The sequence below is a fragment of the Scyliorhinus canicula genome, chromosome 2 (assembly GCF_902713615.1).
Source record: "Scyliorhinus canicula chromosome 2, sScyCan1.1, whole genome shotgun sequence".
In the NCBI taxonomy this organism is placed as follows: Eukaryota; Metazoa; Chordata; class Chondrichthyes; order Carcharhiniformes; family Scyliorhinidae; genus Scyliorhinus; species Scyliorhinus canicula.
Genome location: NC_052147.1, coordinates 18,770,451 through 18,914,629, shown reverse-complemented (window position 1 = coordinate 18,914,629; position 144,179 = coordinate 18,770,451). Strand labels below are relative to the sequence as shown.

The 144,179-nt window shown below is 48.4% G+C and overlaps 1 protein-coding gene across 4 annotated transcripts; it reads left to right on the top strand.

Moving 5' to 3' along the window:
* The first annotated feature begins 69,173 nt into the window (after nucleotides 1–69,173).
* On the top strand, nucleotides 69,174–138,859 carry rps6kl1 (ribosomal protein S6 kinase-like 1). Of its 4 annotated transcripts, none has more exons than XM_038774438.1 (11): nucleotides 69,174–69,263; nucleotides 108,441–108,803; nucleotides 118,229–118,353; nucleotides 119,395–119,487; nucleotides 121,700–121,747; nucleotides 124,298–124,430; nucleotides 124,966–126,453; nucleotides 126,580–126,669; nucleotides 130,206–130,288; nucleotides 133,164–133,259; nucleotides 136,678–138,859. In XM_038774438.1, the coding sequence occupies exons 2-11, from the start codon at nucleotides 108,521–108,523 to the stop codon at nucleotides 136,792–136,794; spliced, it is 2,556 nt and encodes an 851-aa protein (XP_038630366.1). In that variant the 5' UTR covers nucleotides 69,174–69,263; nucleotides 108,441–108,520; the 3' UTR covers nucleotides 136,795–138,859. The 4 variants fall into 4 exon arrangements, with proteins under 4 accessions (XP_038630366.1, XP_038630382.1, XP_038630373.1 ...); XM_038774430.1 differs by lacking the exon at nucleotides 69,174–69,263 and adding an exon at nucleotides 97,239–97,643; XM_038774445.1 differs by lacking the exons at nucleotides 69,174–69,263; nucleotides 133,164–133,259 and adding an exon at nucleotides 97,238–97,642 and having other exon boundaries at nucleotides 108,439–108,803.
* Nucleotides 138,860–144,179: the final 5,320 nt, after the last annotated feature.

Here is a 144,179-nt window from a genome sequence, read left to right as displayed (position 1 = left end):
GGGGGGGGAGGGGGGATAGCAACGAAGGAAACACGGTATCGGTGGTGTCACGGGCAAGGCCTGCCCGAGGACACTGCCAGAAACGACAAGATGGTCTGGCGGCCGGTTCGTCGGCGGGGGGGGAGGCGGGGGGGGCGCGCGGGTAGGGGGTGGGGGGGATTTTTGTTAAGTAGGGGGGTTTGACTTTGTTTTGATATAACTCACATGTGGGGGGGGTTAAAATGTTGTACTCTGAAAAATTTCTTCAATAAAAAGTATTTAAAAAAAAAAACAAACAAACACATCAAACTCAGCCTGGAGGCTACGCCGCTTCCTCAGCAATCCCTCCTCCGGGGCCTCCGCGTACCTCCTGTCCACCCTCACCATCTCCCCCCACCAACCTCTCCCTCTCTCTCCTCTCCCCCCTCTCCTTGTGTGCTCTAATGGAGATTAGCTCTCCTCTGACCACCGCCTTCAGCGCCTCCCAGATCACCCCCACTTGCACCTCCCCATTATGATTACTCTCCAGGTACCTCTCTATACACCCCCGGACCTGCCCGCTCACCTCCTCGTCCGCTAACAACCCCACCTCCAGACGCCACAGCGGACGTTGGTCCCTGTCCTCCCCCAACACGAGGTCCACCCAGCGTGGAGCGTGATCAGAAATGGCTATCGCCAAATATTCCGTGTCCTCCACCCTTGGAATCAGCGCTCTGCTCATGACATAAAAGTCAATCCGGGAGTAGAAGAAAAATGATCTGGTCCCCGGCCTTGTAAACCTCCATGGGTCCACCCCTCCCATCTGGTCCATAAACCCCTCAGCACCTTGGCCGCCGCCGGCCTCCTGCCCGTCCTAGACCTGGAGCGATCAAGTGCTGGGTCCAGCACAGTGTTGAAATCCCCCCCATTATTATGCCTCCTATCTCCAGATCCGGAATCCGGCCCAACATACACCGCATGACCCCGCACCGTTCCAATTCGGGGCATATACATTGACCAGCACCACCCGCTCCCCCGGAGCTTGCCACTTACCATCACATACCTACCGCCATTATCCGCCACAATGCTCGACACCTCGAACGACAATCTCTTCCCAACCAAAATCGCCAGCCCCTGGTTTTTTGCATCTAAACTCAAATGAAACACCTGCACTACCCACTCCTTTCTTAACATTACCTGATCCGCCACTCTCAGGTGCGTCTCCTGGAGCATGGCCACAACCGCCTTCAACCCCTTCAGGTGCGCGAACACCCGGGCCCGCTTGACCGGCCCATTCAGCCCCCTTACGTTCCAGGTTATCAGCCGGATCAGTGGGCTACTCTCCCCCCTCCCCCGCCGATTAGCCATAGCCCTTCCTAAGCCAGCCATGTGCCCGCGTCGCCCGCATGGCCTGTTCCCCAAAGCGGCAGACCCCCGCCCCGACCTCCTCTACCACCTCCAGCTCCCCCTTGGACATTCCAGCTGCAACCTGGTCCCCCACCCTTCCCCCCCACCCTCCCCCCCCCCCCAGCTAGGTTCCCCCCTAGCTGCGTTGCTCCCCCCATTGTACACCCGTGAGTCAGCTGACTCCAGCTGACCCTGGCCACTCCCGCAGCACCATCGACCCCCCCCCAGTGTAAAGCTTCCCCTCCCCTCCCTTGCCCACAAGCAGGCTCTCGTCCTTCGCATTCCACTCCCAGCGCGGGAAAAAGCCCGCACTTCCCAGCTCCGGCTGCGTCCCCTTCAACCCTTAGCGCGGGAAAAAGCCCGTGCTTTCCACTCGGCCGGCCCCGCCTCCTCTGGCGCAGCTCCCTTTTCAGGCCCCGTCCCCCTAGCTCCATCTCAGGCCACCCTCCCCCTCCCCATGAGGCCCCATCAACCCCTACCGACCATCAACCCCCCAAGCTGTTTGCCTACCCCCCTCACAAGCCCATCCGGCGGGCCTAATCAAAACAATGCCCTATCAACCCACAGAAAACAAAGAAAGAACCCCGCTTTGGAACACAACACAACAATGCCCAACCATCCCCCGACCCTCAGTCTGAGTCCAGTTTTTTGGCCTGAACAAAGGCCCAGGCCTCCTCCGGGGACTCAAAATAATGGTGTCGATCCTTGTAGGTGACCCAGAGACGCGCCGGATGTAGCATACCTAACTTCACCCCTCTCCTGTGCAGCACTGCCTTCGCTCGATTGTAACCGGCCCTCTTCTTCGCCACCTCCGCACTCCAATCCTGGTAGATCCGGACCTCCGCGTTCTCCCACCTGCTGTTCTGCTCCTTCTTGGCCCACCTTAGTACACACTCTCGATTAGCAAACCGGTGGAACCACACCAGCATCGCCCGCGGCGGTTCGCTGGGCTTGGGCTTCCTCGCCAGCACTCGGTGGGCCCCCTCCAACTCCAAGGGCCCCTGGAAGGCCCCCGCTCCCATCAACGAGTTCAACATGGTGACCACATAGGCCCTCATGTCCGATCCTTCCAGACCCTCCGGGAGGCCCAAGATCCGCAGGTTCCTCCACCTCGACCGGTTCTCCATCTCCTCGAACCTCACTTGCCATTTCTTGTGGAGTGCCTCGTGCCCCTCCACCTTCACTGCTAGGCCTAGGATCTCGTCCTCGTTCTCCGAGACCTTTTGCCGGACCTCCCGGATCGCCGCCCCTTGGGCCATTTGGGTCTCCAGCAGCTTATCGAGTGAGGCCTTCATCGGCTCCAGCAGCTCTGCCTTTAGCTCCTTAAAACAGCGCTGGAGCAGCTCCTGTTGCTCCTGCGCCCACTGCGTCCACGCTGCCTGGTCTCTGCCCGCCGCCATCTTGGTCCTCCTCCCTCGCACCTTTCTTTGCTCCAATGCCACTTTTTTAATCGCCCCGCTCCTGGTCCAATCCATACACTATCAGGGGAATGTCGCCGGTGACTCCGGGAGTGTATAGACCTCATCTTCATCCGCAGGTGGGACCAAGAGGTGGATGGATCATCCTGGAGCGGGGTCTGTGGTGAGGTGCACTTTGTTCAGGCCAAAAAACTGGACTCAGACTGAGGGTCGGGGGATGGTTGGGCATTGTTGTGTTGTGTTCCAAAGCGGGGTTCTTTCTTTGTTTTCTGTGGGTTGATAGGGCATTGTTTTGATTAGGCCCGCCGGATGGGCTTGTGTTGGGTCAGAAGGGGGGGGATTGGGGACCCAGCTGGTGCCAGGTCCATGAGGGAGACTGTGTCTAGGCGGCCGTCGGGGCACGCCACGTAGCCGTACTGCGAGTTTGAATGGAGTAGCTGTACCCTCTCGATCAACAAGTCCGCCTTGTGGAGCCGCACGTGCTTGGTCCTGGAGCTGCTAGCCACGTTGTGGGCGAAACCCCGGAGGTAGACTTCCTGGGGAAGGCAAGGAGATGTTTATGGGGGGGTTGCATTAGTCGCAGCGCAAAGTCGCGATCGAATGGAGTGATGGGCGTCAGGGAGGACCTCCTGCCAGCGGGAGACCGGGAGATTCTTGGACCGTAGGGCCAGCTGGACGACCTTGCAGACCGTCCCCTTCTCCCGCTCCACCAGCCCGTTTCCCCGTGGGTTATAGCTGGTCGTCTTGCTCGAGGCAATGCCCTTGCTGAGCATGTACTTGCGCAGCTCATCGGTTATAAATGAGGATCCCCGGTCGCTGTGGATATAGGCAGGGAAACCGAACAGGGTGAAGATGGTGTTGAATGCTTTGATGACGGTGGCAGACGTCATATTGGGGCATGGAACGGCGAAGGGGAATCTGGAGTATTCGTCGACCGCGTTAAGGAAGTACGTGTTTCAGTTGGTGGAGGGGAGGGGCCCTTTGAAATCCACGCTGAGGCGTTCAAAGGGGCGGGAGGCCTTCATTAGATGCGCGCAGTCTGAGCGGTAGAAGTGCTGTTTGCACTCCGCGCAGACCTGGCAGTCTCTGGTGATAGCCCTGACCTCCTCAATAGAGTAGGGCAGATTGCGGGCCTTTATGAAATGAAAGGACCGGGTGACCCCTGGGTGACAGAGAGCGTCGTGTAGGGTCCGGAGTCGGTCCACTTGTGCGCTGGCACATGTACCTCGGGATAGGGCATTGGGGGGGCTTGTTGAGCTTACCGGTGCGATACAAAATCTCGTAGTTGTAGGTGGAGTGCTCGATCCTCCACCTTAAGATTTTATCATTTTTGATCTTGCCCCGTTGTGTGTTATTGAACATGAAGGCAACCGACCGTTGGTCAGTGAGGAGAGTGAATCTCCTGCCGGTCAGGTAATGCCTCCAATGCCGCACAGCTTCTACGATGGCTTGGGCCTCCTTCTCGACGGAGGAGTGCCGAATTTCGGAGCCATGGAGGGTGTGTGAAAAGAATGCCACGGGCCTGCCTGCCTGGTTGAGGGTGGCGGCCAGAGTGACGTCTGATGCATCGCTCTCGACTTGGAAGGGGAGCATCTTGTCGACCGCGTGCATCGCAGCCTTGGCGATGTCGGCCTTGATACGGTTGAAGGCCTGGTGAGCCTCGGCCGTCAGTGGGAAAATGGTGGAGTGAATGAGTGGGCGGGTCTTTTCTGCATAGTTCGGGACCCACTGGACGTAGTATGAGAAGAACCCCAGGCATCATTTGAGGGCCTTGGGGCAGTGAAGGAGGGGGAGTTCCATGAGGGGGCGCATGCAATCGGGGTCGGGCCCTAGAACTCCGTTTTGCACCACATAGCCGAGGGTGGCGAAGCGGTTGGTGCTGAACACGCACTTCTCCTTGTTGTACATTAGGTTGAGGAGTTTGGCGGTGTGGAGGAATTTGGAAAGGTTAGCATCGTGGTCCTGCCGGTCGTGGCCACAGATGGTGATGTTATCCAGGTACAGGAAGATGGCCCGCAGTCCGTACCGGTCAACCATTCGGTCCATCTCCCGTTGGAAGACCGAGACTCCATTAGTGACGCCGAAGGGAACCCTAAGGGAGTGGTAAAGGCCGCCGTCCGCTTCAAACGCGGTGTACGGGCGGTCCGCCTTGCGAATGGGGAGCTGGTGGTAGGCAGATTTCAAGTCCACTGTTGAAAAGACCCGATGTGCAATCCGATTGACCATATCAGATATGCGTGGGAGGGGGTACGCGTTGAGCTGCGTGTACCGATTGATGGTCTGACTGTAGTCAACGACCATCCTGTTTTTCTCCCCAGTTTTCACAACTACCATTTGGGCTCTCCAGGGACTGTTGCTGGCCTCGATGATGCCTTCCCGCAGCAGCCGCTGGACCTCAGACCTGATGAAGGTCCTGTACTGGGCACTGTACCGCCTGCTCCTGGTGGTGACGGGTTTGCAATCTGGGGTAAGGTTTGCAAACAGAGAAGGCGGGTCAACCTTAAGCGTCGTGAGACCGCATTCAGTAAGAGGTGGTAGGGGCCCACCGAATTTCAGGGTTAGACTTTGGAGGTTGCACTGGAAGTCCAGGCCGAGTAGTAAGGCAGCGCAGAGGGTGGGGAGAACGTAGAGCCGGAAGTCGCTGAACTCTAGCCCTGGATGGTGAGGGTGGTGGTGCAGTACCCCCGGATCTCCACGGAGGCCAGGGAGATTCTCTGGTTAATAGGGTGGACCGCGAGGGAGCAGCGCCTTACCATATCGGGGTGGATGAAGCTCTCTGTGCTCCCGGAGTCAAGAAGGCATGATGTCTAGTGCCCATCGACCTTTACCGTCGTCGATGCGGTTGCGAGGTTGTGTGGCCGGGACTGGTCGATCGTGATGGAGGCGAGCTGTAGCTGGTGTTGGAAGGCCCCTGGCTGGTCGGCGGCAGTTGTAGGCGAAGAGCGGCCCGATGAGATGCCTGACGAGCAGGGGTCCTGAGGTGGGGAAGATGGCGGCGCCCATGGGGCGCACGTGGCGGGCAGCGTTAAAGATGGCGGCGCCCACGGGCCACATGTGGTCTGAGGGTATTACCAGCAGTAATAAAGTACCTTAACATCACAGAAATATTGCTTAGAATTACTAGTTACACAATACTTAACAATAACAATAACGGGTCGCCGCGCAATTCACGCCACGCAACCCCGACCCCGCACACAATTCTCCCACCTGCCCGAAACCAGCGCCGGGCCGCTCGGAGAATCGCCGAGAATTGTCGGGGCCAGCATGCGTAAGAAGTTCCCTGTGCATGCACAGGATGTGCACGGCCCAACTGCACATGCGCAGGATTGAGCTGCCCCAACTGCGCGTGCGCATGTCGGTGCGGCTCAAAATGGGACGCTGGAGTGGCGTGAACTGCTCCAGTGCCGTTCTGTGGGGGCCAGAATTCTGGTCCCTTGTGGGGGCCAGAAAAGGTTGTGCCCGGGCCCTGTTCGCGCTGTTGTGAAACGCGTGCACTTGGTCTGCGGCGCGGAGAATCGCCCCCCATGTATATGACATCTACAGCCCTTCCCTCATCAATCAACTTTGTCATTTCCTCAAATAATTTTATTAAGTTGGTAAGACATGACCTTCCCTGCACAAAACCATGTTCTCTATCACTGATAAGCCCATTTTCTTCCAAATGGGAATAGATCCTATCCCTCAGTATCTTCTCCAGCAACTTCCCTACCACTGACGTCAGGCTCACCGGTCTATAATTACCTGGATTATCCCTGCTACCCTTCTTAAACAAGGGGACAACATTAGCAATTCTCCAGTCCTCCGGTACCTCACCCGTGTTCAAGGATGCTGCAAAGATATCTGTTACGGCCCCAGCTATTTCCTCTCTCACTTCCCTCAGAAACCTGGGATAGATCCCATCCGTACCTGGGGACTTGTCCACCTTAATGCCTTTTAGAATACCCAACACATCCTCCCTCCTTATGCCGACTTGACCTAGAGTAATCAAACATCTATCCCTAACCTCAACATCCATCATGTCCCTCTACTCGGTGAATACCTATGCAAAGTACTCGTTAAGAATCTCTCCATTTTCTCTGACTCCACGCATAACTTCCCTCCTTTGTCCTTGAGTGGGTCAACCCTTTCTCGAGTTACCCTCTTGCTCCTTATATATAAATAAAATCTTTGGGATTTTCCTTAACCCTGTTTGCTAAAGATATTTCATGACCCCTTTTAGCCCTCTTGATTTCTCGTTTCAGATTGGTCCTACATTCCTGATATTCTTCCAAAGCTTTGTCTGTCTTCAGTCGCCTAGACTTATGTCTGCTTCCTTTTTCCTCTCAGCCATTCTCACAATTTCACCTGTCATCTATGGTTCCTTAATCTTGCCATTTCTATCCCTCATTTTCACAGGTCCATGTCTGTCCTGCATTCTAATCAATCTCTCTTTAAAAGCCTCCCACATATCAAATGTGGATTTACCTTCAAACAGCTGCTCCCAATCCACATTCCCCAGCTCCTGCCGAATTTTGGTATAGTTGGCCTCCCCCAATTTAGCACCCTTACTTTAGGACCACTCTCGTCTTTGTCCATGAATATTCTAAAACTTAAGGAATTGTGATCACTATTCCCAAAATAATCCCCAACTGAAACGTCAACCACCTGGCCTGGCTCATTCCCCAACACCAGGTCCAGTATGTCCCCTTCCCGAGTTGGACTATTTACATACTGCTCTAGAAAACCTTTCTGGATGTTCCTTACAAATTCTGCTCCATTTAGACCTCTGACACAAAGTGTATCCCAGTCAATGTTGGGAAAATTAAAATCTCCTATCACCACCCTGTTGCTCCTACATATTTCTTACAATCTGTTTAGATATTTGTACCTCTATCTCACGCTCGCTGTTGGGAGGTCTGTAGTACAGCCCCAACATTGCTCCCACACCCTTCCTATTTCTGAACTCTGCCCATATTGTCTCACTGCTCGAGTCCTCCACAGTGCCCTCCTTCAGCACAGCTGAGATATCCTCTCTGACCAATAATACAACTCCTCCACCCCTTTTACCTCCCTCTCTATCCCGCCTGAAGCATTGATATCCTGGGATATTTAGTTGTCAATCATGCCCTTCCCTCAACCAAGTCTCAGTAATAGCAATAACATCATACTCCCAGGTACTACTCCAAGCCCTACCTACTACACTTACTGCATTAAAACAAGTGCACCTCAGACCACCAGTCCCTTTGCGTTCATCATCTGCTCCGTGCCTACCGTTCCCCTTAGTCACGCTGACTTCATGATCTAGTTCCTTACAGGCTTTAGTTATTACCTCCTTACTGTCCACTAACCTCCTCATTTGGTTCCCATTCCCCTGCCACATTAGTTTAAACCCTCCCCAACAGCGTTAGCAAAAGCACCCCCAATGACATTGGTTCCAGTCCGGCCCAGGTGTAGACCGTCCAATTTGTAGTAGTCCTACCTTCCCCAAAACCGGTCCCAATGTCCCAAAAATCTGAACCCCTCTCTCCTGCACCATCTCTCAAGCCACACATTCATCCTGCCTATTCTTTCATTTCTACTCTGACTACCACGTGGCACTGGTAGCAATCCTGAGATTACTACCTCTGAGGTCCGACTTTTTAACTTGGCACCCAACTCCCTAAATTCTACTTGTAGGACCTAATCTCGTTTTTTTATCTATATCATTGGTGCCTATATGCAGCACGACAACTGGCTGTTCACCCTTCGCCTTCAGAATGTTCTGCAGCCGATCTGAGACATCGCTGACCCGTGCACCTGGGAGGCAACATACCATTTGGGAGTCTCGTTTTCGACCACAGAGCCGCCTATCTACTCCCCTTACAATTGAATCCCCTATGACAATAGCCCTTCCACTCTTTTTCCCGCCCTTCTGCACAGCAGAGCCAGCCACGGTGCCATGAACCTGGCTACTGCTGCCTTCCCCTGGTGAGCCATCTACCCCAACAGTGTCCAAAACGGTATAACTGTTTTGGAGTGAGATGACCGCAGGGGACACCTGCACTGCCTTCCTGCTTTTTCCCTGCCTTTTGGTCACCCATTCCCTTTCTCCCTCAGCAATCCTAATCTGTGATGTGACCAATTTGCTAAATGTGCTATCCACGACCTCCTCAACATCGCGGATGCTCCAAAGTGAGTCCATCCGCAGCTCCAGAGCCGTCATGCGATCTAACAAGAGCTGCAATTAGACACACTACCCGCATGTGAAGGAGCCAGGCACATCAGCCACGTCCCTGAGCTCCCACATTGAGCAAGAATTGCTCCAAGAACAAACTTTGCTTTGCAAACTTTCCCTCAGCACAAGTAAACCTACACCTCATCTGCAATTTAGAGTACCCGTTTAAATAATGCTTGTGGATTCTCTCATGAATGACAAATACTGCCTGTTGGTGTTGACCAAATCTGATATCCCAGCTTTGGATCAAACCATTTGGGTTGTTGATGTCATGTTATCACAATTTCAAAGTCTTCAAGTTCACACAGGGGACGAGGTACTTTATTTCATTGATGTCAAGTGTAAGAAATGGCCAGCAGTGCCTCATGTGCATGAAAAACCTTTGTAGCTTTGTAGTGCTGCCACTTCCATGCCTCAAGTGTTTCTGTTTTAACCTGCACAGATCCTATTGGTTGGGACAATTGGTTACCCCATGGATCTTGGGAAATATGAGCTCCCCTGGTCAGGGGGATGGCCAATCGTTAACCTTTTCTATTGTATAAATAGAGCCGGTCAGTTAGGTACCAGCTAGAGAGAAGACGAGTAGCAAACAACTGATGCGTGTAAATATTAGTGTAAATAAAGTTAACATAGAACATACAGTGCAGAAGGAGGCCATTTGGCCCATCGAGTCTGCACCGAACCAGTTGAGCCCTCACTTCCACCCTATCCCCCTAACCCAATAACCCCACCTAACCTTTTTTCATGGTCACTAAGGGCAACTTATCAATCCAAGTTTCATTTGGCTCACAAACTCGTATTGGACTCTTCGTGGTCCTCACAAAGGTTTCTACTAGTTCAATGTTTAAATTAATGGTCACTAATCAATAAAGATTAGAAATATCAGCACAGGGATTGCAATGAGTATGAGGTTTTAAACAGTGAGAATATTCCAGATGGCCACATCAGTAGGAAATGTGTCTGCCTTGAGACACCTCTGAAGAGTCCAGTGCAAGGGGCCATGACATTAAAATTAAGGCTAGTCATTCAGATGGGTGGTGTCAGAAAACGCTTCTTCATACAAAGTATAATGAAAATTTGGAGTCAATTCCCTAAAAGGTGTTGAGGCAACATCAATTAAAATCTTCAAAACTGATTATTATCAGGCAATGGTATTGAGGTTTACCGAATCAAGACATATGGACTGGGTTAAGATATGGATCAACTATGATTGAACTGAATTGTACACAGAGTGATGGACCACATGGACCATTCCAGGTCCTATGCCTGAAGCATTCAGTGGTGATATGTAGGGTATTGCAAAGAGTGCACTATTCCAGGCTCCCAGTCACATGAGTGGGAACTAATAGCTTACAAAGCCAGTTGGGAGACAATGTCTCCCTGAAAATATAGTCAGGTTTGAGGGGGATTATTTGTAAAGAGTAATGGGAGACTTTATTTATGTTTAGTCCTGAGCATCAACCATCAACCCCCAAAATCACCTGTAGCCATTATAATCTTTTCTCTCGGAATTTCCAGATGCCATGCAGCCATATCCTTCACCTAGGTGAAATGAGAAATAAAATAAATACAAATTAGTATAACGATTTTTGTAACAAATGTTGGTTAAATAGATTTAAATTCTTATTGCTAAAGATTCTTTATGCCTTAGGCATGTACACGCATCCACACACATACATACAATAATATACCAAGAGAAAATGCTGGAAAATCTCAACAGATTTGGCAGCATCTGTAAGGAGAGAAAAGAGTTCACATTTCGAGTCCAGGTGACCCTTTGTCAAATACAGTAATATATATTATTTTCACTATAATCTTTACTTTGGAACACAGGTTATTGTCCAGATGTTGTGATGGAGTGGCAGTGCTCATTGTTCACCTCAAGATAAACTGTCCATAAAGATTCAGTGGGTTCAAGAACCAATAATTGAAGAACGTCCACATACAGTAAACCAGGAAGTATAGATTATTCATTACATTTTAATTACAACATTAGAACATTACACCTAAGTACAGGCCCTTCGGCCCTCGATGTTGCGCCGACCTGTGAAACCAATCTAAAGCCCATCTACACTATTCCATTATCATCCATATGTTTATCCAATGACCATTTAAATGCCCTTAATGTTGGTGAGTCCACTACTGTTGCAGGCAGGGCATTCCACGCCCCTACTACTCTCTGAGTAAAGAACCTACCTCTGACATCTGTCCTATATCTATCTCCCCTCAAGTTAAAGTTAAAATTTTAAGGAGGATATATATGGGGCAGCACAGTAGTGCAGTGGTTAGCACTGCTGCCTCATTGCGCCGAGTCCCAGGCTCGACCCGACCCTGGTTCACCGCCCATGTGCAGCTTCCACACTCTCGTGTCCGCGCAGGCCCCACCCCCCCACAACCCAAAGTCACACAGGGTAGGCGGACTGGCCATGCCAATATTTTACAAGAAAGAGAAATAAAGACGTGGGATTAATGAAGAAGCTCAAATCTCAAACAAATTTTAGAAAAATAAAATACAAATCATGGAATTATAGAAGAGCACAATGAGGCCAGCAAAAGGATATAAACTACAGCAGCACTGAGACCAAGTGAACAGTGAGGTCAGTAGGAGCATTAAAGAGAGATGGTAGCAGTACCAAGACTGGGTGCACAGTGAGTTCAATGGGAGGATAGAAGAGTGGCATTTATAGCACCGAGAGCAGAATGAAACTAGTGGCAGGATCAAGAATGGCAGCAGCGCCAAAACAACGAGACCAATGGAAGGATAAAATTGTAACAGCAGCAGCATTTAAGAGGGAGTGCACAGCGGAACCAGCAGGAGGATAAAGAGCAGCGGCAGCAGGAATATTGAGAACAAGTTCATAATAAGACAAGTGGGTGGTTAAAAGAGACGTTGAAACAGCACTAAGACCAAATGCATAACAATACCAGCAGGAGGAAAAAAAAAAACAGCAGCAGTACCACCGAGAACAAGTGCATAGCAAGAAAAGATAAAAGAGATGCAACCAGCAGCACCTAGGGTGAGTGTACAGTGAGACCAGTGGAGGGATAAATGAGCTTGGGTGTCACTTAGATCCAACCAAACATTTTCAAAACAAAATCAAAGAGCGATGTTACAGGAAAGCAATTATTGGGTGGCAAGTATTTTTCTCCTCTGTCTCAAGAATAGGGGGCGGGATTCCCCAACTGCCGACGCTGGAAACGCAAAACACGATTGGGCGGAAAATCGGTCATGACGCCATAATAGGCCATGGAGCCAGACGCGGCGCCAGCCCCAATACCATGCTCCGGAGTCAATGCGTTCCACTCCACATGTACAGTAAACGCCATTCGCACATCAATAGCGTGCCTGACCCAGTATTCTCCCTGGCCGCCGTGATTCTCCAAATCCATTCAGGCGAAATCACGACAGCGAGGTTCACTTGTGCTTTTAAAAGTCAGGAAACAGGCAGAGGGAGAGGGAGGAAGAAGGACATGCAGAGGCCCCACCGTGGGCTGGCGGACCTGCCACTGGCAGGGCTGGCTGGGGCGTGGGGAGGGCCTCCACAAGCCCCGAGGGGGACAATGGGAGATGACGGGGTCTGACCAGGGGATGGGCCATGGGGTCGGGGTGACTGTGAGTGTGTGTGGGGATTGGGGAAGGGAAAGCATGGGCAGGATATGCAGTGCAGAGAGGGGCCACCATGTAGCCCAGTGGACATGGTCGGACATGGGGTACACAATCATGCTGAAGTGTTGGCTAGTGTAGACTGAGAGATGAACAGACACTTCCAACACTGATGAAGGTTCAACTCAATTTTATTAACTACTTCTAAGTAACTAACACACAATGACTGTGGGTCCAAATGATGCTAACTTAAACTAGAGACCTAAGCCTTGTCCGAACCAATTGATTCTCTCAGTACGTGTTGTAAGTCTGTGCTGGGCTGGATGAGTTCTTGTTACACTCAGAGGCAGCACCCAGAATGAGCGGGGACCGTGGTGCCCGCTGCCTTTATAGTGTGTGTATTCTAACTGGTGATTGGCTGCGGTGTTTGTACATGTTGATTGGTCCCTGTGTGTGTCCATCAGTGTGTTTCTGCACCATGATATACTGGTGTATATGATGACACATGCTAACAGGAGCCAGCCGGTGTGGAGGGGGAACCGGCCACCCAACTGGCCCAGGAGGAGGACTGTGAAGTAGATGCTGCACAAAGCCTCAGGTGTACCTCAGCAGTGCCTGTCATTCGAGGACCTGCCGGATCGGGCATGCCATTGAAGACTCCGGCTGAGCAGGGGGACAGTGTGACATATATGCCAGATCATGGCACACCTGGCACCGTGGGGGTATGGGGGAGGATACCGGCTCCCCGTGGCCATCGAGGTGATGGTTGCCCTGAATCTTTACACCATCGGGTCCTTCCAGGTGTCACTTGGGGAGTTGTCCGGAATCTGACAGACCTCGGTGCACAGGTGCTTCCGCATTGAATTTGATGTATTGCCCCAACCGGGCATACAGGGCTTCCGTGACAGTGCGGAAGCACCTGTGCACCGAGGTCTGTGAGCCCACCAGGATACCCTGGCAGCGGGGTTCCTCGAGAACACCGAGGTATCTCAGGCCCGGGGGTGATCGACTGGATGCCCTCAGAGCACCAGCCCATGACTGGCCGGTCTTCAGAAACCGAAAGGGGTTCGACCTGATGAACGAGCAGCTGACGTGTGACCATGAGCTGCGCATCATGCCCATCTGCGCCTGATAAACGGGCAGTATGCACAACGCCTTCATCCTGGCACGATCAACGGTTCCTAACCTCTTTGAGACGCACCTCCAGCTAAGGGGTCGGCTCCTGGGTGACAGTGGTTATCCACTGCGGCTGTGACTGATGACGCCCATCTGGAGGCCCAGATCAATGTGGAGACCCGCTACAACAATAGCCATGCCATGGCCAGGGGCGTGATCGAGTGGTGCTTCGGCATCCTGCAAATGCGGTTCAGAGGTCTGGACCGCTTTGGAGGGGCCCTCCAGTATTGCGCTAGGAGAGCCTCCCACATCGTGATGGCCTGCTGTGACATCCACAAAATCATGCTACAGAGGGGAGACATGCTGGAAAAGGAGAATGAACGCTAGTCCTTGTCCGACTAGGAGGATGCGAGGGAGGGCGCGAATGAGCAAGACATGGGGCCCGGACAGGAACGTGAGGCCGCACAAAGAGTGCGCTGGGCCGGTGCGCACAGAACGTTTTAATTGCCTCCAGGTTCACCAAACTAGGGGGCCTGGCCAGCTGCACGGACATCGCATCCCAAATTTCCCCCACCGGCTGACCACCCATCCCATAAACACCTCCCTGCACAACCACAACCCCCCTCATTCCTGCCTGCCTCATTATGAGAGGCCCCATGGTTGGCACTAACAGTGGATCTGGTACATAGGATGGAGGATGGCATCCAACCCTGTGATGAGCTCTGGTGCTCCGCATTGTTTGACAACGTCTGACTCCTTCCCACGGTAGCACTTTCCACCGTCCATGTGGGTGATCCCTGCACATGAGCTGGCCATTCCATCACACAGTCCCATCACATCCTTGGGGGTGGCAGAGGTGGGGACAGTTGGGGTGGAGGGGAATGGGAGGTGGGAGACTGGAGCAGTGAGCACTGGCTGAACTGGGGACCCTGCGTCAAGCCCACCCCCAATGTCTTCCCATCCCTCCCCCCCCACCCCGCCCCCTCTACCAGACCAGCCCATCCCATCTCTCACACCCTTCCATTCTTCTGACAGAGCATTGAGGCAGGTTGTAACATTGTGATCAGGTGTTGAATGTGAACATATATATATACAGGTTTATGCCCTAGCCCCTATTGTGATCCTATGTGCTGCACCCATGCCAACTTAACCACCCTGTGACCTGGGTCACGTTTGGCATCCGTAGTATGATCTGTGTATGTGCTTATGGGGTTAATGTGTAATCAGAAGATCACAAGAGGGCAGCACTAACGGGTATAAAAGCCAGACTTAGGCTGTTCCTCTTTTGTTCCTCTTCTGTGGTATGTTTGATTATACTACTGAACGTAACATACGTTACTCAATCCAGTTGCTGATGAGGTTTTCTGTACCTTGATGAAAAAGATTCGAAGTCGTCCATAAGCAATGAAAGTAACTAAATCAACAATTTTGAGAGTTCTTTACTTGAAGATTGATACTAGTACAGTAGTCCCCCGTTATAACGCGGGTGTTGGGGTCCAAGACAGCCACCCGCGTTGCATCCGAGCCGTGGATATCCACGATGGGGGTTTTAAATTTATTTTAAAATCTATGCATGCGCTTCCCATTGTGAGTCTATGGGGGGCGGGGGGAGAGGTCAGACCCCCGTAGACTCACAATGGGAAGCGCATGCATAGATTTTTAAATAAATTTAAAACCCCCATCGTGGATCTAATTAAAACAAACTCGGGTCCCCACGTCAATATCCTGGGTCTCCGGATTACAAATCCAGCGGCAATAACATAGCCATCCCCGATAATTGAAATCATTTTAAAATTGCCACGGATGCCAGCAACTTGAGAATGGGGTAATGCCACGACAAGATGACGATTATGGATGAGAGAGGACATGAGTGTATCTTTCAATCAAACTAAGTATGTGCTTAAGTTCGTCCTGCACCATTGAGAGTGACGCCTTCGCATTGCTATGAGCCTTTCAACGTTGCGCGTCATGTTTGACTTGATTAGAAGGAAACCCCACTCTATGCTGACCATAATTCGCTTCCGTTCGTGGAAGGCAATTAGCTCTCAAAGTTGAAGATTATTTCGTTGAATTTTCTTGTTGCATCCTTTCAACGAAAACAATGTGTATTGCCCTCGAACAGATAACATTATTGCAGCCACGATGCCACACGTTTATTTGCCGATCCTTGGTAGATGAATGATTGGGGAAATGCGTGCAGTGAGGAGCTGTGTGAGCTGCTCCTCTCTCACTGAATCTCCCTCCAATCAGCCGGCAGTGTCAACTTCAGCGGCCGGCTCACTTTGATCCGGAGAGGGAAGCTGACAGTTGGGGTCCATAAGCCCCCCCGCCGTATATCGCGAACCGTGGTATTGCGGAGCACGGTATAACGGGGGACTACTGTAGTAAGGTTACAAGATCTAAATAGAGTAGCTATGTTTGACTACACTAATCACTCTCACCTAAATCTATGCTCCTGCTCTCGTTACAGTACAACCTAAAAGAGAGAAACAGCCTGAGTCTGGCTTTTATACCCGTTTGTGCTGCCCTCTAGTGATCTTCTGTTTACACATTAACCCCATATGTACATGCACAGACAGAGGTCACTACAGCTGTCTTCTGGGACGACAAGCCTTGGATTCTGCTCGGGTGTCCTAGGTGACATGGTGCCACCTTGTTCTGCCCGTTGCCCACCAGATGTGCCAGAGACATGAGGGGGAACCCAAGGCACCGTAGGGTTCCAGCACCTCCCCTGCGGGAGTCACTGACAAGGGCCCCATCACCACCTCCTCCCTCAGGCTTCTCCATGGCCCCCAGGGTACTTCATGGGATGGGTGTGCAACCCCTGAGGCTCCCCTGCCACCTGGCGCTGCCAGTCCTAGAGGCCCACGCCCGCCCCGACCAGGGTCTCGATACTCGCTGCCATGGAGAACAGGAAGTGGACCGACGTCCTCAGCCATGACCCACAGGGACTGGGCCATGCTCTGGAGCGCCAGTGTAATGTCTAGGTGGCCCAGGAACATGGCAGCTTGTGATGGGGCAGCCCTGTTCTGGGCCTTGGACACCACCTGCACAGAGTTCCCCAGGCCTTGGACATCCTGACCCATGGCTGAAACATTCACTCCCAAGGCTTCCACTGCGGATGCGACCAATGCAATGCCAGCCTGGGTGGCACACATTCTTGGCGCCATTCCCAGCGCCTCCTGCTCCTGCCGGCGGTTGGACTCCTCCGATTGCACCTGGTTGCCGACAACCCCTCATGCAGTCCCTGGCTCCGCGGTGGGAACTCCACTATAGATGGTGCCACCCTTTACAGAAGCCCAAAAACCTTCCGGACGGCAGCTACTCCCTGGGGATGGGCCGCCTTCTGAGAGTCCGACCTTTGGGGATTCCTTCCTCCACCTGCTGTACCGCAACATGTGTGTGGTGCACACCGATAGTGTCCCAGAAGCCTCTTCACTCAGGGACCCAGCTGAGGTAAGTATTTCTGGGATGGTGGAGGGTGTTTGAGATAGCAGTGACGGAAAGTCAGTGTCGTCACCAGACTGGTGCTCCAGGGTGTCTTGGCCTGCAGGTCAAGGGCTCCCATCGGTGTCCATTTCCTTCTCCTTGCTGCTCTCTTCCTGGGGTTTAGATTTCATACAGTTTACAGTGCAGAAAGAGGCCATTCGGATCTTAGAGTCTGCACCGGCCCTTGGAAAGAGCACCCTACTTAAGCTCTCGCGACTCCGGTGAATCGAACAACATTTTCATTGGAATCAGTCGTGTTCCAAATGGTGCCGCTGCTCGCCCATTAATGGTTGATGAATTGCTCTGGGAATGACGCCAATTTTCCCATCATAGAACACCACCGATTCATTCCCAGTGTCAATACTTAAGTCTCTGAACAGGCAATCCTGCCGAGGTTATTTATTTGAGTTTGGAGTTCGGAATTTAAAATTTTCAATTGAGTCAAGAATAATAGTATTGTGAGGACCATGAAGAGTCCAGCACATGTTTGTTGAGTCAAACAGAAAGTAACTTTTATTTACAACAATATTTACACAGCACCAGTAATTCACTACTAGTTCTCTCTCTCTAACCGGTACCATACAGGGCAGCACGGTAACATATTGTTTAGCACAATTGCTTCACAGCTCCAGGGTCCCAGGTTCGATTCCCGGCTTGGGTCACTGTCTGTGCGGAGTCTGCACGTTCTCCCCATGTGTGCGTGGGTTTCCTCCGGGTACTCCGGTTTCCTCCCACAGTCCAAAAATGTGCAGGTTAGGTGGATTGGCCATGATAAATTTCCCTTAATGTCCAAAATTGCCCTTAGTGTTCGATGGGGTTACTGGGTTATGGGGATAGGGTGGAGGTGTGGGCTTGGGTGGAGTGATCTTTCCAAGGGCCAGTGCAGACTCGATGGGCCGAATGCCTTCTTCTGCACTGTAAATTCTATGAAATACTGGCCAGCTCTATTTAAACAGCGGAAAAGTTAACGATTGCTATATAAAGCTTTCTATAGATATGTCAGGAATAAAAGAATGACTAAGGTAAGAGTAGGGCCAGTCAAGGACAGTAGTGGGAAGTTGTGCGTGGAGTCCGAGGAGATAGGAGAGGTGCTTAATGAGTATTTTTCGTCAGTATTCACACAGGAAAAAGACAAAGTTGTCGTGGAGAATACTGAGATACAGGCTACTAGACTAGAAGGGCTTGAGGTTCATAAGTAGGAGGTGTTAGCGATTATGGAAAGTGTGAAAATAGATAAGTCCCCTGGGCCGGATGGGATTTATCCTAGGATTCTCTGGGAAGCTAGGAGATTGCTGAGCCTTTGGCTTTGATCTTTAAGTCATCTTTGTCTACAGGAATAGTGCCAGAAGACTGGAGGATAGCAAATGTTGTCCCCTTGTTCAAGAAGGGGAGTAGAGATAACCCTGGTAACTATAGACCAGTGAGCCTTACTTCTGTTGTGGGAAAAGTCTTGGAAAGGTTTATAAGAGATAGGATGTATAATCATCTGGAATGGAATAATTTGATTAGAGATAGTCAACATGGTTTTGTGAAGGGTAGGTCGTGCCTCACAAACCTCATTGAGTTCTTCGAGAAGGTGACCAAACAGGTGGATGAGGGTAAAGCAGTTGATGTGGTGTATATGGATTTCAGTAAAGTGTTTGATAAGGTTCCCCATGGTAGGCTATTGCAGAAAATACAGAGACATGGGAATCAGGGTGATTTAGCAGTTCGGATCAAAAATTGGCTAGCTGGAAGAAGACAAATGGTGGTGGTTGATGCAAAATGTTCTGACTGGTGTCCAGTTACTATTGGTGTACCACAAGGTTCTGTATTGGGGCGCTGCTGTTTGTCATTTATATAAATGACCTGGAGGAGGGCGTAGAAGGATGGGTGAGTAAATTTGCAGATGACACTAAAGTCGGTGGAGTTGTGGATAGTGCAGAAGGATGTTACAAGTTACAGAGGGACATAGATAAGCTGCAGAGCTGGGCTGACAGATGGCAAATGGAGTTAAATGCAGAAAAGTGTGAGGTGATTCATTTTGGAAGAAATAACAGGAAGACAGAGTACTGGGTTAATGGTAAGATTCTTGGTAGTGTGGACGAGCAGAGAGATCTCGATGTCCATGTCCATAGATCCCGGAAAGGTGCCACCCAGGTTGAGAGGGTTGTTAAGAAGGCGTACGGTGTGTTAGCTTTTATTGGTAGAGGAATTGAGTTTCGGAGCCATGAAGTCATGTTGCAGTTGTACAAAACTCTGGTGCGGCCGCATTTGGAATATTGCGTGCAGTTCTGGTCGCCACATTGTAGGAAGGATGTGGAAGCATTGGAAAGGGTACAGAGGAGATTTACAAGGATGTTGCCTGGCATGGAGGGAAGATCTTATGAGGAAAGGCTGAAGGACTTGAGGCTGTTTTCGTTAGAGAGAAGAAGGTTAAGAGGTGACTTAATTGAGGCATACAAGATGATCAGAGGGTTAGATAGGGTGGACATTGAGAGCCTTTTTCCTCGGATGGTGATGACCAGCACGAAGGGACATAGCTTTAAAATGAGGGGAGATAGATATAGGACAGATGTCAGAGGTAGGTTCTTTACTCAGAGAGTAGTAAGGGCGTGGAATGCCCTGCCTGCAAGTTGTGGACTCGCCAACACTAAACGCATTCAAATGATCATTGGATAGGCATATGGACGATAAGGGAATAGTGCAGAGGGACTTTAGAGGGGTTTCACAGGACGGCACAACATCGGGGGCCGAAGGGCCTGTACTGTGCTGTAATGTTCTATGTTCTATTGCCTGCCCCTTTTACCGGGGAGCTCATATTCCCCAAGAGCTCCAAGTGGCTTCAGGTTGTGTGTACTCTGTGCTCCTGTGTTCAGCAACAAAACTGCTTGAAGACCTAATGTTTTGTTTGCTAGCTTCCTTTTCTACTTCTGAAACCTAGGATGAGGCAAAGGAAAGCAGTGAACAAACCTACTGCCAATCTTTCTTCCGAGGATGAGGGCATACGAGTGTGAGGGAAAAGCGAGTGTGAGGGACCGTTTTAACATAGAACTGGAGAGTGTCCCGAGCGCGAGGGCATACCATGTGTGAGGCCATACTGAGCGCGAGGAACAACATCACATCAAGTGGACGGCGTCCCGTGAGCGAGGGCATACCGACAGAAAGAGCATACCGAATCCCAGGAACAACATCATGCTAAATGCAAGAGCATACTGAGTGCGAGGGACAACATCATGCCGAGTATCAGACCATTCCAAGTGCGAGGAACAATATCATGGCGAGTGCGAGGAACAACATCATACCGAGTGTGAGGGCATACCGAATGCGAGGGCACATCGAGTGTGAGGAACAACATCATGCCGAGTGCGAGGGCATACCGAGTGCGAGGAACAACATCATACCGAGTGCGAGGGCACACCGAGTGTGAGGAACAACATCATACCGAGTACGAGGGCATACCATGTGTGAGGAACAACATCATGCTGAGTATGAGGGCATACTGAGTGTGAGGAACAACATCATGCCGAGTGTGAGGAACAACATCATACCGAGTACGAGGGCATACCGAGTGTGAGGAACAACATCATGCCGAGTGCGAGGGCACACCGAGTGTGAGGAACAAGATCATACCGAGTACGAGGGCACACCGAGTGTGAGGAACAACATCATGCCGAGTGTGTGGGCATACCGAGTGTGAGGGCATACCGAGTGTGAGGGTATACTGAGTGTGAGGAACAACATCATGCCGAGTGTGAGGAACAACTTCATGCCGAGTGTGAGGGCACACCGAGTGTGAGGAACAACATCATGCCGAGTGTGTGGGCATACCGAGTGTGAGGAACAACATCATGCCGAGTGTGAGGGCATACTGAGTGTGTGAGGAACAACATCATGCTGAGTGTGAGGGTATACTGAGTGTGAGGAACAACATCATGCCGAGTGTGAGGGCACACCGAGTGTGAGGAACAACATCATGCCGAGTGTGTGGGCATACCGAGTGTGAGGAACAACATCATACCGAGTGTGAGGAACAACTTCATACAGAGTGTGAGGGCACACCGAGTGCAAGGAACAACATCATGCCGAGTGTGAGGGCACACCGAGTGCGAGGGCACATCGAGTGCGAGGAACAACATCATGCCGAGTGTGAGGGCATACTGAGTGTGAGGAACAACATCATGCCCAGTGTGAGGGCACACCGAGTGTGAGGGACAACATCATGCCGAGTGAGTGGGCATACCGAGTGTGAGGAACAACATCATAACGAGTGCGAGGGCACACCGAGTGTGAGGAACAACATCATACCGAGTGTGAGGGCACACCGAGTGCGAGGGCATACTGAGTGTGAGGAACAACATCATGCCGAGTGTGAGGAACAACATCATGCCGAGTGCGAGGGCACACCGAGTGTGAGGAACAACATCATACCGAGTACGAGGGCATACCGAGTGCGAGGGCATACCGAGTGTGAGGAACAACATCATACCGAGTGTGAGGGTATACTGAGTGTGAGGAACAACATCATGCCGAGTGTGAGGAACAACATCATACCGAGTGTGTGGGCATACCGAGTGTGAGGGCATACCGAGTGTGCGGAACAACATAATGCCGAGTGTGAGGAACAACATCATGCCGAGTGTGAGGGCACACCGAGTGTGAGGAACAACATCATGCCGAGTGTGAAGGCGTACCGATTGTGAGGTACAATATCACACCGAGTGTGAGGAACAACATCATGCCGAGTGTGAGGAACAACATCATACCGAGTGGGAGGGCATACCCAGTGTGAGGTACAACATCATGCCGAGTGTGAAGGCGTACCGATTGTGAGGTACAATATCACACCGAGTGTGAGGGCTTACCGAGTGCGAGTAACAACACGATACCGAGTGTGAGGGTATACCGAGGGCTAGGAACAACACCATACCGAGTGTGAGGGCATGCCGAGTGTGAGGGCATACCGAGTGTGAGGAACAACATCATACCCAGTGTGAGGAACAACATCAAACCAAGTGTGAGGGCACACCGAGTTCTAGGAACAACACCATACCGAGTGCGAGGGCATACCAAGTGTGAAGAACAACATCATACCCAGTGTGAGGAACAACATCAAACCGAGTGTGAGGGCATACCGAGTGCGAGGGCATACCGAGTGTGAGGAACAACATCATACCGAGTGCGAGGAACAACATCAAACCGAGTGCGAGGGCATACCGAGTGTGAGGGCATACCGAGTGTGAGGAACAACACCATACCGAGTGTGAGGGCATACTGAGTGTGAGGAACAACACCATACCGAGTGTGAGGAACAACACCATTCCGAGTGTGAGGGCATACCGAGTGTGAGGGCATACCGAGTGTGAGGAACAACATCATACCGAGTGTAAGGGCATACTGAGTGCGAGGAACAACATCATCCTGAGTGTGAGGGCATACCGAGTGTGAGGGCATATCGAGTGTGAGGGCAAACCGAGTGTGAGGGCATAACGAGTGTGAGGGCATACCGAGTGCGAGGAACAACACAATACCGAGTCTTAGGGCATACTGAGTGTGAGATACAACATCATACCGAGTGTGAGGGCATACCGAGTGTGAGGAACAACATCATACCGAGTGTGAGGGCATATCGAGTGTGAGGGCAAACCGAGTGTGAGGGCATACCGAGTGTGAGGAACAACATCATCCCGAGTGTGAGGGCATATCGAGTGTGAGGGCAAACCGAGTGTGAGGGCATACCGAGTGTGAGGAACAACATCATACCGAGTGTGAGGGCATACTGAGTGCGAGATACAACATCATACCGAGTGTGAGGAACAACATCATACCGAGTGTGAGGGCATATCGAGTGTGAGGGCAAACCGAGTGTGAGGGCATACCGAGTGTGAGGAACAACATCATACCGAGTGTGAGGGCATACTGAGTGCGAGATACAACACCATACCGAGTGTGAGGAACAACACCATACTGAGTGTGAGGGCATACCGAGTGTGAGGGCATACCGAGTGTGAGGAACAACATCATACCGAGCGTGAGGGCATACTGAGTGTGAGGAAGAACACCATACCGAGTGTGATGAACAACATCATACCGAGTGTGAGAGCATACCGAGTGTGAGGGCATATCGAGTGTGAGGGCAAACCGAGTGTGAGGGCATACCGAGTGTGAAGAACAACATCATACCGAGTGTGAGGGCATACCGAGTGCGCGGAACAACACCATACCGAGTGTGAGGGCATACCGAGTGTGAGGGCATACTGAGTGTGAGGAACAACACCATACCGAGTGTGAGGAACAACATCATACCGAGTGTGAGGAACAACATCATACCGAGTGTGAGAGCATATCGAGTGTGAGGGCAAACCGAGTGTGAGGGCATACCGAGTGCGTGGAACAACACCATACCGAGTGTGAGGGCATACCGAGTGCGTGGAACAACATCATACCGAGTGTGAGGGCATACTGAGTGTGAGGAACAACACCATACCGAGTGTGAGGGCATACCGAGTGTGAGGAACAACATCATACCCAGTGTGAGGAACAACATCAAACCGAGTGTGAGGGCATACTGAGTGTGAGGAACAACACCATACTGAGTGTGAGGAACAACACCATACCGAGTGTGAGGGCATACCGAGTGCGAGCGCATACCGAGTGTGAGGGCATACCGAGTGCGAGGAACAACATCATACCGAGTGTGAGGAACAACATCAAACCGAGTGCGAGGGCATACCGAGTGTGAGGGCATACCGAGTGTGAGGAACAACACCATACCGAGTGTGAGGGCATACCGAGTGTGAGGGCATACTGAGTGTGAGGAACAACACCATACCGAGTGTGAGGAACAACACCATACCGAGTGAGGGCATACTGAGTGTGAGGAACAACACCATACCGAGTGTGAGGAACAACACCATTCCGAGTGTGAGGGCATACCGAGTGCGAGGAACAACATCATACCGAGTGTAAGGGCATACTGAGTGTGAGGAACAACACCATGCCGAGTGTGAGGAACAACATCATCCCGAGTGTGAGGGCATACTGAGTGTGAGGAACAACACCATGCCGAGTGTGAGGAACAACATCATCCCGAGTGTGAGGGCATACTGAGTGTGAGGAACAACACCATACCGAGTGTGAGGAACAACATCATACCGAGTGTGAGAGCATACCGAGTGTGAGGGCATATCGAGTGTGAGGAACAACATCATACCGAGTGTGAGAGCATACCGAGTGTGAGGGCATATCGAGTGTGAGGGCAAACCGAGTGTGAGGGCAAACCGAGTGTGAGGGCATACCGAGTGCGAGGAACAACACAATACCGAGTGTTAGGGCATACTGAGTGTGAGATACAACATCATACCGAGTGTGAGGGCATACCGAGTGTGAGGGCATAACGAGTGTGAGGAACAACATCATACAGAGTGTGAGGAACAACATCAAACCGAGTGTGAGGAACAACACCATACTGAGTGTGAGGGCATACCGAGTGTGAGGGCATACTGAGTGCGAGATACAACATCATACCGAGTGTGAGGAACAACATCAAACCGAGTGTGAGGAACAACACCATACTGAGTGTGAGGGCATACCGAGTGCGAGGAACAACATCATACCGAGCGTGAGGGCATACTGAGTGTGAGGAAGAACACCATACCGAGTGTGAGGAACAACATCATACCGAGTGTGAGAGCATACCGAGTGTGAGGGCATATCGAGTGTGAGGGCAAACCGAGTGTGAGGGCATACCGAGTGCGAGGAACAACACCATACCGAGTGTGAGGGCATACCGAGTGTGAGGGCATAACGAGTGTGAGGGCATACCGAGTGCGCGGAACAACACCATACCGAGTGTGAGGGCATACCGAGTGTGAGGGCATAACGAGTGTGAGGGCATACCGAGTGCGCGGAACAACATCATACCGAGTGTGAGAGCATACTGAGTGTGAGAGCATACCGAGTGTGAGAGCATACCGAGTGTGAGGGCATATCGAGTGTGAGGGCAAACCGAGTGTGAGGGCATACCGAGTGCGCGGAACAACACCATACCGAGTGTGAGGGCATACTGAGTGTGAGGAACAACACCATACTGAGTGTCAGGGCACACCGAGTGTGAGGAACAACACCATACCGAGTGAGAGGGCATACCGAGTGTGAGGAACAACATCATACCCAGTGTGAGGAACAACATCAAACCGAGTGTGAGGGCATACCGAGTGCGAGGGCATACCGAGTGTGATGAAGAACACCATACTGAGTGTGAGGGTATACCGAGTGCTAGGAACAACACCATACCGAGTGCGAGGGCATACCGAGTGTGAAGAACAACATCATACCCAGTGTGAGGAACAACATCAAACCGAGTGCGAGGGCATACCGAGTGTGAGAGCATACCGAGTGTGAGGAACAACACCATACCGAGTGTGAGGATCAACTCCATACCGAGTGTGAGGGCATACTGAGTGCGAGGAACAACATCATACCAAGTGTGAGGGCATACCGAGTGCGAGGAACAACATCATACCGAGTGTGAGGGCATACCGAGTGTGAGGGCATACCGAGTGTGAGGGCATACCGAGTGTGAGGGCATACTGAGTGTGAGGAACAACACCATACCGAGTGTGAGGAACAACACCATACCGAGTGTGAGGGCACACCGAGTGTGAGGGCATACCGAGTGTGAGGGCAAACCGAGTGTGAGGGCATACCGAGTGCGAGGAACAACATCATACCGAGTGTGAGGGCATACCGAGTGTGAGGGCATACCGAGTGTGAGGGCATACCGAGTGTGAGGGCATACTGAGTGTGAGGAACAACACCATACCGAGTGTGAGGAACAACACCATACCGAGTGTGAGGGCACACCGAGTGTGAGGGCATACCGAGTGTGAGGAACAACATCATACCGAGTGTGAGAGCATACCGAGTGTGAGGACATATCGAGTGTGAGGGCAAACCGAGTGTGAGGGCATACCGAGTGCGCGGAACAACACCATACCGAGTGTTAGGGCATACCGAGTGTGAGATACAACATCCTACCGAGTGTGAGGGCATAACGAGTGTGAGGAACAACACCATACCGAGTGTGAGGGCATACCGAGTGTGAGGGCATACTGAGTGTGAGGAACAACATCATACTGCGTGTGAGGGCAAACCGAGTGTGAGGGCATACTGAGTGCGAGGGCAAACCGAGTGCGAGATACAACATCATACCGAGTGTGAGGGCATAACGAGTGTGAGGAACAACACCATACCGAGTGTGAGGGCATACCGAGTGTGAGGGCATACTGAGTGTGAGGAACAACATCATACCGAGTGTAAGGGCAAACCGAGTGTGAGGGCAAACCGAGTGTGAGGGCAAACCGAGTGCGAGGGCAAACCGAGTGTGAGGGCATACTGAGTGTGAGGAACAACACCATACCGAGTGTGAGGAACAACACCATTCCGAGTGTGAGGGCATACCTAGTGTGAGGGAATACCGAGTGCGAGGAACAACACCATACCGAGTGTAAGGGCATACTGAGTGTGAGGAACAACATCATCCCGAGTGTGAGGGCATACTGAGTGTGAGGAACAACACCATACCGCGTGTGAGGAACAACATCATACCGAGTGTGAGAGCACACCGAGTGTGAGGGCATACTGAGTGTGAGGAACAACACCATACCGAGTGTGAGGAACAACATCATACCGAGTGTGAGAGCACACCGAGTGTGAGGGCATACTGAGTGTGAGGGCACACCGAGTGTGAGGGCATACCGAGTGCGAGGAGCAACACAATACCGAGTGTTAGGGCATACCGAGTGTGAGGAACAACATCATACCGAGTGTGAGGGCATACCGAGTGTGAGGGCATACCGAGTGTGAGGGCATACTGAGTGTGAGGGCATACTGAGTGTGAGATACAACATCATACCGAGTGTGAGGGCATACCGAGTGTGAGGGCATAACGAGTGTGAGGAACAACATCATACCGAGTGTGAGGGCATACTGAGTGTGAGGAACAACATCATGCCGAGTGTGAGGGCATACTGAGTGTGAGGAACAACATCATACCGCGTGTGAGGGCAAACCGAGTGTGAGGAACAACATCAAACCGAGTGTGAGGAACAACACCATACTGAGTGAGAGGGCATACCGAGTGTGAGGGCATACCGAGTGCGCGGAACAACACCATACCGAGTGTGATGAACAACATCATATCGAGTGTGAGGGCAAACCGAGTGTGAGGGCATACCGAGTGCGCGGAACAACACCATACCGAGTGTGAGGGCATACCGAGTGTGAGGGCATAACGAGTGTGAGGGCATACCGAGTGTGAGGGCATACCGAGTGTGAGGGCATAACGAGTGTGAGGGCATACCGAGTGCGCGGAACAACATCATACCGAGTGTGAGAGCATACCGAGTGTGAGGGCATATCGAGTGTGAGGGCAAACCGAGTGTAAGGGCATACCGAGTGTGAAGAACAACATCATACCGAGTGCGAGGGCATACCGAGTGCGAGGGCATACCGAGTGTGAGGAACAACACCATACCGAGTGTCAGGGCATACCGAGTGTGAGGAACAACACCATACCGAGTGTGAGGATCAACTCCATACCGAGTGTGAGGGCATACTGAGTGCGAGGAACAACATCATACCAAGTGTGAGGGCATACTGAGTGCGAGTAACAACACCATACCGAGTGCGAGGGCATACCGAGTGCGAGTAACAACACCATACCGAGTGCGAGGAACAACATCATACCGAGTGTGAGGGCATACCGAGTGTGAGGGCATACCGAGTGTGAGGGCATACCGAGTGTGAGGGCATACTGAGTGTGAGGAACAACACCATACCGAGTGTGAGGAACAACACCATACCGAGTGTGAGGGCACACCGAGTGTGAGGGCATACCGAGTGTGAGGAACAACATCATACCGAGTGTGAGAGCATACCGAGTGTGAGGACATATCGAGTGTGAGGGCAAACCGAGTGCGCGGAACAACACCATACCGAGTGTGATGAACAACATCATATCGAGTGTGAGGGCAAACCGAGTGTGAGGGCATACCGAGTGCGCGGAACAACACCATACCGAGTGTGAGGGCATACCGAGTGTGAGGGCATAACGAGTGTGAGGGCATACCGAGTGTGAGGGCATACCGAGTGTGAGGGCATAACGAGTGTGAGGGCATACCGAGTGCGCGGAACAACATCATACCGAGTGTGAGAGCATACCGAGTGTGAGGGCATATCGAGTGTGAGGGCAAACCGAGTGTGAGGGCATACCGAGTGTGAAGAACAACATCATACCGAGTGTGAGGGCATACCGAGTGCGAGAGCATACCGAGTGTGAAGAACAACATCATACCGAGTGCGAGGGCATACCGAGTGCGAGGGCATACCGAGTGTGAGGAACAACACCATACCGAGTGTGAGGAACAACACCATACCGAGTGTCAGGGCATACCGAGTGCGAGAGCATACCGAGTGTGAAGAACAACATCATACCGAGTGTGAGGGCATACCGAGTGCGAGGAACAACATCATACCAAGTGTGAGGGCATACCGAGTGCGAGTAACAACACCATACCGAGTGCGAGGGCATACCGAGTGCGAGTAACAACACCATACCGAGTGCGAGGAACAACATCATACCGAGTGTGAGGGCATACCGAGTGTGAGGGCATACCGAGTGTGAGGGCATACCGAGTGTGAGGGCATACTGAGTGTGAGGAACAACACCATACCGAGTGTGAGGAACAACACCATACCGAGTGTGAGGGCACACCGAGTGTGAGGGCATACCGAGTGTGAGGAACAACATCATACCGAGTGTGAGAGCATACCGAGTGTGAGGACATATCGAGTGTGAGGGCAAACCGAGTGTGAGGGCATACCGAGTGCGAGGAACAACACCATACCGAGTGTGAGGGCATACTGAGTGTGAGATACAACATCATACCGAGTGTGAGGGCATACCGAGTGTGAGGGCATAACGGGTGTGAGGAACAACACCATACCGAGTGTGAGGGTATACTGAGTGTGAGGAACAACATCATGCCGAGTGTGAGGAACAACTTCATGCCGAGTGTGTGGGCATACCGAGTGTGAGGAACAACATCATGCCGAGTGTGAGGGCATACCGAGTGTGAGGAACAACATCATGCCGAGTGTGAGGGCATACCGAGTGTGAGGAACAACATCATGCCGAGTGTGAGGGCATACTGAGTGTGAGGAACAACATCATGCCGAGTGTGAGGAACAACATCATGCTGAGTGTGAGGAACAACTTCATGCCGAGTGTGAGGGCACACCGAGTGTGAGGAACAACTTCATGCCGAGTGTGTGGGCATACCGAGTGTGAGGGCATACTGAGTGTGAGGAACAACATCATGCCGAGTGTGTGGGCATACCGAGTGTGAGGAACAACATCATGCCGAGTGTGAGGGCATACTGAGTGTGAGGAACAACATCATGCCGAGTGTGAGGAACAACATCATGCCGAGTGTGAGGAACAACTTCATGCCGAGTGTGAGGAACAACATCATGCCGAGTGTGAGGGCACACCGAGTGTGAGGAACAACATCATGCCGAGTGTGTGGGCATACCGAGTGTGAGGAACAACATCATGCCGAGTGTGAGGAACAACATCATACCGATTTCGAGGGCACATTGAGTGCAAGGAACAACATCATGCCGAGGGTGAGGACACACCGAGTGCGAGGGCATATCGAGTGCGAGGAACAACATCATGCCGAGTGCGAGGGCACACCGAGTGTGAGGAACAACATCATACCGAGTGCGAGGGCATACCGAGTGCGAGGAACAACATCATACCGAGTGCGAGGGCACATCGAGTGCGAGGAACAACATCATAACGAGTGTGAGGGCACACCGAGTGTGAGGAACAACATCATACCGAGTGTGAGGGTATACTGAGTGTGAGGAACAACATCATGCCGAGTGTGAGGAACAACATCATGACGAGTGTGAGGGCATACCGAGTGTGAGGGTATACTGAGTGTGAGGAACAACATCATGCCGAGTGTGAGGAACAACATCATACCGAGTACGAGGGCACACCGAGTGTGAGGAACAACACCATGCCGAGTGTGTGGGCATACCGAGTGTGAGGAACAACATCATACCGAGTGTGAGGAACAACATCCTGCCGAGTGTGTGGGCACACCGAGTGTGAGGAACAACATCATACCGAGTACGAGGACACACCGAGTGTGAGGAACAACATCATACCGAGTGTGAGGGTATACTGAGTGTGAGGTACAATATCACACCGAGTGTGAGGAACAACATCATGCCGAGTGTGTGGGCATACCGAGTGTGAGGAACAACATCATGCTGAGTGTGAGGGCATACTGAGTGTGAGGAACAACATCATGCCGAGTGTGAGGAACAACATCATGCCGAGTGTGAGGGCACACCGAGTGTGAGGAACAACATCATGCTGAGTGTGAGGGCATACTGAGTGTGAGGAACAACATCATGCCGAGTGTGAGGAACAACATCATGCCGAGTGTGAGGGCATACTGAGTGTGAGGAACAACATCATACCGAGTGTGAAGGCGTACCGATTGTGAGGTACAATATCACACCGAGTGTGAGGAACAACATCATGCCGAGTGTGAGGAACAACATCATACCGAGTGGGAGGGCATACCCAGTGTGAGGTACAACATCATGCCGAGTGTGAAGGCGTACCGATTGTGAGGTACAATATCACACCGAGTGTGAGGGCATACCGAGTGTGAGGGCATACCGAGTGCGAGTAACAATACGATACCGAGTGTGAGGGCATACCGAGTGCTAGGAACAAGACCATACCGAGTGTCAGGGCATACCGAGTGTGAGGGCATACCGAGTGTGAGGGCATACCGAGTGTGAGGAACAACATCATACCCAGTGTGAGGAACAACATCAAACCGAGTGCGAGGGCATACCGAGTGTGAGGGCATACCGAGTGTGAGGAACAACACCATACCGAGTGCGAGGGCATACTGAGTATGAGATACAACATCATACCGAGTGTGAGGGCATACCGAGTGTGAGGGCATACCGAGTGTGAGGAACAACATTATACCGAGTGCGAGGGCATACCGAGTGTGAGGGCATACCGAGTGTGAGGAACAACACCATACCGAGTGCGAGGGCATACTGAGTATGAGATACAACATCATACCGAGTGTGAGGGCATACTGAGTGTGAGGAACAACACCATACCGAGTGTGAGGGCATACCGAGTGCGAGGGCATACCGAGTGTGAAGAACAACATCATACCCAGTGTGAGGAACAACATCAAACCGAGTGCGAGGGCATACCGAGTGTGAGGGCATACCGAGTGTGAGGGCATACTGAGTGTGAGGAACAACACCATACCGAGTGTGAGGGCATACTGAGTGTGAAGAACAACACCATACCGAGTGTGAGGAACAACATCAAACCGAGTGCGAGGGCATACCGAGTGCGAGGAACAACATCAAACCGAGTGTGAGGGCAAACCGAGTGCGAGGAACAACACCATACCGAGTGTTAGGGCATACTGAGTGTGAGATACAACATCATGCCGAGTGTGAGGGCATACCGAGTGTGAGGAACAACACCATACCAAGTGTGAGGGCATACCGAGTGTGAGGGCATACCGAGTGTGAGATACAACATCATACCGAGTGTGAGGGCATACCGAGTGTGAGGAACAACACCATACCAAGTGTGAGGAACAACATCATACCGAGTGCGAGGGCATACCGAGTGTGAGGAACAACACCATACCGAGTGTGAGGGCATACTGAGTGTGAGGAAGAACATCATGCCGAGTGTGAGGAACAACATCATACCGAGTGCGAGGGCAAACCGAGTGCGAGGAACAACATCCATACCGAGTGTGAGGGCATACTGAGTGTGAGGAACAACACCATACTGAGTGTGAGGAACAACACCATACTGAGTGTGAGGGCATAACGAGTGTGAGGAACAACACCATACCGAGTGCGAGGGCAAACCGAGTGTGAGGAACAACATCATACCGCGTGTGAGGCCATACCGAGTGTGAGGAACAACATCATACCCAGTGTGAGGGCATACTGAGTGTGAGGAACAACACCATACCGAGTGTGAGGGCATACCGAGTGTGAAGGCACACCGAGTGGGAGGGAACAACATCATACCGAGTGTGAGGGCACACCGAGTGGGAGGAACAACACCATACCGAGTGCGAGGGCAAACCGAGTGGGAGGAACAACATCATACCGAGTGTGAGGGCATACTGAGTGTGAGGAACAACACCATACCGAGTGTGAGGAACAACACCTTACCGAGTGTGAGGACATACCGAGTGTGAGGGCATACCGAGTGTGAGGAACAACATCATACCGAGTGTGAGAGCATACCGAGTGTGAGGACATATCGAGTGTGAGGGCAAACCGAGTGTGAGGGCATACCGAGTGCGAGGAACAACACCATACCGAGTGTGAGGGCATACCGAGTGTGAGGGCATATCGAGTGTGAGGGCATACCGAGTGCGAGGAACAACACCATACCGAGTGTGAGGGCATACTGAGTGTGAGGAACAACACCATACCGAGTGTGAGGGCATACTGAGTGTGAGGAAGAACATCATACCGAGTGTGAGGAACAACATCATACCGCGTGTGAGGCCATACCGAGTGCGAGGAAGAACACCATACAGAGTGTGAGGAACAACATCATACCGAGTGCGAGGGCAAACCGAGTGCGAGGAACAACATCATACCGAGTGTGAGGGCATACCGAGTGCGAGGAACAACATCATACCGAGTGTGAGGGCATACTGAGTGTGAGGAACAACACCATACCGAGTGTGAGGAACAACACCATACTGAATGTGAGGGCATAACGAGTGTGAGGACCAACACCATACCGAGTGCGAGGGCAAACCGAGTGTGAGGAACAACATCATACCGAGTGTGAGGGCATACCGAGTGTGAGGAACAACATCATACCCAGTGTGAGGGCATACTGAGTGTGAGGAACAACACCATACCGAGTGTGAGGGCATACTGTGTGTGAGGAACAACACCATACCGAGTGTGAGGGCATACCGAGTGTGAGGGCACACCGAGTGGGAGGAACAACATCATACCGAGTGTGAGGGCACACCGAGTGGGAGGAACAACACCATACCGAGTGCGAGGGCAAACCGAGTGGGAGGAACAACATCATACCGAGTGTGAGGGCATACTGAGTGTGAGGAACAACACCATACCGAGTGTGAGGAACAACACCTTACCGAGTGTGAGGACATACCGAGTGTGAGGGCATACCGAGTGTGAGGAACAACATCATACCGAGTGTGAGAGCATACCGAGTGTGAGGACATATCGAGTGTGAGGGCAAACCGAGTGTGAGGGCATACCGAGTGCGAGGAACAACACCATACCGAGTGTGAGGGCAAACCGAGTGTGAGGGCATACCGAGTGTGAGGGCATATCGAGTGTGAGGGCATACCGAGTGCGAGGAACAACACCATACCGAGTGTGAGGGCATACTGAGTGTGAGGAACAACATCATACCGAGTGTGAGGGCATACTGAGTGCGAGATACAACATCATACCGAGTGTGAGGAACAACATCAAACCGAGTGTGAGGGAATACCGAGTGCGAGGGCATACCGAGTGTGAGGAACAACACCATACCGAGTGTGAGGGCATACCGAGTGTGAGGAACAACATCATACCGAGTGTGAGGAACAACACCATACCGAGTGTGAGTGCATACTGAGTGTGAGGAACAACACCATACCGAGTGTGAGGAACAACATCATACCGAGTGTGAGGGCATACCGAGTGTGAGGGCATACCGAGTGTGAGGGCAAACCGAGTGTGAGGGCATACCGAGTGCGAGGAACAACACCATACCGAGTGTGAGGGCATACTGAGTGTGAGATACAACATCATACCGAGTGTGAGGAACAACATCATACCGAGTGTGAGGGCATACCGCGTGCAATGTACAACATCATACCGAATGCGAGGGCAAACCGAGTGTGAGGGCAAACCGAGTGTGAGGGCAAACCGAGTGCGAGGTACAACATCAGACAGAATGCGAGGGCATACCGAGTGTGAGGTACAGCATCATGCCGTGTGCGAGCGCACACCGAGTGTGAGGAACAAAATCATGCTTAGTCTGAGGGCACACCGAGTGCGAGGAACAACATCATGCCGAGTGCTATGATATACATAGTACGAGGAACAATGGATAGGTGGGGGGGCATTCAGAGGTATTGCAGTGATCCGTGTAGCCACCAAAGTTGGCCATTTCCCTAAATACAAAATGGAGGAACGCAAAGCATACAGGATAAAATGGACAATGTTTGCAGCCCCAGCAGGCTGCACCTAGCAGGTGTGGATTCTGTCTGCTAAGAGCAGACAGCACCGAAACGAACGTACCGCATACTAATGAGGCAATCACCGGGATAATTAGCATGTTAATGGAACAATTCCGGAGACAACGGACACAAATGGGGAAGCAACTGCAACATTGTAAAGTATACCAGACACTCAGGCACCAACAGGGTTCGAAAACAAAGAGCCTGAGAGCCCGCCCAGCAGCTAAGGAACAGCCTCAGTATTGGGGGGATTCAAACATATCGATTGGGAAGAGACCCAATCGAATCCAAGCAGATAAGGGAGTCCGCCCAAAGGGGTGCGGATCCCTGGGACCTATAAAAGACAGGTCCCACACATTGTTCAGTCTTCTCGTCCAGCCCTCCTCTCTCTTTGACCAGCACTCCTCTGTGGACCAGCACCTCGACCAGCTTTTGCCAAGAAGACCCTGAAGGAGAGAGAGAGAGGTTCGGACAGCAGCAGCCAACAAGTAAGTGTCTCACAACGATCGCTACCAGAGATAGACACTCCTGACCCCTTTTAACTTATACCAACCTGAAGTCTGCAGACCAGAGCAGAGCAAGAGGCCTTGTTCCCTGACCCGGCAGTTCCTTCGAGATAAGTATTAGTTTATTTAGCGGTAGGAATAAATTTAATCCTTTTAGCGTGTGCAAGGGTAGTTATTATAATTGTATTATAATAAACTCAGTTGTTTGAACTTACTAATTGGTGTATGGTTTTATTGCTTTGAACTTCACCTTAAACTTGTGGCGGTATCTTAACGATACCTGGCGACTCCAGAGCTAAGTAAAGAAACAGAGCCAAATTGAGTGTTAAGCACACTCACCCAGAACAACCAACATCCGGCACCTCCCGTGCAGGAGTCACCGGCATGAGCCCCATCACCTCCCTCGGAGTGCCCAACAGCCCCGTGATACTCCTTGGGATGGGAGCACGGCTGGAAAAGGTCTGGGGTCACCATCACCTGGCGGGACTCCAGGACTGGCAGCGTAGAGCACAGGGACAGAGCTACCCTCCCTCTGGCACCGTGCCACGTCCCTCTGGGACTGTGTCAACTCACTCAGGGAACGAGCCAGGTTCCTCTGTGATTGGCTTGGGTCAGCCAGCACCAGGTCAATGCCCTCGGCGCCCGCAGCCATGACCCGTTGTGACTGGGCCAATCTCTGGAGCACTGCTGCAATGTCCATGTTGCTCTGGTATGTGGCTGCCTGTGACAAGATCGCCTGTCCTCTGCCTCACCAACTGCCGGCACAGAGTGCTCTAAGCCTTGGCCCATAGCCAATACCTTCACACCCAAGGTTTCTGCCGTGGACACCACCCATGCGGTATTGGCAAAGGTAGCACACATGGTCGGCACTGCCTCCTGCCCCTCCAACTGCACCTGCAGGCCCTGGATGGTTGCTGTCACCTCCCCCTGTAGTTCCCGGTTTCGCACCTGCATCTCCAACGCTGATGGGACCTCCCTTTCCAGAAGCCTGAGACCTGTCTGGATGGCAGCTTGTCCCTGGGGTTGAGCCACCATCCGACCATTCACCTCCTCAGGTGTTCCTACCTCCAACTGATGTACTGCAGCATGTGCGCACTGCACACCATAGTACCCCGTGAGTCTCTTCTCTAAAGTGCCAAGCCGAGGTGAGTGCCTTTTGGGATGGTGGAGGTTGTTGGTGATAGCAATGACGAAAAGTCGGTGTCATCCCCAGACTTGTGTCTCGGGGTGCAGCGGCGGGGGGGGGGGGGGGGGGGGGGGGGGGGGTCACCAGCAGGTCCCACCTTATCACCAGGTGAGCCGCAAGGTCACAGCAGGGGTGAGAGACCCTAGACGGCCCCACCTCATTGTCAGGTGATCCTGCAAAACAAAAGACGAGACACATGATTAGATTGTGGTATGGGGGGAGGGGTGACATACGTGTCATAGGGACCTCGCAATTTGTTGGGTGCTCATTTGTATCTCTGATACCGACTACCCGCTCTCCAACCCCATCGACCAGGTCCAACACCATCTGCTAGCAATGGAGAGGGGCTGCAGGTCTGGCGGGCCCCCTCCGGTCTTCTCTCCCTCCATGGGATTGTGTGCCGCCTTCCCCTGGTGTGACAGGTAATGAACAGTGTGAGACACGCGGACATGGTACCGTGAACAGTAGCCTGTGTGCGGGGGCATCCGCCATGGTAGGCGGTATGGCTGATGGCATATGGTGCAGTGGGGTGCAAGCGAATTGCCGACGAGTGGGGTTCGATCACCCTTTAGGTGGGGTGGGGGGGGCTAGTAGTGTGTGGTATGGGAGTTGGTGCCATGGTCGTGGTGGTGACCTACCCTGGCTGGCCTGGGGGATTGCCCATCCTCACCCAGCCCTGCCTACCGATCCACCAGATGGGGGCCACATGGGGCGGGTGGGGGGCGGGAAATAGGTGTGGAGTGTGTGGGATGGGGGTTGGTGCCAGGGGCATGGTGATGGTTCGTCCTGGACTCCTGAGGAGGTATTCAGCTTCTTTTTACACTGTTGCCTGATCCTGGTAGTGAGGCCCACGACGTTCACGGTCTCTGCCACTTGTGCCCAGGCCCAGTTGACATCAGTGCATGGTAGCCACCTCCCACCCCAGGGAACGGGGTGTCCCACCTCTCCTTCACAGCACCCAGCAGTATCTCCAGCTCTACATCTGCAAATCTCAGGGCCGCTCTCCAGGGTGGCATCTCCTTGGCTGGAATGAGAGTGTGTGGGGAGTGGAGTGTTTATATGCAGCTCCAGCTTGTCAGGCTCTCTAGTGCCAATCCCAACCTCAGCGAATCTAGAACTGATCAAATTTCTTTCTTTACTTTTGCTCTTTTATTTTAAAAAGTAAACGGACTCTATTTCTGCTTCACTTACCTACAATTTGTTATAACCTGTATATGTCCACCTTTGAACTAAAACAACCCACTTCAAAACTAATTTTTTTAAAATGTATTTACGGGTTGTGTACGTCGCTGGTGAGGCCAGCATTTGAACCGCTTCTTTTATTGCATTAGGTAAATTCTCATTGAAGTTCCTCTTAGTTTATTAACATGTCAAAACCACATCTTATTGCTCTTTTGGATCCTTGCAGACTCTCTGTCTCGTAATTCAATTACACCAATCACACCCCTTCTAGCCTGTTTCTCTGTCCATGAGAAACACAAGTGGTATTACCAAAATAAACATATTACAATTCCTTATTTTCCTGACAACTGTAGCAAATCACAACTTTTTTTTAAATGCAATAACTCAAATTAAATAGCATTTACTGGGTTTGACAATGGCACTTCAGCACTAACCACTCCCGCCGCATGCCACACACGTGCAAGCACTTCTTTGTCTTGTGTCACAGAAACCCTGAAATGTACCAGCAGAGATTATGTGCTCCCTCTTCAGGAAGGACTGGGTATGGACATAGCAACGCTAGAGAGGTAGGCCGGGATTCTCCAAAAACGCAGCTAAGTGTTGACGCCGGCGTAAACACCGGAGTGTTTTATGCCGGCGTCAATGGGCCTCTTGGCCCAGCAATTCCATGGTCCACAGTGGGCCAGCACGGCGTCAGAGTGCTCCACGCAGCTCTGGCTGCCGATACGTGACCCTGCACTCCTGGCCTCAGGTCTGCATATGCGCGCAGCGGCCCGCTGCGGCGCCGGGTCCACGCAACATGGCGGAGCCACATAGTGGGCCGGCATGGAAGAGGATAAGCCCCCCAGATTGCGCACGCCCACCGATTGGTGGCCGCTGATTGCGGGCCTGGCCATCGTGGATCCCCCCCCCCGGAGACTGATTCCCCCCCGACCTCCCCTCCCCAACCTGGAGCCGTGCACCGAGCTCCCACCGGGCTAAAACATGCGTGAACCACACCGGTGGGAACTCGGCCGGTCGACCGTGGAGAAAAGCCGCAGGGGCCTCTTTCCACTGCCCCCGACCGGCGCCGCGTCGACCGCGCATGCGGAACTGCCGCCGATTCTCCGGTCACCGGAGTTTTGCTTCGCGGCGTCAGGCCGGCCCCAATATCCGCCCCCGTGCCGAGCGCGATTTTGGTGTGGAGAATCCTGGCCCTGGTATTGGATTTATAAATTCTTTAGGGGTCCTTTAAGAAATTAACTAAACATTTATTGGAGAATAAAATGATTCTTTAAAATACTGAGTCTGCAAAATTATAATCAGCTTATAAAAAATGAGTGAACTATTGAACCTCGACCATGACTTTCTACAGATTCTAACAATGTTTCAAAAGATGGGCTGTATAAGCCTACCTAAAGGAGCAATATGAATATGAAGGCACATTCAGCAGAATTGCAACATTCTGATAACATAGTGAAGCTAGACTGGTCATGACGCAAAAACATTAACCAGGAGAAAGAGTACATGGGAAACTGTGCTTTGTCGGGGAAATAATAATTAATTTTGAGTAAGTGATTATTGTCTATTTAACCAATCATTTGTTAATTGATTGACACCTTTCTGAATGAATTGGGGGGGGGGGGGGGGGGGAGTCTTAGCTGAGAATTAGAACCAATGAGAGTGCATAAAGGACTAAACGATAGATGGAGCTGGTTTAGCTCACTCAGCTAAATCGCTGGCTTTTCAAGCAGGCCAGCAGCACGGTTTGATTCCCGTACCAGCCTCCGCGGACAGGTGCCGGAATGTGGCGACTAGAGGCTTTTCACAGTAACTTCATTGAAGCCTACTCGTGACAATAAGCAAATTTCATTTCATAAAGATTTCCTTAAGAATAGGATTATATGATTGATTATTGGAAGAATTCTAGCCTTCCGGAATTCTTGAAGCAGCTGTTGGAAGTTATTTTCTTTTGAAGTATTTTCTTTACATTTCTTTTGTGTTAACGTTTAATGCTTTTGCGCTGTATTCTGAGGGTTTGTGTATTGTTTTGATCTCAGTTTTGATTCAATTCTTATGCAAGTGTATTAAGTAAATTCTTAGTAATAAAGCATGTTTTGGACACCTCTATCAACTGGACTGAGTTTTGAAAGAAAAAATAAGAGTTCCTACAGGTAGGCAGTCAGGCGAAAGCTCCTTAACCATGCTATTTGGACCTGCTAATAACAGCTTTGGCCAGGTCTCTGAATGCACTTGCTCTATGCAGTACTGATTTTATGTGGGTTTGGGGAAAATAACAACATTGTAGAAAAAGAATGCAATAAAATACAAAATAACCCTGAAACTGGGAAAGTTTGGATTTGTTTGAATTATTAGTATGTCTTAATTATATCAGTATGCCTATTTCTTGACGACTAAATTCTCTTAATGCTATTTGATCTTATTGAGGTCATAAATATAAATTTGTATATAAAGTCGGATCTTACCAAGTTTTTTTCAAACTTGAATGACATTAGAGATGTTCTGTTAAATATCTCAATACTTGGAATCAACCCCATACTGGTATAGAGAGGAGAAAGTATGCTCAAATCGCCTGTATCAAGATGATTTATAATGTACAAATTACAGCTGACTTTCTGAAAGAGAGAAGATTGTTTTTAAAAATTATCATTTAAACCATTCAAGTATTGTGAACAACAGAATTAGTAAGAATTTTGATAATGAGAAATAGACAAGGGGGCAGACTAGGTTCTAAAGTCCTCATTCTTTGGGTGCTCACTTTCAACAAGTGTGCCAGATGCCATATTTGGGTTTTTTTTGATGAACAATTTAATTGAGACATTTTGGCACAATAAACAACAAAAACGTAAAACAGTGTGCAAATAACAATCAGTATAGTGCAAGAAAACCAGCTCCCCTCCCACAAGGACCAGCCTAACTACCCCCCTAACCTACCCTACCCCCCCCCCACCCCAAACCGCCCCGCTGACAATTAATTTTCCACGAAGAAGTGATAGTTGCCACCGCCGGGCGATCTCATACAGTGACCCTCTCAAAGAGAACTTCATTTTCTCCGGACCGAGAAAGCTCGCCATATCTGATAGCCAGGCCTCCGACTTCGGAGGTTTTGTGTCCCTCCACGCCAGCAGAATTCGTCGCCAGGCTACCAGGGAAGCAAAGGCCAAAACATCGGCCTCTCTCTCCCCCTGGACTTCCGGGTCCTCTGAAACCCCCAAAATAGCCACCTCTGGACTCATCACCACCCCTGTTTTCAGTACCAAGGACATAACATCCGCGAACCCCTGCCAGTAACCCCTGAGTTTTGGACATGCCCAAAACATGTGGACATGGTTCGCCGGCCCTCCTGAACATCTGGCGCACCTGTCCTCCAATCCGAAAAATTTACACATCCGGGTCACTGTCATGTGGGCCCGGTGGACGACCTTGAATTGAATCAGTCTGAGCGTGGCGCATGTTGCGGTCGCGTTTACCCTGCTCAACGCCTCCGCCCATAAGCCCCCTTCTATCTCACTTCCAAGCTCCTCTTCCCACTTAAGCTTCAGCTCCTCGGTCTGTGATGCCTCCGTTCCCATAAGTTCTTTATATATATCCGAGACCCTCCCCTCCCCCACCCATCCGCTGGACTCTACCCTGTCCTGGATCCCCCTGAGTGGCAGGCGTGGGAAGGACGGAATCTGTCTGCGTAGAAAGTCCCGCACCTGCAAGTGCCTGAACTCATTCCCTCTCACCAGCCCAAATTTCTCCTCTAACGCCCTCATGCTTGGGAAGCTCCCTTCCAAGAACAAATCCCCCATCCTCTCAATCCCCGCCCTCTGCCATGCTTGGCACCCACCGTCCATATTTCGCGGGGCAAACTGGTGGTTGTTGCAAATTGGGGACCAAACCGATGCTCCCACTCCCCCTACGTGCCGTCTCCATTGGCTCCAGATCTGGAAAGTCGCCACCGCTATGGGGCTGGTGGAGTACCCTGCCGGCGGGAGTGGCAGGGGTGCTGTAACCAGGGCTGCCAAACTGGTCCCCCTGCACGAAGGGGCCTCCATTCGCCCCCAAACCGACCCCGCACCCACCATCCACTTCCTTATCATAGCTATGTTGGCTGCCCAGTAGTAATTACTGAAGTTCGGCAGCGCCAGACCCTCTTCCCCGTCAGTTCCTCTCGAGCATCACCCTCTTCACCATTTTATTAACCTTCTTGAAAAAAAGACCGCAGAATGAAAATGGGGAGACACTGGAACACGAACAGGATTCTCGGGAGGATCGTAATTTTAACTGTCTGCACTCTCCCCGCTAGTGGCAGTGGGAGCACATCCCATCTCCGGAACTCAGCCCTCATTTGCTCCAACAACCAAGACAAGTTCAACTTGTACAGACGGCCCCAGTCCCGCGCCACCTGTATCCCTCAGTATCTAAAACTGTTCCCTACTAACCTGAACGGCAGCCCCTTCAACCTATCCTCCTGGCCCCTTGCCTGGACTACAAACAACTCACTCTTTGCCATGTTCAGTTTGTACCTCGAGAACCGGCCGAATTCCTTCAGGATTCCCATGGTTTCATCCATCCCAGCCACTGGATCCGTGATGTATAAGAGCAGGTCATCGGTGTACAATGAAACTCTGTGTTCCAACCCCCCTCCCCCCGTACCAGCCCCTAGTAACTCTTGGGGAAATTGCCAGTGGCTCTATTGTTAACACAACCAGCAGTGGGGAGAGGATACCCCTGCCTTGGCCCACGGTACAGTCTGAAATAGTCAGATGTCGTCCTGTTTGTCCTCACACCCGCCTCCGGAGCCTGATACAATAGTCTGACCAAGTCAATAAAGCCCTCCCCGAACCCAAAAAGTCCCAGCACCTCCCATAGATAGTCCCATTCAACCCAGTCAAAAGCCTTCTCGGCATCCATTGCCACAACTACCTCTACCTCCTTACTCTCCGGGGGCATCATAATCACATTCAGCAGCCTTCTTAGGTTGGCCACCAGCTGCCTGCCCTTGACGAACCCAGTTTGATCTTCCATAATGACGTCCGTAACACAGTCCTCAATCCTAGCCACCAAGAGCTTGGCCAGAATCTTAGCATCTACGTTGAGCAGGGAGATCAGCCTATAGGACCCACTTGCCTCCGGGTCTTTATCCCCAACCCGTCTACCAATCCCCTGCCCACTATTGGGAAGGTCAGTTCATCCAGAAAACGCCTCATCCCCTCCCGCCCCGGGGAGGTGGGGGGGGGGGGGGGTTCCGAGGTGTAAAGCTTACTATAGAAGTCCCTGAACACCTTGTTCAGCCCCGCCGGATCCCCTACCAAGTTTCCCCCACCCCCCGTCAACTACCTTCCCTATTTCCCTGGCCGCTTTCCTCTTCCTCGGTTGCTGTGCCAGCCTTCCACTGGCTTTCTCCCAGTGCTCATAAATCGCACCCCTCGCCTTCCTAATCTGCTCCACAGCCTTACCTGTGGACAACACCCCAAACTCAGTCTGTAGCCTCCGTCGTTCCCTTAATAGCTCTGCCCTCGGGGTCTCCGCGTATTTCCTGTCTGTCTGTAAGATCTCCCTTACCAGTCGGTTCATTTCTGCCCTGTCCATCCTGTCCCTATGCTCTGATCGAAATCAGCTCCTGTGATGATCGGTATTTACCTTTAATACCTTGCCCCTTTAAGAGGCTTGGAACCCTGGGGGACTCCGCTTCTGGCTACGCCCCCTGGAAACAGTATTTAAGATGAGACTCCATTTTGCGAGCACACTTCTCTTGGATGCTGTCCTGTTCTCTGTTTATTAAAGCCTTTGATTACTGACCTCGCTTTCGCGTCGTAATTGAGAGTGCCTCAATTTAATAAACAGAACACATCAAGATGGACAGTGATCTAAAACCAGAGAAACTCAACCTGGACGGCAGGTCGCCGGAAGCCTCGTAAATTTTTAAACATTGGCTCCGGTGCTTCGAGGACTATCTGGATTCCTCACCAACTGATGTCGACAGCACTCGCAAGCTGCGCTTACTACATGGCCGGGTGAGCCACCGACTCTCCGCCATGATCGAAACCGCTACGACCTATGAGGCGGCGATCGAAATATTGAACAAACGCTTCATAAAAACTACTAACGAGGTACAAGCCAGACATTTGCTCTCAGCCTGCAGCCAGCGTTCCGGGGAAACGCTGGACGAGTTCGTGGAAAGACTCACCCCGCTCGCGAGGAACTTGAGAGTGCCTCAGCTCCCCTCTCACCACCGCTGATGTGTTGGATACTCTGGATCTATGGAGACTGCATTTACCTCAGCAGTAACACATACAGGCTACCAACACTTGAAATAGTACAACACTATTTTATTAAGCTAGAAACTAGTTGAACATACTTTCACTGTGGGTCGACACTATGTTAGATTAAACTGAAGACCTATGCCTATCCTAACCAGTCTATACTCTCAGCACATGGTAAAGATCTGTGCGACAAGCTGTGAGCTCTGTCCTTCCGAATGAGCGTGAAAACTGGTGCCCTCTGGCTTTATAGTGAGTGTGCTCTAACTGGTGATTGGCTGTGGTGTTCTGTGTGTTGATTGGTCTTGCTGTGTGTCAATCAGTGTGTGTCTGCACCATGATATACTGGTGTGTATATTATCCCCCCTTTTATTAAAAAAATGTGTGGTTATGGTAATAAATAATGTGTGGCGAAAATGTTCCGAACTACGTGTGGAGTGTGAAGGCATATTTGCAAGACTATGTACATAAAAACTAAGCTATTTACATGGGAAGGTGTCTGGTGCAGATAAACACAATGCAGCAAAATAGTAACCAGAGCAACATTATATATAAACCAGTGAATCTATCAAACAAAGCAACGAAACAATTCAGAGAGTCCATAAATTTGAAAATTTCATAAATTTAGTCTCTGAGGTGGGCGACGAATTCTGGTTGACCGCCTCATGGATAGGTCTAGAGCCGCCGGTTCAGGAGCAAGCTGGACTTTGTCAGAGTCAGAGGGTGGCAGAGCGACAGGGAGCTCTGCAAAGTCAGGGTCGCATGATGGCGAGGCAGAACCTGAAGATCACGTGGTGAGCGTAGAATGAGACGAAGTGCACGTCGATTGCGGCGCAGAGGACAGCCATCCGGGAGACGAACCAGGAACGAACGGGGGCCACTTGTCGGACAACAACAGCGGTGGCAGACCAGCCACCATCTGGAAGATGGACGCGGACGTTGTCATCGGGAGCCAGAGCAGGGAGATCAGTTGCACGGGAGTTATAGGCCGCTTTGTGCTGGGCACGCAACAGCTGCGTCCGGCAAAGGACCGGAATGTGGTCGAGGTCTGGGGCATGGATGGACGGCACCGTCGTCCGCAGCGTGCGATACATGAGTAGTTGAGCTGACGACATTCCAGTGGACAAGGGGGCGGATCGGTAGGCTAGCAAGGCAAGGTAAAAATCAGAACCAGCGTCGGCTGCCTTGCAGGGGGGCCGTTTGACAAAATGTACTCCCTTCTCTGCTTTGCCGTTGGATTGGGGGTACAGTGACATGTGCAAAATTGTACCGTCTGGCAAAGTTGAAGCGGGGGTCATTGTCGGACATGACCGTGAGCGGGATGCCGTGTCGAGCAAAGGTTTCTTTACATGCACGAATGACTGCAGCTGAGGTGAGGTTGTGCAACCATATCACCTCCGGGTAATTCGAGAAGTAGTCCACGATTAGGACTTTGTGTCGACCAAGCGCATGGAACAGGTCTATGCCCACCTTGGTCCAGGGTGACGTGACCAGCTCAAGGGGCTTCAGGGTTTCACGTGGTTGCGCCGGCTGGAATCGCTGACAAGTTGGGCAGTTGAGCACGGTGTTAGCTATGTCCTCGTTAATGCCAGGCCAGTACACTGCCTCTTGGGCCCGTCGGCGGTACTTCTCCACTACTAGGTGGCCCTCATGTAGCTGTTCCAGGAAGAGCTGGTGCATGCCGTGCGGGATGACAATGCGGTCCAGTTTTAGAAGAACCCCATCTACTACCGCCAGATCATCTCTGACATTATAGAATTGAGGGCATTGGCCCTTGAGCCACCCGTCCCTTAGGTGGTGCATGACACGCTGGAGCAAGGGGTCGGCAGCCGTCTCACGACGAATTTGAACGAGGCATTCATCCGAGGCAGGTAGATTGGAGGCAGCGAATGCCACATGGGCATCAACCTAGCAGACAAATCCCGCTGGGTCACATGGAGTGGTGACAGACCGGGAGAGAGCGTCAGCAACGATGAGCTCCTTGCCCGGGGTGTATACCAGCTGGAAGTCGTATCGCCTGTGCTTGAGAGCAATACGCTGGAGGCGAGGTGTCATGTCGTTCAGGTCTTTTTGTATGATATTGATCAGCGGTCTATGGTCTGTCTCGACGGTGAACTGAGGGAGTCCGTAGACATAATCATGGAATTTAATGACTCCGGTCAGAAGGCCCAGGCACCTTTTCAATCTGCGCATAACGCTGTTCGGTGGGGGCATCGCACGCGACGCGTATGCAAAGGGGGCCCATGATTAGGCCTCATCACGTTGAAGGAGCACTGCTCCAATGCCGGATTGACTGGCATCTGTAGAAATTTTGGTCTCCTTGGCTGGGTCAAAAAAAGCTAAGGCCGGGGTTGTGGTCAGCTTTGCCTTGAGTTCCCTCCATTCGTGCTCGTGGGCAGGGAGCCATTGGAAGTCTGTCATCTTCCTGACCAGGTTCCTGAGAGCACTAGTGTGAGAGGCGAGGTTAGGGATGAATTTCCCTAAGAAGTTGACCATGCCCAAAAAGCAGAGGACCGCCTTCTTGTCCTCCGGTGTCTTCATGGCCTTGATGGTTGCCACCATGTCCGCATCCAGCTGCACACCCAACTGGGAGATGTGGTCTCCGAGGAATTTAATTTCTGTTTGACCAAAGGAGCAATTGGCCATGTTGAGGCGGAGGCCATGCTCATGTATCCGTCTGAAGACGCGCTGGAGGCAATTAACGTGCTCCTGCGGGGTGGTGGACCAGATGATTATGTCATCGACATAGACGCAAACGCCTTCAATACCTTCCATCATCTGTTCCATAATCCGATGGAACACTTCTGATGCAGAGATGATCCCAAACGGCATCCTGTTGTAACAATATCTTCCAAAGGGGGCATTAAATGTGCAGAGTTTCCTGCTGGATTCATCGAGCTGGATCTGCCGGAATCCCTTTGAGGCGTCCAGCTTGGTAAAGAACTTGGCGCGAGCCATCTCACAGGTGAGTTCTTCACGCTTGGGAATGGGACAGTGCTCTCTCATAATATTGCAGTTCAGGTCCTTAGGATCAATGCATATTCTCAGTTCGCCGGAAGATTTTTTTACGCATAGCATGGAGCTGACCCAGTCGGTCGGTTCCGTGACTCTGGAAATCACTCCTTGGTCCTGGAGGTCCTGCAGCTGCTGCTTGAGGATGTCCTTGAGGGGTGCTGGGACCCTGCGAGGTGCGTGCGCCATAGGCGTGGCATTCGGTTTCAATAAGATCTTGTAGGTGTACGGGAGCGTGCCATGCCCTCGAAAACATTGTGGTATTGGTTAATAATGGCGTCGAGCTGCACCCTAAAATCAGTGTTCTGAGAGGCAGACGCGTCAGCAAGAGAGAGAGTGAACCCTCTGGACCAGGTTCAACAGCTTGCATGTCTGCGCACCAAGCAGGGAGGATTTAGAGGATCCCACTATTTCAAAGGGAAGGATGGCTTTAAGTGACCTGTTCCACTTCGAGTTGGCATGAGCCACTGGCAGCATTAGCATTGACATTATAATCTAACAGCTGGCAGGCTGATGGCAGGATGGCTGGCTTGACACGGAGGTTTTGGATGTCTCGATGGCAATGAGATTGGCGCAGGTGCCGGTGTCCAGGCGGAATCGGATTCGGGATCGGTTGACCGTGAGGGTGGCACACCACTCATCGTCCAGATCAATGCTGTATACCGGTAGAGGCTGGACGTTTTGCTTCAGGGGCACCCTGTGTTTGGTAATGATACCGACTCAAAAAGATGCCTTTGGGTCCTCAGTGTCAATGTCAGGCAGCAGGTCAGAATCGGGTTCGGTGACCGTGGGTTGGATGGCACGGACATCCCGGCGTAGCTGCCTTGAGCGACGAGAGTTGGCAGGCTGAGCAGACCTGCATAAAGCAGCATAGTGGCCAAGTTTGCCACATTGTAGGCAGCGTCGGGATTTTGCGGGACATTGCCGCTTTAAGTGGGCGGAGCCACAGTTGCCGCATGTTGTAGCGTCAGTACGCTCGTTGCGCCACCGCGCATGCGCGGTGCGGTCGTACATGGTGCATGCCTGTGCAGTGCGATCGTAAGCGTCACCGTCCCCTCGTTCAGTGCACGCATGCACGGGAGGCCGCGAAAAGCGTGCGAAATGGCCACCCTCATCCAGGCTGAGGCCCTGGAGTTGCTCGATTGCTTGTACCCGTTCTCCCTCATGGGGACCTTGCCGCGCCGTTTCAGCTGCTTGGATGTGTGAATACCGATTAGTGGCGTGTTCATGCAGCATGCAGGTCTCAATGGCAATTGCTAGGGTGAGCTGCTTAATCTTGAGGAGCTGCTGGCGTAGGGGGTCCGACTGAACACCGAAAACGATCTGGTCGCATATCATGGAATCGGAGGTGGACCCGTAATTACAGGACTGCGCAAGGATGTGGAGGTGGGTGAGAAAGGATTGGAAAGGTTGATCCTTACCCTGCAAACGCTGTTGGAAGAAATGAAAAATGAAATGAAAATTGCTTATTGTCACGAGTAGGCTTCAATTGAGTTACTGTGAAAAGTCCCTAGTCGCCACATTCCGGCGCCTGTCTGGGGAGACTGGTACGGGAATCGAACCGTGCTGCTGGCCTGCTTGGTCTGCTGTAAAAGCCAGCGATTTAGCCGAGTGAGCTAAACCAGTCCCTGGCGCTCAAAACTTTCATTCACCTCGATGTCGCAGTAACTGTCAAATTTGAGGAGGACTGTCTTGAATTTTGATTTGTCGTCACCATCAGCAAAGGTGAGAGAGTTGAAGATGTGGATGGCGTGGTCCCCGGCCGTGGAGAGGAAGAGAGTGATCTTCCTAGCGTCTGAAGCAGCTTCCAGGTCTGTGGCTTCAAGGTAAAGCTGGAAGCGTTGTTTGAAGATCTTCCAGTTGGCCCCGAGGTTACCGGTGATGCGGAGCGGCTGTGGAGGGCGGACGCTGTCCATTTTGCAGGATGGCTGTATGCTGGTGGAAGGCAGATCACTTACAGGTAGATCTAATAAGTTCTAACATCACATACTGGTACCATGATGTGTTGGGTAATCTGGATCTATGGAGACTGCATTTACCTCAGCAGTAACACATACAGGCTACCAACACTTGAAATAGTACAACACTATTTTATTAAACTAGAAATTGTTGAACATACATTCACTGTGGGTCGACACTATGTTAGATTAAACTGAAGACCTATGCCTGTCCTAACCAGTCTATACTCTCAGCACATGGTAAAGATCTGTGCTACAAGCTGTGAGCTCTGCCCTTCTTCAAGGCTGCATCCTGAATGAGCCGGAAAACTGGTGCCCTCTGTCTTTACAGTGAGTGTGCTCTAACTGTTGTCCAGCTAATGATGAAGAACCTTTTTGGTGATTTTAAGGTTGTACACAGACCAGTTGCATGGGTAACCAAGTATCACTTTGCTTTGGCATCGAACATAACTGAGACACTACACAGAAACCATGTAGAACTGGACAAGCTGCCAGAAAAGGGAGGAGGAGAAAGTAAATAAGGGCAGAGGATGTTTATGGGGCAATTCTCATACCTGAACTTCAGTGACAACCGATGCTTAAGGCACCTGTGCTTCATTAAAGATGTTGGTAGAGCTCCAACCTGAGATCAAAGCAAGCACTCTGAACTTTGATTCATCGGGCTCCTTCCAGGCTGCTGTTGAGATGTATACATCTCAGTCTGCATTGCATTCCTGCATGAGAGGTCACTGAGGTTCTTCAATGACAACTTCACTGCATTCCCTTTTGCCAGAGACAAGCAGCTGGAGTGATCATCCCCATAATGCAGTATGCCTTAGAAATAATTACTTTGCAAGTATCTCATGTCAAATCGGGCCAATTACCTGAACTAAAAGGGATTGCACTGGAGTGTAACCACGGACATTGCATCAAGCAGCTCAATGGTGATCCGCTGATAACGTAGCTCATGACTCTGGTCTAGAACACATATACACATGCACAGCAGCCATCCACCGGCAGTTACGCTGCCACAATTAACCTTATATGGCTGACCATCTGCATCCTCGGTGTTTCTGCTGCTTGGACAGCTCTGTACATGATGAGGAAATCCGTGAATAATACCAGTAACTTCAACCTCAATTCCCCATTCACCCAACAGTCCCACAATCCTTACCTTTTCTCTGACTATATCATTATCCTCTTTCTCACAATGCAAATATAAGAATAAACAATATTCAAATACATATTCAAATCCAAATTTAGAACCTAAAATATGCCAGTGAATACAAGGGGTGTTACAATTAGCTCAGTTGGCTAGACAGCTAGCATGTAGTTCAGAATAACACAAATACCAAAGGGTTCAATCCTTGAAATAGCTGTGGTAGACTTGGAGATCTGCTTCTCTTTCCTAGAATCAGCAACATTTAGATAATTGAGGATACTATCTGGAGAAGAACTGAATGATATTACCCTTGCGCTCTCACTTAGAATGCCTTGCTCATGCATCTTTGCCTCTCCTAGTGCTCCCGTAAGATGTTTTCTGACAGGTAAAGCATGGTTCCCGACTTTCAGTGGAGAAGGCTACAGGTGACATTGGTCAGTGACCATAAAAAGCTCAAGGTCTAAAAGGCCTGGCTGCAGACTGTTCCATCTAAGCATCAGCTGCAGCAATTTGACTTGTCTAACTGACATACAACAGCAAAGGCAGTCACAAAGTGACAGTGGTGGAAGCACAAACGCCAATCTCCCATAAGAGCATAGCAAGTTCCTAGTCCATAGCGCCACTCCTACTCTCTTGGGCTGGGCCATGATTGTGGGCTGTTATGTCCATAAAGATCCTTTGAACGCCGACACAGTGGCGTAGTGCTTAGCACTGCTGCCTCACGGCGCCCAAGGACTCGGGTTCGATCCCGGCCCCGGGTCACTGTCCGCGTCGAGTTTGCACATTCTCCCCGTGTCTGCGTTGGTCTCACCCACAAAACCCAAAAGATGTGCAGGGTAAGTGGATTGGCCAAACTAAATTGCCACTTAATTGGATTTTCTTTCTTAAAAGACCCTTTGAACACTGGTATAAAGTATCATGTTGGCCACAGTCAAGAGATTCCACGTCAGAAAGTTGAGATTCCATGTCAGCAAATTGAGCAACTCTCATTTAACAACTAAGTGAAAGGGCATATTCCAAATACACCCAATCTTCAATGATGTGGATCCTAGCACGTCAGCGCATAAAAAAAGGCTGATTAATTTTCCACCACCTTCAACTAGAATAACAAGTGGGTGATCCATATTTGATTCATTCCATGTGATATCAAGAAACAGGTGAATGCACTAGATACAGCAAAGACTATAGGCCCTGACAACATCAGTACTAGCCGTACCCTGAGCTAAATTGCTCTATTACACAAGATTGGCATCTACCAACAAGTGGAAAATTACTCAGTTATGCACTATGAATGAAAAGCAGGACAAACCAATCGAACCAATTACTGTCCCATAAATCTACCCTCAATCATTAGGAAAGTGGCGGAATATGTTCTATCTGTTGTCAGTGCTATCAAGTGGCATTTCATCACTGAATATCTGTACACCAAAGCTCAATTAGGGTGCTGCAGGGGCACTTAGCTTCAGATTTCATTAAAGTTTGGTCCAAACATGTCAAAAGATAATGAAATCATAAGAGGTAAGAGCAGCGATAGGCCACAGTTATGGGGCGAAATTCTCCGACCCCCAGCAGGGTCGGAGACTTGCCTGGGGCCTCCCAAAATCCCGCCCCCACCGTGGCAGAGATTCTCCGCCACCCGGGAAGTGGCAGGGGCGGGAATCACGGCACTCCGATCGGCGAGGCCCTGGCGATGATTCTCTGGCCCGGATGGGCCGAAGTCCCGCCGCTGGGAGGCCTCTCCCGCCGCCGAGGTTTGAACCACCTCTTGTGGCGGCGGGATCGGTGGCGCGAGCGGGCCCACGAGGTCCTGGGGGGGTGGGGGGCGATCGGACCCCGGGGGGTGCCCCCACAGTGGCCAGGCCCGTGATCGGGGCCCCTCGCTCAGACTCCGGGCCAGTGCCGTGGGTGCACTCTTTCTCTTCCGCAGCCGCCACGGCCTCCGCCATGGCGGAAGCGGAAGAGAAACCCACATCGCGCATGCGCTGGTGGTGACGGCAGCGGCAGCTGGCTACTGATGTCACCGCCGGCGCATGCGCCGACCGCCGAAAGCCTTTTGGCCAGCCCCGCTGCCGGGGGCGCCGGTTTTGTGCGCCAGTTTTCTGGTGCCAACCACTCCGGCGTGGGGCTAGCCCCCAAAGGTGCGGAGAATTCCCCACCTTTGGGGAGGCCCGACCCCAGAGTGGTTGGCGCCACTCACCTACGCCGGGACGCCCCGTCACGTCGGGTAGGGGAGAATCCCGCCCATGGTGAGTGACTTCCCTAGACATCAAAGCAATATTTAGAATAGAATCATAGAATACCTACAGTACAGAAGGAGGCCACTCAGCCCATTGAGTCTGCACCGACCCTTCGAATGACCACCCTATCTAGGCCAAATCCCCTGCCCAACTCATGCAACTCCGCCCTAAGGGGCAATTTAACTGAGTGTGGCATCAATGAGCCCTAATAAAATTAAAGTTAATGGGAATCAGGAAGAAAACTCTCCATTGGTTGTAACCATATTAGAAAAAAGGTTATTGGAGGCTAATCATCTCAGTCTCAGAACCTTGATGTAGTGTCCAAGGTCCAACCATCTTCAGCTACTTCATCAATGCTCTTCCCTCCAACGTAATGTCAGAAGAGGGGATTTTCACTGATGATCGCACATTTGTGTACTCTCAGATACTGCAAGAGCTGGGCAACAATCAGCCTTTGACTGCTAAATGGTAAGTAATACTGGCATCACACAAGTGTGGGCAATGACCATATCCAACAAGTAAGAATCTAAGAATTTCTCCTTGCCATTAATGACCCACTGAATTCCTCACAATCATCTTCCTGGGCATTAGCACTGAAAACACACAATTCGACTAGCCATATAATGATTGTGGCTTTATGCGCAGATCAAAGAATTCTGTGATGAGTAACTCCCTCCTGATGGCACGGTGGCACAGTGGTTAGCACTGCTGCCTCACAGCCCCAGGGATTCGGGTTCAATTCTGCCCTTGAGTGACTGTCTTTGTGGAGTTTGCACATTCTCCCCCGTGTCTGTATGAGTTTCCTTCGGGTACTCCAGTTTCCATTTAGAGTCCAAAGATGTGCAGGTTAGGTGTATTGGCCATGCTAAACTTTACCTTAGTGCAGGTTAGGTTACGGGGTGGGGTGAATGGGGAGTAGACCTGGTGCGAATGCTCTTTCAGAGGGTCGTGCAGGCTCGATGGGTCGAATGGCTTCCTTCTGCACTGTAGAGATGCTATGATCCTATGACTGTCCAATGTCTGTCCACCATCTACAAGGCACAAATCAGGAATATGTTGCATTATTCACTTGACTTACATGGTTACGTGCAGCTCCAAAAACACTCAAGAAGCTCAACACCATCCAAGCAAAGCAGCCCATTTGATTGGCAGGGCAAATACCACCTTTATCTCTCCCCCCAGTGTGCAATGGCAGCAGTGTGTACCATCTACAAGATGTACCAATGCTACTTCCACAGCACCCTCTAAACCCACAACTTCTACCAGTTAGAAGAACAAGGGTTAGGGTTTTTTCCAAGTTACATACCATCTTGACTTGCAACCGTGTCACCGTCACTGTATTAAAATCCTACAAATCTCTCCCTAATTGTAATGTGTGTGCAGCTACACCAATTGGACTTCAGCAGTTCAAGAACACAACCCACCACCATCTCGGGGGCAATAAATGTTGACCTTGCTAATGATGCTCACATCCCAAGAACAAATAAGAAAAGACGTTGGGGAATGTTGCTTGTGCTGCAGTGGAACCTACAGCAACGGCCATAAAATGCTACTTCAGCTTCACAGTTAATGATCAAGTTGGTCATCCATTCGATGTTGAAAAGTAAAGGCTCCAAATTCTATCGATGCTGGACTCCTCCACGTTGCTTGACGTGAAACATGAGTTTTTAGCAGGCTCCTGAGTGCAGAAAGCCTTTTATTGTGCATATCATCAGCTTTCCTCTCTGGCCTGGCAGATCAAAGTCCTCGTGTGAGTCCTCTGCAGCTCACAATCCAGCAATCTGGCATCTAAACCATGCTTTCCCCATCCCTGACTTCGGCTCACAAGTGCCTAGTGTCACACCACCTGCAGATCCCACCTGTATCCTCTAAATCCGATGCAGTGCCAGTATATGAGTTTGTGGCTGTGACTGTGAAACGAGATGATGGTATTCATTTCCTTCCTCCTCCTTCTTCACTGCCTGGCCAATTTTCAGTTCTTGAGTATCTGAAATGATAAAAGGAAAATAGATTGAGATGAGGGGAGAGGGGCAAGTAAGAAGTGTCTGCTTACACCAAATGCAGCTTGCAAGTCAGAAGATTGTGGGGGGATGAGGTAGAAGTTGGATGAGAGGAAGAGGATTAAATTTGCATATACCCTTATCTTAAATCATTCCCACCATTAGTCACAGCCTAAGAAATTGCCTTTTCCACAATGGCCAAAATTGTCTCAACATGGTGATTCAAATATTCAGGCTTGCCTCTCTCCCTCTCCAGTTAATTTCTGGTACCTTCCACGGAGTATACCTTCTCCTGGAAGCAAAAGTGAATTGTGTCAGTGAGTGTTCAGAAATCTGTTTAATTTAACTATCACAGTTGAATGGCTAGCTGCCAACATGTATAAACTTTGAGGTGTAGGTGCAAAACTTGCAACACTGAAATGTACAAGAGTGAGGTGAAGCATATGAATGTTAGATTTGAGTCCTAATTGATAGAGATTGTTGCTAGGTAGATAGGTGATGGGCATATAATGAATTGAATAGTACTTGGGGATAGAAGTGCAGTTGGTAGCATATAACATCTGAAAATGTACTCACTGACAACTTATGTGAGATTGTTAAATATCTTCCTGCTCCACGTCCAGGTCTTTGAGGCTACATTCCCAACACTACTCTCTGAGCATGTGTCAAGAGGCAGCTCTGGCCCACCTGAAGATGCAGGACATTTCTTCTTTTTTTTACCTCTTCTATCAGGAATTCCAATGGTGGACAGCATCAAAGCATCTTGCTGGATAATCTCTGCCATGGTTACCCATTGTTAATGACAGGATCACAACATAGTTCAAAGTGATTTTGCTTACTATAATATGAGCTATTTCTTTCATAAAAGTAATGTTTTCTTATATCAATTTAACTTCTTTCACCATTATATTTTTGTTTATTATATTTAAGAAAATTTACAATCAACTTTCATTATTAAATATGAAATTCTGAACTTAAAACTATTTTCTCAAAAATCATTGTTCACGGTATTGTTCAGGTGGTAAAATGTGCCTCGATCTTCTGGATCAGGTATTCATTGCTCAGTGTTGAGTTCAACACATATTGACATTTCTGAAGGGTCATATTCAAATTTAAACATTGGGTTGGATTTTTCGGCTGCGCCCGCCCTGAGTCCGTACATTCCTGCCCAAGCTCAACAAACCTTTATATGGTCCCTGTCCCATCCGTGAAGATTCTTGTGGCGGTGCGGCCATAAATCCCACCCATTAACTCTGTTTCTCTCGCCACAGATGCTGCCAGATCTGCCAAGTAATTTGCAAGACTTTGGTTTTATTTCAGGTTTTCCAGCAGCCGATGTATTTGATCGTTATATTACTATACTGGCGGTTTTTGTGCCTATTGCTTGTGGGGTTGAAGGGGTGTGCTTCATGTCGCTGATGTTGTCTCATTTGTTAATGATGTTGATGATGTTACACCACTTGTTGAAGATGCTATTGATGTTGGCTCATTTGCTTTTTTAATTTATTTTATTACAAACACATTCAAATACAGACAACAAATAACATGTCACACAGCTTTTGTCAATTTTCTCCTAAAGCCCCCCCCCCCCCCCCCCCCCCCCCTGCCAGCCAGCGATGCCCACATCCCATGAATGAATTTTTTAAAACCACAACCATCTTCCTTTGTGCCAGGTATGACTCCAACCAGTGGAGGGTTTACCCTGATTCCTATTGACTCCAGTTTTGCTGGAATTCCTTGATGCAATACTCAAATGATGCCTTGATGTCAAGGGCAGTCACTCTCACCTTGCCTCTGGACTTAAGCTCTTTTGCCCATGTTTGAAACAAGGCTCTAATAAGGTCAGGAGCTGAGTGACCCTGGCGGAATCCAAATTGAGCATCAGTGAAGAGGTTATTACTGAGTATGTGCCGCTTGATAGCGCAGTTGATGACCTCTCCCGTCACTTTATTTATGATCATAATAAGACCATAAGACATAGGAGCAGAAGTAAGCCATTTGGCCCATCAAGTCTGCTCTGCCAATCAGTGAGATCATGACTGATCTGATATGATAATCCTCAACTTCACTTTACCAACTTATCCCTTCATACCCTCACCTATTAAAAATCTGTCTATCTCAGCCTCCGTCTGAACAGACTTAATGATCCAGCTTCTACAGCTCTCTGAGGTAAAGAATTCCACAGATGCCCTCTGAGAGAAGAAATGTCTCTTCTGTTTGCCTTCTCCATTACCTGCTGAACTTGCATGCTTTCTTTTTGTGATTTATGCACGAGGAGCCCCAAATCCCTCTGTGCTCCTACTTTCTGCAATGTTTCCTCATTTAAATAATATCCAGCTCCTTTATTCTTCTGACCAAAGTGCATATCTGTACATTTTCCTACAATATATTCCATCTGCCAAGTTTTTGTCCATTCACCTAAGCTATCTATATCCCTCTGTGTCATTCTCACTACTTGCATTCCCACCTATTTTTCTGTCATCTGCAAACCTAGCCATAGTACAGTAAGAAGCCTTGCAGCACCAGGTTAAAGTCCAACAGGTTTGTTTTGAATCACTAGCTTTTGAAGCACTGCTCCTTCCTCAGGTGAATGAAGAAGAATGAAGAGAATTCACCTGAGGAAGGAGCAGTGCTCCGAAAGCTAGTGATTCAAAAGAAACCTGTTGCAATTTAACCTGGTGTTGTAAGGCTTCTTACTGTGCTCACCCCCGTCCGGCTTCTCACGTCCTAGCCATAGTACATTCACTTGCTTTGTCTAAATCATATTGTAGATAATTGTGGCACCAGCAGTCATCCCTGTGGCACTCCACTAGTTACAAGTTGTCATCCTGAAAATTCCCTTCTGTCTTCTATTAGTTAGTCAATCCTCTATCCATGCTAATATACTACTCCCAACACCATGAGTTCTTATTACGTATCGGTACCTTAGCGAATGCTTTTTGTGATATGGCCGGGGGGGGGGGGGGTGTAGAAAGAAGAACCAAGGATCCCCAAAAGGGTCCTACAAAGAAAAAGAAGTCCAGGAAGTCTAGCACCCCCCCCCCAAAACCTACAATGCTACCACTGGGCGGCCACAGCAGAGAGAGTGATGGGTGGGTGAAGGTTCCAGAGCAGAATGAGTGAGGATGGAGGAGAGTTCCTGAACAGGGACTTCCCTCCGAGCCCTCACCAGAACAGCACTCCCATGTCCTCCAACCAAGCATTCAACAAGCCCAGTGGTAGCCACACTCCGGACCTGGAACCAACTGAGACAGGACTTTGGTCTGACCGAAATGTCCACCATGGCCTCCATCTGCAGCAACCACAGGTGCGTGCCATGTTTAAGAGGTGGAGACAGGACGGTGGGACACTGACAGTTCGGGACTTCTACACAGACGACAGAGTAGCGATGTTAGAGGAACTGATGGAAAGGTTGCAACTGTCCAACAAGGACACAACATCATACCCACGGATGGCGAGATACTCAATGATAGAGGAACTATTGGACATGGGCAACTTAGTGGGAGGAACTGCGGGGACCTGTACAGCTGACTGTTAGAGGAGGCATGCTCCCCGCTGGACGAGACACGGGAAAAATGGGAAAAAGAACTAGGGACAGAAATAGGGTGGGGACTCTGGTGTGAAGCACTGAAGAGGGCCAACTCCACATGCGCAAAGCTAAGCCTAATACAACTGAAAGTAGTGCACAGAGCACACCTATCTAGAAACCGAATGGACAGGTTCTTCTCAAAGTTGGAGGACAAATCTGAAGGGGTGACGGGGAGGCCTGGTCAACCACACCCACATGTTCTGGGCATGCCCCAGACTTGTCGGGTTCTGGACTGCCTTCTTTGAAGCAATGTCTAAGGTTGTGGGTGTGAGGGTGGAGCCAAGCCTGAAAGTGGCAGTCATCGGGGTATCAAACAAGCCAGAACTATTCATGGAGAGCAGTCCAACGTCCTTGCCTTTGCCTACCTAATCGTCTGCCGAAGAATCCTGCTCGGCTGACGATCAACAGCACCACCCAAAGCTGCAGATTGGCTGGCCGACCTGTGAGAATTTCTCCATCTGGAGAAAATCAAATTCGCCATCCGAGGGTTGGAAGAGGGCTTCCGCAAGACATGGAAGCCATTCACCAACTTGTTCCAGGACCTGTTTGAATCCAACAGCCATTAGAGAGGTGTGTGGGGGAGCGCACGAGCCGAGCCACTACACATACACAAGGGGGGTAGAATTGGGGCTATGTTATCTGGTACTTTGCATGTACCACTTCCATCTTCCTTTTCCTGATTGTCCACGTCAAATTGTCACATGTTAAAAACTAAAACCCAATAAAAACATTTAGAAAAAACAATGATTGCTGTACCTGGGGTTACTGATTAATCCTGTTTCGATTCTCATTACAAGGTTTACAAAAGCCTGCTCCTTTATTGGCTCTAGAATGTACTGCTCTAAGAAATTGTTCCGATCACACGTGAACTCATTTTCTAGGCTACCCTTGTCCATCTGATTCAGCTAATCTACATGTGGTTTAAATAGATTATTGTAGTACCTCTCTTAAATGCCCCATTTATCTCCTCCTGTATACTGTCTTACAGTGTGACTACTGTTAGAGGGCCAAAAACAACTCTTACAAATGTCTCCTTACCTTTTCTATTTATCTCTACACAAACTGAGGACCTTGACTTCCGGCACTCCACCTCCAGTCTGGGACCTCTCGCTACGATGATGCACGAGTTTGTCCTGCATAAAGACAGACAGTGTGTGTGAGCAAGATGCATATCAGGGCAGATGACAAGGAAGCCTGACATGTGTGGGTGGTGAGCGAAGCCATGAAAGGAATGAGGACATAAGCTCAAGAGGAGATGAGGCCAGATGAAGATGTGAAGTTATGAATGAGAGTGATTGTTGATATCCCTTGAGCTGGCAGTGTGCAAAATCAATGTGTATGTGAAGGTTTGTGAGTGTGTGAATTGAGTGATATGAATGAGATCATTCATCCTCTTCATGCACTGGGTGGCTGACCTCTTCTGTACTGCATTGACACTGGCCACCACTGGTCACCACAGTCAGAATGTTCACCTTGCTGGATTTCCGACAACCAGACGGGTAGAGGACTTGATGGAAGCCATAACTGCAGCCAGCAGGTGCTCCAGTGAGGCCTCACTGAATTTAGGTGCTGCCGTCCTCTTGGGATTTAGGGCTATGTCTTCAATTAAGTACTCCTGGGCTGCCGATAGTGAGAAGTCTGTGCATAGCTGCGTTCTAAATATGGCACTTGAAGTGAGGAAACAGTGAGCTAATGACAAGGTGAGCGAATCAAAGGCTACCTGCCAACAATCTGGTTTGTTTCCCTTATGTGCCAAATTAATGCTGGAGGGAGTAATCGATACAGCGTGAAAACCTACCATTGGGGCCAGTGGGTAGAACTCCGTTTTTCAAGACCATGCCAGAACTTAGTGCAATGTGGGGGGGGGGAATTCCCATCCTCTGTCTTTTACCATTTTTGCACTCTCTCTCTGGCCTTAACTGTTGGTGCAGTCTTAAGTTGGTACCCTCTATCCCTTCCTACCACTCTCTGACAATCATCACCTAAATCACTACCCTGCTCTATTACCTTACTGATTATCTTTGATTTATCACGTATCCTCCCACATGATCCATTCCCTCCATCAGTTAGTTTAAATTCCTCTCTACCACCCTAATTATCCAACTCGGCAGAACATTGGTCCCAGCATGATTCGTGAAGACTCTCCCAAAGGTACAGCTTCCACTTTACCCAGTAATTGGGACAGCTAAAACACAAGACTAATCAACATAGTCATTTCTTAGTGCTAAGCTTTGCATGAAGGTGCTTACACCTGGAAAAATCATAAGGCAGAGTGCTATGTCTTCTATGTCTTCAATGCACAATTCAAACAGTCTACATCACGTGGCACTCTACGTCACATTGGCCATTGATTTAACATTGCAGTCATTCTGCTGATATCATGTTTGCACCAGGAAATACGAATTTAATCACAATATCCGTGAAACATTCAACTTGAGCTGTTCAAACCCTTATTCATAGCATTCTTATTTTGCAGGAGAACTACAATGCGCCTTGTAGGACTTTGTTATCTATGTGAAAAAAGGGCAATTTAAATTTCAGGATCCACAAAATCACATTCATATATCATTCATTTTTAAACACAGAATTTGAAAAATTGGCCGTATATATTTAAATCAGCCCTCCTCATTGGAGCAACAAAGTCATATTTAGAACATCACAAATCCTGGTTACATTCTCCAGTTGCAATGAAACGGGAGAGTCTCTCAAAATGGATGTATGCTGAGTACGTAGGTCAGGAGTGCTGATCAAATTGCACAATAATGAATAAAGGCCAAGATAATTGAAGTGCACAATGAATCAGTTGTCCAACTAGGTGATTTACAGAGTGAAGGCTACCTGCAAAAGTTTGACAAATAGATTACTACACTGAGCTGGACTACACTGAGAAAAAACCATACAATATCATATTTATTTCATATTCAGGTACCGTTGAATCAGCTGTGGTCACCTGGGTATGGGAGTTAGGAATCAGTCCAAACTCATAATATACAAAAATTAATATCTTGTTCAAATAGAATGATTCACTAAGACTTTCAAGTTTCACATTTGCTCAAAAAATCATAATGATTAAAATAATGTAAACAAAGATTTATGAAATGAAACAATCTGAAGGGGGAAATTTGATTCATGTAACTTCAAAGACATTTCCCAACTAATATCACTGAGGAAATCCACACAGACCATGCAGGTAGTACCCATAGTACTCTGTCCCCGGGGAATCAACATAGTCTGCATGGTGATAAATTAATTCAGCTCGATGCAAATCATTTTTTTCTCAAAGACTTTAATCTTTTTCAGAAGATCTGGCATTGTACAGTCCAGACAGGGAGAGAAGTACGATAACTACTTAAATTTATAGAGAACTGTAACAAAAGTAAAATTACTCAAGGCACTTCACAAAAGGAGTAAGGGCAGGAAAGAAAAAAAATTAACCAAATTTGTATATTTTAAGGAGTGATTTAAAGGAGAGAAAGGAGATATGTGAGGAGCTAACAAAAGCATAAATGATGGTTTCAGCAGCAACACTTTTGAAACATATTCAAAAGTAGTTATCAATATAATAGAAAAAGCAATTCCTATATGCTTATATTCATTACCATTTTATCTATATGAAGAAACATTCTGAGCCTGTCAGAAATATGGCTTCCTTCTTCTGCTGTACATTTAAATTTTGCAGAGTCTTCAACTAAATGGAAAAGAAATATGGTTATAATTTTACACAAATTAACTCAGAGCATAAAATAAGAATATAAGTAATATCAAGGACAATTAGGGATCCCATAAAAATTAATTTTAGAAAAGGAGAAAGCCAGATAATATCATGGCTGATCCGATTGTGACCTTAACTCCACTTCCATGTCTGTTCACTATAACCCTTGACTATATTTAAAGAATATATCAAACTTAGCCTTGAATATATTTAATGATTCAGGTTACCCATAACTCTCCTGGGTAAAGAACTCCAAATATTCACGGCACTCTGAGAGAAGAAATTACTCCTCATCTCTGTCTTAAATGAGAGGCCCTTTATTTTTAAACTATGTTCCCCAGACCTAGATTCCTCAACAATGGAAAACATCCTCTTAGCATCTACCCTATAAGCCCGAATCTTGAATCAATAAGATAATTTCTCACTTCCAATTTCTACTGAGTATGAGCTCAACTTTTCTTTATAGGTCAAACCCTTCATCCCAGGAATCAATTGAGTGAACATTCTCAGAACTACCTCCAAAGCAAGACGAGCATATCCACCCTTAAATAAGTCAATCAAAACAGTGCATAATACTCTAGGTGCAGTCTCACCAACACCCTTTGCAGTTGTGGTAAGACTTCATTATTCTTCATTATCCAACGCGCCTCAGCAAAAAAACGCATCAACCTCCTCAGAAGACAAACAAGGGACACAACCGACAGAGTACCCTTCGTCGTCCAGTACTTCCTTGGAGAGGAGAACTACGACATCTTTTTCGCAGTCTTCAACACGTCATCGATGAAGACGAACATCTTGCCAAGGTCAACCCCACACCCCCACGACTTGCCTTCAAACAACCATGCAACTTCAAACAAACCATTGTTTGCAGTAAACTACCCAGCCTTCAGAACAGCAGGCAGGCAGGAATGTTCCCTTCCAGTCGGGGAAAACTTCAGCAGGCGAGGGCATTCAGCCTCTGATCTTCGGGTAAGCGTTCTCCAAGGCAGCCTTCAGGACGCGCGACAACGCAGAATTGCAGAGCAGAAACATATAGCCAAGTTCAGCACACGAATACGGTTTCAACCGGAACCTTGGATTCATGCCGCATTACATTCACCCCCCACCATCTGGCCTGGGTTTGCAAAATCCTACCAACTGACCTGGCTTGAGACAATTCACACCTCTTTAACCTGGGGTTACCCCTCTCTCTGGCTCTGTAAACACCTAATTACCTGCAAATGCTCACATTCAAAGTATCGTCATGCATCTTTGACTTTGTCTATATAAATGTTTCTGGAACCTACCTCTCCATTCACCTGAGGAAGGAGCAGTGCTCCAAAAGCTAGTGATTTGAAAGAAACCTGTTGGGCTTTAACCTGGTGTTGTAAGACTTCTTACCATGTTCACCCCAGTCCAACGTCAACATCTCCACTTCATTATTCTTGTACTACAATCCCCTTGCAAAAGAGCCAGTATTCCATTTGCCTTTCTAATGGCCCATTGTACCTGTACATTAATTTTCGACGTTTCATGTACAAGGACACCCTTGTTAGTGGGTGGTATAGCGGTGAGAAGGCCACCCAGAGAAATTTGTATACCCCACCACCTGCAAATCCATCAGTGGGAAACTGTACAATTCTGCCCTTAATATGTGGCACTGGGCATTTTGGATAGTGAGATCCACTCAGTGACTGATAACACAAGAGTCCTGATAAGCTGAAGCATGATTATGGGTTGTATTATTGACTCTAGATGTCAACATTTTTCAAATATCAATGTTTACCATAAGTTCACCTCTGCTTTTGAAATTTTAAGCACAATGCAAAATGGACAGATAAATAATGGGATTTTAAAAAAGGTTAATAATTATACAGCACCTTTGGAATTGGTTTCGGGCTGCGATTTAGATAGCAAAAGTTTCACCATAATGATGATGACCACATGTACCCATTCCATACTGCCAAAAGACATTCCTGAAATTAAGAAATAACACAACCGTTACTGAATGTGCAATTATCAGTACAACACTACTACAAGCCTTCAAACAATAATTCTATGTGAATTGATGACAATGTAAATTATTTTTAATTCTTGAGTTGGAGAAGTGTTCTTTTATTTCAAGGGGCAAAAATTCAACTGAATGTCAATACTTTAGACAAAAATCCTCCTATTTCTTTATTCCGGCTATGTATTATGTCAATTACTAAAATAAAATGCAGTTTTTCTAGATCAACTATTCTAACAAAATGTACCCAGTACCAAAAGATTCAAAATTTCATAATATTGAGTAACTTCTACTTAGGAAAGAAAAGAAAATTCTCTCGGCTCAGTACAACAAATCTAAAATATTGTCGCCTTAAAAAGTCATCGGTTCGTCTGTGTGGAGTTTGCAAATTCTCCCGTGTCTGCGTAGGTCTCACCCCACAACCCAAAGATGTGCAAGGTAGGTGGATTGGCCACGCTAAATTGCCCCTCACTTGAGAAAAAAAATGAATTGGGTAATGTAAATTAATTTTTTTTTAAGTCATGGGAACATCAGGTCAGTTAGAATGTGAAAAATAAAATCAGAAGAGCATCCACTATTAACGTCATCTCTATAATACATTTGTAGAGAACAAGGATTCAGACAGAGGCCATGAGATAACATGAAAGAAATTTATCTCTGTGATGTCCATTTTTCAGTGCGACAAGACCCACTGAAGTCTAAAAACAGCATGCATGATGTGAGTGCACACTTCCAACATGAAGTGCATTTGACATTTCGGCCGGAATTTTCTGCCCCCCCCCCAGCATGTTTTCCGATGGTGGAGGCAGCTCGCCACTGGCTGCTGAAGGGATCTTCCAGTCCCACCGAGGTCTATGTAATTTTGTATGGCTTGCCCGCATCGCCGATGGGGAAAGCAGAATGCAGACACACACCCAGTGCCCACCAGATTCATGCAGAACAGACCAATCATGATGTCAATCATTTTGCAAAGCTGAGTTGATACCATTCTGGAGCTCCACGCTCCAGCCTTCCCCTGTCCTAACAGCTTAAAATGGTATGAAGGACTCCTCGCCAGTATTGTTTAAAGGAGTCATAAACTATTCACAGCTTAACTGTAGACTATTTCTTCTGGCTGTTGGTATAATTCTATCGGCTCTAACATCTGATGGAATAGCAACTGAGTCAGATTGCCACTCTGCTCGAACGTACTTACCTGAAAATCCAGCCGACTCCATCCCGCCTGACCTTCTGGAGTACGGGGAGGGGTGTAAGGAACTAGGCTATGTGGTAGGATAATTGGGAGTCAGACCTTCGGATCAGGGGAGATAGGGACCACAGTTCCCATTGTGGGGTAGGGGAAGAGCGTCGATGGAGTGGGGAGTTCCTGTGGGGGATGTAGGAGAGTCCCGTGAGGGTGGGGAATCCTGTGGGGGAGGTAGTTGGATGTGGGAGGTGGGGGTCCCATGGTGGTGGCTGTTTAGGGAAGTCCCTTGGGGGGTTCAGAGGTTTGGGAATGCCCAGTGGTGGTTGGGGGAATCCGGTGGAGAGAGGGTGTTTAGCGCCCTGTAGAAAGTGGGGATTGGAGTTGGGCAAGTCCAATGGGAGGGATTTGGATTTGGATTTGTTTATTGTCACGTGTACCGAGGTACAGTGAAAAGTATTTTTCTGCGAGCAGCTCAACAGATCATTAAGTACATGGGAAGAAAAGGGAATAAAAGAAAATATATAATAGGGCAACACAAGGTATACAATGTAACTACATAAGCACCGGCATCGGATGAAGCATACAGGGTGTAGTGTTAATGAGGTCAGTCCATAAGAGGGTCATTTAGGAGTCTGGTAACAGCGATGAAAAAGCTGTTTTTGAGTCTATTTGTGCGTGTTTTCAGACTTCTGTATCTCCTGCCCGATGGAAGAAGTTGGAAGAGTGAGTAAGCCGGGTGGGAGGGATATTTGATTATGCTGCCCGCTTTTCCCAGGCAGCGGGAGGTGTAGATGGAGTCAATGGATGGGAGGCAGGTTTGTGTGATGGACTGGGCGGTGATCACGACTCTCTGAAGTTTCTTGCAGTCCTGGGCCGAGCAGTTGCCATACCAGGCTGTGATGCAGCCAGATAGGATGCTTTCTATGGTGCATCTGTAAAAGTTGGTAAGGGTTAATGTGGACATGCCGAATTTCCTTAGTTTCCTGAGGAAGTATAGGCGCTGTTGTACTTTCTTGGTGGTAGTGCCGACGTGGGTGGACCAGGACAGATTTTTGGAGATGTGCACCCCTAGGAATTTGAAACTGCTAACCATCTCCACCTCTGCCCCGTTGATGCTGACAGGGGTGTGTACAGTACTTTGCTTCCTGAAGTCAATGACCAGCTCTTTATTTTTGCTGGCATTGAGGGAGAGATTGTTGTCGCTATACCATTCCATTAGGTTCTCTATCTCTCTCATGTATTCTGACTCGTCGTTATTCAAGATCCGGCCTACTATGGTCGTATCGTCAGCAAACTTGTAGATGGAGCTGGAACCAAATTTTGCCACGCAGTCGTGTGTGTGCAGAGTAGAGTAGGGGGCTAGCTAGTACGCAGCCTTACGGGGCCCCGGTATTGAGGACTATTATGAAGGAGGTGTTATTGTTCATTCCTACTGATTGTGGTCTGTTGGTCAGAAAATCGAGGATCCAGTTGCCGAGTGGGGAGCCAAGTCCTAGGTTTTGGAGCTCTGATATGAGCTTGGCTGGGATTATGGTGTTGAAGATGGAGCTGTAGTCAATAAATAGGACTCTGATGTAGCAATCCTTGTTGTGGGGCAGGATGGGAGGGAGGTTGGTGTGTGCTGTACAATAGTTACTCAGAAGGTAGAAGTGGTTTTAATTATTCTATCTTTTTCATGGTAACTACTGATGTAACACATTGGAACCATCTAATGTTTACGATTTAAATTGCATTTTCAGATGGTTCCCCAGTGCAGGACAATTGCCTATCGGATCTTTGCACTTCCAGGGCAATTTTCATGCAACCTTACCTGGGAACTTATGGGTGAAAGGGGGGGGGGGGGGGGGGGGGGGTTGCAGTACCCCCAAGTTACAATGACCTGGAGATTGGAGGTGGCAGCCAAACGCACCTGCACATATGGTCATATCACTCAACCAACAGCTTTGTTGCATCCAGCCTGTTGCTTGCACATGCCCTCCCACTTCTACCCTACCCACCCCTCCCGTCACTCACTGGCCCGCTCCCTCTGCCATCCTGAGCCTCACCCACCTTCTCCTGTGCACTTGAAGTGCTCTTGTCTTCGACCATTACAAGTGCCAAGTTTATCTCAATTCACTGTTCAAATATATTGCATTTCCAGATGTTTAGAGAAGTACTTAATTTTTGCGTCATTAATATTACAAGCTGATAATGTGTCAGGCTGTCCATCTTGAAATGGCAATGCAACTTTTTGTTATTTAAGCCATGAGCTTTAACGGTGTTAAATGTAGAGAAGCAGCTCCATGCTCATTTTTGAAATCTCCACGTTGATGGACACAACATTTGTTTCTTTCCACTCAAACGAATAACACTAACTGACAATTGTTTTAAAAAATCATTTGTAGGATGTGGGCATTGTTAGATAAGCCAGCATTTATTGCCCACTCCTCAAGGTGGGCAATGAGCTGCCTTTTGAATCGCTGTAGTGGCATAGGTACACTGGCAGCACTGCGAGTTCGAGGATTTTGACCCAGCAACAGTGAAGGAATGCCAATATATTTCCAAGTCAGGATGGTGAGAATTTGGAGGGGAATTTTCACGTGGTGGTGTTACCATGCGCATGCTGACCTTTGGAGAAATGAATAAGAAAATCAACTAATTCTTTAGATGGGGCCCTGTGAAGAAAACTACATGGAATTTGTGTTGGTGAAGTTCACGTATATGTTTAACATAGAACATAGTACTTAGTCGATAAATAAGGTTTTGGAAGCTGAAGACTGTAGTCTCAGTCACTGGATTTGACATCACAAAGTGCAAATACATCTTTGGGAAGTGTAACTTCTAAAGTTGCCATGTAGTACAGCTCTGCCAACTTTAAAGGCCAATACGTCTTTAAAATGCATTATCTTCTTTGCAAAATCAACAGCAACTTCACAATCAACGCCAATTCAAATGGTTCATGGTTATCGCATTTTTTGGACACTGCAAGCACGAGCCCATTTTAAAGGTGGCCCATTTCGAAGTGGTGGGGAGGGGCCGATGCAACATCTCAGGAGCACTAAAAGTTCATTTTAGTGCCGAGAATGAGTGAACCACAGAAATTAGGAGGATGGCAAAAAACGAAAGCAGGCTGAACGGGGGGAGAAGAGATGGGAATGAAAGGGTCGGGGACTGGGAGCCGCATGACAGCATCTCTGGAAAGAGATGGTCAGATAAAGAGCTACGAGGGGCAGCAAGTGGGACGGTCGCGTCGTCGAGACTCCTTCTGGCAACTGAAGTGAAAGACTTAAGTGCCTATTTTTAATTTTTCCTCACTCCCGATCTCCCTGCACAGGGAATCGGACCGTTTTTCTCCTCCCCACCTTTCCCCTACCTCCTTGTCTCGGGGCCCAGCCTGCCGGTTGGTAACCCGTGGCAACCGTTTAAAGGGGGCGCGCGCGCGAGCTGGGCGCGAGGATCGGGCGCCCACACCGCCAATCAAAATGGCCGCCCTTCTACCGGCGGCCCCCTCGGAGCCATCATCAGTCACCGTGGCAAGATCGGCCACCGGGGCGGAGATCAGCTGGTAACCGGTCATCTCGGCACAGAACACAGCCCACCCCCTTAGGTTCATTTTAGTTCCGGGAATGAGATCAGGAACATTGCATAAACTCAGAATCACTGAAGCAAGCAAGGAATGTCAAAACCCTTCACGCATGTTCAGGCTGAACTGGAGTGTTAGGCCAATTCTGCGTGCCGCACTCTCCAAAGAATGCAAAGGCGTCAAACTGAGAGTGCAGAAAAGACTGAAGACAATGAATCGTCAGGAATGAGAAACCTCAGTTACTTGCGGGGTGGAGAAGCTGGGACTGTTTTCTTTGGAGATGAGGAGCGGAATTTTCCATTTCTGAGACTTAAGTGCTGACATAGTGGAGAATTTGTGGACCAATACCACAGAATAATCAGCGCCACACCTGGAACAATTCCGCAATTTGAGCGGCTAGCACCGGCACCGCATCGATTCCCATGAAAAACGGTCAGGATTGGCCGGGTCCATCATTGACACTTGGGAAGTTGACAAGCTGCAGCCGCACATTCCCCACACACACTCCCTTCACACACACTTATCAAAGCCAAAAAGATGCCACTGATCGAGCTGGACCGCACCCATACATCTGATGGGTCGGCTGGGGCCAGAGGTCACCCAGGGGAGTGCCCCGAGGGACACCTATACAAACCCTGGCACAAGGTTTAAAGTGGTTGTTGCCACTGTTGCCAGTGCGCAGCTGCATGGCTGCTTTGCCAGCCAAGGCAATTGTGCTCCGTGTCCGTCCATCCCGACCCCACAACCCACCTCTTGGTCACCCCCCACTACTCCCTCCGGCCCTGACAGAAGCCCCTGGCCAGCAGCACAACTGTTGGCAAACTATGGTGATGTTGGACATTGTTCCTACACCATCTCCGAGTAGCCACCATGCCAGGTTCACAATTTTTGAAAGCACAAGTGAACCACGCCGTTGGGATCTTGGGCCATTCGAGGTGGAGAATCGCAGGTGGGCCCACGACTGATTATGCAAACGGTGTTTAAAGTACGTGCAGTGTGAAACACAATGATGCCGTTTTTGAGGTGAAGGAGAATCATGATTTGCCGTCAAACCTGCGCCTGCCGCGATTTTGGCGTCAGAAGCTATTCTCCGCCCAATCGTACTCCCCAATTTCGGCGTCAGCTAACAGAGAATCCCACCCAAGAAGATTGAGAGGAGATTTTAGCCTAGAGAGAATGGGCAAAAACTGTTTGGAGGATTGTACAAAAGGGCACAGATTTCAGGTAATCAGCAAATGAAGCAATTACTACATGTTGGCGGGGAGGGGGGAGGGGGGGGGTGTTGATGGAGGCAGGTTCAACCATCTGCATTTACGAGGGAATTGGATTATTATCTGAAAAGGAAGAACGCACAGGGCTACAGGACCGAGAAGGCACGGAAGTGGTGAATTGCTCCTTTTGAGATCCAACACAGGCGTGAGAGGCCAAATGGCCTCTTGTGTTGTAACCATTCAGATATTCTGGGATTTATTTTTACTGTTATCGTGGAGCCAAACAGCCAGGCGCCAGGAATAGTGCAGGTGCAAGCTACTTGCACTATGTCCACTGACACATGCGCAGTTTTTCCCATCATTGAGGGATATAGAGCTGCGGTCCTCTTGTCGGCAGCATCTACACCCTGTTTGCTGCTGCTATGTGCAAGCCTGAAAACATCCATTGGGAAACCACTTTTGTGAAAATAACTGAGTTGGTCCCACAGCCAATTGCAGGCTTGGCACCCACATTTTATCTGGATGTTGGACTCCCAAAACCTCTGGTAAAGTCTTGCCCTATATTTGTACATCCCAAAGAGCACGATCTACCTACCGCGTCCGACGCAGAATGCAACGCGGCCGGTAAATCTCCAGAGAGCTCGTCATGCCTCGCGAGATCTAATGGGCAGGTGGCACTTCCAGGCTGGCAGGAGCAGTGCCAGGGTGCAAGGCAGGCAGTGGCCAAGTGGCATCTTGCCTATGCCGAGGATTGGGCCTGGGGTGCCTTGCCCTTATGAGGTGGGGTGAAGGGGGGCTTGAGGACCTCCTAATCAAAGCTCCTCAGTGCAGGAAATGAAGGTAAGTGAGACCCGGTGGGGCCTTCCTCGCTGAGGCCCAAAAAAAGAAGAGTCCCATTTATTAACGGGGTCATTTTTGGCATTGCAGAGGGCAGCACAGTGGCATAGTGGATAGCACTGCTACCTCACGGAGCCGAGGTCCCAGGTTCGATCCCGGCTCTGGGTCACTGTGTGGAGTTTGCACATTCTCCCCATGCTCCAGTTTCCTCCCACAGTCCAAAGATGTGCAGGTTAGGTGGATTGGCCATGCTAAATTGCCCTTAGTGTCTAAAAAAGGTTAGGTGGGGTGACAGGGATGGGGTGGAGGTGTGGGCTTAAATAGGGCGCTCTTTCCAAAGGCAGGTGCAGACTCGATGGACCAAATGGCCTTCTTCTGAACTGTAAATTCTATGATTCTACATTTAGTGCTTCAACTATGTCCTCTGGCGGAGTATCTCCTTTTTCATCCCCAGGTAGCCAACCATTCTTTTGACTATTTTTTACTATTTATGTCTTTATGACTTTTATGGTAGCCTTTAATCTATTCTCATATTCCCCTTTTTATGCCTCTTATTCATTTCATTAGATCACCTTCAGTTTGGTTCTGTACTGTTTAAAGAAGCTTATGGAATCAGCTTGTCAGATCCCACTTATAGGGACTGAAACTCAGTTATTTATTTTTGAAATAATCTTTATTGAAAAATTTTGAATTTATACAACAATAACGCACCATAGTAAAATACCAAAAATAACAATAATATTAACAACCATAAACATTCGCCCCACCTCCATGAACAACACAGCATTTTAACAACAACGCAAATTAACACAATATAAAGTTACAGAATAGACACTACAATAATAAGGAAACCCCCCCCCCCCCCCCCCCCCCCCCCCCCGGTTGCTGCTGCTATTGACCAAGTTAGCTATCTTTGAGCCAGGAAGTCCAGAAAAGGCTGCCATCGTTTATAGAACCCTTGTATTGATCCTCTCAGGGCAAATTTGACTCTTTCCAATTTTATAAATCCCACCATGTCACTGATCCAGGTCTCCACACTTGGGGGCCTTGCATCCTTCCACTGTAGCAGAATCCTTCGTCGGGCTACTAGGGACGCAAAGGCCAGGAAACCGGCCTCTTTCGCCTCCTGCACTCCCGGCTCTACCGCAACTCCAAAAATCGCGAGTCCCCACCCTGGTTTGACCCTGGATCCAAACACCCTCGACACCGTCCGCGCCACCCCCTTCCAGAATTCTTCCAGTGCTGGGCATGCCCAGAACATATGGGCGTGGTTCGCTGGACTCCCCGAACATCTGGTGCACCTGTCCTCACCCCCAAAGAACCTACTCATCCTAGTCCCGGACATGTGGGCCTGGTGCAGCACCTTAAATTGGATGAGAGAAACTCAGTTATTTTGACTTTAAAATTTGAACTATCTCTTCCTTTGTATCTTCATACTGGTTTTGTTTTTTAATTATTATTTTTAGTTCCCTTATGCCTTTGTCTCATGAATGTTAGGCTTTTCATTCTGGTGACGGGGATGTACTGAGCAGTCACTTTAAAGGTGGCTCTGTCCTTGGAGACTTCAGCTTAGGTGCTGTTTAACAAAAAATTGACCGCTAAGTTGACCAACATCCTCCCTCCACCGTCATCTAAAACCATCCAACACCCAAAGAAATGCCCCTGAACCACCAAAGGGGCAGAAAGGAGAATAAGGGCAACAAAAATCGGGATAGGAAAGCCGAGGCGGCAGACATGAGGAGTGAGTCGGAGTGGGACATGGTGGAGCGGGAGGAGTAACCGACGCTAACGCAAGCCCACCCGCCAATAGGGCAATGGATGGAACTCCTAACCAAAGAGCTCCTGAAACAGGGACGCATTCAAGGAGGACCTGATGGCGATGGTGAAGTCGGTGGTGGCAGACTCCCTGGCCCCCTTCAAGGAAGCGCTGGAGAAGACAGGCAGCTGGAAGCACGGAGGTGACGGTGCGAGAAAGCTGCCACCGAACAGAGTGACTGGATCACGTCACTGGAGGCGGAAGTGGCAAGGTTGGTGGCGGCCCAAGGAATGCTAAAGGGGAAGGTGAAGGACCAGGAAAACAGGTTCTGCCGCCAGAACCTGAGGATCGAGGGACTGCCAGACGGTAGGGACCCAATGGAATATGTGGCGCAGAAGCTGGATAAGCTGGTTGGAGGCGAAAGCTTCCCCAAGGCCCTTGAAGTTGACAGGGCCCCCAGGTTGCACTGGTAGAGGTCCAAAGCAGGAGAACCACCACAGGCCATCAACGCCAAACTCCACTAGTTCCAGGGCAAGGAGCGAATCTTGGGACTTGGCACGAAACACACAATCCTGCAAGTGGGAAGTGCAAACGATCTGCGTGTACCAAGACATTGGGGCTTACTTGGCCAAGCACCGGGCCGAGTTTAATGGATTCAAGAACAAGATGTGGATCGGGATTCTGTAACCGGCCAAACTGTGGGTGACCTATCAGAGCAAAGAACGCTACTTCACTGGGAGAAGCAGAGGAATTTATCCACAGGAATGGGCTGGAAAGGCAGCATGATTAATGGGCACAGAGAGACCACTGCTAATGACAATGTTGCTTTCTTGTTAATGGAATCCTAGGCTAGGGAGGGAAGAGTGTAGAGGGGCACCAAACCTGGAATGGAGGGGGAGAGGAGTAAAATGGGTAGGGGAATGGAGGAGTCTCTCCCGGGGGGGGCGGGGGGGGGGGGGGGAGCCACCATGCTGGCGAACGTGCTGGTACAGAGCTGTAAGTGGATGGAAGGGGGAATCGCAACGCAGCTCCGGAAAGGAAGGGAGCACCTGGCAGAAGGGGAGGGGCACAGTGCTTGGCAGGCGGCAAGGTGGGTCAGGAGAACAGGGAGTGGTGGAGATGGGTGGGGGGGCCCACAGCGGCACGGGGAAGGGAGGACAGGAGCATGTTGGATAGGACAGACAAGCATGCTACGGGACGAGGGTGGGGTGGATGGCAATACTTTTCAGTAAGAGGATGACATTTACCGCGATGAAGACAGTGACAGACTCGGGGAGGGGGGGTGCACACGGTATGTCATGGCGAACGGTGGCCTGGAAGGGGTATCGGTTGTGCTTGTAAATGTCATCTGGGATGACGCCCACTTTAGAAAAAAGACCATGGAAGAAATTTCCGACCTAGACTCCCACCAACTCAGTATAGGGGATCTTCAACTGCATACAGGACCCACGGACGGACAAATCCAGCCCCAAATCAGGGAAACAATCGGCCATGGCAAGAGAACTGAGCGCCTTTATGGAGCAGATGTGGGGAGGGGGGGGGAGAGGGGGGGCCATGACCCATGGAGGTTCACACACCCGAGGGAGAAGGAGTTCTTCTCCCAGATCCACAAGGTCTACACCAGAATTAACTTTGTAGTGGGGAAATTGGTGCTTCCAGGGGTGGTAGCAGCGGGATACTCCGCAATAGTAATCTCTCATCATACTCCATACTACAGGAGTGTGACAATGGAGATGGGCCAGGCCCATTCTCCACATCGCCCCCCCCCCCCCCCCGCCCCATGGAGGGTGGCACAGCCCTCCTCACCAATACGGCATTCTGTGAGAAAATGTCACAAGCCATCGTCGGGTACGTATCCTGCAACCAGAATGGCGAGACACCTTCCACGTACTGGGAGACAATGAAGGCGGTGATGAGGGGGAAATAATAGCACATAGAGCACTCGGGGACAGGAAGGAGAGAGCAGCTAGACAGCGGCTGGTAGAATCCATAATGGATGTGGAATGGCGGTACTCCACAGCCCCAACCGTGGAACTTCTGGTGGAGAGGAAAAAAATTACAAATGGAATTTGACCTGCTCTCCACAGAGAAAGCAGTGAACCAGCTCCGCCAGACTTGGCGGGGGGTGGGGGTGGGGTGGGGGCTTCAATGAGCATGGAGACAAGGCCAGCCGCCTGCTTGCTCACCAACTGAAAAACAGACAGTCACGAGGGAAATAACACAGAGAAAAGACAGAAACAGCAAGCTAATCACAGCACCGGATAGGATTAATAAGGCCTTCGCGACTTACTACCGAGAGCTGTACACCCCCAGTGGGAGACTTGCAGATGAAATGGATCCGCGTCGGGCTAGACACGCCACTTGTGGAGGAAAGGAGGAGGGGCCTGGGAGCACCATTAGAACTGGGGGAAGCTATGAAGAGCATTAACCCCATGCAGTCAGGAAAGGCGCCAGCCAGATGGATATGTTCAATGTCTCGCTGTCAAGAGATACCCTGCCGCCCATGCTGGCACAGGCCTCGATATCACTGATTCCTAAAAAGGACAAAGACATGATGGAGTGCAGGCCAAACAGACCCATTTCACTCCTAAGCACGAGTGCCAAAGTTCTAGCAAAGGCCCTTGCAAGGTGGCTGGAGAGTTGCATGTGGATGACCAGACGGGCTTTGTCAAGGGTAGAAAGCTAACAGCAAACATCAGACGACTGTGGAACATGGTCAAGACACCAGAAGTGATTATCTCCCTGGACTCCAGAGAAGGCCTTCAACAGGGTCAAATGGAGGTACCTCATAGAGTTACTGGAATGGTTTGGGTTTGGACCAGGGTTCACCTCAGAGGTGAAACTACTCCCATGGTGAGCATATGGACAAACACGACCAGCTCTGAATACTTCTAGCTTCACAGAGACATGAGGCAGGGATGCCCACTGTCCCTGCTGCTATTTGCCCTGGCGGTTGAGCCACTGGTTATCGCTCTACGAATAGCGAAGGGTCAAAGAGGCATTCAAAGGGGGGCAAAGAGCATAATCTCTCTCTATGTGGATGATCTGCTCCACTACATCCTATCCCTCTGGCCAGCATGGGAGGATGGAAAGAATAATAGAACTCCTTACAAACTGAACCTGAGCAGGAATGAAATCTTCCCTCTGAATCTGCAGCGGGGTTGGTGGGGGGAGGGGAAGAGAACCTGAAGATTAGGAAAAATGTGCGACAAAGAGGCTTGGCCCTCCCAAGCCTCCTATTCTACCACTGGGCAGCTACTCCAGAAAGGGTATAGGGGTGGGTAAAGGGTCGGGATCAGAGTGGGTCAAAATTGTGGACAGTTGCTGCACGGGGACATCCCTGCGAGCACTGACCGCAGCCTGCTCCCATTCCGCCCCCCCCCCCCCCCCCCCCCCCATCCCCACCCCAGCCAGATACTCAAGTAGCCCAGTGGTTAGAGCAGCATGGTAGCATGGTGGATAGCACTGCTGCCACACGGCGCCGAGGATCCAGGTTCAATCCTAGCCCCAGGTCACTGTGTGGAGTTTGCACATTCTTCCCGTGTCTGCGTGGGTCTCACCCCACAACCCAAAAAGATGTGCAGGGTAGGTTAATTGGCAATGCTAAAATTGCCCCTTAATTGGAAAAAAGAATTGGGTACTCTAAATTTATTTTTTAAAAAGAAGTCCAGTGGTCGTGGCCACGTTGATTATGTGGAACCAACTGTGACATCACTTCGATCTGACCATGATGTCCATCAAGTCCCCATGTGCAAAAACCGAAAATTCACCACCGTGATCATGAATGCCTCGTTTTAAAAGGTGCAGACAGGATGAAGGGGTACAAATAGTAGGGGACCTATTCGTGGATGGCAGAGTAGTGCCCTGAGGGAACTCACAGATAAGCTCCAAGTCCTGAGAGGGAATGCACGACGGCAAATGCACATCAGAAACCTCCTCTGAAAGGAGACTGAAAGGAGACGGCAAAGTTCCCCAGCTTCCAGGACACAACCTACTGTTCAGACTCCTGTCTGCGGGTGAACTATGGGATGGTAATTGCGCTGACATGTACGAACGGATACTAGAGAAGGTACATTCACCTCTTGGTGAGACACGGGAGAAGTGGAAGGAAGAGTTAGCCATAGCGATAGGGGGATGACTCTGGATCGAAGCACAGCATAGTGCATACAACACCTCATGGGCAGGTAAAGGTGGTGCACACGGATGAGCAGGGTCTTCCTGAACGTGGAGGGAAAATGCCAATGGTGCCAGGGCGGCCCGGCCAATCACTCCCACATGTTCTGGCCCTGTCCCAGACCTGTCAGATTTTGGACAGCATTCTTCGAGACTATGTCCAAGGTTGTGGGGGTTAGGGTGGACCTGTGCCCATTAGTGGCAGTCTTCAACTCCTGCTTGGCTGGCGATTGGCAGTGCCACCCAAGGCCGCAGACTGGCTGTCCGATCCAGCAGTTTCTTCAATTGAGAAAACAAAATACAGCATTCGGGGATCAGGCTATTCACGTGGATACACGTGGAGGCTATTCACCAGCTTGTTCCAAGACTTGTTTGTGACCAGCAACCAATAAGCAAAAGCTGAAGGGTGAGGGGGAGGAACAAAATGCACAACGGAAGAAAGAGAGGAAGGAGGGAGGGGAAAGAGAGTGGGGTTTAGAACGGGTTGGGCGGGGAGAAGGACGGCAGAAGAAATACAGGGCCAGAGACAAAGGGCAAAGACACACAGGGAAGAAACCACAATGGCAAGAACAAAACGTCCGGCTGACTCGCGGTGCGTTTTAGTACTAGGAGGCAGCGAAGACGGGAGTGAAGCTACATGGCAGTGGTGGCCGACCACCAGGGAATCGCAAACCTGGGGTTCCATACCTGTACACAGGTCTGTAACAAGGAGACATAAATAACCGTCTGCCCCACATGATTTTGTTTCCTGGTTACTTTTCTTTTGTTGTACAAATGAAGTTTGTAGATCCTGTTTTGTCTTTTTTTTCTTTTCATTTTTCTATTTGGCTGTATATCAGAATTAACGCTATTGTGTATTATACACAACATATGTTATCGTAGATAATGACAAAACCAATAAAAATACATTTTTTAAAAAAGAATGTTATGCTTTTCAAGTACAAAAAATGAAAATACAGTACATATATTTCCAATATTAAAAATCCTAATTTAACACACATTGATCAACTTCTTTCCATGACAAATTGATGTTAAAATTTTGATGAGAAATTTTCTGTATAAATTAGTCACACTATAATTACGCCATTCTGCCATTGTTGTCTCTCAGTTTTTCATCTCACTCCTCAGCCTGGTTCTTACTGAAATTCCTATTCTCCAGTTTAAAATTAGTGTCAAGGGTATTACACAATAATGAAACAGATTTACATTCATGCCGTGATCCAATTAATTCATTACCCATTAACTCAGCTTTCTATGAAGACTTTATTTGGTGTTTATACCTGATGTGCAACATAGGAGATTGACGAACAAAGGGTCGATGTGAGCATGGTAGCAGCTGCATTTTCACGAGCTCTGGCTATACTTGTCGTTTAATCCTTTAATTCTGGATGATGGAACGTAGATGGTAATTGCAGAGATCAGGATAGGGCAAGACCGACCATGAAGTTGTGTTTAAACAGAAAGACAGGAATTTCAGATCTGAGGCATGGGAGTACATGGATCTAGTGTAGGTCAGTGAAAAAGAGGTGATGAATGAGTGCAATTTTATCTTGATAGTTAATATCATGGGGAAATCATACAGAAAGAAGGAGGTTAAACAGTTAATAGACATTCATTATTCAGTGTGTCAACATTTATGTTAATATAATTATGCTTTTAATTATTTTTGGCACCTGGACTTTTATAATTCAACACATGATGTGAAGTGTTAATTGTGGTGATGTGCATATGCATAGCAATGTATATAGTTGGATGTACTATCTGCGAATAGCAGGTGGGGACGGTGATCCACCATGTGACTCCACAGATCAGGCAGTTGGTAATAAGTAGTACTAGAGGACAGTCGGATTAGAGGTAGCTCCAGGAGAATTCACTTATTCATTACCATTTGTATTATAGTTGGTTAGTTAGCTTTCTACGTGTTCATTTTGTTAATAAACTATCTTACTAGTCAAATGTTCTGTGTGCATCTCTACCACGGCCACACCACAGAACATAACATTAATAAGAACAGACAAGTGTCTGGATACAATCTTCCTATCAGATACAATATTCCCAGCCAATAATGTTGAACATATACCAAAAACTTTCTCAGCAATTGGAACCTGAAGTGTTTAAGTTGAATAAAATGGTTTGGGTTCACAATCTAACTTTGCTTTGCTGTTTGACAGCAAGGCACCAAAGTCCAGAAAGGTGAAATGTTGAATACTCTGCCCTGTGGCAACAGTAGGAACACTAAAATAACTATTAAAGGTTCCATGCCAATTAAGTCTACACAAATGTAACCAAAGGTTATTGGGCATTTGATCCTCACTGCACAACAACCTGTAGTTGTCAAATGCCAGAAGATGCGTCAAAAGTGCTTTAACATAATGGAAGAGGGAAGAATAATAATGAACACCAAACAAGAGGGAGGAAAAAAACAGAGATTTAAGGTATGGTAAGAAAACACCGTTTGAGAGAGAAGTTGGAGAAGAAAGGAGGGAGGTGTTAACTCTGAACATTCCAGGAATATGTTTTGCAGCTGAATTGCCAAACAACCAGTATTGGAAGTGAACAAGTAAGGAACCAGAAGTAGCTCAGTGTTAGAGAATTATACGTGGTTATAAATCAGGTGGGATTGGGCAGCGCCGTGGCGCAGTGGTTAGCACTGCTGCCTATGGCACTGAGGACCCGGGTTCGAACCCAGCCCTGGGTCACTGTCTGTGTGGATCTTGCACATTCTCCCCGTGTCTGCATGGGTTTCACCCCCACAACCCAAAGATGTGCAGGGTATGTGGATTGGCCACGCTAAGTTGCCTCTTAATTGGAAAAAAAAATAATTGGGTACTCTAAATTTTTTTTTAAAATATGTCAGGTGGGATCACTAAGAAAGCGTAAGCAAAAAAATGGTTGGATTTAAAAGCAAGGAGGAGAATTTTGTAATCTACTTATTGGAACATGAGAACGTTAGCAGTGGAGGCTTGTGTTGGTGAGGATGTGGATACGGCATCAGCCACTATTCCAATATAAGCATTGCTACCAAATTGAATAATGTTAAATATTAACTATGATTTTACACAAGTGTCTCTGTTCTCCAAGAAAGATTTTTCATTGAAACACAGAACAATGCAAGAATACCACACAAAAACATGAAAAAGTATAGCCCAACCAGCCTGCTCCGCAATTCAATACGATCATGGCTGACCTTGGACTTCAATTCCACTTTTCTACCCGCTCAGATATCAGTTTTATTTCCTGAGAGACCAAAAATATGTCTATTCCAGGCTTAACTATATTCAATGATGGAGTATTCAGAACCCTCTGGGATAGAAATTTCCAAAGATTTGCTATCCTTGGAATGAAGAAAATTTTCATCTCAATGTTCAATGATCATCCGCTTAACCAGAGACTGTAGTTTAAAACTCCCCAGCCAACAGGAAAATAAAAATCTGTCCTTCCTGTCAAGCCACCCTTGCATTTTGTCTGTTTCAATTCTTTTAACTTCTGGAGAATATAGGCCCATTTTACTCAGCCACTCATCTTGGGGCAATCATCTAACCCCAGCTAACCTTTGTTGTACTGCATCAATTCAATTATTTCCTTGTTTAAATATGATGACCAAAAACTATGGGTGTGGTCTCACCAAAGCTCAGTAAAATTGTAGTAATTCTTTATTGTACTTCAATCCCTTGCAATGCTGGACCAGCATGCTAACTTTTAATCTTCCTTGTACAAGCACATCGAGTCTCTGAACATCAACATTTACAATTTTCACACATTTTAAATGATAATCTGCTTTTCTACTGTTCGGAAGAAAGTGAATAACCGCCCACTTCCCCATATTATGTTGTGACTGAACAGCCACGTTGCGCCCGAAAAGTAGCGCGCTGGTAGAAATCGGGAGCCCCGCTCCCTGGATCTACCTGGCTTGCAACGCCATGATCTAATGTGACCTCGCGAGATATTGCAATGTAAACCTCAGCCATTGTGGGTGGGATAATTTTCTGGCAAATCTGCATATTAGACGAGACAGCTAGTCTCACTGTAAATGCAGTTTCCTGAGGCTTTGGGATCTATCCCTTTCACATCTATTCTATGCTCTATGCATTGGAGAACTCTGGCGAGAACGTTTAATACTGGCCTCCACAAACGGTGACCAGATGGAACGGCACTTGTGGGGGTCTCCCAGGGGTTCGGAGGCTCACAGGGGTGGTCCCTGGCACTGCTTGTGCCACCTGGACACCCTGGGAGCGCCACCTGGGTGCACGCCTGGCACTGTCAATTGGTAGGAGCACTGCTAGGGTACCTGGTTGGCATTTCTCACAGGGCGGCGAACAGGCCATGCGTGCCCTGCATGGGTGTGGATCATATAGGTCAATATCTCTGCTAAATATGGATGCCAAAATTCTTGCCAAGGTGTTGGCACTTAAGTTGGAAGAGTGCCTCCCCCAGGTGATTGGGGAAGATCAGACTGGGTTTGTAAAGGGGTGGGACGGTAGCACAGTAGTTAACACTTGCTTCACAGTGCCAGGGTTCTAGGTTAGATTTCCAGCATGGGCCACTGTCTGTGCGGAGTCTGCACATTCTCCCTGTGTCTGCGTGGGAATCCTCCGGGTGCTCCGGTTCCTCCCATAAGTCCCGAAAGACGTGCTTGTTGGGTAATTTGGACATTCTGACTTCTCCCTCTGTGTACCCGAACAGGCACTGGAATGTGGCGACTAGGGGCTTTTCACAATAACTTCATTGCAGTGTTAATGTAAGTCTACTTGTGACAATAAAGATTATTATTATTAAAGAGTAGGCTGTTGTCCTCGAATCTGCGGCGTTTGTTAAATGTGGTGCTCTCTCCGGCAGAGGGAAGGGAGCTGGAGGTGGTGGTGGCGCTGTATGCAGAGAAGACATTTGACCGTGTAGAGTGAAGTTTTTTGTGATGTTGGAGAGCTTTAGGGTTGGGCCTAAGTTTATGGCATGGGTCAAATTGTTACATTGGGAACTGAAGGTGAGTTCGGAATGAGGTGAATTCAAGGTACTTTTGGGTTACAAAGGGGATCAAGGCAGGGGTGCCCCATGTCCCCCCTCCTGTTTGCACTGGCGATAGAGCCATTGGCCATTGCGGTGAGGTGCTTGGATAAGTGGGAGACGATAGTGGGGGGGATATGCGGAGCAGAGGGTGTTTTATATGTATGCCGATGCTTTGTTGTTGTACATCTCCAACCCGGGTTCTACAGTGGGGGGTATAATTGGGCTTTTTCAGGTTAATAGCTGAATCTGGAAAAGAGTGTTTTTGGTGTCTTCTTGGGGCAGGAGCTGGTTTTGGGGGGTTGCTGTTTCGGATGGCAACTCCCCATTTTTGGTATTTGGCGGTCCAGGTGGCTTGGGACTGGGCCTGGCTCCGCAAATTGAATTTTAAGAGCCTGGTGGGTACGGTCAAGACTAATTTGCAGATGAGATTTCCGGTGGCGGCTATGAAGGAGTAGGTTGCACATTTGGTGGCCCTGCTCGGGTGGAACTTTGGACCTTCCTCCCTGATTTTCTTGTCAGATCTGAAGTGGAAAATTGATGTTGGATGCAACTGTGATGAGGAATCTGTAGCCACCGAAGTTGGCCATTTCCCTGAATACAAAATGGAGGAACGCAAAGCATATAGGATAAAATGGACAATATTTGCAGCCCCAGCAGGCTGCACCTAGCAGGTGTGGATTCTGTCTGCTAAGAGCAGACAGCACCGAAATGAACGTTCCGCATACTAATGAGGCAATCACCGGGATAATTAGCATGTTAATGGAACGATTCCAGATACAATGGACACAAATGGGGAAGCAACTGCAACATTGTAAAGTATACCAGACACTCAGGCACCAACAGGGTTCGAAAACAAAGAGCCTGAGAGCCCGCCCAGTAGCTAAGGAACAGCTTCAGTATTGGGGGAATTCAAACATATCGATTGGGAAGAGACCCAATCGATTCCAAGCAGGTAAGGGAGTCCGCCCAAAGGGGCGCGGATCCCTGGGACCTATAAAAGACAGGTCCCACACATTGTTCAGTCTTCTCGTCCAGCCCTCCTCTCTCTTTGACAGCACTCCTCCGTGGACCAGCACCTCGACCAGCTTTTGCCAAGAAGACATTGAACGAGAGAGAGGAGAGGGTTCGGACAGCAACCGCCAGCAAGTAAGTGTCTCACAACAATCGCTACCAGAGATAGACACTCCTGACCCCTTTTAACTTATACCAACCTGAAGTCTGCAGACTAGAGCAGAGCAAGAGGCCCTGTTCCCTGACCTGGCAGTTCCTTCGAGATAAGTATTAGTTTATTTAGCGGTAGGAATAGCTTAATCCTTTTAGCGTGTGCATTGGTAGTTATTATAATTGTATTATAATAAACTCAGTTGTTTGAACTTACTAATTGGTGTATGGTTTTATTGCTTTGAACTTCACCTTGAACTTGTGGCGGTATCAACGATACCTGGCGACTCCAGAGCTAAGTAAAGAAACAGAGCCAAATTGAGTGTTAAGCACACTCACCCAGAACGACCAACAAATCCTACATCAGTGCCTGGAGAAGCGGACCAGGAATACTCGCAAAGGAAGAAATAGGCGAACGGAGAAGGCTTGGGTTGAGGCTGCAGTGGGAGAAAGCATGGCGGATGACTGGAGTTCTGACTCGACGACCCAGCAGTTGACGGAGCATTTCATACAGGAGGGCTTCGCCAAGCAGAGACAGGAATGCTTAGACCCGATTAAGGATTCGATTGCGCAGCTGGTACTCAAGATCGGCTGATCCAGAAAGTGGAGAAGGCACTAACTGAGCAGGAGGAGCACCAAGCTGCAGTGGAGTTGGAGGTGGGGATGCTGAGAGACCAGCAGAAAAGGCTCCAGGAGAAGGTGGAGGACCTAGAGAACCGGTCCCGCTGGAAGAACCTGAGAATCGTGGGTCTCCTGGAGGGATCCGAAAGAACGGACACAGTGGCATGCATAGTGGGTATGTTTGAGAAGCTACTGGGGGGGGGACGCTCACCTGACTCTTGGAGGTGGACAGGGCACAGAGATCCCTAGCGAGGAAGCCACGAGTAGGTGATCCCCCGAGAGCAATGGTGGCGAGATTCCACAGATACCTGAACAAGGAGTGCATTCTACCAGGCAGATAGGAGCTGCAAATGGGAGAACAGCGTCCTGCATATATATCAGGATCAGAGCGCGGGCATGGCCAGAGTAGGGTTCAATCAGATATAATCGACCCTTTTTAAGAAGAGGTAAAGTTTGGACTGTTGTATCCGGCCCGCCTTGGGGTCTCTCACGAAGAGCAGCATTTCTACTTCGAGTCGCCCGAGGAAGTGATCGACTTCGCGAGAAGGAAAGGGCTGGTAGTGGACTGAGGTGTTTTTGTTTTTTGAGGTCACTTGTAATGCCTTCTGTATTGATTTGGGGTCTGCGGACGAGCTGTGTGAGTTATAATTTGCATTGCACTGATGGGGGATGGAGGTGTGAATGGTAGATGTTACTGCGGGACATTAGGGATGGAGACTGCTGGGGGCGGGCCTGCGGATGCGTGCGGATGCGTGGGGCACGGGCTGGAGACTGGCCCAAGAAAGGTGATCGGCGGAGGGGAGGGGGGGTGAGTAGCCCCCAACCAGGCTGATCACGTAGAACGTAAGAGGCTAAATGGGCGTGTTCGCGCATTTGAGGGGATTGAAGGCGGACATGGCAATGCTACAGGAGACGCACCTTCGAGTAACTGACCAGGTCAGATTAAGGAAGGAATGGGTCAGACAGGTTTTCCACTCGGGGCTGGACTCTAAGACTAGAGGGGTAGCGCTCCTGAATAATAAGCGAGTGTCATTCGAGGCGGGGTGACTAGTTGCGGACGTGGGGGGGGGGGGGGGGGGGGTGTCAGTGCATTATGGTTAGTGGGAAGCTGGAGGGGTTGCCGGTGGTACTCGTGAATGTGCAAGCGCCGAATTGTGAGGACCCTGGGGAAGATCCCGGACCTGGATTCGCATAAATTGGTCATGGGGGGGACTTCAACACAGTCATTAACCCAGGGCTAGACCGATCTAGCTCAAGGACAGTCAGAGTGCAGGCAATAGCAAAGGAGCTAAAGGGGTTTATGGAGCAAATGGGGGGGGGGGGGGGGTGGACCATGGAGATTTGGGCAGCCGAGAGCGAAGGAGTTTTCCTTCTACTCGCACGTGCATAAAGTGTACTCCCGGATTGATTTTTTAAAATCCTGAATAGGGCTTTACTAACGGGGTAGTGGACACTGAGTATTCAGTGATTACGATCTCGGATTATGCCCGCACTGGGTTGACCTAAAGGTGAGCAAGGAGGGTAGCCAGCGCCTGCACTGTAGGCTGGACGTGGGACATTTAGCTGCAAAAGAGGCGTGTGGGCGGCTGACAAAATGTATCCAGAACTATCTGGAAGTCAACGACACGGGGGATGTTTCGGCTGCAGTAGTCTGGGAGGCATTGAAGGTGGTGGTTAGAGGGGAGCTGATCTTGATATCGGCACACAGGGAGAAGGCAGACAGAGCAGAGACGGACCAACTGATAAAGGATATTCTACAGGTCGCCAGAGGTATGCGGAGACCCCAGAGGCAGGGCTTCTGAGGGAACGACGAAGGCTATCTATGAATATGGGGAGAAGGCCAGTAGAATGCTTGTTCAGCAGCTTAGAAAGTGGGAGGCGGCCAGGGAGATTGGGAAAGTAAGGGAGAGGGATGGGAACCTGGTCGGAGATTCAGCTGGGGTGAATAAGGCGTTCGAGGAATTTTACAGCAGGCTGTATGAGTCGGAACCCCAGCTGAGCCGGAGGGGATGAGGCAATTCTTAGGGAGGCTGAAGTTCCCGAAGGTTGATGAAGAGTTGGTGGAAGGGCTGGGACCCCGATCGGGTTGGAAGAGATAGCAGATGGGCTGAAGGGCATGTAGTCGGGTAAAGCCCCGGGACTGGATGGGAACCCCGTGGAGTTTTACAAAATGTTCCCTGGGATACTGGGGTCACTGCTGATGAGGACATTTAATGAGGCAAGGGAGAGAGGGGGACTTCCCCCGACAATGTCACAGGCCACTATCTCATTGATCCTGAAATGGGATAAGGACCCGGAGCTATGCGGGTCCTACAGACCGATCTCCTTACTAAATGTATATGCCAAATTGTTAGCTAAGATCTTGTCCTCAAGGATTGAAGACTGTGTCCCGGACATGATTGGGAAGGACCAGATGGAATTTGTTAAGGGGAGGCAGTTGGCGGCCAACGTAAGAAGGCTGTTGAATGTAATTATGATGCCCCCAGAGGGTAGGGACGTAGAGGTTGCAATGGACACAGAGAAGGCATTTGACCGGGTGGAATGGGATTATCCATCGGAGGTACTGGGGCAGTTTGGATTTGGGCGGAGCTTCATTGAATGGGTCAGATTGTATCAGGCTCCCGTGGCGAGTGTTCGGACGAACAGGCTGACATCGGGCTATTTTAGGCTGCACCGGGGGACTAGGTCCCCTCTGCCCGCTGTTGTTCGCCGTGGCCATAAAGCCGCTGGCAATTGCATTGAGAGCCTCAAAGGACTGGAAGAGGCTGGTCGGGGTGGGGTGGGGGGGGGGGGGGGGGGGGTGGGTGGAACACAGAGTCTCACTATACGCGGACGATCTGCTCTTATATGTGTAGGACCCATTGGGAGGGATGGAAGAAATTATGGGGATTCTGGGCGATTTTGGCCGATTTTCGGGTTACAAATTGAACATGGGGAAAAGTGAGATGTTCGGGATCCAGGCAAGGGGGCAGGAGGTGCGATTGGGAGAGCTGCCGTTTAGAGTGGTTGGGGAAGCTTTCGGTACCTAGGCACCAAGGTGGCGTGGGAATGGGAATGGCTGCACAAGCTGAATCTGGCCCGACTAGTAGACCAAATGAAGGAGGATTTTTGGAGGTGGGACATGCTCCCGTTGTCACTGGCTGGGAGGGTACAGACAGTGAAAATGACGGTTCTCCCGAGATTCCTGTTTGTGTTTCAGTGCCTCCCCATCTTTATTCCTCGGTCCTTTTTTAAACAGGTCAACAAGATGATATCGGGCTTTGTATGGGCGGGTAAGACCCCGCGAGTTAAAAAGGGGATGTTGGAGCGCAGCCGGGAGAGAGGGCAGGCTGGCACACCTGAACTTTAGTAATTATTACTGTCCGGCGAATATAGACATGATTAGGAAGTGGGTGGTGGTGGTGGTGGGGGGGGGGGGGGGGGGGGGGGGGGTGCTCGATGTGGGAGCGAATAGAGGCGACATTTTGTAAGGGCACTAGTCTGGGGGCGTTGGTAACGCCGCCTCTGCCGTTCCCGCCGGCACGGTACTTGACCAGCCCCATGGTGGTTACGGCTCTGAGAGTCAGGGGGCAGTGGAGGAGACATGGGAGCAGAGGGAGTAACGGTCTGGTCTCCAATTTGCAATAATCACCCGTTTGCCCCGGGGAGGTTAGATGGAGGGCCGGAGATGGCAGAGAGCAGCGATCGAGAGGATGGGCGATATGTTTAGAGAGGGGAGCTTTCCCAGCTTGAGGGAACTGGAGGTGAAATTTGAACTGACGAGAGGGAATGAATTTAGGTATCTGCAGGTGCGGGACTTCCTACGCAGGCAGGTCTCAACATTCCCACTCCTACCACCAAGGGGGATACAGGACAGGGTAGTTTCCAGAGGGTGAGTGGGAGAAGGGAGGGTTTCGGACATTTATAAGGAGCTTATGGGGGTCAGAGGAAACACAGACCGAGGAGCTGAGACACAAATGGGAAGAGGAGTTAGGAGGAGAAATAGAGGATGGTCTCTGGGCGGATGCGTTGAGCAGAGTCAACGCTTCCACATGTGCCAGGCTCAGCCTGATACAGTTTAAGGTTGTTCACTGGGCTCACATGACAGTGGCCCGGATGAGCAGGTTCTTTGGGGTAGAAGACACGTGTGCGGGAGGACCAGCGAACCATGTTCATATGTTCTGGGCATGCCTGAAGCTTAGAGGATTCTGGCAGGGGTTTGCAGATGTTATGTTCAAGGTGTTGAAAATAAGGGTGGCGCCGAGTCCAGAGGTGGTGATTTTCGGGGTGTTGGAAGATCCGGGATTCCAGGAGGAGAAAGAGGCAGACGCCTGGCCTTTGCCTCTCTGATGGCCTGGAGATGATTATTAGCTAGTCAGAGATATGGCTAACTGACATGGCTAGCTTTCTCTGTCTGGAGAAAATCAAGTTCGCCTTAGAGGGTCAATGTTAAGGTTCGCCCGGAGGTGGCAGCCGTTCATCGACTTCTTTAAGGAAAATTAACCGTCAGCAGAAAGGGGGTGAGGGCTATGGGGTTAGTTTAGTTTAGAGTAGGGATTTAGAAAAGGTGGGACCTGTGAGAGAAGAAGATGGCTTTTGCACTATGTTTATAATTGTATGTACACTGTTTCTTCTGTTACTGTTATAAAACCATAATTACCTCAATAAAATATTTATTAAAAAAATACTGATTTGCAGATGGGACAGTTTCTGCTATCATTTGCAGACTGGGAGCAGGTGATAACGATGAACATTGTGCCACGGTTTTTATTTTTCAGCCCCTTTTTTTCGGTCTTTTTGCCGAAAACATTTGTTAAGGGGATGGAACGTCTGATTTTGTCGTTTGTCCAGGCAGGCAAGGGTGCAAGATTTGGAAGACGGAGCTTCATAGAGGGCGGCACTCAGGTGACCTGGTCCTTCCAAACCTGATATACTACTACTGGGTGGCGAACGCTGAGAAGGTGTGGGGCTGGAGTCGGGAGCTGGAGATATTGTGGGTGAGGGTGGAGGCAGATTCTTCTAAGGGGTTGGGGTTACGGGCTTTGGCAACGGCGCTGCTCCCGCTTGCCCCAAGGAAATATTCAGGGAGTCCGGTGGTAGCTTCTTTCAGGTATGGAGGCAGTTTTAGCAGTACTTTAGGTTAGGGACAGGATGGAAGCTGATGCGAGGGAATCAAGTGTGAAGTGCTGGATAATGTAGACTTGCGAGGTTAACATATACCACCAACATTGAGGAAGATTCAACTCTATTTTATTAACTAACTATTAACTAATCGACATACGAGAACTGTGGGTTTAAACGATGCTAGTTTAAACTAGAGACCTAAGCCTGTCCGAACCAGTTGAATCTCTCAGCACGTGGTGTGAGTCTGTGCTAGACTTGATGAGTTCTTGTTCTACTGAGAGGCAACACCCAGAATGAGCAGGAACCGTGGTGCCCTCTGCCTTTATAGTGTGTGTATTCTAACTGGTGTTTGTGCATGTTGATTGGTCCCAGTGTATGTCCATCAGTATGTGTCTGCACCATGATATACTGGTGTATATTATGACAAACTGTTTGAGCCAGCGAGGCTGGATACTAGGTTTCCGGGGTGGGAGAATCGGAGGATGGTGGTGATGGAAATGAAGGACTTATTTCTAGAAGGGCGGTTCGTAAGTTTGGAGGAGTTGACGGAGAGGTTTGGGATTCTGTGGGGGGATGCCTTTAGGTATATGTGTGTGCAGAATTTCAGGAAGAAGTTTTTCCCACTTTTCCGGTGGCACCACCCTCCTCGATGTTGGAGGGTATTGTTGGTGATGGGGCTGGAGGGGGGGGTCAGCTCTGTGATCTATGGGAGGATTGTGGAGGAAGATATGGTGGCTTTGGAGGAGGGTAAGGCCAAGTGGGATGAGGAGCTGGGGATGACGTTGGAGGAGGGATTGTGGCGGGAGGGTGAATGTCTCAACTTCTTTTGCATGGCTGGAGTTGACACAGCTAAAAATGGTACATAACGCGCACTGACAAAGTTGATGATTAGCCAGTTGTTTGAAGGGGTGCAGGACATTTGTAAACTGTATGGGAGGGGTTCAGCCAATCATATACATATGTTCTGATCCTGCCCAAAGTTGGAGAAATTCTGGAGGTCATTTGTCATCACCATGTCAGCGATCCTAGATGTGGACTTGGGGTGTTGTACTTGCCGGAGCTGCTGACAGGAACAGGGTTGATGTTTTAGCCTTCGCCTTGCTGATTGCTTGCAGACGAGTCCTGTAGGGATGGAGGTTAATCTCGCCACCCTGTGCCTCAGTATGGCTGGGGGACTTGATGGAGTTCCTGTATTTGGAGAAGATTAAGTTAATTTTGATGGGGGCGAGTGAGGGGTTCCACTCGCTTGAGGGGCCCCAGATGGGGCTGTTTAAATTACACTTTAAAGAGCTGGTAAACGTCAGCTGCTGAGAGGGGTGTGGGGGTGGGGATGTGGGACGTTTGCTCTGAGTTACTGGGGTGTTGAAGGATGGGTATGTTTGGGGCTTTACTTTGTTGATTTACTTTATTGTGTTCTATATTTAAAATGTTAATCGAATAAAAATATTTTCAAAAAATATATATATTGTGGCTGCAAGAGCATGTCTGGAGCTAGGAATCCCAGTGAGTAACTCACTGCCTGACTCCCAAAGCCTGTCCACCATCTACAAGGCACAGGTCAGGAATGTGATGGAATACTCTCCCCTTGCCTGGATGAGTGCAGCTCAAACAAAACTCAAAATGCTGGACACCATCCAGGACAAAGCAGTCTGTTTAATTGGCAACCCATCCACAAACATTCACTCCCTTCACCACCAACGCACAGTTGCAAAGTGTACCATCTACAAGATACACTGCAGGAACTCTTCAAGCCTCCTCAGTCAGCACATCTTCAATCCACAACCATGATCGTCTAGAAGGAAATGGGCAGCAGACACATGGAAACACCACCACCTGGATGTTCCCCAACAAGCCACTCATCCTGATTTGGAATTTTTTTTTTTCATTGAGTCAAAATCTTGGAACTCCCTCTCTAACAGCATGGTGAATGCATCTGCACCACATGGACTGCAGCAGTTAATAAAAGTGGCTCACCACCACTCAAGGGCAATCAGAAATGGGTAATAATTGCTGGCCTAGCAAGTGACACCTCAAAATTTGACAATACACCAGTAATTGCAGCTATCTCTTTTAGAACTCTAGGATATAGGCCATTAGGTCCTAGTGATTTGTTGGATTTTAGCCCATTATATTTTTCCAGTACTTTTTTGTCTGTGATATTGGTTATCTAAATTTCCTCACTTTTGGGACATAGGTTGCACTCAATTTTTGGTATGCAACCTGCATCTTCTGCTGCGCAGATACATATATCTATATTCCATGTCATTTGTCATCACCATGTCAGCGATCCTAGATGTGGACTTGGGGTGTCGTACTTGCCGGAGCTGCTGACAGGAACAGGGTTGATGTTTTAGCCTTTGCCTCGCTGATTGCTCGCAGACGGGTCCTATAGGGATGGAGGTCAATCTCGCCACCCTGTGCCTCAGTATGGCTGGGGGACTTGATGGAGTTCCTGTATTTGGAGAAGGTTAAGTTAATTTTGATGGGGGCGAGTGAGGGGTTCCACTCGCTTGAGGGGCCCCAGATGGGGCTGTTTTAAATACACTTTAAAGAGCAGGTAAATGTCAGCTGCTGAAGGGGGAGTGGGGGTGGGGATGTGGGACGTTTGCTCTGAGTTACTGGGGTGTTGAAGGACTCATGTTTACTTTAGCTCAAAATGTGCAGGCCTGGGGGGTAAATGTCAGGGGAGTGAGACCAGCTTCCTTCTGTACTGTGATTGGCAGAATCTCCTTATGTGGCTCGGTGTCAAATTTTGTTTGATGATGCTTCTGTCAAACACCGTGGGGATTCTTACTATGTTATAACTGTGCTATATAAATTCAAGTTGTTACTTCGCATCATTAGAAAGATGTCAACAATTATTCCAGATTGTTTTTCCCAAAACGACAAATAACATTTTTAAAATAATAATAATCAGCTTAATTAGTGTCACATGTAGGCTTACATTTATAAAAATTTAGAGTACTCAATTAATTTTTTCAATTAAGGGGAAATTAAGAGGAGAATGTTTCGGTGGGCATAAATCAAAGGTTCAGCATGAATAGGAATACGAGTAAGGCAAACATGTCAGTCAACACACCTGGGGCTGGATTCCCCAAAACCGGCGTGATGGCCGGGAACCGGCGCCAAAAACGGTGCGGATCACTCCGGCGTCGGGCCCCCCCAAACGTCGCAAAGTCTCCGGGCCCGAATGGGCTAGCAGCAGCGCGACCCCAACGCCGCGCGGCATCACAGCACAAAAGACGGTCGTCGCCCCTCCCCCCCCCCCCCCCCCCCCCCCCCCCCCGGAAGACCCGCGAAGGTGGCTGCCCGCCGCGCAGACCCGAGGTTCCAGGAGCGCGACATCTAGGCGCTCCTGGACGCAGTACAGGAGAGGAGGGAGGCCCTGTACTCCGGACATGGCCGCAGGATCGCCCCACGCCTCAGCCGGCGCCTGTGGAGGGAGGTGGCAGAGGCCGTCAGCACTGTGGCTGTGACACCGAGGACAGGCACCCAGTGCCACAAGAAAGTGAACAACCTCGTCATGGCAGCCAGGGTGAGTCCCCCCACCGATGTGCAACACACCCCCAGGTGCAACTAACTCAAACGCTAACCCAACCCTAATGTGCTGCGCAACTCTGCCAATTTACGCGCAACCGCTGGCGTGCATTCATATACCTAACACTGTTGCCCTTTACCCCTGCCACCCACCCGTCCGCCCCCCACAGAAGCGTGCACACAACAACAGGGAGCGTCAGAAGACTGGAGGGGGCCCAGCTTATGAGAGACCACTCACCGTCCATGAGGAAAGGGCCCTGGAACTGGCAGGCGGACCTGAGGACCGGGAGGTTGCCGATGAACTGTCAGAGGGTCAGTACTGAGGGAGTGCCGCACTGTCAGAGGGTCAGTACTGAGGGAGCCCCGCACTATCAGAGGGTCAGTACACCTCACCTGCCAGCAAGTGAGCCAGCCATGGCCCTTCCCCTAAATCCCCCTCCCCCATATCCCCCCTCCCCCATATTCCCCCTCCCCCATATCCCCCACCCCCAAATCCCCCCTCCCCCATATCCCCCCTCCCCCTTCTCCCCCATATCCCCCGATTACCGCCCGCATGTCTAACCATGCATGCTGTATTGTGTATTGCAGGACCAAAGATTTAGATTGGTTGGAGGACAAGAGAGTTTAATAATAATAATCTTTATTGGCACAAGTGAAAAGCCCCCAGTCGCCACACTCCGGCACCCATTTACCTGACAAATGGGATGATAGTGCAAGGCAAATTGAGGTGGTCATAAGACAAAAACAAAAGATGGGTTCCAATGGGATGTAGTGGGGACAAAATAACAGTGGGTCGTGGAAAATCTGGCAAAGAGGAGAATGTTTTGGTGGACATAAATCAAAGGTTCAGCATGAATAGGGATACGAGTAAGGCAAACATGTTAGTCAACACACCTGGGGCTGGATTCTCCCAAAACCGGCACGATGGCCGGGAACCGGTGTCAAAAACGGTGCGGATCACTCCGGCGTCAGGCCCTCCCAAACGTCGCAAAGTCTCCGGGCTCGAATGGGCTAGCAGCGGCATGACGCCATTCGCGACGTCACCCACCGTGGACGCGCGGCGTCAAGTGACGGGTGTCGAGGCACCCATCCCCGCAGATGCCGACCGCCCGTAGGACGCCCCAGGGCGGCCACGAGAGAGGGAGAGACCCGGCACCTCCGGCATGCGACGCCCGCAGGACACCCCAGGACGGCCACGAGAGAGGGAGAGACCCAGAGCAACACGGAGGTGACGACCCCGTCTCGTGCGGGTGCGGTGACGCAGGCGTGTGACACCCAGCGACGAGGGGAGCAGCCACAGGCCCCCGTCGCAGCCGGGCCAGGACAGCACTACCCAGGACAGCCCGACCCAGGACACTCCTACCCAGGACAGCCCGACCCAGGACACCCCTACCCAGGACAGTCCTACCCAGGACAGCCCTACCCAGGACACCCCTACCCAGGACACCCCTACGCAGGACACCCCTACCCAGGACACCACTACCCAGGACAGCCCTACCCAGGACACTCCTACCCAGGACAGCCCTACCCAGGACAGCCCTACCCAGGACACCTCTACCCAGGACACCCCTACGCAGGACACCCCTACCCAGGACACCGAAACACATGACATCGAAATACAGGACAGTGAGACACAGTGGGCGGGTGGAGACGAGGCGCCACCCCAGGGGACCATGGACTCGGAGTTGGACGATGCGCACGAAACAACGCCACTGCTTTCTCCAACACCTTCCACCATCGCAGAGACACTCACCTCGGTTGGGCACTTTAGTGATGAGGCACCTGGTAAACTCACCGGTGCGCACAACACAGCTGTACCGGTAAAGCAAGTGAAGGTAGGAGCAGCAGAGGGGCCGGGGGGCTGGAGGGCATCCTGGCACAAGCGAACATCTGCCGCCCAGACGGGTCCCGGGTTCCTAGAGTTACCACACCCACCAATAGACCAGATGCAGCCACCAAACCTGGGACGAAGGAAGAGGAGGAGTCCACCCAAGTCCAGGAGCTGGGAGTGATGCCGGTCATGCGTGCCACCCAGGCCAAAACCGCATGGGTGGCGTCCACGGTGGAGGCAATGTGTGTGACGGTGTCAGAGATGGGGAGCAGGATGCGAGGCCTGGGGCGTTCCGTGAAGGCGGCATGTGTGGCCCAGGACATGGCTTCTCTCTCATAGATTATCATGGAATTTACAGTGCAGAAGGAGGCCATTCAGCCCATCGAGTCTGCACCCGCTCCTGGAAAGAGCACCCTACCCAAGGTCAACACCTCCACCCTATCCCCATAACCCAATACAGTAACACCACCCAACACTAAGGGCAATTTTGGACACTAAGGGCAATTTATCATGGCCAATCTACCTAACCTGCACGGGGAGGATGTGCAGACTCCGCACAGACACAGACAGTGACCCAAGTCGGAATCGAACCTGGGACCCTGGAGCTGTGAAGCAATTGTGCTATCCACAATGCTACCGTGCTGCCCACAGGAAGCCATGAGCCAGAGCCAGCGGAAGATGGCAGAGGCGCTCAACGCTGTGGCCCAGTCTCAGGAAGCCATGGCGCAGTCCCAGCAGGCAATGGCCCAGTCTCTGCAGGCCATGGCCCAGTCTCAGCAGGCCATCGCTGAGGGCATCGGCGCCATTGCCCATGTGCTAGCCAGCGTCGCACGGTCACAGGCAGGGATAACTCCCTGAGCTCCATGGCTGTAAACCTGCAGACCTTTGTCGATACCAGAACGGGCCTCCAGGACTGGCAGTGTCGGGGGGGGGGGGCGTCGGATGGCCGGTCCCTTTGCACCCCCTACCTATGCAGAGGCCCGGGGGCCATCGGACACCCCAAGGGAGGATGAGGTGCTGGGGCTCGTCCCGGGTCCCCGTTCCGTCCCAGGTGCATCTGGTGGGCAGCGGGCAGGACAGGCTGGCAGCTCACCCTCCCAGTCGCCTGAGCCGCAGCCTGGCCCATCCAGGCTGGGCCGCCCCAGGAAACGGCCGCCAAAGGGATCCCGAGTCAGAGGGCAGGAATCGCAGGAGTCCACCTCCAGTTCTGCTGTACCGTCTGGGGAACCACCTAAGCGTAGTAAAAGGGCCCGTAAGGCCAAACAATTAGACACTGAGTAAATTGGCACGGGTGCAGGGCACAGACGAGTTTTAGGGGCTAGGGCACGTGTATGGACCGTTTGTAATTAAAATCACTTTCACACCTACAGAAGCTGCCTTTGTGTTCTGTCCGAAGCGTGCGGGGGTGTCATGTAAGTAGAGCGCCAGTGTGTGTGTGTGAGGGGTGGTCTTACGTAGGCCCCAGGTGAGTGTGCCCCCCCCCCCCCCTCCCTCCACCTGGGCTGCCCTCTCCATCCCCCCGGGCAGAGGACGGGACCGTGCGCTCCAGTGTCACGACCGCATGCAGGGATGGTCCGGGTGGATGGTGGTACAGTGGTCATGGGTCAGACATTGTCCAACGATGTGGAGCCAGGAGCTCGTCGCAGAGCGGGTCGTCATCATCCTCCATGGTCTGCAATAGACATGCTTCCACCGGCGACCGTGTGAGCCCGGCCCGTTGTGCCGCAGGTGGATGTGCAATGGAGGGGTGGTGTGCATGCGGGTGGGGTGGGGGTGGTTGGTGGTGGGTGGGGAGGGTGAGGGTGTTGGTGCTGGGTGGGTGAGGGTGGTCGGATGTTGCCATGGTGTGCGGTATGTGGCCATACTCGCCGATTCCCATGCCCCCTCAGTGAACCGGGCGGCTATCAGCCTGTCCCGTGCCCACTGGCCCAGCCGGTAACGATGGGCAGCCACCCGCCCATGTCTAGCCCGTCTGCCCTGACCATTGCCCCCATCTCCCTCATCTGGGGAGGTTGCGCCTCTTCCTGCTGCTCCTCCACTCCCCCCTCCTCTGCCTGCGGCACATTGCCCCTCTGCTGGGCTATGGTGTGCAGGACACAGCAGACCACAACGATGCGGCCGACACTCTCCGACGGGTACTGGAGGGCCCCTCCAGAGATGGCCAAGCACCTGAAACGCATTTTGAGCACGCCAAAGCACCTCTCTATCACACCCCTGGTCGCTGCATGGGCATCATTGTAGCTGTTCTCCGCGTCACTCTGTGGCCTCCGTATAGGCGTCATTAGCCACAACCGCAACAGGTAACCCCTGTCGCCCAGCAACCAGCCCCTCAGCCGGGGGTGGCGTCCCTCGAACATGCCGGGATGTAAGACCACGACAACAGGTCAACACGTATGAGTCATGAACACTTCCCGGATACATGCAGGATAATCATGCGGTGGTCGCAGACCACCTGGATGTTCATGGAATAGATCCCCTTCCTATTGGTGAACATGGCCCTGTTATCTGCAGGTGGCCGCACGGCGACGTGCATCCCATCGATCACGCCCTGGACCATGGAAAAAACGGCCACGGCAGAGAAGCCCACTGCCCGGTCATCCTGGCTCGCCCGGTCCACTGGGAACTGGATGTAGTGGTCCGCAGCGGCATAAAGGCCGTCTGTCGCTGCCCGGATGCACCGATGTCTGCGAGATGCCAGACAGGTCCCCACTCGGCGCCTGGAATGACCCAGTGGCATAAAAGTTCAGGGCCACCGTAACCTTGATGGACACGGGGAGAGGGTGTCCTCCCCCATTGCCACGCGTGCCAGCAGGTTGCAGATGTGTGCCACGGTTTCCTGGCTCCTCTGGAGCCTCATCCTGCAGTCCCGGTCCGTGAGGTCCTGGTACGACGGACGGGGCCGGTACACACGGGGCCTCCTCCGGCGTCTCCATCGCCGTGGCGCTACAACGTCCTCCACCATCTCCTCGTGCTCCTCCTCCTCTTCGTGATCCCCCTGCTCCTCCTCCTCCTCGTCCTGTCGGGCGGGTGGCCCTCCAGCCTGGGCGCCTGCCGCCTACCCCTCTGTGGCATGCTCCTGTGTGGCAGTCTGCGCCGTTTCTCTGCCACGCTCCTCCTCCTCCAGGGCAACATGTAGAATAGCGGCTGCCGCCACGGCAGCCAACATCACTGGCTGATCAGAAAACATAACTCCCCCCTCCCCGGCACTGTCACCCCCCTCCCCGGCACTGTCCCCCCCTCCCCGTCACTGTCCTCCCCTCCCCGGCACTGTCCCCCCCCTCCCCGGCACTGTCCCCCCCTCCCCGGCACTGTCCCCCCCTCCCCGGCACTGTCCCCCCCTCCCCGTCACTGTCCCCCCCCTCCCCGGCACTGTCCCCCCCTCCCCGGCACTGTCTCCCCCTCCCCAGCACTGTCCCCCCTCCCCGGCACTCTCTCCCCCTTTCCGGCACAGTCTCCCCCTCCCCGGCACTCGCTATCTCCCCCCCCCCCCACCCCGGCACTCGCTCGCTCTCACCCCCCGACGTGACCAAGGGACTTTGGCCCATCCGGCCGGGAGAATATGGGCAGCCCCGGGGTCCATAGCGTCGCACCGGCCCCAGCCATTCTCCGAGGCGGGTGGCGGGATTGACGCCTCGCTGACTTTTTAACCAGTCAGAGACTTCGGGAGACGGCGGGGGCGGGATTCACGCCGGCCCCCAGCGATTCTCCGACCAGGCAGGGGGTCGGAGAATCCCACCCTGGTTAGTGGGACCATACATTTGCAAATGCCATTGCAGAACTGGTTCATCCATGAACTCATGTGTTCAATAAATCCGTGATGCCAAAGTGACTGGACACTATATTAAAAAACTGGGTGCTGTCAATCGAAGTGTTGGGTCCACCCTCTGAGCCGGTTTGCGACAATATTTGGAGGGGGCGTGGAAGCAGAACCTTTTATTTTTTTGAGGAATTTTACAACGTTGCCGTAAAGTGGTTAGATGTGGGTGGGGAAAATGTGGTGAAAGCTGCAGAAGGAGATTGCCGGACGAAAGGAGGATAAATAGACGAAGAGAGAGAGAGAAAAAATAGAACGAATTGGTGCATGGTGAGGTGGAGGAGGGAGTCGGCAGGAAATGAAGCCGGGGAGACTACCAGGGCGATGCGTTTGTTCTTTGGTGTTACATTGTAACCCGGTGCTGAGTGAGTGAATCGGGAGCTTGCACGGTGTAACCCAGCCCGGGGCCAGAGATGTCTGCACATCATCCTGGAGGAGAGTGGGAGACACACAGCCTGGATTCCAGAAGCAAGAACCACAATTCCGATAAATATAACCTTGCCTTTTCAAACTGTCCAGAAAAGAAAAGAAGAGTTCTCAGATTCCCAATTGATAGGTAAACTTCATTCCAATTCAGATTTTAGAAAAATCTACTAGATGTATAAAACATGGAGAGTGGCTATTATGTTATAGGTTGGTTTCAAATTTGATAAAATTCAACTATTCACCCCCTCCCCAACATAGCATCTGCCGATGTTAGAACTCCATGCTTGCCTGTTAATTAATGGTTAATAAAATGAGCAGAAAAGCACATTCAACCTGGATTCCCTCCCAGTGGATAACTCATTTGAATGGCTGATATCATTGCTGTTTAAATGTATGAGATGTGTGACATGTTGACTGTAACAGCTGTGAGTGCCACGGGAAGATTTAGCAAATTAGCACCTCTAATATTCTGATGCTCTATTTAAGTAGCATAAGATTTTCAAAAAGGTACTCGTTGGCTTCAAGAATGTGTTTTCAGCCATTTTTGGGAAATAGATGGCAATTAAAAGATCAGTATGACTTACGTGCCATGTACTGTACATTTTTCATTCTTTCTTGTGAATACGTGAAGAGATATTTGCCAGTTTCTTTCATGAAATGGTGTTTCTTTTGTGGTTGCTTCAAAAGTGTCTATAGGCCAGTAAAAATGAAGTTATCTTTTCTAAACTTGTTCTGTCCCTTTAATACATGACAACTGTTTTTTTTTTCAAAGAAAGAGACAGTATGGTAAGAAGCCATCACAGTTCTGCGTGTTGTACAAATTAATCCCCAGTGGATTATGCTAAATGGAGATGATGTACATTGTTGAAGTGATTTTAAAAAATATATATATTGTTGTTCAATGTTGCAGGTTCTGACATTGTCTGAATGCCCAGGATGTTGTTGTATCATCAGTATTATTGGATGGCTGTAATACTAGTTCTGTAGACTGTCATGTCTACTCTTCAAATATTCACAAAATGGTGACATAATGAGCATGAATCTTTCCTGTAATCTGCTGTAGGATATACAGGGGATGTAAGTATGCACTATCATCCCATTTGTCAGGTAAACAGGTGCCGGAGTGTGGCGACTAGGGGCCTGAGAGATACAAATCACATTGTGCTTCCTTCCATGTGTAAAATGTCTCAACATCCTTTTTGCATGCAAGGGGAGGGAGAGCCAGGAAAATGGGATTTTCAGGCAAAAAAAGGAGGTATTAGAGGAGATTTTAAAAAGATTATATAAGTTAGTTAAATATATTGAAATGGCTTTAAAATAATTTTTGAACCAAGTCATCTTTAGTTTGTAAGAGTAGTATAAGAGACAAAGCTTCAGGCTGTTTCTTTAAAAAATATTAGGGTTATTATTCAAGTTTTTCTTCATATAAAGTGATAAATATATGGCGTGGAGTTCTGGAAAAAGTAGTACAGATGAAAACCTGGAACTAATTTAAGAATCAACTGAATTCTGCAAGATGAGAACTTTAGTCTCACAGGATCGATGAATTGAGGTGAGAACAAAGAACAATACAGTACAGGAACAGTTCCTTCGGCCCTCCAAGGCTGTACCGGTCATGATACCAACCTTGGGCAAAACCCTCAGCACTTCCTTGTGCCATATTCCTCTATACCCATCCTATCCATGTATTTATCAAGATGCCTTTTAAATGCAGTTAATGTATCTGCTTCCACAACCTCCCCTGGCAACACGTTCCAGGCACTCAAAACTCTGTAAATAAAACCTGCCTCGCACATCTCTAAACTTTGCCTCACGGACCTTAAACCTATGCCCCCTGGTGACTGACCCCTCCACCCTGGGAAAGAGTTCCTGCCCGTCCACTCTATCCAGGCCCCTCATAAGTTTTTACACCTCTAACAGGTTGCCTTGCCATGCCTCCTCCGTCATTCTAATGAAAACATTGGTCTGCATGGTCTCTGTCTATAATGATCTTGTGACGGAATAATCACTTAGCAATAATGGTAGTCTGAAGAAATGACAAAAGTTTGATCAAAGAAAGGAGTTTTTAAAGAAGACTTTTAAGGTGGAGAGATGGAAGTGTTTCAGTGTGAAACTGAGGTCCGTGGAGGCTCCACCACCAATGGTGGGACAAAGAGGGAAATAACAAAGGACCAAGTGATTAGGCATGGGGAGATAAGGCTGCATGTTTGCATGGTATACAAGATTGGACAGTGTCATAGGGAGATTTTAAAGAAGAGAATAAGAATTATAATTTCAATGTACTGAGGCAGAATGAGCCATTGTTGACTAATGAAGATAATGATAAGGGGCAAGTGGGGGTTGTTGCTGAGGAGAGTTTGGATTAGTTGATCTATGGGAGGTCTGTAGTTGACATCAAAAATCTGGAGAATTTGAGTCCAAAGGAGCTAAAGCGGCAAGTATGGATTTCTGTACGGTTGAAGAAAGGGTAGAAGTCAAAGCCTAGCTGTGAGTGAGAAAGAATGCTCGGCGAAGGGGGAATGGAGCGTGTGGCAGAACATTACATGTTCTAGTCTTTGCAAATAATTGTCCTTCAGATGCTGAGTTGGTGGAAATTTTGGTTTATCTGAACTGTGATGTCAGGCATTGTATGTTAAGTAATGGGTTAAGAATACTATGGGAATCCAGTAATAATAGCTTCATTGAGAATTTGGAGGCAGTTTCTCCAACACTTCGGGTTGGGGGCAGGGTCAACGGAAATACCGATTTGGGGGAACCATAGATTTGAGCCAGGGAGGTGGGATGGAAATTTTCGGAAATGGAAGGAGAAGGGGATTAAGACACTAAAAGATTTGTTTCTTCGGGGTCGGTTTGCAGGATTGAAGGAGCTGGAAGCGAAGTATGGGTTGGAGCAGGGGGAAATGTTTAGATGCATGCAGGTTTGGGATTTTGCTAGAAAGGAGACACAGAGCTTCCCGGTGGAGCCGGCCTCCACATTCCTGGAGGAGGTGCTGACGACAGGGGGACTGGAGAAGGGGGTAGTGTCAGTGGTTTACAGAGCTATTTTGGAAGAGGAGAAGGCACCAGTGCAAGGGATCAAAGCAAAGTGGGAGGAAGAGTTGGGAGAGGATATGGAGGAGGTGTTCTGGTGTGAGGTGCTCCGGAGAGTGAATGCCTCCACCTCGGCGTGAGGTTGGGGCTGATACAGCTGAAGGTGATATACAGAGCATACCTCAAGAGGGCGAGGAGAAGATGTGTTTGAACGTTGCGGAGGGGGTTCCCGCTAATCATGTTCATATGTTTTGGTCCTGTCCAAAGCTAGAGGACAACTGGAAGGAGGTGTTTAGGGTAATTTCTAAAGTAGTGCACGTGAAACTGGACCCGGGGCCCTGGGAGGTCATATTCAGGGTGTCGGACCAGTCATGGTTGGAAACGGGTGCGGAGGCAGATGTTGTAGCCTTCGCCTCCTTGATCACCCAAAGGCGGATCCTGATAGGTTGGAGAGCAACCTCTCCACTCTGTGCCCTGGCATGGCGGGGGGACCTGTTGGAATTCTTGACTCTTGAGAAGGTTAAGTTTGAACTGAGGGAAAGGATGGAAGAGTTCTGCAATTCATGGGCATTATTCATTATGCACTTTCAAGAACTGGATACCATCGAACATTAGTTGGGCGTGTGGGTGGGAGTTTTGGGGGGAGAGGGGAATGTGTGTGTTCATGGCGACTATAGGTGATCCCTAATTCCTTTTTGTCATTTGTTTGTGTGAACATGCGGGCTAATATTTGGGGTTTGGTTGGAGGATGGGATCGTTGTTATTGATATGGGGATTGACATATTTGTTACTGATTATTGTTTATTGTTGGTGGGTGTAAATTTGGGAGAAAATGTGAAAAAGGAGGAGAATAAAAACATATATTTTTTAAAGTAATGGGTTTAGAGTCATTCCAATTAGTTGTCTCATTTGTGTCAAGTATCCAATAATTGACACTGATCTGTAAAGGGACTTCAGGTGGCCTTTGTGTCAGGTGATCTGATGTTAGAGTTTTGTGCAGACTGTTGAAGTAAATTAAAGGTGTTTGTGGAAAAGGAGCAGAACCTTAGACTCTTTATACAACAGCAGCTAAACATATAACAAATGGTATCAGACGATGGTTGCTGTGCAGATGTAAAGGGTTGATAGATACAGGTTGAAAGATACAACTTTTCCAGACCAAACCTAGGAGTGAGTGAGAAAAAAAACAAAGATAGTGGCTGAACCTAGGATAAAGATGGCTGGATATGACTACCCCCCGCCCCCCACTTATTTTCTGAAAGTGGATCGTACGACCAATGGAGAAGTGCAGTTGTTATGTGGACTAAAGTAACTGCCCTGGGAAAGAGAAAACAAGGTTTGGCATTGTGGAATAAAGTAACTGCTTTGGGAAAGAGAAAACAAGGTATGGCATTGGCTCTTTCTCAACCTTATGACAGTAAAATCCGGAGCAAAGTGTTTTCTGAGCTGGAATTGGAAGAGTTAGACTCAGAAGAATGTCTGCAGACTCTATTACGTTATATGGATAAGATTTACAAGAAGGATGACTTGTTAAGTGCGTATGAAGCATGGTCGGATTTTGAAAGGTTCTGAAAAATAGAGGATTTCTCTATTGAAGATTATATAATGGAATTTGGCAGACTATCTAAAAGGCTGCAGAAACACAAGCTGGGATTTCCCCAGTCTGTGTTGGCCTTTAAATTACTTGACTGTGCTAGAGTGAGCAACATGAATAGGCTCCTAGTTTTGACAGCAGTTCAGTTTGCGAATAAGGATACCTTATTCAATCAGATGACAGAAGCTTTAAAAAAAGTTTCTGGGGAAACATTTGATTCTGATGGCTCTGATGACCCAAATAGGTCAGCCTGCAATAAAGCAGAAAATGGAAGATACACTACAAACAGGATGTCGAAATTGTACGGCTACAGACAGGTTCCAAGACTATAGAAGGAGATCAGGACCCAGAAATTATGAAAACAGAAACCCAGTTAGAACCTACAATAGGAGGATGAACCCCAGAAATGCACGGGGCATGATAAATCAATGTTTTCGATGTGACTCTCAATACCATTATGCTTTCAACTGTCCAACACGTTATAATAGAGTGTTTGAAGCGACACTTGACACGGAAGAGTCAGAAGAGGAAAAAGATAGTGACCAGAAATAAGGCATTGTTCTTCAAGCAGTTTTATGCCGGTAATGAGGGTGTTGGTTGCAGAATCCTTCAATTATGCTGTATTAGACAGTGGCTGCACGTCTACTGTGTATGGAATTGACTGGTTAAAATGTTACCTGGACTCCTTGAATGCTAAAAATCATAACCAGGTTAAGGAATTTGAAAGTTCCACAAGTTTCAGGTTTGGGGATGATAATACTCCTGAAGTCGTTGGAAAGAGTGGTGATCCCTTGCACTATTGCCGTAGTGAATCATTTTATTAGCATGGATGTTTTACATCTATCTTTATCAAGGAAGAAGGTGCCTCCAAAATGTAGTTGATATTGGCTGGATTTCGAATTGATAAATAGGATGTACTAAAAGGGCTGGCTGTACCTAAAGTTAATAAGTCACCAGGACTAGGTAGGATGAATTTGGGGATGCTGAGGATTGAGAATCAGGAAGGTGAAATGAATTACAGATCTTCCAGTCCTCCTTGGATGCAGAAGTGGTGCCAGAGGACTGTAGAATTACAAATGTTACACCCTTGATCAAATAAGAGTGTGAGGAAAGCACAGAGGCTACAGGATAATTTGTTCAACCATGAAGATGAATAAATAGAAATCCCATCAGAGGAGAGCAGAAAACGCCTTCAGCATTCCTGGAAGAGAAGTAGCAGTGAATTAAACGTAATACAAAATCAAATGCCTCAGAACTTGGAACTGGCAACATTGGTGGAGAGAAAAACTGTGCTAATATTGTCATGACCTGAAACTGATCTGTTTCTTTTCATACAAATACTGCAGTGAAGCATGACCATAACCTGGGAACCTGTCACAGATTGTTCTTGGTGGCAAATAGTGTTTAGTTTATTGAGTTTCTAAATGAGATATGAGAGAGGGTTAATGAGGGTAATGTTGTCGATCTGTACATAGACTTCCAGAAAGGCCTTGATAAAGTGCAACACAATAGCTTATCAGGAAAGTTGACTCCCTTGGAATAAAAGGAAAAGAGGCAGCATGGATGCTAGGTGTCTTTATTCTTATACATAAAGGCCCCTGCAATAATGGCTAACATACTATTTGCTTTCCTAATTGCTTGTTTTACCGCCAAGGACTCCTACATTCCTCTAAATCCTACTGTTTACTTGACTGGCCTCTATAAAACAAATCTACTTTTATTCCTACCAGTGTGGATAATTGCACGCTTCCCCACAATGTACCACTACATACCTAAATATTTCACTGGTCTGTATCCCTTACCATCCTGCATCCCCACTCTATACTGCTTGTTTTCTTATCTATGTCATTGGGGTGCTGTTTCCAAGGGCTTGTGCAGACTTGATGGCCTCCGTCTGCATTGTAAATAGCTGAGTTCCAAATATTGATCCTTACTGAACTCCCTGCCATGTTGCAAATGTCCTGTTATTTCCAACTGTTTGTTTTCTGTTTGTTTATGAATCCTTAGATCAATATTAATTATTGCCCCCAATTTCAATGACGCTTGCATGGTCCTTTATTACCCCCCCCCCCCCCCCCCCCCCCCCCTATCCACACACACAGACTGCTGTAACCGTACCACTGGTCTATAGTTTCCAGTTTTTATTCTCCATTTCTTGAGCCAGGTTAGATTTGCTATCTCTCAAACCATATCAACAGTCCTAGAATCTAGGGAATTCTAAATAATCAAAACCTATGCAGCCACTGTCTCTGTGGCCACCTCTTTTAAAACCCAAGTGTGTAGGGCATCAGGTCCTGGGGATTTGTTGGCTTTTAGTGTTGGTTAATCTTTACTAATATTAATAATTTACACTTCCCACAATTTTTGGTATATTCTGTGTCTACTATGAAAACAGAAACAAAACATTTGTTTGCTGACAGCAATTTCTATTTGCCATTGTAATTTCCCCCTCTCTGCCTCAAAGTGACTCACCTTCTGCTAATCTCTTTTTTACATGTTTGTTAAAGCTCTTACAATCTACTTTTATATTGTTCGCTTGGTTACTCTCGTCACATTTCCCCTCAATTTCTTGGCCATTCTTTCTTGATTTCTAAATTCCTCCCGAAGGCTTGTTACTTTTTTATCTTTGTTTCTCTACCATCATATGTTTCAATCTGATTTCCCAAACTGCCTCAGCCACTCACCCATCTTTCCTCTGTAATTACCTTCCTTTAAATTTCAGATAATCTTAAAGTCAAAACCCCTCAAATTCTAATATATTATGATCACTCTTTCTCAGAGTACCTTTTTACTATAATACTACTAAGATTGTGTCATTGAACAATACAGGATCTAAAATAGCTTGTTGTTGAGTTGATTCCTCAACATAATTAAAGTCTGCCAAGACTAATATTTTTGTCTGTTTATTTCTACATGCCATTGACCTACGATCATTATGCTGAAAGATTAGCCATGATAACATTACCTACAAGTTTTGATTGCCAACAAAGTCATTGTATTTAACTTTCATTGGTTTTCTTTCAAAATCCTAAAGATTCTGGAAAGATTTCTGCAGACTGGAAAGTAGCAAATGCAACCCCACTATTTGAAAAGGAAGGGAAAGAGAAAATGGAGAGCTACAGACCTGTTTGTTTGACAGTCGTAGTGAAAATGTCAGAATCTACTATGAAGGATGTGATAACTGGACGCTTAGAAAATAATGATATGAATGATGTGATTGGACAGACTCCAGATGGATTTATGAAAGGGAAATCATGTGAATAAGTGTGAAGTTATCCACTCTCGTAAAAAGAAATTGGGAGGTTGGGAAGTGTTGGATGCCCAAAGGGGCCTGGATGTCCTTGTTCATAAATCACAAAGCTAACATCTGCATGCAGCAAGCAATTAGGAAGGCAAATGATTTGTTGGCCTTTTTATTGCAAGGAGATTTGAGTATTGGGGTGATGATGTCTTACTGCAATTGTATAGAGCCTTGGTGAGACTGCACCTGAAGGATTGTGTACAATATTGGTCTTCAGACAGGATGTACTTGCCATAGAGCGAGTGAAACAGAGGTTCACCAGGCTAACCCTTGGGTAGGCTGGATTGCCTTACAAGGAGACATTGATTAAACTAGGTCTGTGTTCTCTAGAGTTTTGAAGAATGAGAGGTGACCTAATTGAAATTTACAAAATTCTTAACAGGGTTTGACAGGGTGCATGTAGGAAGGACATTTCCCCTGGCTGGTGAATCTAGAATCAGGAGAGACTGTCTCAATAAGCAACAGGCCATTTATGACTGACATGAGAAGAATGTCTTCAGTCAGAGGGTGGTGAATCTTTGGAATTCTCTACCTCCGAGGGCTGTGAGTGCTCAATCATTGAGCAGGTTCAAGATCAAAATCAATAGATTCATGTATGCTGACGACATCAAGGGATATGGAGATGGTACGGAGAAGTGGCTTTTGAGGTAGACGATCAGCCATGATCTAATTAAATGGCTTAGGCTCGATGGGCCGAATGGCCTACCCCTGCTCCCATGTTCCTGAAGGACACAAGTACAAAAAGATGAAGTGACAAACTGAAGTCCAACACAGGAGCAATTTTCTTTCCCCGTTCAGTAATAAATGTGCACAATGGATTCCCATCTCAAAAATCAGTTCAGTCTGTTGAAAACTGGCTAAATATCTGTTTTAGTAGATGGATGGTTGAAGGCTGTAATGTATATTATTAATGATAATGATGGTCATAGATAATTGACTGTTATGGAGCAAATCATTAATATTCTGGTCTTCTGGAGAACAGTGAATGGATGGGATGGGGTTAAGTGTAAAATGTTCTGTACAGTAAATCCTTTTCTAAACACAGCTGTATTTTCTTCTGGATAACTGAAAAGACCCAGTTGTGTTTTTAATGCATGGGTGTTTTCAAAATTGGCACAAGAATGGTTGCAATTAAACCAGGCTTGTAGTACTATTAAATGCTGCTTGTTCCATTTCCGCTATGAGCTCTGTAGAAGAACAAGAGAGCTGAACACAACTCCCACAGGTGGGTGCCTCCCTGTGACAGTTACAACAGGCTGATGTCAACTGCAACCAATCCACACTGAGCATTGTGGGTGCGCTATCTCCCCCTTGCAGATGTCGTCAGTTTTGCTGTTAACACTTGCTGTGCTGAATGTGCTGCAGTGGTGGCACAATGGTTTTCTGCCTCTTTTCTGCAGCTGAAATGCATGAGTCCAATCTGCTTCCCTTCAGTTAGAGAACCCTTTCTATTTGCAACAGTCTGCCAAGGCTCTCAATTCTCCAGGCTCTACCCTGTTTCTGTTTGGTAAAATTTTAAAAAGCAGCAGAGAAACAACCTTGTATGATTTTTGTGTGTTTTTTAAAAACATCCTTTTCTGGTCACGAATATTTCTAGATGCTGGGCAAGGTTTGTACAAGCTAGAATAATGAAATCATCGTGCACTGCCTCTAGTGCAGTAATCGATAAAGGCCATTTATAATTCTTTTTGAGGCTTGCAATGAATCTTGCTTTATGCTATAGATCTTGGTGAATGCAATTGAAAAATAATCTTCCATGGCCTGCATGCCACCAAGCCCAGCAACAGTTCATTTGGTTATTGCACCAGACCCCAGGGAGTCCTTGGTAGTAATGTAGTTCCACAACATGGAGGATTCTTTCTTTATTCTGTCAAGCAATGTGGGTACCGGTGACGAGACCTGTATTTGTTTCCCATCCCCAATCGTCTTCGCGCTATGTTAAATTCGGGTTCTGTTTACCATCTCAGCTGGGCATAGAAGCTCCCACAGTATGGGGTGAAGAAGAGGAAGGGAAATTCTCCCCTGCCCAACATTTTTCCCCTTCAGTGCCACATCGTGTTTTCGACTGCTCGATTATCTTAGTACAGTTGATGGTTCCTTGCTGCTACATTTTGGGTCTGTTACAAATGGTGCATTTAAAAAAAAAAAAAAAATACTGTTTTTGTTATTCATTCAAGGACTGTGGGCTGCGCTGGCTAGGCCAGCATTTAATGCCTATCATAATTGCCCTTGAGAAGGTAGTGGTGAGCTGCCTTCTGGAACGACGGCATTATTTGTCTGTGAAGCACTTTCACATATTCACTGCCTGTAAAAGCTGTTACATAAATGTTTTTTTCTTTTGCTTGCATATCTGATGAAATCGGGATTTCAGCTCAACTTGCTTGTTGTCCTTGTAGGTGAAAAGCTATGTGAGATGCAAATAGAGCTGCTGTCATCAACAGGAATGCTTTTCAATTGTGATTTAGGTCAAAGAAATCCACTCCGGCTCACCCCGTCACTGCTACCACATTGTGACATCTTGTTTAAAAATCGTCTTGCTTACTATCATTTTTCATGCATGTCAATAATTCAGTGACGAGTCTAGTTAAAGTTGACATCAAATTTTTGCACTTTTATTATCTATTAGATTTAACGGGCTTCAAGTCTGAAACGTCTGTGAGAATTCAAAATGAGCAGTGGGTAGTCTCAAGCTACTAGTTCTGAAGTTGCAGTACAAAACTGTAATTCAATACATTTGAGCAATAAATTATCAATTTCACTTGCAAATGGCATAAAAGCAGTAGATGTCTGAAATGGAAATGTCAAGCTAGTACAGTTCGAACTTTCTGTGGCAAGGATTTTGGCAAACTTGCCACAACAGACAGAGCATTGCTTTGCATTTAATCCATAATGTACCATTTGGGGAATACGTTTTACTGACAAAATGAGAAATGTTCCAAGACCCTCATCTTTACATGAAGGGTGATATTTAACTTATCCATCTTTCTCCACTTGCTATATAGACTCAGCTGACTTATTTTGACAACATTGGACTGGATGGGACTGAGTACAGAAGAGCCTGCATATTCTGAAGACACCAATCATGTACAGCCTTGCTGGAGAAAGGCTTCCTGGGCAGGATGTCGAACCCTGCTCGCGTCCTCTGTCCCAGGCTCGTGTATACTTGGAGCAGATCCGGAGCCGAGTGTCTCCCAGCGTACAGGAGGGCCATCAGGCAACCAGAAGCACAGCCACCAAACGAGACTACCTCGTTGATGCAGCAAAGCAGATCCGCTTAGCGCTGGACCGAGAAGTCAATGAGGATTATGAAGCTGCATTTAACTATTACAAGAATGGCGTGGATCTTCTCCTGAAGGGAGTGCAAGGTATACGTTTTATTTAGAGCTTAAAAGTGTTTAGTAATTTGGGAAAAGATATGAATACTGAGGCATCTTCTGATTTTTGATGAACAGTAGACACTTGGCAATCATATTATTGTTTTGACAAATAAACCTTCACAACAAAATCCTCTTGGACTCCACTGTTACAGTACTATATTTTAAAGTGGTGCCTTCTTTATTCACACACTTAGAAAATCTTCTTATTTGTTGTAGTGTCACTAATATCTCACTAATAATACTCAGTACCATAAGTGGTAATACAGTCAGGATAGTTCCAGTTTTGATCACAGTCTGTGTTAGGCTAGCAATCTTAGCTAGGTTGGCAATGAAAATAGTCTGCTTAACTTCAGTGCCTGAAGTTAGAGTTCCTGCCGTTAATTACTGCAATCAGAAACAGTGGAAGAAAAGCTCTGTGGAATATTTAGTTTTTCAACTAAGGACTAATTTGCAGTGAATTGTCCCAAAACACGTTGTGTCATTTCTGCTTGACATTATGGCAGGAAAAATTGAGTGTTCTCTCCTTTTCCCCAGAATTAGTCAGTGCTTCTTTTACTTCTAACTAATGGCAGTCCCTCAGAACAAGGGGAACGTTTGCCACAGAGTCCTAGAGTGAAAAAAGGAAGAGAGAGGCTGTAAACAATGAAGGTGAAGACGGTGCCAGGTATAGGAGGTGAAAAAGGGAAAGTAAAACACTAAGGGAGAAAGAGCATATGAACAAGAGTAGGCCATTCGGCCCCTCCACCATTTAATAAGATCGTGGCTGACCTGATAGTAAACTTACATCTGTATACTCCCTAGCCTTATTAAATATTGCCCCCTTGCTTACCAAGAATCTATCCACCTTGACCTTAAAAAAAATATTCAACTGTCTTTTCAGGAAGAGAGTTCCAAAGACTCTCAACCCTCTGAGAGAAAACATTTATTCTGCTCCTCCATTTCAAATGGGCAACCCTTTTATTATAAACAGTGACCCTTATTTCTTGCTGCTCTCACAAAAGGAAATATCCTCTCCATATCAACCCTGTCAAGACCCCTTATGGTCTTTTATGTTTCAATCAAGTTGCCTCTTACTCTCCTAAACTCCAGGGCATATAAACCTACCCTGATCAACCTTTTCTCCAAAAAAACTCATCCATTCCAGATATTTGGCTGGTAAACTTTCTTTGACTTGTTTCCAATATGTTTATATCCTTCTTGAAATAAGAGTACTCCAAATGGGATCCCATTGGTGCTTTGTATAACTGAAACACAATCTCCCTACTTTTATATTGAATTCCCCCACGATAAATTATATTTTGTTAGCTTTCCTAATTACTTGCTGTATCTGCATTATGGGCTTTTGCAATTCATGCACTATGACACTCAAATCAAAGTTCTGCACTCTCTCCATTTAGATAATATGCTTCTCCTTTATCCTTCCTGAACAAACAAAGAACAAAGAAAAGTACAGCATCGGAACAGGCCCTTCGGCCCTCCAAGCCTGTGCCAACCATGCTGCACGTCTAAACTAAAATCCTCTACACTTCCTGGGTCCGTATCCTTCTATTTCCCATCCTATTCGTGTATTTGTCAAGATGCCCCTTGAATGTCACAATCGTCCCTGCTTCCACCACCTACTCCGGCAGCGAGTTCCAGGCACCCACTACCCGCTGTTTTTAAAAAAACTTGCCTCGTACATCTCCTCTAAACCTTGCCCCTCGCACCTTAAACCTATGCCCTCTAGTAATTGACCCCTCTATCCTGGGAAAAAGCCTCTGACTATCCACTCTGTCTATGCCCCTCATAATTTTGTAGACCTCTATCAGGTCGCCCCTCAACCTCTGTCGTTCCAGTGAGAACAAACCGAGTTTATTCAGTCGCTCCTCCTAGCTAATGCCCTCCATACCAGGCGACATCCTGGTAAATCGTTCTGCACCTTCTCTAAAGCCTCCACATCCTTCTGGTAGTGTGGCGACCAGAATTGAACACTATACTCCGACTCCTTTACAATTTAACATTTCCCCACATTACATTGGGGATGTCAGGATTCTGGGGCGGTATTCTCCCCTACCCGGCGGGGCAGGAGGTCACGGCATAAAGGAGTGGCGCCAGCCATTCCAGTGTCGGGCCTCCCCAAAGGTGCGGAATTCTCCGCACCTTTAGGGGCTAGGCCCGCGCCGGAGTGGCTCCCGCTCTGCCAACTGGCGCCAACAGCCTTTGGCGCACGCCCACCGCCGTTGGGGCTGACCGAAAGGCCTTCGCCGGTCGGCGTGCGTCCGCGCATGCGCCGGAGCGTCAGAGGGGGTCTCTTCCGCCTCCGCCATGGTGGAGGCCGTGGCGGCGGCGGAAGAAAAAGAGTGCCCCCACGGCACAGGCCCGCCCTCCGATCAATGGACCCCGATCGCGGGCCAGGCCACCGTGGGGGCACCCACCAGGGTCCAATCGCCCCTCGCCCCCCCCCCCCCCCCCCCACCCCCAGGACCCCGGGGCCCGCTCGCGCCGCCTGCTCCCGACGGCACAGAGGTGGTTTAAACCACGTCAGCGGGAGAGGCCCGACAGCGGCGGGACTTCGGCCCATCGTGGGCCGGAGAATCTCCACGGGGGGCCCGCTAACCGGCGCGGGAGGCCCGCCGACCTGCGAGGCGCGATTCCTGCCCCCGCCGATTCCTGGGTGGGGGAGTATTCCGGCCACGGCGGGGGCGGGATTTACGAAGGCCCCGGGCGATTCCCCGACCCTGCGGGGGGTTGGAGAATTCCGGCCCGATCTTTCATTTTACTCATAACACAGTGGTTAGCACTGTTGCTTAACAGCGCTAGGGTCCTGGGTTCAATTCCCGGCTTAGATCACTGTCTGCGTGGATTTCCATATATTTGCACAGTCCAAAGATGTGCAGATTAGGTGGATTGGCCATGCTAAATTGCCCTTAGTGTCCAAAAAGGTTAGGTGGGGTTACTGCGTTACGGGGATAGGGTGGAGGTGTGGCCTTAAGTAGGGTGCTCTTTCCAAGGGCCGGTGCAGACTCAGTGGGCCAAATGGCCTCCTTCTGCACTCCTAGATTATCATAGAATTTACAGTGCAGAAGGAGGCCATTCGGCCCATCGAGTCTGCACCCGCTCCTGGAAAGAGCGCCCTACCCAAGGTCAACACCTCCACCCTATCCCCATAACCCAGTAACCCCACCCAACATTAAGGGCAATTTTGGACACAAAGAGCAATTTAACATGGCCAATCCACCTAACCTGCACATCTTTGGACAGTCGGAGGAAACTGGAGCACCCGGAGTAAACCGACGCACACACATGGGAGGATGTGCAGACTCCGCACAGACAGTGACCCAAGCCGGAATCAAACCTGGGACCCTGGAGCTGTGAAGTGCTATCCACAATGCTACCGTGCTGCACTGTAAATTCTATGTCTATTGTGATATGAAAAATTGCTTCCTTGGTGTATGACATGGTAATTCTTTGCAAAAGAAGAAATTCTCTTTGATAGAATCCCCAACAACATACTTGACATTGGCTAAGAGTTGCCAGGTTCCGCTAATATTTGTGGTGTCATCAAACTGCAGGGCAAATTTTTCACTCATTTCAAATGGGATTAGTTTTATCCTGTTCTTATAATCTGTACTCTCATCTGATTTATTGTTACATTTATACTCTCTATCCCTTCCTGTCACGGTGTGTTTTTCATTTCCTTTAATAATACCTTTCTCTTTTTGCCTTGTCTCAACTCTTTGATTTATTACAGCTTCACATATTTGATCCTTTGGCCACACTACTTTAAATCTACTTCCTAGTTATGTGGCTCGCAAGAAGACCGGTCCCATCACTGTTCAGGTGTAGATTGTCTGGATGGTACAAATCCCACACTCCCCATTATTGGTGCAAATGCATTTTTTTAAAAAACACATTCCACAACTGGAGTCTGTTGGTCAATCATTTCCACTGGCCATCTTTGACCTGTCCGTTATTAATTAGGCATGTATAACTTGAGGTGGAAGAAATAAGATGGGGCTCAAGTAGGCTATCCAATATTGTGGCCTACTATGTAATAGGTTAACTAATCTTGAGGGTGGGGTGCCATGATTTAGTGTTCTTGGTTATGGCGGGGAAGATTATCCGGTTCTTTGTTGAGTCTGGATAAGATAAGGGGTAAGTTATTTGTGGTGCCTTTCATGTCGAGCAGCTTAGTGACATTCACTCTGGATCTGGAGTAGCATGTTCATGAAGTAACAATGTGATTGACACTTGAATGCCCTCTGAAATGACCTAGCAAGCCATTCTATTCTTGGACAATCAGGTATGGACAATAAATGCTGACCCAGTCAGCAACGCCCACATCCCATGAATAATGAATGGGTTTATGAGTAACTAAGGGCTCTTTGGCAGGGGTGCTTGTCTGCTACCTGTGGATCTATAACCCACCACAATACATATATGACAAGGGGAGAGAAATAGAGAAATAACACTTGGTAGGAACGAGAGATGTAGAGAGAACATGAAAATTCAGAATTAATGCGTAGTACACAAATATTTAGATAGTTGATAATAGTTATTGTTTACATGGTGAAGCAGAACATAATCTGGATAGGTTTGGTTGAAGCCAGAGTCTGGATAACAAATTTGTGGAGTCTACTTTTCTCCCATGGCATCACTGAAATAAAGAAATTGAGGTTTTGCTGCAGGTTCATCTCTTCATGGGAGGTGGAGAATAACTAGGGACATTGGTTTAAAAGGATTGTCAGAAGGGTTAGAGAGAGTTCAGAAAGTTTTTTTTTTACCTAGATGGTGGTTGGAATCTGGAGCTTGCTGCCTGATAGGGTGGTAGAAGCAGAAACCCCGATCCCATTTACTAAGTTAACGTTCTCCCAAGCGCATTTCCTACAGGAAAGGGGTGAAGCTGAACTGCTGTTTTTCAGCTTTGCACAGACACCATGGGCTAGATGACCTCCTGTGACATCCTAACTAGCCGATGATCTTGGTGTGAGTTGGAGGGCTATCATGGCACTCCAAATTGTCAGCGTTGTCTGGAATCAGACATTGATTATGTTTCAGCCTGGTTGTCAGGACTGCCACCTTACAGTTTCTCAGTCTTTAACTTGGGGGTGGGGGGGAACAGGAACAGCATTTACATTCTCCATTTTCTTGCTGTGCTGGCAAGTAGGGATGCAGTTGGCTGATTGATGGAGGCAGCATTGGTAGTGGCAGAGAATCCTGAGATCTTTGCCATTCTAACTTCCCTACAGGTGAGTGGCCTCATCAGGAATAATGAACCCCATGCATACCTACTTGCATCCCAAGAGAACAGTGTAGCCAGGGTCATTGAATATATTCAAGACCGAGATGCACTTCCGGTGGCGGCGATGACGTAGGAAGCCGCACATTTGGGAGCTCCCGTTTCAAACGGACTTTTCGGCTCTTTTTAGAGCCAAAAACGGAAATTTTTCGACGTCTCCCGGTGGGAGAAGGTGTGCTGATCAACTTTCCCCACAGTTCATGACTCTGAGTGGAAAGGGGGAAAAAACGGCGGCAGCTCCCCAGAAAAAACGGGGGAAGGAATCCAAGATGGCGGCCGGCGGAGCTCCAGAGGAGTGAAAGCAGTGGGCCCTGGAGCAACAAGCTGCTCTCCTGCGCTGTTTTGCAGACTTCAAGGCTGAGGTACTGAGCTCTCTGCAGGAAACGAACAAAAGGCTCTCGGAGATTCAGACGACCCAGGGTGCTGCCATCAAGGAGCTGCAGACGCAGGCCACTGAACGGGAGGAAGAGGCCGGGATCCTCGTGAGTAAGGTGGAGGGACACGAGGCGCTCCACAAGAAGTGGCAGGACCGCTTCGAGGAGCTTGATCACCGCATGAGGCGGAAAAATCTGCGGATCTTGGGCCTTGCGGAGGGGCTGGAGGGGTCGGACCTGACAACCTACGTGGCTGCGATGCTGAACTCGCTAGTGGGGGCCGGGTCTTTCCATCTGCCCTTGGAGCTGGAGGGAGCACACAGAGTACTGGCCAGGAAGCCTAAGGAGAATGAACCCCCGCGTGCGGTGCTGGTGAGGTTCCACCGGTTCAGTGATCAGGAGTGTGTGCTGCGCTGGGCCAAGAGGGTGAAGAGCAGCAACTGGGAGAATGGGGTAGTACGGATCTACCAGGATTGAAGTGCGGAGGTGGCTAAGCGGCGGTCCGGGTTTAATCGGACGAAAGAGGTGCTTTACAAGAAGAAGATTAAGTTCGGAATGTTGCAGCCTGCGCGCCTGTGGGTAACTTATTTGGACCGGCATTATCATTTCGATTCCCCGGAGGAGGCATGGGCCTTCGTGCGGACGGAGAAACTGGATTTGAACTAGGGGTTGGGGGTTGCGGGGTCGGTTGTAATACTTTATTGCTGGATTCTGTTGTTGCTGTGTTCTCTTTTTTTCTGTACTTTTACAATTTTGATATAGTTATTCATGGGGGTGTTGTTCTGTTATGTTTTTTTGCTGTGGGGCATTGTTTGAGTTTTGTATCTTGCGGGGAGGGTTGGGGGGTTTTGTTGTATTCTATGTCGGGTTGGGGGTATGGAGTGGGGCTGGTATTTGGGTGCTGCGTCAGAAGGGTGTGGTGGGGCAATGCGAAAGGGCGGGCTTTCCTCCGGTTTCCCGTGCTGTGGGGCTGGGGGGTGGAGACGATGACGGGGGGAGGCGGGGCCTTAACTGGTTCTTCCCCGCGCTGAAGCGGTGCCTGGAGGAGTGATAGGATGGGGGATGATCCCACTTTGGGAGGGGTTGAGTTATTGGCGCGAGTTTCCGGGGTCAGCAGAAGTTAGCTGACCCACGGAAGTACAATGGAGGACGGTTCGCGGCTAGGAGGGTTCCTAGCTTGGGGGGGAAGGGAGGGGGGGAAAGGGGAACACCGGGTTGCTGCTGGCAGGGTCAGGAAGGAGCTGGTGGGGGCCGGGGGACAGAGGTGAGGTGTTGTCGCCGTGGGAACTGGGTCGGGCAGGGGGTGCTGGCCTGTGACGGCCAGTCGACAGGCTATGGCTAGTCGACGGGGGAGGGGGGCGGGACGCCCTCTGATCCGGTTGGTCACCTGGAATGCGAGAGGATTGAATGGGCCGGTGAAGCGGTCTAGGGTACTTGCTCATCTGCGGGGGCTAAAGGCAGATGTGGCAATGCTTCAGGAGACCCACCTGAAGGTGGCGGACCAGGTCCGTCTGAGGAAGGGATGGGTGGGGCAGGTTTTCCACTCTGGGTTGGATGTGAAGAACCGGGGAGTGGCGATTCTGGTGGGGAAAAATGTGTCGTTTGAGGCATCGGAGGTGGTGGCAGATAAGGGGGGTAGGTATGTTATGGTTAGGGGCAGGCTACAAGGAGAGAAGGTGGTACTTGCTAGTGTGTATGCCCCAAATTGGGACGACGCGGGCTTTATGAGGCGTATGTTGGGATGGGTCCCGGATCTAGAGGCGGGGGGTCTGATCATTGGGTGGGGGTGGGGGGGGGGGGGGGACTTCAATATGGTGTTGGATCCTTCACTGGATTGGTCCAGCTCTAGGACGGGTAGGAGGCCGGCGGCGGCCAAGGTACTGAGAGGGTTTATGGACCAGGTGGGTGGGGTGGATCCATGGAGGTTTGTGAGGCCGAGGGCACGGGAGTACTCTTTCTTCTCCCATGTACATAGGGTCTACTCTCGGATAGACTTCTTCGTGGTGAATAGGGGACTGATTCCGAGAGTGGAGGAGGCCGAGTATGCGGCCATTGCAATCTCCGACCACGCTCCGCATTGGATGGAGTTGGAGATGGGGGAGGTGCGGGACCAGCGCCCGTTGTGGCTGTTGGATGTGGGGTTGTTGGCGGAGGAGGAGGTGTGTAGGAGGGTCCGGGCAAGTATTGAGGGGTACCTCGAGGTGAATGATACGGGGGAGGTTCAGGTGGGGTGGTCTGGGAAGCCCTGAAAGCAGTGATTCATGGGGAGCTGATATCCATCCGGGCACACAGGGAGAGGAGCGAGAGGAGTGAGAGGGATAGACTGGTGGGAAAGATGCTGGAGGTATACAGGAGGTACGCAGAGGCACCAGAGGAGGGACTGTTGGGGGAGAGGCGCAGCCTGCAGGCTAAATTCGATTTGCTGACCACTAGAAAGGCGGAGGCACAGTGGAGGAAGGCACAAGGGGCAGTGTACGAACATGGTGAAAGGGCGAGTAGGATGCTGGCTCATCAGCTCCGCAAGCGGGATGCGGCAAAGGAAATTGCTGGAGTGAGAGACAAGAGTGGGAATGTGGTGCGGAAGGGGGTAGAGGTGAATGAGGTCTTCAAGGACTTTTACGGGGAACTGTACCGGTCGGAGCCAATGGGGGAGAGGAGGGGAATGAAGAGGTTCCTCGACTGGCTTTCTTTCCCGAAGGTGCAGGAGGAGCCGGTGGAGGGGTTGGGTGCGCCGATTGAGCTGGAGGAGCTAGTTAAGGGGATCGGGCAGATGCAGTCAGGGAAGGCACCGGGGCCGGATGGGTTCCCGGTGGAATTTTATAAAAAGTTTGGGACCTAGTGGGCCCCTCACTGGTGCAGACACTTAATGAAGCGTGGGAAGGGGGGACTTTGCCCCCAACGATGTCGCGGGCGCTGATCTCGTTAATCTTAAAGAGGGACAAGGACTCCCAGCAGTGCGGTTCATACAGGCCCATAACTCTCCTCAACGTAGATGCCAAGGTGCTGGCAAAAATCCTGGCCACCAGGATAGAGGACTGTGTGCCAGGGGTTGTACACGAGGACCAGACAGGTTTTGTGAAGGGAAGGCAGCTGAACACGAATGTGCGGAGATTGTTGAATGTCATCATGATGCCGGCGTTTGAGGGGGAGGCAGAGATAGTGGTGGCGCTGGATGCGGAGAAGGCCTTCGATAGAGTGGAGTGGGGGTACTTATGGGAGGTGTTGGGGAGGTTTGGATTTGGTGAAGGGTTTATTAGATGGGTGAGGCTGCTATATGAGGCCCCGATGGCGTGCGTGGCCACGAATGGGAGGAGGTCGGAGTACTTCCGGATTTACCGAGGGACCAGGCAGGGTTGCCCCCTGTCCCCCTTGTTGTTTGAATATATTCAAGACTGGGTTATACAGATTTTTGATTGACAAAGTACCCCAGGATTATTAAGGGTAGGAAGAATTGAGGCCACAACAGATCAACCATCTTATTGAATGGCAGATAAGGCTTAAGAAGCTGAAAGGCCTCCTACTGTTCCTATTTCTTGTGTTCTTATACTACTATAATATTAATGTGATTGAGTTCCTAATTTCTGCCAAGGCAATGTGGTAAAAGAAAATCGTTCCTACATTGTAAATTTCTCCCAGCATAGGCAGAGACCTGTAGTTGGTCAGCTGTTGTACCTGCTATGAAGTGTGTGTACTGCTCAACTTAATTCCCTGACTGTTATGGCTCGAGCATCTTTCATTGTCTGCTTTTTTTTTAATTGCAGTTGATCCAAACAAAGAGCGCCGCGAAGCTGTGAAAAGAAAAACAACTCAGTATTTGAAACGAGCCGAAGAAATATTCAACTCTCACTTACAGGGAAGCTTAGGAAATGGTACCGACGATACTGGGGTACGAAGAGTGGTGTTGAATCTGGCAATTGATGATATGTTTGAAGTTTTTCAGTGCTAAATTCACTCAGGATAGAGCGCAGGCAGAGGGAGGTCCTCTGACATAATTGGTCCTTTTTCCTGAGATTTCTGCAGTCACGACAGTCTCCGATCTCCTTCTGCAGATATTGGAATTCCTCTGGCCACTCCCATGAATGGCCCTTACATTATGACATTAAGGATGGGTTTAATCCATGTAATGTATCCTCAGTTAGCCCCTGTCCAGACTGGCTAATCCTAGAAAGTATGTTCAATAGGACTGGACTGGGCATGGTGCTGTTTTTTATCTTCAAAAAGGCTGGGCTGCTAATGTCCAGATATTTAGCAAAGCTGAGCAAGCAATTTATTTTAATCAAATGGATATAACCATATTCTTCTTTCTCCTACATTAAATTGCAGAATATTTATGCTTAATTTATATTAACAATGTTGAATAATCTAAATGGAGGAAAACCCAATGTTTGGCATTTCATGTTTCGCCATTTACTGGAGTGTTTTTGTCAACACAATATTGCACAACTTGCAAGTTGATGAAAATTACATACAAATCTTTCATGATGCTTTTTCCTCTGAAGAAAATATGTGATGGGACTACAGATTACATATGTTAATGGCAACAGAAAAAATGATATTATTATTATTACTACAGTGATGGTGCTCATTGCTATTATTGAATAACTGCTTTTACTGCTTGAGTCACCTTGCTTGGATGTAGTAGCACAGATGACATTTTAACAGTATGTAACAGTACTAATGTACACCGTCCCTTTTTGTCAATGGAAAGAATATCAGTCAGTAGTGGGAAAAGAAATTAGTTTTGACCCATTAGTTTACCTCCATTCTGAGCATCCAATATGGCCAACCCAGATTTAGAATGGGTTTGGATGGTGTCCTTTCAATTGTTCTCGGGGCCATTTTGCACTGTCTGCTTGCACATAATGTATCAAATGATTACGCTTTCCCCCTATATTTAAAATTAACTTTTTTTTCCCATCATTTGTAGGGTTTCAGTAGCCTGAGATTTCGGCCAAATAGAATTCTCAGCTCTCCAGTAGAGGATCTGCAAATGTCCAAGGTCATAGCAATCATCGACAAGGTAATCTTTCCCACCTTTCCCTCCACCTCAATTCAGAAATAATCTACAGCATTAGTTCGCTAATGTATAATTCATCTTTAGTAAGAGATACTTTTGATTAAACTGTAAATTCAACATCATTTTTCAAAGTGGAACTGATAGCATGGTTCCAGTGCATTTTTTATGAAGTCCAAGTAAGATTCTTTGATGGGCTATGCATTTTGTTTCTTCCAGCTAATGAACTGTTGCTGATGAGGAATACTTTAGACACTTTTCTGTGGTAATTTGATTTGGGATAATTGTGTTGTAGATTGGTCATGCACTAGGTTTACAATGATACTGAGACAGCTTTCCATTAAAGATTTAAAGCCGAGCAAATCGTTCTCGGTTTCTCTTTCTCCCCCTTTAAGAACCATGCTGTGGGTACATTTTACCTTTCTGCAAGTTTTGGTAGAAATTTGTCAAAAATGTTTCCTTGGGGCTTTCATCCTAAGTTTACTGTTACCGGTTTTCCTCCCTTTTTATTAACATATTGGTGCTCTTCCCACAACTCCTGCTTTCCTGAAACACTTTTAGATTTTGCAGTTTCTGGATTTTTAAAACCCCACTACTCTTGCCTCCCCATTGTCATGAGTCACAGAAAGTTAGTATGCAGACACAGCAAGTAATTAAAAAGGTGAATGAAATACTATCGTTTATTACAAGAGAAATTCAACATAGAGGTATGTTTGTTTTACTTCAGGTATACGGGACATTGAGTGTACATCTAGAATATTGTGTGCAGTTTTGGCCTCCTTATTTAAGGAAGGATATAGAGACATAGAACATACAGTGCAGAAGGAGGCCATTCGGCCCATCGAGTCTGCACCGACCCACTTCAGCCCTCACTTCCACCCTATCCCCGTAACCCAATAACCCCTCCTAACCTTTTTGGACACTAAGGGCAATTTGTCGTGGTGAATCCACCTAACCTGCACGTCTTTGGACTGTGGGAGGAAACCAGAGCACCTGGAGGAAACCCACGCAGACACGGGGAGAATGTGCAGACTCCGCACAGACAGTGACCCAGCAGCGAATCGAACCTGGGACCCTGGCGCTGTGAAGCCACAGTGCTATCCACTTGTGATGCCTAATGTAAATATATTGGCGGCCATTCAGAGGAGGTTCACTAGATTGATACCTGGCATGCGTGGGTTGTCTTATGCAGAACGTTGTGACAGACTGAGATTGTCTCCACTGAAGTTTCCAAGAATCAGGGGTGATTTGATTGAAGTATATAAGATCCTGAATGGTCCTGACAAGGTGGATGTGGAAAGAGTGTTGAAAGGATGTTTCCTCTTGTGGGTGAGTCCAGACCTAGGGGGCATGGTTTTAAAATTAGAGGTTGCCCTTTTGGGACAGAGATAAGGAGGATTTTTTCTGAGAATGGTGAGACTTTGGAACTCTTTGCCTCAGAAGGTGGTGGAGGCGAGGTTATTGAACATTTTTAAGGCAGAAGTAGATAGTTTCTTGTTAGGCAAGGGGATCAGTGGTTATCAAAGGTAGATGGGAGTGTGGAACCCAAAACATAAACAGGTCAGCCATGTTCTTATGGAATGACAGAGCAGGCTTGAGGGGCCAAATGGCCTACTTTTATATGTTCAACTCTTGGTGCTGGGTAGGAAGAGAGAGGAAGTCCAGAGAAATAGATATAAGAGTCAAAAAGACTGTGGTCCTCCAGAATATTTCACTTCTGACGGTTGAATTTACAGTGCAGAAGGAGGCCATTCGGCCCATCGAGTCTGCACTGGCCCTTGGAAAGAGCACCCTACCCAAGCCCACACCTCCACCCAATCCCAGTAACCCCACCCCACCTTTTTGGACACCTGAGGGCAATTTATCATGGCCAATCCACCTAACCCACACGTCTTTGTACTGTGGGAGGAAACCGGAGCACCCGGAGGAAACGCACGCAGACACTGGGAGAACGTGCAGACTCTGCAAAGGCAGTGAACCAAGCCAGGAATCAAACCTGGGACCCTGGAGCTGTGATGCAACTGTGCTAACCAATGTGCTACTGTGCTGCCCAGTTTTGGTCTCCTTATTTAAGGATAACTTCTGATGTATATTGTCTGCGTTAGGCCGTTACTGATTCGTGAGAAGGATCCTCTTCACTCACTCAATTTTAACAATATCTGCCTTTTCCCTTACTAAGGAGAACAATGACTAATATTTTCTTCCCATTTCTGTTCAGGTGTTATTGGTGCAGAATCCATCCACGATTGAACCCTTCATTGTCAAAGTAGGTATCTAAATTATAAACTGACGATTGCTTACATGGAAGATCAGTTATTTGCCACTGAAGTAGAGGACAGTGAGCTTTTGCAGTGTTCTCATGAAAATCAATTGTTGATTGTGCTTTCAGTAGCTTGGACTCTAAACTAGGGAGAGCTAATGGGAGGGAATTTCTGCCTCTACATCCTCCTACCTCTAAGGTGCTTGTTAAAATCTACATCTTTGACCAAATATTTAATCACTTATCTGAATGTCTTGTGACTGCCATATTTTCTTTGATAATTGTTACTATGGAGCAACTTGCAGCATTTTATGTCAAGAGTGAGTGCTTTTCAAATGTAAATTGTTATTGAATGGCACTGATCCAGAATCCTGATATTTGATGAAAATGCAATTCTGTTACTGAGTGTTTTGAAATCCTTTGAACAAAGGATTTGCAGTCTCAAATAAAAACTGAAAATGCTGGAGGTTTCTAGGCCAAGCAGCATCTATTGACTGAGATACAGTGGAGGTTTTCAATCCAAGATCTTCATCAGAACTGGCAAAAGGTTAGAATTATCATAGGTTTTCAAGCAAGTGATAGGGGCAGCACGGTAGCACAAGTGGATAGCACTGTGGCTTCACAGCGCCAGGGTCCCAGGTTCGATTCCCTGCTGGGTCACTGTCTGTGCGGAGTCTGCACGTTCTCCCCGTGTCTGCGTGGGTTTCCACCAGGTGCTCCGGTTTCCTCCCACAGTACAAGGACGTGCAGGTTAGGTGGATAGGCCATGATAAATTGCCCTTAGTGACCAAAAAGGTTAGGAGGTGTTATTGGGTTACGGGGATAGGGTGGAAGTGAGGGTTTAAGAGGGTCGGTGCAGACTCGATGGGCTGAATGGCCTCCTTCTGCACTGTATGTTCTATGCATGATTTGCTTCAGAGAGTCCAAAAAAAGGCCACAGTCCGCCAGAGTACTTCACTTCAGGAACGGGGGGCGGGATTCTCTGATCCTGAGGCTAAGTGTTGACGCCATCGTAAACGCCGTTGCGTTTCTCGACGGCATCAACATGGCCTCAGGATCAGCAATTTTGGCCCCGACAGGGGCTAGCATGGCACGTTGCTGATGCCGGTGTCAACTGGGCGGCGCGGGGTCCACACAATGCGCAGTGGCACTGACGCGCGCATGCATAGTGGTACCGGCGCCAACGCACGCAGGCGCAGTGGCTCCCTTCTCTGCGTCGGCCCCGACGCAACATGGCTAAAGGAACCGGCGCGGAAGAAAGGAGGCCCCCCTCCTGAGAGACTGGCCCGCCGATTGGTGGGTCCCAAACGCGGGGCAGGGCACAGCGGACACCCCCCCCCCGGGGTTGGAGGCCCCCCCCCCCCCCACAGGCCGCCCCCGGACCCGTCAACGCCGAGGTCCTGCCGGATAAGACCACACGTGGATGGCACCGACGGGACTCTGGCTTTTTGTTCCGGCCGCTCGGCCAATGCCGATTCGTGCCAGTCGCGGGGATTCTCTGGCCCGGGCTGAGAGAATCCCGCCCTGGATGTTGCTTACTTCTGGTATGTGTTGGTAATTTGTGACCACCTTTTCATTGATTGAGTCAGACCAGTATCATAAGAAAATTCTTTGACCCCCCTTCTGATCTTATCTCGTGTGAGTAAACATGACTAATGAGAGTGCACGTCTTCATGATGGGTTTTATGAAGTTAACGATTGAGAGTGGGAAAACCAAAAAAAATTGTCACTTTGCATTCCTGTTGTTGGATATATTTTAGATTGACAGTTGGATACACAAGGTTCAATTACTAATGACTCACATTAAACTTAGTTTGCTGTGCTCCTGATATGTGCGATTCATGAACGTCAGTCCTTGCTGTAAGAGCCAGGGGTTGGCCGTAGTCCTGTCTTGGTCAGTTTGAAGGTGCTAACCCAAACCTACAAAGCATCATGTGACATAGATGTCAACTATTTGAACTCTGCAAGAATGCATTATTTGTATTGTCACACTGAAAATCCCACATAAACAGTGGGCAGCTTTATCAGGACATTGCTTCCAGTCATAAAGCAATAACTTAATGCAGATTTTGCTCGACCAATGTATAACCAGTGGAAGTTCTGAATATGACCAGCATTGTGTAATTTGATTAAAAACCTGAAACCCCAGGTTGAATGAGCAGTATGGTCTAAGCAGTAAGTAACGGGGCAACCCAAACCTCATGCCTTCTAACACAAACATTCCGAGTTGCTTGGCAGATGGATGTATGGAAAATGGATGCCCAACCAGTGTTGCGTACAAATCCTATACTGGGGCTTGATTCTACAACCTTTTCGAACTATTATTCATCTTGGCAGTATTAATGGGTATTATGAACAATGAGTTACTGAGTTTAATTTTCCCACAGTGGGTGGAAGATGAAATGAAAATGAATTGGCGAGGCCATCTCGTCTATCCCCAGTGGTTGGTTTTAGAGGCTTGGGAGCAAATTGGCTGTTCATAGTTAATCTATGGATTGTCTGTGGCACAAGGCAATCTAGTCCAATATCTTCTTTTTTTTTTTCTCCTCTTTTTAGAGCCTGCCCAAATGTAGCCTGGTGAACCGTGAACGTCAGACAATAATTCCACAGGGTGTTCCATTTATGGTGCGACTTCTGCAGTATTATGTCAGTGATGATGCAGTCTTCCTTCACCTGGAGCATGTACCAGGTAATGATGTGCTTGAAGGAGGTTGAGGGGGAATGTAGCAGTGATATTTGTAGGATTGCGTAATGGGAACCTAGATCCTGTTGAGCAGGAAACCATACTGTGAGTTGAATCCACTACCTGCTAACTTCAATGAGAGTGCTATCAACTGACCTGCGGTTGGTCCATGGGTTTAATCATTTTTGGCTTTGCTTATTGCTTTATGTTAGTGGAGGCACAGGGCAGCACGGTGGCGCAGTGGTAGCACTGCAGTCTCACGGCACCGAGGTCCCAGGTTCGATCCCAGCTCTGGGTCACTGTCCGTGTGGAGTTTTCACATTCTCCCCGTGTTTGCATGGGTTTCGCCCCCACAGCCCAAAGATGTGAAGGTTGGTGGATTGAACACGCTAAATTACTCCTTAATTGGAAAAAATGAATTGGGTACTCTTTTTAAAAAAAAAAAAAAAAAAAATTATGTTAGTGGAGGCACTCTTGCAAGTTTTCTGAAGTCTGGTGCAATGTGTAATACTTGGACATCATTGTTTTCCTCTACCTACAGCAGGGAAGCTCTGGTCCCAGTTGTGCCATTTCCGCCCTTCCATTGTGGAAAAGGGCAAGGAATTTCCAGAATGCTCCAGTCCACATCACAGAACCATTAAACTGAAGAACAGCTACACTGCTCCGTCTCTCTCATTGATGTGGAATGATAATTCCACACTTCCATCCAACTGGCAAAGAGAGACCAAGAATGGAACAAGCAGGGAATGCAACAAACAATATGGGTACAGCGTTGATGGTCTCAGTGAGCCACAACAAGAACTTGTGAATGACCAATCACCAAACCAAATAAATGGCACAGACCAACTAAATGCACAAAGTGAAAGTGTGACCAAGGCAAATCTCTGGCACGGGAAAAATGGATTTTCAAAAGGTTGCATAGCATTGAATGGCTTGAGAGAGAGTGTTGAGGGGACAAGTTTGCAGGTGGCACAAATGATATACAATGATGATGTAAACTTTAACCTCACTGCACTGCTTTCAGATAAGGATTCTGAGATAACTCAAAGCAGCAAAACTGTGTACCACCCCATGACCATAACAGTGGACCGTTTGATGCAAAAAGACCTTCAAAGTGAAAGTAGTCAGCTTCTCTACGAGGGAAAGATTTTACGGCCCCGTGATTGTTTCTCAGAGACCGACAATACCGCATTGAGCCCAAAGACATCAAAAACTCACCAAAGCCAAACAGCTTCAGATTTGTTGAAAGAAAAACCCTTGTTGGTTAATGATGAATCTTGCTATGGATCTACCCCAATTAGAAGCCCTGTTAGAGCCACCAGCTTGAACTTGAAGGCTAGCAGAAGGCAAGGACAAAAGGGTTCATACCAAATTACAGTCAATCCTTTGGATACAATTGATAATAGTAGCAAAGTCAACTGTGTTATGGATAATTCTGAGCTAGTCCTTATGGGATCATTAGCTGCCATGCCTGTCAGAAATACAACTGTCACTGTCTTAGAAAAGGGACAATCTGAACAGAAGACTTCAGTAAGTGTACTCAGCCCTGTACAGCAACCAAATGCACCTTTGGTATCATCTTTACCTGTAATTGAGCCGCCAGTGTCATTAAAATTGAAAGGCGTCTCAAATAATGAAGTGGAAGTATCGAATGATGAGGGTGAGGGTCCTGATAAGACTGACCACCAGCTTAAACATTTAAACGAGATTCCAGTATCTGAAACTTGCTGTGACTACGAAGACTGCAGATCCAGAACTGTTTTGAGCAAAGCGTGTCTTTGGCGAGCTCTGAATGAAAGATCCTCTAACAGGATATCGGGGCCTTCAGCTCCTGACGAAGCAGCAGATGGGGAGTCCTCAACTTTTTCACCTCAGCATTCACTATCCATCCCAAGCCAGGCCTTTGGTTTGTCCGAGGATCAAATTCGAATCTGGGCGGCTGAGTTGGTTCTCGCCTTAGAAAGCCTACACCAGCAGGGAATTATTTGTCTGGATCTAAACCCAAGAAATATACTTGTGGATAATGCAGGTGAGAAGGGACAGGAGGGCAGGCAAGAATTGTACTGTTATTTCTCAAACAATACTTCTTTGTCTTATTGGGATGGAGGTTGTTGTGTAAAGTTACTGACTAGACTGCTGTTTTCTATCTTGACAGGTCACATTTGTCTCACGTACTTTGGTCAGTGGAGTGAAGTTGAAGTTCAGTGTAGCACCAAAGCCATAGAGGATATGTATTGTGCACCAGGTAATGGTTGGGATTTGGGAGAGTACAAGACTGAATCCAGATGCTGGACTGGATTTCCTGGTGAAGTGCCTTGGGACATTACTATGTTCAAGGCGATATATGAATATAAATTGTTGATTTTTCACAGTGCATACACAAGACCATAATATGTAGGAGCAGAAGGAGGCCATTTGGCCCATTGAGTCTGTTCTGTCATTCAATGACATCGTGACTGATCTGATATGATAATTCTCAATCCACTTTCCTGCCTTATCCCAATAACTATTAATTACATTACTTACTATCAAACTTACTTAACAACCCAGTGGTGGCGTAGTGGTATTGTCACTGGACTAGTAATTCCGGGACCCAGGATATAGCTCTTGAGGACCCAGGTTCAAATCCCACCACAGCAGATGATGGAATTCAATGACCATGAAATCATTGTCGGTTGCCATAAAAACCATTTGGCTCTGTACAGGACTAATGTCCTTTTGGGAAAGGACATTTGGCATCCTTCCAGCTGGCCTACATGTGACTCCAGACCCACAGCAATGTGGTTGACTCTTAACTGTCTCTCGGAAATGAGTTGGCAAACCACTTAGTTGAAGGGCAATTAGGGATGGCAAGCAAATGCTATCCCTCCAACGATGCCTACATCTTCTGTGGTAAAGATTTCCTGAGAATTCTCTGAGAGAAGAAATGCCCCTCTCTGCTTGTTGTGGTAGCGCCTCTACCTCTTTTTTTTTTTTAAGACTTCCACTTCTTTGGTTGAATATTTAGCCTTCTGGATGTCTTGATTGTATTGTCTAACACTCCTGTGAAACATTTTGGGATGTTTTATTACAATAAAGGGGTAACGTCAGGTTTGTCCAAGCCTTTTCTCTCTGGTCCACATTTCCATTTTTTTCTCACTTGGAGACTGATGAGCAGGTTTTGAAATTTGAGGTTTGGGATAACAATAAACTAAATTTCAAAAAAATGATTGAGGTATTAAGTAAAGAAAGAAATCCTGAGCAAATGTCATAACTATAAATTGTTAAGTTTAAAGAAAGAATAATTCATAAAATATGTTAGTAGTGTGAGAGGGTCAGTATGTATGTCTGTCGACTCTCTCTCAGTCTCGGGTTACTCGCTCACTCACTCTTTCCCCCACTGGGAGTCAGTGTTTGCAAGTATGCGTCGGTGTGTGGTGGTGAGAGTGAGTGAGAAACCTGAGACTGGGAGTAAGGCAGACATGTGCTCGCTTGCGCTTCCTTGCTGTCAAAGGGTTCTTAGAATGATACTTGTTACAAGCTGTCTATCCAAGCTGAGTCAATTAACACTTGTATGAAAGAGGAGTTTGAGGAACGAACATACCAAGGGCTTAGACTTGCTGTCTCTGTGTGGCAAGCTGTCAGGTGTATGCTGGGCTAATTGGTGGCCTCCTGTGCTGAAATTTCTATGCATCTTCCTTTTTTCCAGATCATAGCAAATTGCAACAACTAGTTGTAAGGTATAGCACATGTTGGACCCCAGGCAAAGATTCCTCAGTCTACTTGTGTGTCCCGGCTCCCAAGTTCAGAAGAACACCACACCAGCCTTGTTTGTACCAGTTTTCATAGAATTTACAGTGGAGAAGGAGGCTATTCGGCCCATCGAGTCTGCACTGGCTCTTGGAAAGAGCACCCTACCCAACCGCACACCTCTACCCTATCCCCATAACCCAGTAACCCCACCCAACACGAAGGGCATTTTGGACACTGAGGGTATTCCACTTAACCTGCACATCTTTGGACTGTGGGAGGGAATCGGAACACCCGGAGGAAACCCACGTGTACACGGGGAGAACGTGCAGACTCCGCACAGACAGTGACCCAAGCCGGGAATCGAACCTGGGACCCTGGAGCTGTGAAGCAATTGTACTAATCACTATGCTACCGTGCTGTCAGTTGTTGAATATGATTGAAAAAGATACTTATTTTGAAAGAAATTATTACTTCCGTTGTGTTACACCTTTTTTATATCCATATCTAAAATACTTCCGTGGCAATGAATTATTTTCCTAAGTGCAGTCAGTGAGTTCACAAACAAACATCGCACATTAAAATTCTATAAACTGAAAATGAAATAAATGCATTTAACCTTTAGTTTAAGGAGGGTTGTCTTCATATATTGTTGTACAAATATTTTACATACACTTGAACATATAGGCAAGGCCTCGGTTTAGCATTAAATCTGGAAGGCAGCAACTCTCTTGCAGTATTTGATGGGGTGCTGCATTGTCAATTTTTAGTTTATAGTATGCACACAAATCCTTGAATCGATAACCTTTTGATTCAGTAAAGTCCACACTTAAAGTTAGGAGTGAAGTTCAAAGCTATGGAGGTCACAGTAAAATTGTGGATTTATTTGTAATTACCTAATGAAAGAAAATTAGTATCGCTCAAATGGTTAATGTTGGGCTTGCTGGCTGCGGGAAGAGAAGTGCACGAGGATACCCCAATGTTACAGTGTTGAAGGCAATACTGATCCTTATTTTGGATTCAGGTTTTCCTGTAAACTGGTCAAATTTTCAGGCACCATTAATGAGTTAAACAAAATGTGTGTGTGTGTGCTGAACAATTTCTGATTTTATTTAATGGTGACATGTGAAATAATAATTTAAAATGGGTAATAGATGTACTAGGAGCTGAGAATGTGCGTTGAAAGATACCTTGCAGTCTTGTTAAACTTGACCAGTGCGGTGAAAGCAGTGCAGCAATTCACAAAGCTATTAGCATTTAGGACTCTGAATTAGCAAAACAGTCAAAAACATATTCGAGGGTGTTTTTTTTTTGTTATTCGTTCATGGGGCGTGGGCCTCGCAGGCTGGGCCAGCATTTGTTGCCCAGCCCTAATTGTCCTTGAGGGGAAAGTTAAGAGTCAGCCACATTGCTGTGGGTCTGGAGTCCATGTAGGCCAGACCAGGTAAGGATGTTGTGTTTTAACTCGACAATGCCTCTCGTCAGGATGCACTTGAGTACTGTGTCTGGTATGGCTGCTGACAAAACTGAGGGAGGTGTTCCGTGTGGCCCATGAAACCGATCATCCAAGATAGACCAGTTCTTGAGTTGTGAAAAAAGACAAAGAGATTCTGCATTTTTCAACCTGGAAGGTGACATCAAATAGGTGCTGTTTCCCAGATGTATGGTAGTAAAATGTAGAGAAGTTAATCTGGGAGTCGGAAAAGAGGAGACAGATTCAAGCCAGTAAGTGAAAATTGTAGGACTGATATCAGGTATCTCTCACTGTAAATTATACTCTAAACAGGGTGCTAAAGGCAAAAACCCTGAAAAAATTTAACAAAATAATTAGATGCAACAGTGGGGAAACGTAAAGCTATCCTGGATGAATGAAATGAGATCGGTCAAATTGCCGTAAATATCTTTTACTCCAAGGAAAAAATGTGCAACTACATGAAGAAAAACTAGGACAATTGCCCCTATGCTGCTTAAGAAAAAATTGTGTAGAACATTAAAATCAAAATGTTTCAGTCAATTTCCCTTATTTCTAAATGTTTCTTTTGATTTTGACAGAGGTCGGTGGGGTTGGAGGAGTAACAGAGGCCAGTGACTGGTGGAGCCTTGGAGCTTTGTTGTTTGAACTTCTAACTGGGATGGTAACTGTTCTTGTTGGTACTTCATATCCTGATCTTTTGTGTTACTAAGATTTATACTGGCTGGAAATGTAAGGGTAGATGCATTGACACCTTCTGGCCCTATAGCTACTCAAAAGTTCCTTTAAATGATCCCAGAATTTAGAACTAGCTGTTCAAAAGTTCCTTTAAATAATCCCAGCATTTAGATCTCCTGCACTCTTACTCCGATCCATTTGTTGATCACCTTTCTGTAAAGGACATCCTGATGCCCGTCCTCCATTTATCTTTTGCTAGCTCAAATCAATATCTTCCTCCTACACTCCCAATTGTATTGAATATTGAAACCTGGCTTTGTCCTTTCCATTCCCTGAACTATCTTGCTTGCCTCCAATAAGGTCACCTTTGCTGTGCTACCTTTCGAGGCTCAAAAACCCAAGTTTCTCTAGGCTTCTAGCTCAAACTACTGATGTTCCTGCTCAGCATTGTAGTTGCTTGACTGTTCCAGCTCCTACCTAAACTTTTCTCTTGCATCTTGGTGATCAGAACTGGATGCATTACAGGAGATACAGTCTGATTAGGACACAGCATGGTTTGGTCACAACATACTCAAAATTGTTTTGGATTCTGTAGTTTAGCATTCTGTTGAATTTATTGATAGTTGTTCTGCATTGGTTGGATTTGTAGCATGTCAATTTTACTAAGTCTAGTTTATTTCAACATTAATATATTAAAATGCCATTTTTTTTGCAAAATGATGTTTCCTTGCATGCAATGTAGTCATTAAATGGAATCTATTCTATCTGCTTGCATGTTTTGTTTTTTTTTTAAATGTTTTTATTCCCCATTTTCACATTTTCCTTCAAAACTTACACCCCACCCACAGACAGTAAACGGTAACAAATACAAAATCAATCGCCTTAACAATAATAACGATCACATCCTCCCACCACCCCAAACAACGACCCACCTGTCAAGATATGCATCCAATAAAACAAAACCTCCCACGGTGGAAACAAAAAACAAAGAAGAAAAAGGAGTCCGGGACCGCCCATGGTCACCATAGAGTCCACTCTCTTTCCCCCCCCCCCCCAACCACACACACACCTCAACGCCATCCAACCTCTGAAAGAGTACCGTACGTGATACCCAAGAGTTGTAAACCCCCCTTCCCCTCTCTCCAGCTCCTCCCGTCCACTGCCTCTTGTAAAACAGCTCCCCAAACCTCTAATCCTTCCCCCCCAACTTTCCATCCCGACTAGACCACTCTGACCCTGTTCTGCCAGGCTCCGATGGCCGCAGCCCCCCCCCCCCCCCCCCCCCGCTTAAACCGGCCAGCGTGGAGGCCCCCGCCTGGGTCCCTTTCCCCCTTGCCCGGCCCTAGGAAAGCCTAGATATCCCCTTTTTAGCACACAAACCCCGCATATCCACCTACACCCCAAAGAGCCCTCACTTCGAGTGAAAGTCCCGTTACTTCCCTTGTCCAAATATATACAACATTGGCTCCTTTAGCCCATACACCCGCACACAGTGAAACAAGAAAATACAGTCATGAGGTTACATCGGCACATGGCCATTTCTCAATTTCTCAGTTCTGCCACAGCCCTTCTGCCTTCGCAAACTCCTTCGCTGCTTCCGCCGTTTAAAATAAAAGTCCTTGAGATTGTAAGTCACCCTCCGCTTCGCTGGATATACAATGCCGCACTGCACCTTGCTAATGTACAGTGCCCTCTTCACCCGGTTGAAAGCAGCCCTCCTCCGCGCCAGCTCCACCGTCAAGTCCTGGTATACAAGTATACCAGCTCCATCCCACTGCACCACCCGCTTCTGCTTAGCCCAGCACAGGACCTTCTCCTTCACATTGTACCTACGGAAGCACAGAGTCTCTACCCTTGGCGGCTCACTCGCCTTTGGTACAGGCCTCCACGACTGATGAGCCCGATCCAGTTCATATCGGGAGGGATCCTCCCCCTCCCCCAATAGTTTTGCCAGCATCGCGGCAAAATAATCAGTCGGCCTCGGCCCTTCAACTCCTTCGGGCAACCCCACAATCCTCAAATTCTGTCGCCTGGATCTGTTTTCCAGGTCTTTCATTTTTCCTCGCAGATCCTTGTTAATCTCCTTCCCCATCGAGGTGAGTTGATCACCGTGCTACAATAATGCCTCCTCCACCTCCTTCAGCGCCTTCCCTTGTACCTGCACCTCCGCCACTGCGCTCGCCACCGCCATCGTCACTGGGGAAATCGCCTCCTCCACCAGCACACTCAAAACCTCCCTCATCTCCTTCTTCATTGTCTCCATGTATTTTGTAAACTGCCTTTCTAATTCCACAGCCATCATCTTAGTTATGTCTTCAGCCGTAAGCACTGCGGCCTCCCATGGTGTTCCAGCCTCCATTTTCCTTTGTGACCCCGCGGTGACCTTTCCCCTCCCCAACGGACCTTCAGCTGTTTTTTTTATGGCCTTTTTTTTTGCTCACCCTCAACGTTTTCCTTTACTGTGCCTCCTCTGTGCCTTTTGCATGTTTTGTTTAACTTGTTCTTCAGTATCACTGCCAATCATTTGCAAAGTTGACCAATTTGCAATTGGTTGAATTGTGATTTAGTCATTTGACCGGAACTAAAAACCGTAGCATCTTTGACATTGAACCCTTGGATATTCCATTGAGCATGCCACACCCTGTAATGTTTCCTATCCTTCAGCCACTCCTAATCTACTCCCAAGCCTCAATCCCGACAACATCGACCGTAGCCTATTAATGTTGATTTTTTGTTTTCTTTTACTGAGTTAGATATTAAAAGATGTGTTGCTACTAAAGAAATAATATTGAAACTACTGTTTACTCCGAATTGTGTGATCCTCATTGTTGTATATTTATGTTTGTATCTGTGTGTCCCAGGCCCTGTCTCAGTGCTACCCCTCCAGAATCCATCCTCACACCCAGCTCCAACTCCCAGACCATCTCAGTCCTGCAGCGGTCTCACTTCTCCAGCAGGTGAGGACACCAATTAGCTGTTTGTGCTGTTTACATCCAGATTGTCTCAGAAGACATTCAATTTCATCTGGAATGATAGCCTATTCTTACATCAAAAGTGCTGTGTCCATTTCTTAAGCACCTTATCAGGATGTCTCTGCTTCAGATCCATTGAATAACTGAGCCAAGTTGAAATTTTGTAGGCAATGCAACAGGCAGTTCGTGCACATCATGGTGTCACAAATAGCAAATTTTTTTTTGGTAGCATTGATTGAGGGGAGAAGGTTGGCTCGGGCACCAGGAAAGCTCACTATTCAAAGAGCACCATGAAATATTTTGAGTCCATCATGGCAGCATTTCAGTCTGACATCCATCTCCTAATGACAGCATCTGTGTTGATATACTTCTCTCCACTTTTGCTTGAAATGTCAATCAACTTGGAATGGAAAGGGCTTAAACCAACAAACTCCTGCTTCCAAAGAGAGTATTTTATCAAGTAACTAAAGTTGAAGCATGTAATCGTGAATTGACCCAGTACAATATTATGCTTTTGATATAATCTAAAGTAACAGCGTGCCCAAGTAGAAAGTAGCAATGGCAAACTTATGCGGTTCGAGTAACATTCATACTTATTGTCTTCTACTTCCCAAGCCTGTAAAGTGCCTCACTCTGGATTGATGACAATCCATTTCATAAATAGACATCACTAGTCATGTAGATTTTGCTCAATTGGGGTCAGCGTTACTGTAATCAGAACATAAGGTGACTTTAGGAATTTTAGGACAATTTATGATCTGCATGGTCTTACCTTTTATCGAAAATACTTTGACCGCTCGACCACACAAAGTGATAAATTTATTGCATCGATTAGCAGTTGACATGGTTAATTGTATTTCAGGGCTGAGATGAGGGGAACGTTCCAGAAATGTGAAAACTATTGTCTGGTTAAAGCTGAACAAATCAATCCCGTGCCTATAGTTGTAATATCACTGACAGCCTGACCTAGGAATTGAACCAGGGCCTCAGTAGAATCAGCAAGAGGCTATTTTGCCCAGAATGCCAGTGCTGGCTCGTTGAAAGAACTGTTTATCTAGTCCCACACCTCAAACCTATTCCGTATTACATCCTCTTCAAGTATATGTCTCATGAGTCACAGCACTGTAATGATCACTGGTACCACTGAGTTGCTCTCTCCTAATAGCATTAGTTATGTTAGACGTACAAGATTGAACAGAGCTAACTGAATGGACATGGTGGAGGTCGGCCATATGGCCTACTAGCTTTCTGTGCCGTTCACTATGAACTTTGTTGGTCATATGGGCAGGACAGTGGTTAGCACTGCTGCCTCACAGTACCAGGGACCTGGGTTCAATTCCAACCTCGGGTGACTGTGTAGAGTTTGCACATTCTTCCCGTGTCTACATGGGTTTCCTCCGGGTGGAGGGCAGGGGAGTGGGCTTAAGTGGGGCTCTTTTGGAGGTTGATGTAAACTTAATGGGCTGAATGGCCTCCTTCTGCATTTAGAGATTCTATTCTATTCTATTCTACATCAACTCCACTTTTCTGCCCTTTCCCCATATCCTTTGACAAGAACCTATCAATCTTGAATATATTCAATGATTAAGCATTCACAGCCCTCTGTGGTGGAGAATTCCAAAGAGTCACAACTCTGAATGAAGTGGTTTCTCTTCATCTCGGCCTTAAATGACTGCACCCTACCCCTGCATTTTGAGACTATGCCTAGTTCCAGACGCTATGGCCTGGGAATGGCCTCACAGCAATTCCCCTTTAAGACCTCTTTTTAACCAAGAAAATAATACAACTTGCTGAAATCACCTCTCATTCTTCTAAACTGCTCCAGATATATGCCCATTCTAGTTCATTTCTCCTCCTAGAACAGCCACCTCATCTCAGGAATCCACCTAGTGAGCCTGCACTGCACTCCCTCCAAGGGAAGGAAATCCATCTTTGGGCAAGGACATGTGGATTGTTTGAGAAAATGAATATTAGCAGATTATAGATACAAATTAACTTATAGCTGGTATAATGAGTGGACTTAAGTGGGGCTCTTTCGGAACTTGGTGTAAACTTAATGGGCTGAATGGCCTCTTCCGGCGCCTGTTCGGGTGCATTGAGGGAGAATTCAGTATGTCCAATTCACCTAACAAGCACGTCTTTCAGGACTTGTGGGATGAAACCATAGCACCCGAGGGAAACTCACAGAGACACAGGGAGAACATGTAGACTCCACACAGTGACACGAGCCAGGAATCTAACCTGGGACCCTGCTGCTGTGAAGCAACAGTGCTAACCACTGTGCTACCGTGCCACTCTTGGGTAGAGGGAAATTTGTATATAATATGTAAATGGTGCTTGAGTGGCAATGTGTGCAAGTACAGTGGGTGGACACTGCATGATAATTGAATGGCAAAGTTAAAGTTGGAATTTCCATCTGCTATTCTTCCCCACACAGTGAATTCCTTTTCTGAGTTGAGCCATGCAAATCGAGATATAAAACATGAATTACGTGGTGCTTCAGAAGAAAGAATGATTTTGAACATTGAGTTAACACTGGCTGTACCACTGCACACTACTGATCGGAATTAATTTTGAACGGTCAACCTTTTCAGTTGATTGTCCATTCACATAATTTGGCATGTATTGATACATGGAAAACAAAAGACAAATCACTGGGAAGTAAGGGATGGACAAGAGCATGGAAGAGTCTAGCACCTGGAAAGATTTATTTTGATCTACAGATCTGTAATTAGATTGTTTGTGAAACGGGTATGAAAGGATCATGGCGCACCATCAGTGGGCATTACTAAAAATTGAATATGGGTGGTATGGCAGTACAGTGATTAGCACTGTCGCTTCACCAGGGTCCCAGCTTCGATTCTCGGCTTGGGTCACTGTCCGTGTGGAGTCTGCACGTTCTCCCCGTGTTTGCGTAGGTTTCCTCCGGGTGCTCTGGTTTCTCCCACAGTCCAAAGATGTGCAGGTTGGGTGGATTTGCCATGCTAAATTACCCTTAGTGTCCAAAAAAAAGGGGTATGCGGGGTTACAGGGATGGGGTGAAGGTGTGGGCTTGGGTAGGGTTCTCTTTTTCCAAGGACCGGTGCAGACTCGATGGGCTGAATGGCCTCCTTCCGCAGTGTAAATTCTGTGATATCTTGATCACTATTTTATAAAGTAGTAGTTCCAATTCATAGGAGGGTCTGATGTTAATTAACTGAACATCAATCTGAGGAAGGTAGAGTTTAGGAGAATATAGACAACTACGGAATGCCGCATCAGACCTACGGGTTTTGAGGTCATCACACAATGCTGCTCATAGTCCATTTCTCAGTAGTATTTGTTACCTTTAATACCTATTTCAACCACAAATGAGTGTCCAGACTAACCAGATTTCCTTCATCTCTTTTTTCTTCTCTCCCAGTTGTTGCAGTGGAATTATCGCTGCCGGCTCGGTTCAGGGGAAAATGGAACACAGGAAATAAAATCTCACTCCTTTTTCAGCTCTGTATACTGGAACAAGCTGAATGGTTATAGGTGAGGCACGTTGCCTGACCGAATGACTAGCAAGAGCAGCTGGGGTGGAGAAGTGAGTGAACCAAACAGATGAGGGAACCCATGCTCCTACACACTGACCCACAAGAATTGCAGCAACTGTGAACAAACAGCAACAGCAGAGACTGCCACAAAGACTGGAAATCTACCTGCTAATTTGAAGCCAGTTAAAGTAACTCTAAAGCTAATCATGGAACCCTTCAACTAACCAGGACAGTATCTCTGTTGTGGCAAAAAACCAACACAATGCTGTTCAGTGAAATCTTTAACCTTGACATTAATTATGGTGATATCTTTGTGATGAGATATACTCGGAAATAATATCTATTGCTGATTAAATAGCCTTTTGTTTGGCAGACAGTACCCCCTTTTCCACAAAGGGATTACTTTTTCCTCTGATTTTAACTTTTTCCAATCCCATTTCTTATCCTTTCTCTCCACCATCTCTCTGTGTAGCAATGGCCAAACCCTTCCACCCAATTTCTGTCAGCTTCGCTGCTTCTGTGCCGATCCTTTCACCAATACTGACCAGGTTGGCAGTCCCATACTGTTGTCCTTCCCTGAACGTGAAAAATGCATCCAGGGTATGTGATGATAAAAGAGGATAAAACGTGTATTGGATAAGTGTGAATGTGGTTCACTTGCACCCAGACTTGTCCACTTCATCCAATAGGTCTTTGGTTTCTTTACTTCATTCCTCTTGAAGTCATGTTTAAAGGAAAAGGTGATAAGATTTTGTCCATCAAATGAAAATACACTTGCATATATTTTGCAGACTTTTATGAAAAGCACAATTTTTAAAAAAATTGTCATTTGACTAATAGCTTCCAACTGTATGAAATCTTGGATTGGGAAGTTCCTTTTTTTTCCCCCTCCTGTCACATGAAGTTCCTAATTGACAGCATGTTGGAGATCAGGCATTTGGGACCATCAGGGATGAGAAGAGGCTTGTGAGCAGGATCCCTTGAGATTGCACGTTGAGCTTCCAGCAGACCCTGCTGCCAAACTGTTCATATTTTTAAATACTCTTCAGAACCTTGTTGACAAAAAGCATCAATATGCAAGTGAATGATGGGTTGCATTGCGACTACTATTAGTGGCATTGACACATCTAAAAGTTAATCTCAAACAGCTGTAACTGAAAGAGCTTGTGGTTAAACTGCTTTACTTCTTTCCGGACTTTGATCATTCTCTGGCCCATTGTTTGAACAGATTTATTGTTATTAATGTCACTTTAATACACGTTACTGTCCTTTACTTTCTTTGCAGTTCCTTCTCCTCCAGCGAAAGCAACTGTGGTGTAATTTTTTTTAAAGATTAAGCACTGCCTGGAAAGGCAAAATGTTTTTACCCGATTTCTATAATCTTTTACATATATTTCAGGTGAAGCGGAACTATTCGTCCTTGTCTGATAAACTAGAGCTTGTTAATCTCACATAAACTTGTTGTAAGCTCTGCAGTCTTGTTGGCTTCTGTAATGGGGGATGATTCAGTTAATGCCTGGTATAGTAATCGTGCATGTCTTTGTATTCTGTCCTCGTGTTTGCCACAGCATCATGTCTGTTTCAGTGAGTTCACGGTTTGTGTCACTGTAAAGTATGCCTCATCTCTTACTGGGTATCGAAATTATTTGTAATGTTCACGACTGTTCTCGGGGCTTGGTATCCCCTACTGCAAACTCATGGATGGGAAGGAGTTAACAGCGCTGCACAAGGTAAATGGGTTACTGGCTACCCTTTGGTAAAGAGGCAATCTACCTACCTCCAATTGTGGGCAGACATTTGTTGAGCTAACTGCATCTCTCTCTCTCTCTCTCCACTGTTTTTGGTTATGTTTTAGCTGAATGCCGATTGTTTGCTCATGCGTTGGAAGTTTATGTTATTTTCCAATTGCAGGAGTGTTAACCATGCAATGCACAAAGTATTATGCTGCTACGTTTATGTTAAAGCTAATTGCTGTCGCTGAGGGATATTTGTAGATTGACAGCTGCTTGTAAATTGGTGTGAAGAAAATTTTTTAATATACTTTTTTAAAGATGCCACTTATTCCTCTTCAGTTGCCTTTTACTATTTTATGAATTGTTACAACTCAGGAGCCATTTAACCTATCGTGTCAGTGTCATTCCTCCAAATGAGCAATCCACCTAATGCTACACCACCACCTGTCTGTAACCTTTACATTTTTCCTTTTTCAGTCAACAGTCAATTCCCTTTTTAATGCCTTTGTTGAACCTGCCTAGTTCTCGGGCTGTGCATTCCAGATCCTTGCCCCATGGAAAGAATTTTCTTCACGTCACCAATTACTTTAAATCTGTGTCCTCTTATTTTTATCCTTCTACCAATGTGAACAGTTTTTCCCTTTCTACTCTGTCCAGACTATCTACCAAATCCCCTCTCACTAATCTCCAAGGAAAACTCCCAGGTTCTTCAGTCCATCATCTAACTAATGTTCATCATCTCTGGAACCGTTCTTGTGAATCTTTTCTGTCCTCTCTCTAATGCCGTCACATCGTCTTAAAGTGGATGCAATACTCCAGTTGGGTGCAGACCAGTGTTTTGTATTTTGTTCTCGGTATGTGGTTTATTAATCACTCTTTCAACCTATCCTGCTACCTTCAGTGACTGATCTCCTGCACGCCCCCTTAGAAATTAACCCTTTGTTTTATATTGTTCTCTCCCTTCTTCCTTCCAAATTCACGACTTTACACTACTGCAATGTGATGTATGCTTTAACCTTGGCACTTTACATATGAGACATGAGTTAAATAGATTAACTTCAACCTTGTACATAATATAAAATAATATTTATTTTCGTGACCATTTACTCTCTCTTTTTGAAGGTATTGCCTTCTCATTAGGAAATAGTTCCTTAAGAATCAGTTGCCCAAGTCACCATTATTTATTTGTGAACCTTGACTGAATAGCAACAGGTTATTTTAACGTGGAAGCTGTTAGACCCAAGTGTAAACTTGCAAACACAAGCACTTTCCAGTAGGAGTCGCAGGGGACATAATCAGGCAAGGAAAACATGGTTGATCTTGCCCTCCCTAATCCAGGGCCATTGAGGTTAGATTGGCCTGCCCATTACAAATCCATGCGGGTTGGGTTTTTTGTCTGCTGATATCTACCAAATTGGATTGGATTTGTTTGTTTATTCTCACGTGTACCGAGGTACAGTGAAAAGTATTTTTCTGCAAGCAGCTCAACAGATCATTCAGTACATGAAAGAAAAGGGAATTAAACAAAATTCAAGAAAATACATGAGAATACATAATAGGGCAACACAAGATATACAATATAACTACATAAGCATTGGCATCGGTTGAAGTATACAGGGTGTAGTGTTAATGAGGTCAGTCAATAAGAGGGTCATTTAGGAATCGTGACAGTGGGGAAGAAGCTGTTTTTGAGTCTGTTCGTGCGTGTTCTCAGACTTCTGTATCTTCTGCCCGATGGAAGAAGTTGGAAAAGTGAGTAAGCCGGGTGGGAGGGATCCTTGATTATGCTGCCCGCTTTCCCCCGGCAGCGGGAGGTGTAGATGGAGTCCATGGATGGGAGGCAGGTTCGTGTGATGGACTGGGCGGTATTCACGACTCTCTGAAGTTCCTTGCGGTCCTGGGCCAAGCAGTTGCCATACCAGGCTGTGATGCAGCCCGATAGGATGCTTTCTATAGTTAACTATAAAAGTTGGTAAGGGTTAATGTGGACATGCCGAATTTCCTTAGTTTCCTGAGGAAGTATAGGCGCTGTTGTGCTTTCTTGGTGATAGCGTCGACGTGAGTGGGCCAGGACAGATTTTTGGTGATGTGCACCCCTAGGAATTTGAAACTGCTAACCATCTCCACCTCTGCCCCGTTGATGCTGACAGGGGTGTGTACAGTACTTTGCTTCCTGAAGTCGATGACCAGCTCTTTAGTTTTGCTGGCATTAAGGGAGAGATTGTTGTCGCTGCACCACTCCACTAGGTTCTCTATCTCCCTCCTGTATTCGGACTCGTCGTTATTCGAGATCCGGCCCACTATGGTCGTATCGTCAGCAAACTTGTAGATGGAGTTGGAACCAAGTTTTGCCACGCAGTCGTGTGTGTACAGGGAGTAGAGTAGGGGGCTAAGTACGCAGCCTTGCAGGGCACCAGTATTGAGGACTATTGTGGAGGAGGTGTTGGTGTTCATTCTTACTGATTGTGATCTGTTGGTCAGAAAGTCAAGGATCCAGTTGCAGAGTGGAGAGCCAAGTCCTAGGTTTTGGAGCTTTGATATGAGCTTGGCTGGGATTACGGTGTTGAAGGCGGAGCTGTAGTCAATAAATATGACTCTGATGTAGGAGTCCTTGTTTTTGAGATGCTCTAGGGATGAGTGTAGGGCCAGGGAAATGGCGTCTGATGTGGACCGGGTGCGACGGTATGCGAATTGAAGTGGGTCAAGGCATTCCGGGAGTATGGAGGTGATGCGCTTCATGCTCAGTAACTTCCTCAGAGTGACTTCCTCAGAGTGTATGTTAAATTGATAAGTCTGTGGTGGTCATTGTTGTTTTGGTTGTAGCCAAACACGCAAATCTCAATATCTAAGTTAGATGTCCTCGCCAAATCTTCCAACACTATATCATAGATGTCTTCAAGGCTGCGATGTTTTCATTTCAGCTGAGGATAGTGTTTGTGCTCCAGGGTAAGATAAGGATCTTATTAGGAACTATGCAGTGGCATAGTGAGGGTGGTTTAATAATCCATCTGTAGAGAAGGTGGCAGGATGGGCAGTGGGTCTTCTGTAAGGAATGTATTATTATTTTGAAGCTGTTCCAAGCTCTATGGGATATGGGGGGATATGCGGACAGCTTCCGCGTCCACCTAGATTTGACACTAGTTGGCGTTAAGCTGATCAAGTCTGACTAAATTGCTAATGGAGCCGTTGTATTCCTTAGGGGCTGTATATTCATGCTGTTGGTGCAGTGGAGTGATGTTTGCAACCATAGGAGCCAAGGTGTTCGCTCTGTCACTGATTCATGCTCTCATATTTGACCGTAAAGCATCTTTATAAGTTTTCAGTTGTCTTTAGAATTCAGTCCAGACAGGAAAATGATTGTGAAAGTAGACCTTGCATTACTGGCAAAAGCTTGCTACCGCCTTGATTGGAAAAGAAGGTTGTGCATTTCGCAGTCTTTTAATATGATGTATTAGCATGATTATTTAACTAACAGAAAGCAAATGGGGATAATTAGGTGTTTTTCTGGTTTGCGATCAGTGGCTAGTGGTCTGCCTTAGGGATCAGTGTTGGGACCGCAATTGTTACATAGATGATTTGGAGTTGGGGACCAAGTGTAATGTGTCAAAGTTCACAATGGACACTAAGATGATAGTAGAGCAAAATGTGCAGAGGACACAAAGTCTGCAGAGGGATGTAAATAGTTTAAATTGAAAAATGAAAATCGCTTATTGTCACGAGTAGGCGTCAATGAAGTTACTGTGAAAAGCCCCTAGTCGCCACATTCCGGCGCCTGACAGATGGAGTACAATGTTGGTAAATGTGAGGTTATCCATTTTGGTAGGAAAAGCAGCAAAATGGACTATTGTTTAAATGGTAGAAATATTGCATGCAGAGGGACCTGGGTGTCCTTGTGCATGAATCTCAAAAAGTTGGTTTGCAGGTGCAGCAGGTAATTAAGAGGGCAAATGGATTTTTGTCCTTCATTGCGAGAGGGATGGGGTTTAAAAACAGGGAGGTTATATTGCAGCTGTATAGGGTGCTGGTGAGGCCACACCTGGAGTACTGTGTACAGTTAGTCGCTTTACTTGAGAAAGGATGTACTGGCACTGGAGGGGATGCAGAGGGGATTCACTAGGTTGATTCTGGAGTTGAGAGGATTGACTTATGAGGAGAGATAGAGTAGACTGGGACTAAACTCATTGGAATTTAGAAGAATGAATGAGGGGGGAATCTTATACAAACATGTAAAATTATGAAGAAAATAGATAAGATAGAGCAGGGAGGTTGATGCTACTGGTGGGTGAAACTAGAACGTTTCTACTGGCGGGTGGAACTAGAACTAGCCTCAAAATAAGGGGGAGCAGATTTAGGACTGAGTTGAGGAGGAACCTCTTCACCCAAAGGGTTGTGAATCTGTGGAATTCCCTGCCCAGTGAAGCAGTTGAGGCTACCTCATTGAATGTTTTTAAGGCATAGATAGATAGATTTTTGAACAATAAACGAATTGAGGGTTATGGTGAACGCACGGGTAAATGGAGCTGAGTCCAAAATAAGATCAGCCATGACCTTATTGAATGGTGGAGCAGGCTTGAGGTGCCAGATGGCCTACTCCTGCTCCTAGTTCTTGTGTTCTTAAGGATACTCCAAATTAAAGCGCACAATATATTGTGAGTTATAAGGAATGTTCAAAGGCAAGCTTCAAACAGGCCTCGTGTCCAAAAAAGGCAAACGACCAATTGCACGCAGATTACTACTCTCTTGATTTAAATATTTTGGGCGCGATTCTCCGCTCCCCACACCGCGTGGGAGAATCGCGGGAGGGCCCCCCGACAAATTTCACGCCCCCCCACGATTCTCCCGCCCGCTCGGAAGAATCGGCGCTCGCCGTTTTTCACGGCGACCGGCGATTCTCCAACCCGGATGGGCCGAGCGGCCTGCCATTTGCGACTGTTTCACGACGGCGGCAACCACACCTGGTCGCTGCCGTCGTGAAACGGGTGTGGATGCCCGTTTGGGGCTTGTAGGGGGCCTGGTGGGGAATGAGCACCACGACTGTGCTCGGGAGGGGACAGGCCCATGATCGGTGCCCACCGATCGTCGGGCCAGCGTCTCAATCGGACGCACTATTTCCCCTCCACCGCCCCACAAGATCAAGCCGCCACGTCTTGCGGGGCGGCTGAGGGAAAAGAAAGCCACTGCACATGTGCGGGTTCGAGCTGTCAGCGTCGTGATGTCAGCCGCGCATGCGCGGGTTGGAGCCGGCCAACCTGCGCATGCGCGGCTGACATCATTAGGCGCGCCGGCCGCGTCATTCTCGGCGCGACGCTCCCAGCGGCCGAGAGTTACGGAGCGCCGCTCCTAGCCCCGCCGGGAGGGGAGAATAGGGGGCGAGGAGCGGCCTCCGAGGCCGTTGTGAAACTCAGCTGAGTTCACGATGGCCCTCTCGATTTTTCCTGGGAGCGGAGAATTCCGCCCTTTGCCTTTCAAAGCCTTTAAAGAGGAGATGGTTTGGGTACAGTTGAGATAGATTACCATGAGGGGACAGTTAAAGACTGGGTGACAGAACAGAGCAAGGTGAGGCCCAAAAGAGTGTGGATGACGGAAGCCAGGTTGATGGTACAAGTGAGACCCAGGCTAAATATGTTAACATGTTCAGAGCAAGACAAAGAGAG

Excerpts from the sequence above, each read along its gene's own strand:
- rps6kl1 (XM_038774438.1), top strand. The coding sequence starts at position 108,521 with ATGTACAGCCTTGCTGGAGAAAGGCTTCCTGGGCAGGATGTCGAACCC. Across the intron at positions 118,354-119,394 it reads ATGGTACCGACGATACTGGG|GGTTTCAGTAGCCTGAGATT; the intron begins GTACGAAGAGTG and ends CATCATTTGTAG. Across the intron at positions 124,431-124,965 it reads TCACCTGGAGCATGTACCAG|CAGGGAAGCTCTGGTCCCAG; the intron begins GTAATGATGTGC and ends CTCTACCTACAG.